Source organism: Podarcis melisellensis (assembly GCF_964234715.1).
Source record: "Podarcis melisellensis genome assembly, chromosome: 6".
In the NCBI taxonomy this organism is placed as follows: domain Eukaryota; kingdom Metazoa; phylum Chordata; class Lepidosauria; order Squamata; family Lacertidae; genus Podarcis; species Podarcis melisellensis.
The window spans coordinates 45559458-45661281 of record NC_138538.1 but is presented as its reverse complement, the minus strand read 5'-3'; the positions used below and the strand labels follow the sequence as shown (position 1 = coordinate 45661281).

Sequence of the window (101824 nt, the reverse complement as noted above, 5' to 3'; positions counted from 1 at the left end):
AGGCCGGCCAAAGGACAAGATGTCGTGTGTCCCCCCCCCCCCCATTCCACATATAGATGCCAACTAGCCTAGCTATTGAATCTCCAACCAAGAGGAATGACTGCCCTCCAGTGTCTGCTGCCTGGGGCAGTTGCCTTGTGCCACCTGATGGTAGGGCTGGCCCTGCACAGCAATTCATCCTATTTGTGATTCCAGGCAACCAATGTCTAGAGGCATATTGCCTCCAACACTGGAGGCAGAATGTAGCATTAGTGGCTTGTGGGCCATGGATAGATTTATTATCTTCAATCAATTTGTCTAATCCTCCTTTAATGCTGTCCAGATTGGTGGCCCTCACTATGTCTTGTGGGAGCAAATTCCATCCTTTAATTATGGGCTGTGTGAATAAGTCCTTTCTTTTGTCTGTCCTGAAATCTTCCAGCATTCAGCTTCCTTGAATGTCTGCAAGCTCTTTTGTTATGGGAGAGGGAGGAAAACTCCTCTCTACCCATTTTCTCCACACCTTGAACAATCTTAAACACCTCTGGAGGTTCAGCGTTTGAAAGCAGATATATCGCCCTGTGGTGAAAAGAAGCCCTTGTCTGCTGTGTGTATTGTCTACTTGTCCCCGTTAAAGCAATCTTAAAATGTACATTCAGAGGTAGAAAAGGCCTGTTGCCCACAGATAAGGAATCAAGGCATATTTCCTCTAGCTTAGAGCCCAGGGCCATTTCCTAGTCAATTACTTGTTGGGCTATAAATGAGCTGGGGTTTGGGGGGGGGGGGAGAGACACTTGTGTATTCCCAGTCACTTTCTCCTCCCTGCTGAGAATTTAATCTGAATACAAAAGAGGCATTGTTACATGTAAGAGGCATGCTAAGCCTATCTACTAGACAGCAAAAAAAGTCACTACAAATTGCAGGATGGGTTTATTGTTATAAGGTGTTGAGAAGTTATCCTTTCCTCATCCTGGAGTTCTTTGCCTATTTAGGGCAGCACCAAGGCCTTCTTTTTGTCTTCGCTTTCACATGTTGTGGGCAGCATGGATTGTTTCTAGCTCTGCCAGGTCACAAGCAGCAGCATAACTGTCTGGTAGTTTGGGAGCCTTTTATACTATTCAAACAGTTCACTTCCATGTTTTTAGACCCTGTTTGCCATGTCCCAGTCATAAAGGTCTCGCTGTGAGCATTTTTGTATTTTTCTTGTTGCACTGTTATGATTTATCTGGTGAATGGTTAATTTTATTGGCTATTAATATGCAGTGTTTCCATTCGCCTGCTGTTCTATGACTATTTAAACTCTGTTGTAATTGGTGAATTATAAGAGTGGAATTTTGGAAGTTGTAAACTGCTTTGAGAGATGTTGGAAAAATGGCATACAAATAATCTACTGTGATGACAATGCAAAAGAGTGTGTTTATATTCATTTCCCCAAGATGGGGAAGTCCTAGGATAGCATTGCATAAACCTCTGAGCCTCTTGGGTTGGCGGTTCAAATCCCCAGGATGGGGTGAACTCCCATTGTTCTGTCCCAGCTCCTGCCAACATAGCAGTTTGAAAGCACGCCAGTGCAAGTAGATAAATAGTTACGGTACTGCTGCGGCGGAAAGGTAAACGGCGTTTCCTTGCGCTCTGGTTTCTGTCACGGGGTCATTCAACTTTTTTTTTTAAATTAAAAAAACACCTTCCCTATACAGGACTGCCTTCAGACGGCTCAGGGGTTGGATAACGCCATACCCTCCAACATTTCTCCAATAGGGACATCCTAAGGAAAAGCGGGACATTCCGGTATCAAATCAGAAACTGGGACAGCTTCTCTAAATCAAGGACGTCCCTGGAAAATAGGAACACTTGGAGGGTTTGTGAGCAGGGTGGGGTAAGTAGTTGTGGGATTATGCCTTGCAGGTGCCAAAATAAGTTTAACAGTACTATGACTTTACCCCTTAATTTGGCAAGGGAGGACATTTGCTACTCTACCATAGGCAGTAAAATGTCTCAGCTGGTCCCCTGCCTTAGATAACCAAATATTAAACTCCCAATATTAGTAAGGAGGAAAAGAAAAGAAAAATCCTAAATGTCATATTTCAGTCCTGGCCACCACAGAAGCCAGTAACAGCATTTGTGTCCATAAAGTTTCAGTCCATAAAGTTTGGTTCTTCTCGACTTCAGATTATTTGTTTGATTGGGCTTGTGTAAATTTACTCACTGGAGAGATTAGCATGGGATTTAAAAGGCAGCCTTCTGCAAGAACAGATCGGATGTGGAGATCTGCAGTCAAGCCCTTATGCAAGGTTAGATTAAACGGACATTCCAACATCTCAGAGGGAACATAGCAACCTCAAAGAGACAGAGGCAGAAAAAGGCTTTGTGGATTCATTCTGCCAGATACTTTGCAAATCTTTTTTAGCAATCGGAAGTAGACCTTACACAACTGCTCTCCACCCTTGACCAGGTTGTTAAAAAGGCTTAGCCTGCCTCATGCATAGAGCAGGGAGAGGGAAACTGTAGCCTCCAGGTTGCTAGAGTACAGCTGCCATTATCTGTGTCTATTGGCCATGTGGGCTGGGGCTGATGGGAGTTGGAGTTCAACAACATCTGGGAGGGTCATGGATTTGCTCTCCCTGGCCTAGAGAGATCTCTGGCTCGTGAACTTTCAGCACCACACTGACAGCTCAGTCTTAGGCTTTAGTTTCAGTTCAATCCTATGCTTTGGTTTCAGCTAATGCCAGGAGCCTTGGAGATCTTAAAGATGAAGGACTTCATGCTGGCATACTACAGGGTTACACCAGTGCATTTGTTATGGCGGTGTAGCCCTACTTGCTGACGCTATTCTGCTGAGGCTAAAAGCAAGGGACTTAAGATCCTAAGCTCTCTTCAAGATGATGTCACATTATGCTTGTAGCACTGTAAGTATATATGTCACAAAATGTGTCTACAATATACAATAATACAATGCATACCTGAATGGAAGCAACTGAGCCAAAACTGATTTTGGCTCTGTGTCTTGTTTTCATTTCATTACACTTTGAGTTGTTGTTTAAAATGACCAGACTGTGCCATTGTCAATACTGTGCTCACTCTGAACACTATCAGTGAAAGAACCAAGTAACTGATACCTGACTTAAACAACTGATTTTTTCCCTCAACTGTGTGTTAGGTTTACTGTCTATCTTTCCATCCAAATGCACACTCAGAGTAGGGTGGCTATATGACGATGGGAAAGAAGGCCTCTGCAGCTTTAACTGTTGTGTAGAAGAGGCATAGTTTAGCTGCTGAAATTCCTTCTTCTATACAACCATTAAAACTGCAGGAGCCTTGTCCTCCCCCATCAGGGCAGCCTAGCTCAAAGTGGGATGCAAAGTCCAAGAAAAGCAACAACACCACAAAGTGAACCATTCAGAGAAGTCATTAAACCACAATCCAAGGAAACAAGTGAGTAGCAACAAATGTCAAATGCCTGCCTGAATATGAAGGCCAATTCTGGGGACTAATTGCTCATCTTTCATGCAGACACTCCTCCTGTGATGAAGGTGGAGATCAGCTGGCAAACCAGTCAACCTGGAACCCCACTTGCCATGCCTGTTTTTTTTGTTTTTCATTACAGTGACTGTGTATAAGATGAGTAATCCTCAGCTCAGCAAGAAGACAGTCCTGGAGGGTGGTTCTGCACCAGAGGAAAAGAAGATTCACTGGGAGAGGAGGATTCCGTCGAACATGTCTGAACATATTCCTTTTGCCCCTTGGATTCTTCTAAAGTTTTGGGTCATTTTTAAAATAAAAAACCAACAAAGCTGCAAGTTTTTAGACCAATCAGGATGTATTGGGACTGAGGGAAGCTTTGGATGAATTTTTAGTAAGAGTCCTGCTGGATCCACTGAGTCCAGCATCCTGTTTTTCAATCAGCGAGGTGCCTCTGGGAAGCATCAACACTATGAATTGTTGTCAGTCCAAGGTGAAATCTGGTTGCCCACTGTATTCTATGTGGCACTTGGTCGTGTGTGATTTCAGAGCCTGCACAGCCTTCATAGGCAGGATCCCCTTCAACAAGGCAAGCAAGTACAGTGGTACCTCAGGTTACAGACACTTCAGGTTACAGACGCTTCAGGTTACATACTCCGCTAACCCAGAAATAGTACCTCGGGTTAAGAACTTTGCTTCAGGATAAGAACAGAAATCGTGCGGCGGCAGCAGGAGGCCCCATTAGCTAAAGTGGTACCTCAGGTAAAGAACAGTTTCAGGTTAAGAACGGACCTCCAGAACAAATTCAGTTCTTAACCCAAGGTACCACTGTATTAACAGCCACAGATGGAAGAGACAATACATCAGGATGGTTCAGGGCCCATGAGGTGGGGTGAAGTAGCCGCCTCAGGTAGTGGAAGCTCAAGAGGTGGCGCCCACATGGGAGCCCCACCTGCCCCACCACCTTCATCACTGGCAGAGAAGCAGCACCAGCAGTGGTTTCAGGCAAGATTTTACAACATTGCTCGAAACCACTGCTGCTGCTCCTACCTTGCAGGTGCTGCCGCACAACCTAGGTAAAGGAGGTATTGGCAGCAGAGCGGCACAGCTAACCAGGACATTCCACCCCTGGAATGGCTGCGCTTTCCAAAGCTGCCGTGACTTATAGTGTTGTAGTGGAGCAGAAATTGGAAGTTTGGGAAGTGCAACTTTGGGACTTGCCCTCCCCAGGGCAGGGGTTATAATATTATTTTGCAGAGGACCAGGCCCGCCTCATTCACTTGCTTGTGAATGAGATGATAATGAGGTTTTCAGGTATGTTTGTGATGGATTGTGTGACATAAAGGAATTCAAGAGAATGAGGAAAGCAATCAAGTGGGGACCTAATGCTTCTTTTCTGAAACGGGAAGGAGCGCCATCTTGTCCTTCATATCAGGCAGCAAAAACTCATGGGCTGGCCCTGCGATACGTGCAGTCAAAACACCTGCCTTCATGTTTGGATTTCCCTTCACGGGAGTGGCTCTGGCCTTTCCTTCAAATTCAGAACTTGCCACTAAGCCACTGCTGACTTGCATCTACTTAATAACTATATGGTAAAGGAAAGACTGAGGGAAAATCTGTACCCACTACCTTGCAGGACATCTTTGGGAGCAGAAAAGGCTCAGGAGTAAACGCTACACATATCCAGAGTAGAGTTCTTAAGATGGTTGGATGGTGTCTTGTACGCTTCCAGTATGGTGTAGCAGTTAAGAGCAGTAGATTCGTAATCTGGTGAACCGGGTTCGCGTCTCTGCTCCTCCACATGCAGCTGCTAGGTGACCTTGGGCTAGTCACACTTCTTTGAAGTCTCTCAGCCCCACTCACCTCACAGAGTGTTTGTTGTCGGGGAGGAAGGGAAAGGAGAATGTTAGTCACTTTGAGACTCCTTCGGGTAGTGATAAAGTATCAAATCCAAATTCCCCTTCTTCTTCTTCTTCTTCTTCTTCTTCTTCTTCTTCTTCTTCTTCTTCTTCTTCTGGCAACTCATGCAGCCCAGCTGGTGCCAAATGCATTGCTCTGCTTTCCTTTGGACCAAATCGACAAATCCTAGGACCTCCATACACACTGCCCAGGCTTGTGCCCCAGAGTGGTCACTTTGGTGCTGTCAGGGCAGTAAAAACAACACAGGAAGCAGCAGTTACGAGTTACCGGTCTCTGCAGCCACAGCAGGCACTGTGAGTCTTCAGTGGTTTGACTTCACACACACACACACACACACACACTCCATTGTCTCTTGAGACAGATGGATGCCAACAAGAACAAAAAGGGAAAACTCAAGTAGAACTTCCTCAAGTAGAACTTCCTCAGGTTCTTTTATCCCTGGGCAGAAATGTGTGGCATCAGCCAAGAATCAAAAGCTTAACTGGATGGTGCTCCACAAGGCCTTCTTCATACGTAAAGCAGTGGTCCCAGCACCACTGTGTGTACAGACTTTGCAAGCATTCAGTCCTCCTGGGCTACGGATCACTAGTATTCCAATCCTGCCCATGTAGGCAAAGGAAGCCAGTTTAAACCAGAAATAAGCACCATAAGAAACTGCATGGATATGTTTTTCTCACAAGTCAAGCATCACGTTAAAATCAGACTCCAGTTCTGATTTAACATGTGACTGTGTGTGTGATATATATAAACATAGTTATAGTTAAAAATGCTTCTGTCAACAATTCTGTAACCACAGAGAGTAACTACAGCTTACTGGGAATCGAGAATGGAGTTACGAGGTCAGAAGGAGTTGCTTGTAAACAGGCAGAAACTTCTCCTTTTCCACATTTACCACTGGGGAATAAGAGTACACTTGATTTTATTCAGTACTGCCTGCATTTAAAGAGCAAACCTAAAAGAAAACCAAGTCATTCCTAGAACCACCTGATGAATGGGGCCAGGCTGTACTGTAGCAACTGATTGAAGAGGTATATAAAATACATTTTAAAAAAAAGATTTTGAAACTATACTTCACAATTCCCACAGGCTGCTATGTAAAGGAACTATAGCCCTGGAAGTGTGTAATTGTGCAATACATTGAAATAATTGTTCAGTTAAAAAACAGATTATTAACAGAGTGGGGTCTTTTACACTTACATTTTACAGTCCTCTATCTGCACTTAAGAACCATAAAAAAGGAGAACAGGGGAGGTGGAGGTGCCTGCCAATAATTTGATAACACCTTGATAGCTGTGATGATGAAATGGATTGTATTTCTATCTTTAAAATAGTAATTATTTCTAAATTTGTATCTAAGTATACACAGTAGCCTTCACAAAGTTTTTGAAAGTCTTTGTCCTCTTATTTTGCCACCCTGTCTACATTCAGAAATATGTTTTCCATGGCGCTTTGTAAGTCTCTAAAATCCTATTATTGAAGAATGACCCATCCACACCCAAGAAGAGGTCATGCACCAACAGGCTTAGGGAAATTCCCAAGATTTGCAGAAGTATGACCAACGTGTGGGGGTGGGAGTTTAAAACCCACAAATTTGTAGGAAAAAGAATTCTAAGAAAGAGGACATAAAAAAAAACACAGTCCAGTGAGAACTTGGTGTGCTTAGTGGCCATGGAATGCATACAGGTGTGTGTGTGTGTTTGTGTTGAAAACTAGGAGAGAATGGAACGAAGTAGCCTGGGACAGGATATGGCTGGCTGAAACCCTGCACAGGAGCATTTATTCACTCGGATTCTGTGACTCTCAAAATATATCCAACTTTATGTGAGCTGCCTACTACTATGCCTCTGTAAAAGATATTGAAAAATGACATTTCCATGTAACCAAGCAAGAAAACAGGATAACAAGGTTCCAGGCAGGACTGCCCCTGCCCCCTGCTTTTCCTCAACTCCTGGCAGGGCAAGGATCAGAATGACTTGCTGGGGAGAAATGGTCTATTTAGCTATGGCAGTACAAACTCCTGTATGCCCCCAACCACGTCCCCTTTGAAACTCCCTGCATGTTGGTATTAGGCAGGCACCTTCATTGTGTTTTCAGTGTCTACTAAAATGTTTTTTGCTTAAACAAGCCTATCCAGACATGTAAAATTTGATCTGTGTTTTAATATGTGGTTTTATTTTACAGTGTATATATTTCAAAACAGCTGATTTTATCTTTTAGAAACATAGGCTAACCTGTTTTTTTATTGTCAACCTTTAACGCCTATTTTAATTAAACCACTTAAGAGTTTTTTGAATTTGGTCAAGTAAGATAATGGAATTGTAGAAACGTAGCGTGGGAACACAAGGGTCATCTAGTCCGACCCGCTGCAATGCAGGAATCTTTTGCCCAGCATGAGGCTCGAACCCTGAGATTAAGAGTCTCATGCTCTACCAACTGAGCTAAAAATAAATATAATTAGGACTGGGGTGGGGAACCAGCAGCTTTTCCACTCCTACTCCCATCAGTCCCAGCCAGCATGGCTGACAGCCAGAGTTGAAAGCAGTTGCTGACCTGGGGGGGGGGCACCTGTCCCCACCCCACCTTAGGACAAAGCTGACAGGATGTGATCCCAGCACATGTATGTGAAGAGACTCACTGAAGTCACCAAGACGCAGAGATGAGATAAATGTGTACTTCCTGCTCACGAAACTGGTCTCAGGAAATTACCACTCCTTACGAAATGGTATTGACTTGGGAAAGTAGCAGTAAAACTGTGTCTTTAGACAGGATTTACCAGCTGGTTCCAGATTTGATCTGGATATCATTCAACCAGTTAAAATCATGTGTCAATTGCCAGCAGTGTGATCCATCTACAGGAAGCCAGCAACTATTTTGTGGGTCTTAACCTGCCATATATGAGTTTCACGAGCTGAAAACCCTCTTTATTTTGAAGGTTTCACTACCCCGACCTGAAATGCCCAAGAGAGTATCCTGTATCTTTTTTCCGAAGAGGGAGAGAAAGGCTTCCTGCTAGCGAATCTAATGTTTCACACCTAGTCTGCCAAATCCATGCATAATGTGATACTGTCAACAGCGGAGCTTGGGCTCTTAAGGCTGCAATCCTATGCAGATTTATCTGTGTTCCAGCCCCATTGTGCTCTGTGGGGCTTACCTCCAAGTAAACACGCCGAGGATTGTGGCACAATTCTCTGGTGGAATTTGTTATCTCTACTGACAAGCATCTTTTCTGAAAGCAAGGAAACGTGAACACCCTTAATGGAACTCATGCTTCAGCAGGAGCCTAAATGAATCCAGTGTTCGGCTGAATGGTGCTTACATCCGAGGGAAAAATGTTTCCCAGTCAGCCCTTTGAAGTGCCTCTATTAAGTGATTTTATACTAATAGGATTTTCCCATGAAAGAAAGACAAGAATGACAAAGCACTGAATGCTTGATTAACTCTGCCCCTCTAACTAATTTGGATCATGTTAATTGACTCCCTCCCTGCTTGGCCATATTCAGCCATTGTCTGCTCCATTTATGAAGGCAGCTTGATGAGACCCAAAATGCACCAGTGTGTAAACAGAATTCTGCCAAACACAGGCTGGATGAGACATTCTCCAAAGCAAGTTTTCTTGGCTCCTGGTGACATTGCTGGACCCAGGCAGTCTGCTTTATGCATCCGCTGAATTGCTCATTTCATTCTTACCTCCCCCTCTTTCTCCCCATTCATTTTCACCCAAACTTGTTTCTGGGCTCATTCACAGTCATTAACGTAATTGCTCCGGGAACTTTTTCTTCTTCTTCTCCCTGTTTGTGGCTGGCGGAGATTTTTGGCTCGCAGAAAAGAAATGTCATTGTTCCTGCATTCAAAAGACAGCAGGGACTACCTGGGCTTTTCTTTCAACATTTTTTTTTCTTTTCTGCTGACTCACTCCAATTGCTGAAGTTTAATTACAGCTAAGCATATTGGCTGCACCTGTCCCATTCACAGCTGAATGCTGGGCGCCAGAGGCTGCGGCCACGTGGCTGGGGGTTCCCTTTTGCCCTCCGCATCACCAGCTTGTGAAAACCAAGGGGCTTACGCACCAATAGGTGACCACAAAATTGCAGCCACAGTTGCTGAATGACTCCTAGGCTGCAATCCTATCCTCACCTGGGAGTAAGTCCCCTTGCACTCAGTAGTGCTTACTTCTGATTCGACATGTACAGGCTTGTAAATTGCAGCTTGTTTCAGCTGCCACGTCAAGCCAGAAAATCCCATGAGAACTGCCATAAATCACACAACGAACACTTTTATGGTGCACAAATTACTGTTTTAATATCGTGTATGGAAAAAAAACGTAGAAACAGGTCCCTGAAAAATGAAAATGAAAGGCAACCTGTCTCATGAAGAACCTGAGAACAAGGAGCACAAAACCCAGCAATTTTAAAATTAATGTAGCTGTAATAATAGCAAACTATTATTTATAGTTTGTCATATATCCACCAATTCCAGAAGATGTTGCTTCCCAATCAGGGTTACAGTCTTTCAACCACTGCAAATGGAGTTGGACTTTCAGGTTTTTCTTTATCACTTAGCCTTAGCCAAGGGGCAGTTTTATATTTGCACATCAGGCTTGATTCAAATAATGAATCCTGCTAGCAGAAGCCTGTGCAAGACTTCCACTAGTGCAATGAATCCCGCTTCCCCTGTGTCCCCCCCCCCCCGTCCCTGTCCCCCAGACCAGCATTTGGAAGTAGAAGAGGGGGAATTGTTCCTTCTGGGAAGTTGAAATGCTCGCACTGACAAAACTACTACCATAGCAAAGGTAAGGTAAAAGGTAATGGACCCCTGGATGATTAAGACCAGTCAAAGGTGACCATGGGGTGTGGTACGGTGCTCATCTTGCTTCAGGCCAAGGGAGTCGCCCTTTACCTTCCCGCCACAGCGGTACCTATTTATCTACTTGCACTGGTGTGCTTTCAAACTGCTAGGTTGGCAGAAGCAGGGACAGAGCAATGGGACCTCACCCCGTCACATGGATTCAAACTGCCAACCTTCTGATCAGCAAGCCCAAGATGCTCAGTGGCTTAGACCACAGTGCTACCCGCGTCCCTACTACCATAGCACTATGTACAGGGATGGCCCTCCAGATGTTGGGTTCCCAACTCCTATAAAACCTCACCAACATGGCCAATAGTTAGAGATGCTGGGAGTTGTAGGAGGGCTATGCCCAGTTATACAGATATTAAAAGGCGCAGAGAAAATCTGACCATCCCTGAAGCCCAATTTAAATATGTGTGTGTGTATGTGTTTGATTATGACTTACCTGCTGTGTTTCTACACCTTTGGAGGTATCAGATATAAATGAAATGTATGAAATAGGAGCACATGAGTGTAGCATACATGCCAGCAGGCAGTAAGCCTCTGTGACCAGATTGCCGAGCTCTTCATGGGTAAAAATTACTCACATCTGTTCCAATTTGGACATCACTTTAGCAGTAGTTTCAGATGTACTTTTCAGTTTGTATGAGAATAGGATCTTTGACATGTTTAGGGCAATCACGTGCACACTCAGTCCTCACCCATCAGAGGACAGCTGGCCAAGTGCATAAGAAAAGCGTGTGCCAATGGGCTATGGTACCTTCAGTGGGTGATTAGTTCTACCGGAAAACTGTTGAAGAAGATTGTTGTAAGATTGTTGAAAGGGCCCTGATTGAATTCACCATACTGGATAATTTCTGGCTAGTCACCAATTTATCTTGGGGACAAACATGCAATGGTGTCTCCCTGCCAAAGGTTTGTGGAGGATCAATATAAATTTCAATCTGAATTCTGGCCTGACTTTGGTACTGAAATGGATTTGGTGGTTCCCAACTCTTTTTTTGCCCTCAAACCACTTGAATATTGCTTGACAGGCTACTTAATGATTATAATGTTGTGGCAATTATAATGTGCTATGCTAGATGCTGTATGATTTTTTTATTTTAATTTTACCAACACTGCATAGACCACCTGAATGAAGCTCACAGGCCACAGTTTGGTTACTGCTCTAGACAATCTACACTAGGAACTAGACCTAGGGATTCTTGTCTCTGGTGGTCTGCTGGACCTGTCAACAGCTTTCAGTACTGTCCACCACAATATGGTTCTCATGGACCTGCCTGGGATAGATTGCGCTAGCTTGCAGCAGTTCCAGTCCTTAACAGAAACACACAGTTCTGAAAGATGTTGCTGAGGACGACTGCTCATCTTGTCTCCCATGCTGTTTAACATCTATATGAAACTTATCAAGATCTGAAGATTTGGAGTTCACTGCCATCAGTATGCAGCTGTTGCTCAGCTCTTGTTTCTTCTTTCCCTCTTAATCAAGAATAGCCATGGTGATTCTGAATCACTGCCTGGAATCAGCAATGTTGAGCAAGGGTTGACAAAAGCAAATGGGGGTTAACTAACTAAAGATTAATCCAGACAAGTCAGAAGTGTTCCTGTTGATAACATAACCAATCTTGGATGAAGGAGCACTCTCCTTAAAGTTCGCAGATTCATCGTGCTCCTAGATGCTTTGGTGGCAGATGTATCCTTGAACAATTTTGCCTAGCTGAATCTGGTGCTCCAGCTATGCTCCAGCTACATGGGGCTACCATTGAAAAATGTTCAAAAACTTGTACATAACATTGCTGTGAGACTTCTGACTGGAGCCAGTTATCAGGAGCATGCTGTGCCTTTATTTTTACCTTCACTGTAGTTTGATTCCAGGTCCATTTCTAAACACTGATCATCTACAGCACTGTTTTCCAGCCGAAGGCCATATTGTCCTCTGCCCACTCCCACAAGGGGGCCACAGGTGAAAATCACATAAATTGGCTATCCACTAGCGGGTAAGGGGTGGGCCCTCGCACTCCTTTTTGCCATGTGTGTTTTCCTGGAGCCGTCCTGGTTTCTTTCTGGTGGGAGAGGACAATTGCTGAGGCTCCCGTTTTGACCAGTAGAGCCATCAATCCAGAACACCAGGTCAGGTAAGTGGAGTGGTGGGGTGGTAATGGGTAGGACTGGGAAAGCCGGAGCTGCTTGTTGCTGCTGTCAGTGCTAGGCCCAGTGGCAGCCTGGGCCTGACTCCGCAAGGTGCAATCTCCCCCAGCGCCTAGTAGAGCAGGGTCGTCTGGTACTGCTGACTTGCATCTAGTAAATAACTAAGAAAGCTGCACTAAGTTCAGTGGGCCTCACTCCCAGGGCTCCTCCAGATGGCAAGATCTTTTTGACCAGTTCAGTGAAGACCACTTGCTTTTTAAAATTCTCCCATATATACAGAACTCCCTGTGCACCTTTTGGACTGTATCCATAGGTTTCCCCCTCTGTGTCAAATAACTGGGGTCAAATAAGTGTTCTTTCTTTTTTTATAATACATTGAAGATGGATCTTCCTTGGGAGATTCTGGACTCTCCTTCCTTGGAGGTTTCTGAGCAGAGGTTGGATATTTCATGGATATTTTAGCTGAGTTTCCTACATTGCTGACCCTTGGGGTCCCTTCCAGCTCCATGATTCTATGTTTTTATGCTTATTTCATTATGTTCCTGTCAGTTTATGTAATTGTATTTTGTATAAATTATAAAAAATATAAAGAAAGCATGCTCAATTTACAAACAAAATATTTAAATAGCTATCTTTCTACTGGTAGGACGGGGGGGATGGGCGTAGCCAGGATTTTTGTTGGGGGGGGCAGATTTGTATTGATGTTTCCTTATTGGGGGGAGCTGCCCCCCTTGCCTATGCCCATTGGGGGGACACAGGGTCGGAAGGGGGCTACGGTCGGAAAATGTTTGGGAAAAACAGATCTACAGAGCCCTGCACAGCTTATGATCAGGATATGTGCCGGTCTGCCTCCTGCCATACAAACGTGATCTACTAACTGAGCTCCATGTCTTGCTGATAGCAAGGGGCTCTGTCAACGAGGACAGAAGAGAGAGGGACAGAGGGAAGAAAAATAATCATCTTGCCAAGGCAAACAGTGACTCACAAAAATTGAAACATCTATATGTTGCACAGTCATATGCATAGTAAGTTGCCAACCACTCCATCCCTCTGCTTGGCTTCCAAAGTCTGAGAAAAGGAACAGATTAAGGTTACCTGATTCTTTTCAATGAGTCCGGGGACACCTTTTTTTTTTTTTTTGAAGCTGAGTGGCAACAGGGAGTCAGTAGTGGGGATGGTGAGGTAAAAGACCCTGGGCCCAAGCACACATGCATATTGTATAAAGGTGCAAAGCCCTTATTTCGTACCCTGTGACAGCCGCCCCGCCCATGACTCCTGAGCCTCCCCCAATCTGTCAAAACAAAGGGGGAAGAAGATCTGTACCGCCAGACATCCCTGGTGGCGGAGGCAGAGAGCCACTCCAGAAGCCAGCCAGAGCCAACTGTGCTCTGGGCCGCTGAGGGGACGGAATTTGTCTGGGGACAGATTCGCAAATCCGGGGACTGTCCTAGGGAACTGGGGACATCTGGTAACCCTAGATTAAGGCCTTCCAATATAAAGTTCCAAAAGGAAAGACACTAAAGTTAGGATAGAAAAATCTCATTCTGCAGTTTGTAAGTCTTAAGTTGGGAGTGCAGGAGGGGTTATGCAGACTTAATTAAATTGCCCTGGATACAAAACGTGTTGCTGCAAGGACTAATCTTCCCCATTCTCTCCTTTTTCCATCCAAGCTGGAGAACTTGAAAGCTTGCTCAGTGAGGAAAATGACTTAAGGAAAAAGCCACGTCTCTTTCTTTAAAGAAAAAATCCCTCTATCTGTGGACCACTGGCCTAGTTTAACCAATCCAGAACAGCTGTTCTGTGATGTTTCAAGCACCTCTCAAATACACAGGACGGAATTTCCCCCTTTGATGGGTGTATCAAATGTAAATAAGAAATCTCTCCTAGTTCACACCTCTTATTTTTGTACCTTCTTGGGTTGTTGCAAAGTATTAATGGCTCAGCTTCCTTGGTGGGGAACCTGTCTCTCTCCAGACTCCAGCTTCCACCAGTCCCAGCAAGCATGACGATGGGAGATACAGTTCAACATCTGAAGGGCCCAAGGTTCCCTGCCCGTGCCCCACAGCGTTCAAAGATGGCCCATCATAACTACAATGGGTACATCAAATTAAAAGATACTCTTGCCCCTCCTCTGAGTATTTGGATAAAAATTGAGATGATGTCATCCTTTCTGTCTATTCAGGTATCTGCTATTGAATATCAAAGGTGATCCTTCCCCTTTAAGAGTTTCTGTCTAGAGCCGGCTACTTAGGGAACAATGTGTTTTGGTTTTTTAAATAACGTGGGTGGCGCTGTGGGTTAACCCAGAGCCTTGCTGATCAGAAGGTCGGTGGTTTGAATCCCCGAGACGGGATGAGCTCCCATTGCTCTGTCCCAGCTCCTGCCCACCAAGCAGTTTGAAAGCACATCAAAGTGCAAGTAGATAAATAGGTACCACTCCGGCGGGAAGGTAAATGGCGTTTCTGTGCACTGCTCTGGTTCGCCAGAAGCGGCTTAGTCATGCTGGCCACATGACCCGGAAGCTGTACACCAATTCCCTCAGCCAGTAAAGCAAGATGAGCGGCACAACCCCAGAGTTGTCCGCGACTTGACCTAATGGTCAGGGGTCCCTTTACCTTTACCCAAATTCTTCAGTTTGTTTTTTTTTTAACCGAATGTATATTCCAAGGAATTATCCCATGTGTGCTATACCTCTTTGCACTACATGCTTTAACTAAGTGCAGGAAAACAGTAAAACAGGCTGAATTTACCCAGTGATAATTGGGGATTTAACAGGTAATTGCACCATCTCTAAAGGAAAAATAACACCTAGTTCTTGGGAATTCCTCTCTCACTTAAGAATGAAGAATTTAGAGGTGTTGAAATTAGCAGGCTGGAGTACTGCAGCTGACTACGCCTAGGGGATCCTGGACATTTCCCGTAAACGGACCAACATGACTACCTATCAGAGGTATATTTATTTTATAAATATGTGTCTGCATTGGTTAGTTGCAGCTGTTCCTAGGAGACCAGGTTACATAGAGGCGTTTAATCCCAGCTGTTGTTTGCTGATCACCACAAACACGAAGAAACTACCACAGATGTGTCTTACGTGACCAGAAGAAGCCTGCAATTTTCCTTCTCTGTTACTCTAGCTTCCAGGATCATGTTATGCCTAAGGCTGTGTCAACAGCCAAGCTTATATGTAAGAATGCAGCTGACTGTTTTAAATTGTCTTTAGTCTGAAGTTAATGGAAAAACTATGCTGCCTTCTATGATGCACCCAGACTCCCCAGGTGGCAGAAAGGAAATTTCGTTTCTAAATTAGGAACTGTGGCACATTAATAGATCTGTAAGCGAGTGAACTGTAACTGCATGGCTGTCCGAGACACGCAACATCCTTCAGTACCTACGAGGGACCCAACAGGGTCCACTACTGTATTGATGCTTGAAGCAGAACCAGGCAGCTGTTTCTGGGAGCCAATCACCATTGTAAATCCCCACAGTAATTTAAAAAGCAATCTTCACTGCCATTTTAATTTGCCACAAAGCCCTGCACCAATGCTATGTGCAATGTAGAACTGCCATTCAAGTTCAGTGTGGAACTGCCATTCAAGTTCAGTGTGGAACTGCCATTCAAGTTCATAATCTTGCATCTAACTCCCACTAGATATAAACAGGCATGTCAGCCTCCCTCCCATGATTTTACGCCACATTAAGGCTTTCAAGGAGCAGGTAATATTAATATAGCACACAGACTTGATGCCTTTTGAAGGTGTTTTAATCGTAATGAATTAACCCAAAATTTAACTTGCAACAATCCATATCCCATATACCCTATTTAAATGAAACAAGCTCACCAAGATTTTGTCTTTTTAAGTCAGCGACTGCAGTTTTCATGCTGCTAGGAGCACTCCTAGCTGCTTTGAAATAAGTGAAAATCAGGAAATACATTTCGTAAATAACTCAACAGGGAGCTGTGAAGATGTGGGTGGAGCATCATTTCCAATTTGGTCCTCAGATGGCTTCTCCCATCTCCAGTGACAGCCAGGTGCTCCAGTTCAGAATGCCAAGCACTAGGACTCTATCACTTTCTTTTGCAGTCACAAATATGACCATTACCTTGCTAGAATATGTGCGGGAAGTGTTTAAGCCCAACTGATTTGAGTAGCAACACCACCAGAGTTCTTTTGTCAAAATTATGAAGAATGTGTTAATATTTGAGGTTAGTGAAAACTAGCAGCTGTTAGCATTACAATTGGATGCCTCAAGCAACTACTCCTAACAATTATCTATTACAGTATCTAAGATGGCGGCAGCTACTATATATTGCATTAAACTAGAGTTTAGTCCCAACAGCAAAGTTGCAGTAACTAGGGAGCCATGCAATTTCATTTGCCTAGTGCCTCCAGCAGTGCCTGGATAAGGAGATAAAAATTCTTAAAGGACATCACTAGATGGCCTTAAAAGAGGTTTCTCAACATATTTGACTCACCTCTGACATAGATGAATCATTTTTTCTTGTCACAAGGGGCTTAATCTTGGGAGATTTCTGGTCTGTGACCATAATAAATCCATTCATTCAATCTTGGGAGTATTCCTTCTCTATTCAGCACTAAAATACAGCAAGTTAAAAAAAAAGAAGTATCCTGCTAACAACTGTCCACTGCAGACTGCATTCAGCATGGAAAGAGTATCCTCCTGTTTGTAACAGGAGACTGCTTTTCATGTTGTTGGTAAAATCCACTGTGCCACTCCACCCCTACATATGAGCTGACTGGGTTCCACAAATTATCCTTTTGGCTTGCTAGCCAAATCTCAATTTTTCCTTGATTCCTACAAAGTATCTATTCTAGAGGAAAAGGAGTTGTTATCTTGTTTCACTTGTGCTGGAGACATGGATAGGCCAGAAGAAATGTCTGCTTTTTTCATATTCAAACCACAGGCACATGCAAGCAACTCCAAAATTTATTGGGATTCTTCTTGGCAGAAGGCAAGAGACACTTACATAGGTTTCCCATATCCAATGCCAAGTGTATCCCACACAACTATAAACAAGCTTATACTATTATCTTTATATTACCAATATATTAACACCAAAAACAAATACACTAAGTCATGCTTTTATTTAACAGATTTTAATATTGCAGGTAGTTCATGTGTGCTTATGATGTGTCTTTCCTGGCAATCTGATTAAGTATGGTATTCAAAGTGTGCACCTAACAGAAGCTGATCTAATTAAATATCTAGTGTTATGGTACTGATTTATTGATACTAGAAGGCCACAAAGAATTAGTTGACTAGTTTCAATTAGAATGTAGCATATAAAAGAATGTAACCAGTTTATGTAATGCAGTTTACCGTAGAAGCCACAGGAAGCAGAATTGTTCCATGCAAGTTCCAGGAATTTCTTAGGGACTAGTCTGGGAAACTCAAAAGCCTTTTTCTCAAGGCCTATCTATCTGCCCTTCACACAAATTCCTTAATCTACTTACACTGCCCTCTAGGATTTCATATTTTCAAAGATTTGCAACCTACTAGTATCTCCTTCCCAGTCAGGTTTCCAGCCCTGATTCTTCCTTCCCCCAGGATGACATTTTAATCCCATTCTCACAAAAACTGTGATATTGTTGAAACTTTGTTTTGTGATCATTTGGAATGTTTGCCACCAGAATCTCAACCTCCATTTGGAGGCTTCAGCGTTGTAAAGTGCAGTACAGATGAAGTAAAGTGCAGATGGTCGTTTATTCAGTCAATATTCATCCAGTCACATGGTTTATGGTCTTCTTGCTCTTGAATGTATTGAATCAATGATTATTCAAGCATGAAGGGAACCAAGGAAAATAGCACTGGAAGCTCTGGTGAGTGAACCAACTTATAGGTTCCTGCTTGTGTAACATGACTGTTTACCTGCAATCACATATCCTCCCCAAATCCCCCCCACCCCCGGTGTTGGAAGAACCTCAGTACAGACTCATGGGGTACTGGTGGGGGAAGAGTTCCATTGCTCAAGTGTATATCCCTAGTTCTGCACTGGATAAAAGCCTCCATATTCACAACAAGGACATTTCTCTGAATTAGTGAATTTGAGATCTTCTCAGATTTTGCCATTTAAACTTTACTACCTTGTTCCCTCTAACAAAAACAATTAACTGTTCTGGAAACCTATCTACAAAGAAAATGTAATTTGACCAATGTCAAGAGAAACAGGCAACCTAATTACTGCTGTAGGCAGTCAAGTAACCATTTTTCAGCCAGAGAGTATCTCCTAGCTACTCAGTAGGAGCCCACAATAGCAATTTTAGTTTATTGCAACTTTATGATGCATATCCAAACCAACTGCTGCCATGTGCCTAGGGCAAGAGAAAGCAAACATCACTTGATGGTACAATTTCTTCTAAAAGTAGAATAAGCTGTTTGTATACTATTGCCATTTTGTGCAGAACGATGCACTTCTCTGTGGACTTAAAATTGCCTTGACAATGAGATATTGACAGCTACCTTGAAGAGTACATGTGCACCTCTCATTATACCCCAAACTCCCTTAAATTTCAATACCAGTTTGAGAATGTGACTTCTTCCCCCCTTGTATGTTTACACCAGTTGTTTTGGACACAGTTGGGAGGGGGAATGCACAATTCACATCCATCATAGGTACTTGCACAGATGAGCATCGCCAAACCCAGATGCAAGCTTGCCAGGGAAAGGAAACATTTGTACTGCACAAAGAATAAAAAGGGGATCAGGAAGCCACCAGAGGTAATCATTTTTTAACCAATAAATTTACCAGGAGGATTTAATGTGCAACTCTTTTGGGCTGATACTCTGCAGTACCTCGTGCTCCCCTCACACAAGTTTCAGAACCTCTATGGTACTGGGAGCTTACACACTAAAAGTACTGAGCTGGATGTTTACTACATGGCATAGTGCAGGTACTTCTAACTCTGCAATTTGACATGCTTTAACTACATATATCCCTTCCTTCACATTTTTCAGCAAGGCTTCTGATACCTGGGTTACATGTGATATGACCCATGTGCAAAGGTTCAAAGTAGTACATAAAAGTGACTCATGTGGAGTCTTGAGTGTTTTCATAGGGTTTAGTTCAGAATTGCCCCCTCCAAGCCTGTCTCCCCAAAAACGAAACCTACTTCAACAGCTCATTCTGCTGTGAGTTTTTTTGTTTTTTTACAAATGCTTTATCCACATAGGTTGACAAGGCACAATGGAACTCTGCAAGACAAGTCTTTAATGAAGCATGCATTTCCCCTTTTTGAAGCCGTTTAAGATAGAATATTAAACATTAACAATCTTTGGATGTCCATGTAATTTTCCTTAAAAGGCTAGATAATGAAATTAAACCAAATGTTTTCAAGTAGTATGGATTTAATCTAAAATTCACAAGACCAATTATTTTCTGGGCACAAGACCAATGGATAAACGTTGCATGCAACATTTGTTTTAATGCAGAGCATTTAAAGCTTTGTCGGCATTACAAAGCTTAATTTTTATGCTTAACTTGAATCCCTGCATAGCAAGTTCACTTTTGGTATACAAGTTTGAGTGCTTAATTACTAAAATGAATGCTCACTGGAGTGCAGCATGCTAAGCCAATCATTATTGTAACTTGTTGTGAATGTGTTGTAGTAAGTAGCCATGTATTACCATAGATGATGACTGAGACAATTGCCTCTAGGTATTTGAAGAGGTATTTTAAAAGGAACTATGTGTGGTCTGTTACTTACATATGAACGTTCTCTGAATAGCTCTTTATCCAAACATTAACACAGTGAAATTTGATTATGGCTTCAAATTGTTCACAATAACAGATTTGAATTAAACTGTACACAAGTCCATCTGAATGTTATATTTGCACGAAAGTATGTCAAAATACGAAAGTTAAATACTTAGAACGATTTGTAACCAAAATTTTAATCCAAAGATCTCAAAGAGTTTACAGTGACATGACAACTTATGCACAATAAGAAAATTTCGCATCTACAATGTACCCTTATGCACCCAAATCCTTTAAGCTAATCATCTGTTCTTTTGGTCTGCTCTATAATGAACAGATTAGGCAGTTCACATTTCAGCAGTAAGTACTGATCCACACAAAGATACAAAACTTAATCTACACTTTTACATGGTAGAAGGTAGTTCTGACTAAACTGTTATAAATCAGAACTTGTAAAACAGTATCAAAAACATATAGCTCCTACAAGGCTTTCATAACCCTTCTGCTTACTATCGGTTTTATCCTGTCCATTAACCCTGCTCTCACCCTGCATAGATTGCCTATTTGTAATTGTAGCAAATGCTCAGGATTAAAAGGTCATGTGTGTTGTGTACTTCCTTTCAAGTTTAGATCCTGCAGAGATTCCAGAACACAGTATTTATATGAAGAACATTTGCCACTTGCATGGCTTTTGAGGTTTTATTTGGTAAGTCTATGCAAGGTTATTAGCTAAACACTAATGCAAATCAAAATTATGCTTAAGGGTACACTGTAAAGCAACAAGTTATTACACTTCATATGACCTGCTCAGAACCATATACAGATTCACAACTGTTACATTTGTCACCTGTTACAAGAGACAAGAAAAACAAAATTTGACAGCTAAAACATTTTAAAAATGCACCAAGCTTATGAAGTCTTAAAAGAAAACAATGTTCTGTACATACTCCTTTCACATACTCCTTTCTTCAGATCTAATATGACTTCCTGTACACTGCTGTTCCTGAAGTTCTATTTCCTGTCATTTGACCTGGAACGGCTAGATAGAATATACATTGAGATTCTCAGTCAAACAATGGAAGTAGTTCAGTATCGTTATTTAAACATACACCTGAAATTTCAACTAGACAAATGCACCTATTATAAGGCTTTTAATTAGTGCACTAGTGAAAATGACATTTCTCTAGTAAATACGCTACAGAATTAAACTCTGTATTCAGACATTAAGGTTATGGAAGTGTTCTTACCTACGAGATCTGGAAAATGAACGGGAAGGCTTATGATTTCTCTCCCTTGACAGTGATCTCTCTCTCCTTCTATCTCTAGAAAGGGACCTATAAAAGGAATAATCAGGATTTCAAGAGAATATATTTTTCATGCAATTCTTGAAAAACAGCTGAATAACCCTTTTCTTGTAGCTTAAATTCATATTTTTAAATATGTTGCAAATTAATGGCTGTAACATACTAACGTATGTGCACAGGTTTTACTTTCTATTTAAGTAATACATGGTATCAATGCATTAACTAGTACAGTGCTTGTAAACATGCTTGAAAATCTTAATTTATGAGGCACTTTTTAAAATATGTAATTCATCATTGATACTGGATTCAAAACAAAAGGTATTTTAGTTTATCACAGCATTTGATGGCAGAAAAAAACCACTTTTAAATTGTTTAAAGCTGAATTCAGATTAGATTATACTTTAATAAACACATTTGGCGTGCATTTTACACAGCATACTGACAACTGTGCTGGCCAAGTACACTTTCAAAGGAGTCAGACATTTATGGCACTTCAAGTGTATAATTTAAAATATCCTTTGGGCTATAAAATGTCACACCTGTGCCATCTGTTTAAGGGGGTGGGGAGTCCCTTATTCTATAAGCACTATCTAGACCAGGGGTCAGCAAACTTTTTCAGCAGCGGGCCAGTCCACTTTCCCTCAGGCTTTGGGGAGTGGACGGGTGGACTATATTTTGAAAAAAATAAAAAATGAATGAATTCCTATGCCCCACAAATAACCCTGAGGTGCACTTTAAATAAAAGGACACATTCTACTCATGTAAAAACATGCAAATTCCTGGACCGTCCGTGGGCCGGATCTGGCCCCTGGGTCTAGTTTGCCTACCCATTATCTAGACAACCCAAATGCAGCACCAATAGTTTACCTGCTGCGGCTACGGGAGAAGCTTCTCCTTCGTGGAGATCTACAATCAAAAATAGAAAAGTGAGTATTTTCATCAATTCAACATTAGTGGGGCGAGGCAATTCCCAACTTGTCAAGTCACTGTTGGGCCCAGTGAATGTGCCAAATAACATGGCACTCATCGTCCAGCAAAATGGAAAGATTCAGGCATTAAAAACTCGTGTGATCAGCACGCTTCCAACCATGAGTTTGCTTTAACTAACACCAAGTCATAAGCAAACCTGTCCAATGCAGCACTTCCATCTCAACTAAATCCACTGCCTAGAACACTATACTAATGTCCCACAAGTAGTCCCAAAATTGGTATAAACCAGTATTTTGGAACCCATGCAAGGTAAAAGTCCGCAACAGGACACAAGGTACCAAGTGAAAGACTAACGCACACCATGACAAAGCCATTAAACACCATTAGAACTGCATATTTGTGAATGTAAAAATTTAAAATGTCATAGTGTGTTTAGTCTAAAGAACCTTAGTTTGCCCAGTTTATCCCAAAAGTAATTGTTTTAAGTTCCGAAAACTGTTAGTAAAACAGTTTAAAGGTGAAAGGAGTTGGCAGATTTTTGCAAGAAAGAACTAAGTTAGCAATTAAATGTAGTTTGCCATCTCGCATGCAAATATACTGCAGTTTAGTTTCTTATATTAAGTTTCCTTAACACCCTTAAAAGTTTTATTCAAGCAACATATGTATGTTACCACGAAATTATGCACAGCCAGCCTTTGATTGAGAAAAAGTAATTACTTATAAGCCGCTTACTCCTTATTTTTACCAGCAGTAAACTGTATAAGCAGGAAAAACTTACTAGTTTTTGGTTTCAACAAGCTAGAAATGGTGAGGTGAGGCTGCCGGACTGACTGCCAAGAAGAATTTGCTGAAAAGGTTTTGCCAGATGTTGCGTTGTATTTAGTTGGTTGGCGAAGGGGGTGTTGTGGATTTTTCCTGCTTTTTTGTTAGCCGAAGGCTGCTGCTGTAGTTGTTGTGAAGACATTTGGTAAATAAACAGCTGAGCTGATTGGCCGGGAATGTGTGGGCGGTCGAGGTGGCTGCTGCCGATTTGGTTAAGGTTGGAGAGAAGGCTGAGAGAAAACAGCATGCTCGGGAACCAAAGGGCGGTGCAACCTGACGACTGGCCATGCCTGGGTCATGTGAAACGACACCAGCCAAGCTGAATGGGGCGCGCTGGTCACATGACGCTGAAAGGGCTAGTTGACTGGCTAATGCAGACTCAGAGGGTGGTGAGAAGAGACATGATGGTGACTCTGTAACGGGTTCATTTTTATTAATAGATGGACCAAAAAAAGCATAAAAAAATGAAAAACAAGCCATCAGTACAACCATCTATTAGCTAACAAATACTCCTATTGTGTTCTACAGTGAAAGGGAACAGATTTCACTCTCATATCTTGTATGGACTTCATTTACCTGAAACAGGCTAAAATCAGCCCTTGCAGAAATAAAGACCTTAACTATGACTAATAAACACCCAACCAATCTGTCAGGGTCAGAGAATGCATTACTTGTAAAAACCTGCTTTATTTTGAAATTTATTCCTGCATAACTGAAAAGTTGGTCATATTTCAACAGATTTACTATTGTCAGATTTAGCTAAGCAACTGTTCATTGCTTCAGCATTTTTAAAACAGTTGCCTGCCTGGCATCATTGTGCTAAAGAGGAAAAATCTCAAGTGGGTGAAAAAGCCAAGCTGTTGTATGCAATGTTTACAACAATGGTGTAAAGAAAAGCAAAAAAAACCAAGTTGGAGTACTGGGAAGAAAAAGAAAGTGACTAGAAGATGAACAGACTTCAGAAGGAAAGATGATAATCCGTGTTATAGGGCACTATCAACTGGTATAGACACCTAAGGATAAAAGTCAGTGTTCAACACAATGTATCCCTCTAACACACATTCAATGCTTTAAAATTCTGTGTCTGGGTAGGTATAGACAAGCATATATATTTTTTTAAAAAGTCTATTATGCCAAATGGTAATACTGCCAAACATTACTATACAAGTTCTTTGCTCCCAAATACCTGCGGCGAGGTGGAGGACTTCTCCTACGATAGTCATCTCGAGGACGTCTACCCCACGAGGGAGGTGGACCACGGTTCCGACTACGTTTTTCACCATTGGAGAGTTCCACCCTGACACGACATCCACAAAGTGTTCTAAGAGAAAAAGGGAAGGTTTGTTAGTTCTAACAGCCTAATAAAACTAAGCCAGACACTTCAACTAGTGCCCCTGTATTTCCCTAGTTATTTAAACTTCAACACAAAACCATACCAAGTCAGTCTAATTTTGTTTTGTTTAACTGAAAATTAGACTGGGGACCAGTATTTCACTCCTAAGAAGCAGCCAGCACTTAAAATTGTTTTGAGCATATAGAACGCATATTCAGCTTCAGCTATTATAGATGTCAAAATAAAAATGTTTTTAAATCAACACGAGTGAAATTCAGCTACAGTCTGAGCCATTAAGAGCCTGCAACGGTAAGCATATTTCCATTTTAAAAAAATATTACATGTTTGAAACAGGGCACTCCGAATCGCAAGAGCTCACAACCAGTGTTTCCAAAACTTGGTAGCTGTGCAAAATCTAGAAGCTCAGGAATAATATGCAACATGTTTAAACTGTACTCAAAATAAACTCTTCTAACACAAGCAAAGGATTACATTTCACACAAATTTAACAGACTGTTAGTAAGAACTACTTCCCAGCCCCACTAGCCCCCACAGAAAATCAGTTCTATTTCTTTTGGATCTCCCAATACAGAAGCCAGGCTATTTGTGACCAATTTTCTTTTCAATCAAAGCAGCATATTACATTAATAGATCAGAGTATACACACAAGCTCAACCCAAATGTAAGTGAATTTTTACCTCCCATCTAGTTCTCTGACTGCATCAGCAGCATCACGTGGGTCTTCAAATTCAACGAAAGCAAAACCAGGGGGATTCCTAGCAACCCACACACTACGTAGTGGTCCATAGTAGCCAAAAGCTCGCTCCAATTCAGTTTTGTTGCCATTGTTCCCAAGGTTACCTACATAAACCTTGCAGTCCAGTGGACACGAATCACGATGCATCTCTGGAAGACATGCAAGGAAAAACTGGTTTGCCTTCTGTTCATATTTATTAGTTAGGGAACCTTTTGGGTTATAAGGTATTTGAAACAGGCTCATGATTTTGAAAATACAGTGCAGGTGATTTGACTTACAACGCATAACTATTCATACATTTAAGTCCATCTTATAATCTACTTTAGAAATATAATCCATTGTTCCAAAGTATTATTCATCTTATATTTAAGACCCATACTCCGGGCCCTTAAAACACACAAGCGAAGTCAAAATTAAGAGACCTCGATATAAGAAAGGAGTTGCCGATCCTTTCCCCCATTTGAGGGCATCCAGGGGTTGACAACTGGTCTTGGAAGGGCATGTTGTGTTCAGATCCCCAATGCAGGTCTCCCTCAAGGCAGCCTGTGGTGATCTGAGGTGGGCCTCAGGCTCCTAGCTCACGAGGAGACGAAAAGGGCTTCTTACGCCTTGGGTAACTGGCGCGCCTACTACTGAGCGGCTTCCCGCCCATCGCGGCGGCCTCTGGCCCTCACAATTCTCCCTCGGTTCGACTCGAGCTTGCGCATATAATACCCACCACGCCGCCCCTCACGCTCAAGCAGTCCGCCTCCCCTTTCATCTCCTGCCTGGGACCAACATCCCGGCGGGAGACCTGACGTTACTTCAACCACACAAAATGGCGGCGGCTCTTTGTCCGCTGCCGCAACCGCGAGGCCTTCCATCCCGACCAAGCCCCTCCCTCACCGGCTGCCGGGCCAGGAGTGTGACCGACTCTCGCGAGTAACCGCTACACGGTTTTATGATTATTAATTTTCGGTCGGCTCCGCAGTCTCCCTCGCTTCTCGCCCCTCAGCCACCGAGCTCGATCGCTGCGTCGCCCGTTTTCCCGCCAAGACTCGATTCCGCCGCCTCTCCCACTTCGTCGCACTGGACAAAATGGCGGAAGGCGCCTACACACCCCGAGTTTATATATGTCCTGCCCATCTAGCACGTGACCAGGATTCTCACCAATTGCACGTCGCTTCTCCGGTGATCGACGGTTCCTTGCGCCCTACCCCCTTTCTCAGAGAGACGGCTCCGCCTCAAGGAGCAGATCCTTCCTGACGCTTCTTGTTCGCTTAATAGTGCCTGCTCCTATTGCCCAGTAGGCCGGGCCACTGTCACCGTGGCAACCAGAGAATAGGTGGGACGGGGAGGGGGGAGAGAATGGGCGGGGCGGGGCCGACAGTGCCTCACGGAGGCTCAGGGCTTATGGTGGAAACGTGTGGGGCGGGACGTGTCCCAGTATTTACTAAAGGCCGGTGGGGTTTCGCTCAACTGCTCCATTTCCACTTCGACGCAACCGCTTTTCAAATTTCCCGGATGAGCTCTTTCTCTTTGTATTAAAGGGCGCCCCTATTTTAGACGCGCGGCATCTCTCGCTTCAGCTTTAACCTGAACCCGCACTGGATTGTGGAGGGAACCCACCTCGCCATTAATCCTTAAAAGGGAATTTAAGGCGGGCTCAGTTCTGATTCTTTTCTCCTAACGATTTACAAAGTGGGGCTTGTTTCCGAAGAGCTATGTTTTCCCTTTGCATAGGTGTTGTCCATAGGTTGCCCATAGGTTGCATAGGTGTTTTTCGTGCTGTACGAAAAAAGCTATACTTTTGCCAACTGTGCTGTGACTTTGTTCCTGGAGGGGTTGCTAGATAGGAACCCCGTTCCCGCACCTGATCTGGCTTCAGCTGGCCTCAGAATAGGAAGGACGAGGAATCGGATGCTGTCGGAGCGAGTGGTACCTCCATTCTGTGTTCGGTTAGGTGGGATGCAGGCCCTAAAGGCAAGTGTGGGATGGCTATTGCCCCTGCTGTGACAGATGAGGCAGTCCGTTGGCTGGCAAGTTGTGCGGAGAGGTGATGAGGGCAAAGTGTTTTGGGATGCTACCTGCCAACTCCTAGGGGCTGAGGTCCCTTTGGCCCTCCCAAGAGAATATTTCGGGGGGCACCACCCCACAGAAAGTTGATGGGCATTGCCCTTCAAATAGTGTGGGTGTGCCCATCATGTGATTATGTGAGGAAGGGCTTACCTAGGTCCCCAAATATTTTATTCAAGTTGGCTCCCCTGTAATCTAACAGTTTTTGGCCAGGTATGCAAGAGTGAGGCCATTTTCCCTCAGTGGGGTTCAAAATCCCACCACCTGCTTCGCAACTCTGATTCCTGTGTAGGGCACCACTATGGGATAGTCCTAGCAGTGTGTGATAGTGTGTAGCTGTGGGTCCCCTTTTCGTGTGTCGTCCAAATCCCCCTCAGTTGCTTGGCAAAAAAAAAAGTATTCCCTGAGCATCTTAAACAGGGTCCTTTCTGCAGGCTTATTGCCATGTGGTAAAAGAAATATCCTATTTCCATGTGAGTGTTCTGTTGTGTGACCTCTTCTTCCTCCTCTTTGGGACTTATACAGTATTTCTAAAAGTACACTTTTGTGAATCCTTACATTTGGTAGATTGCATTGTAGTATGCGTGACCCTGTCGGTCTGCCATCTAGTGGCAAACAAAGAAACCTGTTTGCTTTTCTGGAGCTAAAAGCCTGTCTGTTTCCCCACAGTTTTCTATCTGAATAATCCATAGCTCCTCTGCTATTTTGTCACCCACACAGGAGTGCTTTCTGTTGTAGAGTAGTCTGAAATTATTCTAGGTTAAAACCCCAGAAGGCCACAAGGCCTATAAAGATATCAGACATATGGAGGCAACTAGTTTTGTGTTTTGCATGAGTGCTATGTAAAAAGCTGGACATGTCACGTGCTCTTAATATAGTTTTATGAGTTAGGTGGGGTAGGTTGTATGCCTGAGCTTCCTTCTAATTCCTGGAGGCAGCATTGATTCAATTTCTGGAATAGGCAGGTTAGGTTCCTGGTGAGGTAATGACTCTCTAAGTATGGGCCATTAGGTAACAAAGGAAGTGGTTCTGTGCCAGATAACATACTATGTGGGTCCCCCACTCCCTTTGTTAGAAAGACAAAAGCAAGAATTGAGAGTTGAGTGATGTAAGCTAGAAGCTGGAAGACAGAACTATGCCTGTTTTCTGTCTCAGCCACAGGTTGTTGTTTTGTTGTTGTTTAGTCGTTTAGTCGTGTCCGACTCTTCATGACCCCATGGACCAGAGCACGCCAGGTTGTATATATGTATATAAACCATTGATCCTAAAGACACCATAGTCTCTGCTGTTCCTCATTCCAAGGAAACTGAAACTTGGGTACACACCTGGTCATTGAAATGTACATCAAATGCAAAACATTTGGCAGAGAAAGGGAGGCATTTTATTTATTTAAAAGAAACGCATCAACAATTTAGAGAAATATACATACCATTTCAAAAATAACAAAACACTGATTACATAAAAGCTCATACCTAGAAAGCTTATACTTAGTTGGTCTTTAAGGTGCTACTGGAACATCTTTCAATATATATTTTTTAATCTTTCATCATTGTTATTTATTACGACAGACCAACATGGCTACATTACCTGAATCACTGATTACTTATGTTGTATCAAACCATAATATCTTGCTACAAGTTCCCTTACATTGCCAGAGGCCAAAGCTCATGTTCTTTGGTAACTATTTAATAAAGTTGATGTGCATAGCATAGAAATTGTCTAATTATTTTGATATGCCGACACATAATGGGCCAGTTTCTCGTTCAAAGCCACACAAGTTCCAGAGCTGCTGCTGCCAGTCCAACTTAAAGTTTGCTTTCAAAATCCTTCACAGCTTTTCTGTGGTGGATTTAGCCACAGTTAATATAATCACATCTTTATGGAGTCTTCAAAGATAAAAATGGAGGGCAGGTTTAGGATTTAGCATGGATTTTTTGTCCTGCAATATGCTCCACTTCTTTAGACACTTTTATCCAATCCTGGGATACTCTTGAACTCAGTACTGGAAGCCAGCTTGTAACCATCTGGTAACTATTGTTCAGTGAAGGCCAGCACAGTTTGAAGCTTCCATAACTTCTACTTCAGGAGTTAAAATTGCTGCTGGACACAACACCCATTCTCTAAAAGTAGAGCTGCTGAGATATTTACTATAATGCAACTTCCCAAGGGTAGTGGAATTGAGTAGCCATGGCAGCACACTTTGTCTATGATAGAATGCTTTAAGTTGTCATTCAATGAGCATCTTTCAATTTCTCTGGCTGACATTCACTTGCTCAGACAAATGGAATCATAGTTCTTATGATAATGGTAGTTGCCCCACAATTACATAAAGGTGCTTATAAAGATCAGATGTTTTAGACTTGGCTATGGCTAGTGCTTATTAGCCTGGAAACACGTAACTAGAAAGCTCTGCTGTGGCAGACACATCATTTACGTTAACTTTTTGGGTGTCCTGGAAACTAAAAGGAGATCACAAGAGTTTAGCAACCAATTTAGCAACCTCTATGTAAATCTTTAATTGGTTACAAGTTTTGACCTTTTCAATAAATGGCTCTTACGCCAGGAACAGAGTTGTTACAAAGCTAGAAGCCTGTAGTGATTAGTTGATGAACACAATGGCTCAAAATAAACAATTCTAGCCCCAGATGGTACAAGGCAGAACCAGTTAGATCTGTACATTGGTATTTGGCTACTACTTTTTATGTTATTAACATCATGGAAACAATCCTACATTTAACTGCAGCTGCAATGAGGCACAAACAGCTATACCAATATGACTGCATAGAAAATATATATGACATTCAATGGTGTCCATATGCTATCAAAATGGGCTTTCGCCCATGCATTCCAGTCCTCTCACCCTCACCTTTCAGCTCCTGCAAACTCCCAGAATCTGTGTTGGACACTTTGGGAATCATTGAGTAGATGGGCAGTGGGCAGGCACAGAGGAAATCCTGTTGTGCAGGAAAGGTCCAGGTTGTGAGGTACTGGCTCTGTTCAGGCTTGCTTAGCTGCTGGTATTATATTATTTGCTCTGCATTTCTATTGTCTTATTTTATTTGTTCCGTAATTCTTGAAAGGTGCATTGGAAATCCAAATCTGAGAGGCAATACTGCAAGTGGCTGCTGGTGATGTCCACTCTCTGCTGACTCTGGCCTAAATGGAAGTGAACTTGCACCAGCCGCAAGTGGCTGCGCCATGCATATGCTGTTGCCTTCACCACTGGACTATAGAGGGGGGAAGCAGCCAGCAAAGGAGGGACAGGCCTCAGATGCACCCAGAGAAACTCACCTTTACCACAGAGAAGAGACTGACATGGGTCTAAAAGCTTCAGGAACACGAACTTGCTCTGAAAGGGTACTGTACTGGGAAAAGAAGCAGACTCATTTACCTGACAGTGGAGTGGAGGTTGGGGCAAGGGGACAGGAACCAAGGGAAATAGAGCTGTGATTTATTTATCTATGAAGAGAACCCTGTGATGGGAGGAATGAGGGGTTTGGGGAGCTCTGAAGGTGCTGCTCTGAGCCTAAAATCCACTAGACCAGGCATCCCCAAACTCGGCCCTCCATATGTTTTTGGGACTACAACTCCCATCATTCCTAGCTAACAGGACCAGTGGTCAGGGATGATAGGTACTGTAGTCCCAAAACATCTGGAGGGCCAAGTTTGGGGATGCCTGCACTAGACAACCAACTATAAAGAAGGAAAACTAAATAAACAATAGATGAAGGCAGCAGAATTCTTTTTCTGTGCAAGGCTGAGAGGCACATATGTAAGATCAGTTCTGATGTTCAGAGTAGAAGGTTGCTGCCTTATATCAAAGCTCAAAGAAGAGCAGGCTTGCCGAGATAGGACCGCTGGGAAAGTATTTAGGTGAGCCCTCACAGCCCTGCATCTTCTGACTCTAGCTATGCCCCATATGCACACATTACTCATCTGTGGATGGGCAGTGACATCTGCTTATGCAGCATCTGAGGAAAGTATTGCACGTATAATAGCAAAGCCCCATCCAGTTACGCCAGAGAGATATTATGGGTAGGTTTGCAAGTTACTGTTGGTGACACTGGGTGGATGCAGGAAAATTCACTGGGAGCATCCTGAATATTTGTTTGCCATTGAGGCTGCCATAGTTCAACCAAGACTGATAAAAATCAACCCAAAATTTGGGGTGGGCTGTGTGAAGTATGTCTTTAATTTCTACTGAGCAAGAAGTTTTATTTATGCTTCTCCATTTTTACTTGGATATATTAATATCCCATGAAGTGGGCTGAGCCCTGGCACTGAAGGCATATTGTGACCATGCACCATTGTAAATCCTGGTCCAATTCAAAATCTGACAATAACATGTCAAGAAGAGAAAGATTTCTCCTTGCCTTGTTCATATGCTCAGTTCTCCACTTCTCCAGCTGCCTTCTAGAAAAATCAAGCCGATTCTTACCTTAAACATGTGGTGCTGATCCAGAAATTATATCAAAAGTTATCTAGCAAGAAATGGCTGGAATAAGTCCCCCAGTGATAAAATGTCTCACATTCTTCAGCCTTGCTATTGATCCCAATCTCCATAGCATGGTTTTATGATCCTATGAAAATGACAGGATGAGAGATATTTCAAAAACAGGAGGTCCCAGTGTCTTAATCACTAGCCAAATAGTAAACTTTATTGTCCAAGGTTGATTGTCTCTGGGAGAAGCACATCTTTCATTTATACAAGGAGGAAAAGATCTTAGTCATAGAATATGATGCGCAGCTCATCCCTATTGTTAAGTGCAGCTACAGAACTATAAAAGAAGCTAGGAAGGCGCACACTGTCATTGCAGGAGGAGGCTCACTAGAGATCTGCTAGCAACAAGTAAGACTCCACAAATCAACTTTACCATACTCCAATACAAGGAGAAATAGTAAGTACTCTGCATTACACTGCTATTTTTAAACTGTTGGGCTTTAAACTCTATATACACTTACCTGGATATACGTAAGCCCCATTGAACTTATTTCTGAGTAGACATGTATAGGGTTGCACTGTTAAATATTTTCTTTCAACTAATATTTAATTAAGATATTGTCGGTTATATGTAGCTATACAAATATATCTCAAATATATTATTGACAAAATCTGTCAATAAGTGATTACATTCCTGGAAAAATTGAACCAATGGCTTATGCCATTCAGGATGTATTTTGTGTATTCACAAATTTCTAGAAAACCAGTTCTGGTTCAGATCAGAATATTTGTTTTGTTCCCTCCAAAAGCAAACAATTTTATATACATATTATGCTATTGATTTTCATTGGCTATACTAACCTGAGTGAAGATTGCAGTAATATATTTATGACAGGAATATTTGGAATATATATTTAAAAGATGGTTTTCTACTGTTTCAAATTAAAACCTTTTATGTCCTAATATACAAATAAAATACACTATGGAATTATTTGGCTTTTGTTGTCACAGTAAATATGAAAAGGCAAAGAATAATATTTTTTAAAAAATTATATATTTCAGGCCAATACTTCCTATCTGCCACTATGGTTTAATTTTACTATCCATTATTTAAGTGGAATATGTTATAGCTGCAAGTTGAATTTCAATGTCCATCTTATTTCATCTTGTTTAATAGTTTACAAGACAGAAGATGCTTTTGTCCCAAAGATATCTACAGATGGTAACATTTTTGTCCATTTTTTTTCTTGTTTGGTTTGCAACATGTGAAGAAACAAAAACGTAAGAATATTTTTTAGTTAAATTTTTGATAAGCTTTATTTTACTATGATGGGTTTTGGGGTGTTTTTTTTACTGTGTTGACCTTTGGGTGCAAAATGATAACATTGCAGTAATGCTTTACAATATAATGTATTTTTCTGAAGGAGATCACTGTGCAAACATATGTTTAGCATCGTTTGTAATTTTTAAAATTATTTTTCTTTAAAATGTGATAAATTTGGAAGGTGCTTTTAAAAACAAGATTATCCTGTACTGAAAGTCACAAGATAGCTAAGGGAAAGGGCAAATTCTTCTTGTTGTTAGAAATTTCCAAGATGGTTCCAAAAACCATAAAGTTATCTTCTGTTCATTCCTAGATAGCGATGATAAGGGCGAGAGAGCTACCTCTTTTAACACGTCAAAGCACAAATCCATAGCAAAATAAGAAACAATGAAGACAGCTACATGTGTTATTCACATGTCTGTGCTGTTCACATATATTAGCCTGGTTTAGACATAATGGGAAACCCGTTGCTCACCACATGAGCCCACACGAACCTCAGGCTCACATGGTCTGCTGGTCATAAGGTTAGTACCTCTTGCTACAATCTCTCCAGCCTGGGCATAAAGAGGAACTGCGGCTTGTTTAAAAATGGAAGCTTCCAATCTCCTTGTGGCCACAGGAGATGCACAGAAACCGGAGACTCATACAGGCTCTTTCATGGAGTAGGAAATCATGGTTTCCCATTATGTCTGAAACAGGCCAAAGTATGTGGTAGTCTTGACATGAAAATGGTTGCAGGGAGCAGGAAATATGACTCCCCCCCTTTTTTTTTTACCTCCCTGCACTCCAACAGTCCTGGCACTTTTCTCCTAGCCCAGTTTATGGAGCAGGAAGTACACCAGAACTTTATTACAAAGATGGAGCACACACACAAATACAGTGCTACCTCTGGTTATGAACTCAATTCGTTCCACAGGTCCGTTCTTAAACTGAAACTGTTCTTAACCTGAGGTAACACTTTAGCTAATGGGGCCTCCCGCTGCCACCAGCGTGCAATTTCTTTTCTCATCCTGAGGTAAAGTTCTTAACCTGAGGTACTACTTCTGGGTTAGTGGAGGCTGTAACCTGAAGTGTTTGTAACCCGAGGTGTTTGTAACCCAAGGTACCACTGTAATAAAGAAATGTGACTGCCATTATGTCTAACATAGGACACAGGAACATATTTATAATGAATCAGACCACTGGTCCATCCAGCGAAGCCCTAACCTCTCTCCAAGGTTTCAGGCAGGAGAGAGGTGAGGCAGTGGAGAGGTCGGCGTGGTTCAAATGCACTGGCAGAGCCAATCCGATGCATTTGGTGGTGTGTTTGCACCGCACTGACCTTTATGCCACTCTACCCCTCAAACACAGATGTTGGGAGGTCAGGCGCCATCCCCATCCATGCTGTCCACAACTGGATAGGAGTCTTTCCCAAGTATGGCCCTCAGTGGGCTCTCTTTGCTCAATGGTACTATAATGAACAGACAGGTTTTGTGAATAATAGCTAGCTATGCCACCTTCATTTTACACTGCAAAAAAGTCACTGGATAGAAACTATAATACAAGAACCTGAAACAGCCATGTGAACAGTGACAATGTTAATATGCTTGTACAGTACTCTGTCTTTTCATATATTAGGTCAAAGTTAGTTGTGCATCTGTCAGTGGCTAATCTTTACTGAATTTTAGGTTTCCCAGTTTGAAACAAAACTCAAAGTTCAACACTGAAAACTCATATAATATTTGCTAGAGGGTAGCCATGAAAAGATTTCTTAGCAAGAGATAGGGAAATAAGAAACATCTGTACAAATTCAGACATGGAAAAAATCAATTCCATTGAATTCAGTGGAACATATTCCAAAACAAGCATGCATAGAACTGTAGCCTTACAGTCCAATCCTATATACGCCTACTTAGAAGTAAGCCCTACTGAGTTCAATGGAACTTATTCTGAGGTAGTGTTTATCGGATTCCAGCCTTAAAGAATTACAAATAAAGGCAGATGAGGAGCTGTGGAACAATGACTTGCATGGCTTTGGGGACTGTCAACTTTGCATTGATCAGTCCAATTCTACAAAGAAAATAATGAATACAGATGTCAAATGTCTGAAGTGGTCAGCACTGGTTCAGACCCCAGGAATACCATACACTACTTTTGCAAGCAGTTAGATGGCACCAGATAGTTCAACAAGGTTGGACACAATCCCTTAGTGATCTTGGTTTCCTCATCTTTAACTAATATACTTGAAATGTTTTCTTGCTTTGTTGTGAATGTGTTTCTGCTTCTCAAGCACAGCACTGGCTTTTTCACATTTCAGTAAGAGAGGAGTGGCAGAATTCCAGTTCTTGCATAACAAAGGAAATCTCCGTGAAGAGTTAAACCGACTGATTTGGCTCCACCAAGCCATGGGAGGAGTGCACACAGCCGTGGGCAGGGACATCCCACAGGCACACATTGTGTGGACCTCCCCAAAGAACCAAGACCTCTCCGATCTTTCTGACGGAACTGGCAGAGAAGAGTCTCTAGAAATGATGAAGCAACTGCTGCTGGGATTGCAGGAGAAGGAAGAGCCTGTTGCTGTCCTTAGGAAAACAAATGTGTTGCAGTATTTAAAGAATGTAAAGGGTAATCAGGACCGGCAACACCTTTCTGACATATTTCAAGGTGGAGATCAAGATGGCAAAAGTAATCTCAGCACCCAGACATAGATTTCCTGACCGAACCTATTGCAGTCCATCTGCTACTTGAGATATATACACTGAGGGAGATCAAAAGAAAAGTTGATTAACAAAGAAAATGTGCGTTTCTGCCATTTACTACTCCTTCGCATTGTTGAAAGGCCAGAACGTTTCCCCCTTATTCCGATTATTAAACAGGAATTTGCAGGGCTTAAAATTTTCCCTTCTAGATAGCACAAATATTTTATAACTGTTAGCAATATTGCCAGGGGCTATATATTATTATTGCTACTTCACTCCTTTGCATTTGTTGAACAATATTATTGAGGTATTTGTGTATTTGTGCATGCAGGTTCTGCTGGGGTATGTGGAAAGTATTTACTCTTTGTCCCTTATGCTCCTTTCCTGCTTCCACCACCCATATAATTACTTGAGGTCTTTTGTGCCTGTTTTCTACTGTTCCCCTTTAGCAATGAGGGTTTAAGTTATAATAAAGCACATGGCTGAGAAAACACCTAGGCTGGAAAGCAAATTCAAATGCTCTATAATACATTTTTTCATGTAAAAATGCATATTTCTAAATATGCACCCCTGGTTCTTTGAGCATACTAATATGGTCTCCTTACTGCAGAAAGAATACGTCTTACAGTAAGATTGGAATCTTAGGCAAACAAGAATAAGACCCACTGAACACCACGGGACTTACTTTTGAGTAAACATGCATTGGTTCAGGCTGCAGCAATTCTGACCTACTCAAGGTTTGCAAAATGAATCAAGTCATCCAGAATAATGCCTCAGCCTATCCCCCACATCTAGCTGATTAGAACACTTAGTAGAAAAGCCCAAATATACATATTTTCAAATGAAGATGTGGAATTGGAAGCAACCATTGCAAGATACCTCTGGAAGAAGTATGCTGAGGGTTCCCACTTTCCAGAGGGATGAAAAGGTTTTGTCAGAAGAGTTCCAAAGTCTATTGGGCTCAGTCAGGAGGGCATCAGACTCTTAATCTCAGGGTCGTAGGTTCAAGCCCCACATTGGGCAAAATATTCCTGCATTGCAGGGGGTTAGACTAGATGACCCTCATGGTCTCTTTCAACTCTACAATTCAATGATAGATAAGAGGTGCAGATTGCGTACCTTAAACCTAAAACACTGTGATGTGTGAGAACTAAATGTTGATTGTTCTGTTAGGCCCCACACAAGTGTTGGTAATGTAATTGGCATTAAAAGCGGGTTAAACAAAGCTCCCTGGTAAGTCTCTAAACAGCCCTACATCCAGGTTTCTCCTAATCCTAGAAAAGTGGGCAATTATAGGGTCAACTTTCAGAGACAGTGCTGTTAATTTACTCTACCTGAATACAACATAGAAACCATATTACACAGATGGTGAATGTAACAATTTAAAATGGGCTCATACTGATGCACAACATGAAGTTCTGTTGTACACCACTGACATTCAGTGTATAATCAATGTTTGGCCATGAGCAGATCGCAGACTGGTTAGATTTTGGTTGTCCAGGCACCAGATACTAAACCACCTTGCAGATTTTGTTTTGGGGGACTCTGCCTGAGCGTCTTATTACTTAATGTGGGACAAGTTTGTTTTTTCTTGCTTGCTTGTTTTTTTCTTTTGCAAATACATTTTTATTTTATATCTCAACTTCCCCCTGGAAAATCTCTGAAGGCTATCATAAGTAGAGGCTGGGTCTGGCCTTCGCATACCATTTTTGTCATGAGCAAGGAGACTGGTTTCCTAGTTTCTAATGCCATATTTCAGATCTAAACTAGTTTGGGGAAACATACAAAATTCTGAATGCAGAATTCTAAATACAATTATTAGCAAATAAGTCCCATTGAATATTCCCAAGCCAACAAGTGCAGGGCTGAGATGTTATACAAAGCCACCTTTGTGCATTCCAAAGGAGTAATAAATGGCAAGAACACATTTTGTCCTTCATATTTAATAATAATATGTTAAACAATATGTACAAATGCTAAAATACATATGTAGTATTGCTATAGCTTTGTTATTCGGGTCACCGAAAATATTCAAGGTCTCAGTTACTTTAAATATAATGCTTAAGCTGTCTTAAAATAATCTTTTGATAATGATACAATGTTGATAGATCATATTTTACAGTGATCCATTTTAAACAAACTGTCCATCCTCAGTGTTATGGAACGCATTAAGATACATGTTTTTTGCATGAAATTTATCAAAATGTTGTACATCATTAATGCTAGAAATCTAAATAAAATAAAGCAAGATTATATTTTGCTAATAGCTATGCATTTTTGAATAAAATGGAAAAGATATTAAATGCCATTAAAATGGGGAAAAAAACACTGGATAGCTATGTTGGCAACAACAGGGACTTCCACAGCTATGTACAATTTGCTGTCACTGTTCATCTGAGTTATAATATTATCCTGTAAGTGGATTTAAAAGTAGAAATGGAATTTTCATGAGAGGCTATATACATATTAGCAGCTTAAAACACAGCAAATTTGTTCTCCCCACTCCCCTTCAAGTAACATTTACATCCGAGAAGGGGCAGGGGTGTCTTCACTCTATGTATGTGACCGTACCCGTTTGGTTTTCCCATGCCTGCAGCTTCCCGCAACTTCTATTCTTGAAGCTGTCAACTGTGCATGTGCAACGGGCAGTCTCAAATATACACACCTCAGCTTAACCACAAAGCAATGGTTGCTTATTTCAAAATTTCGTCTTTAGGGCATCAACTTTCTCAATTCATGGATATTAACGAGTAGGGACCAGAGGTTCTTCATAGGGTTAGTAGACACAGAGTACGGCTTATGGTACATATCCAGTCTTCTATTAGTTGCATAAATCCATCCATTGTCTAGAGTCCTTCCCTCAAGTGTCTGTCTCAGAAGATCATCAGTACAAAGAGAGAGCTGAAGTAAAATACTGCCCTTTGATCTTCTGGAAATGGTTTTAAAGAACTTCATATTTTTTAAAAATTCAACAGAGGTGGCCAGGCTAGCCTCTTGCAGGAAAAACAAGTCCTTTGGCACTTTACGTACAGATTTATTTTGGCATAGGTGTCTGAGAAAGTGGGCTCTAGTCCAAAAAGGTGTATGCCAAATAAACCTGGCATATGGCGTTTTTACAGTGCCACAATACAAGCAATAAAAGCAAACGTTTTTGGTGTGATCTGATAAAACTAGTGAGCATTACTATTTCCCTATTTGTGCAGTTCCAATGTCTGGAAAAGCAGGGAAAAGCCAAATGGAAGAACTGTACAATGATCAGGAACAAGGCGGGTTCCTATCTCTTGAAAAGACAGCATAAGAACTCGGATCTTTTGAAATTAATACAATCTTTATGTGGATTTGGGGTTGTGGAAAAACACCCTGAGGAACCAACGAACCTTCCTGACTTGCTTTCCACATATGAAAGCGTCGATTCATCCCTAACTGGGAGCTCTGTGGGTGGAGTGTCCTAAAAACAGAGATTTTTTTCTTCTGAATAAACGTGCGTAAGCCCAGGCTCGATGGTGACCGTCCAAAACACCCGCGCAGTGCGATCCTAAGCGCGGAAGCCACCATACTTCCCAGCAAAGCCGCTAAAACCCCGCAACCCTCCCCTTCACCTCCCCTAACTTGGGGAGCAAACGCCCGTCGTGCCGCGTTTACTTCCGCGTAAGCCAGCGGAGGGCGAGGCGGAGGAGGAGGCCGCCGCCTTGCGCCGCCCGGGAAACAGTTGCCGACTTCCTCATACGCCGAAGGAGCGGCGCGCAGCAGCCACGAACTTCCCAGCCCGCTCGCCGAGGCGCTAGAGCGGCATCCGGCGCATGCGCAGCGCCGGAGGCTAGGCAAAAGTGCGGCGGCGCCCCGCCTCCTGGGGCTGCGGGCGGGGAACGGGCCATCAGGCGAGCCTCGCCCCTTGAAGAGGGCGGCGCCGCGGCCGGGAGAGAGAGAAAGAGCTCTTCTGCGCATGCGGGCTGTGCCAGAGTTTCCAGTCGGCGCTTGTCCGGTCGCGGGCTCCGGCTTTCCTTTGGGGTGGGGGCGGCTGAGCAAGGGGCGGGGCTCGGCCTCTGGGAACTGCTGCTCCCCGTCTCTCTCCCGTGTTGGTCGGCTGGGAAGGCATTGCGCGGCGGGGGCTCCTCGGCGCTGCTCCCAGAAGGGGGTCTGGTAAGCGTCTCTTCCTCCGGTGTTTGCTTTTAACCCCCCACCCAAAAGTTATTGCTCCCCCCTCAGGCTGAGCTGCCTCCCGGGGCGCCATCCTGTCCCGCCCCCTCTTGCCAGGTAGGTGCTTTTGTAGCATCCCCAGAGGGGAGGGGAGACGCCTCAAGTTGCCCCGTCCTCCTCCTCCTCCTCCTCCTCTTCTTCCTCCTCGTGAGTCTCCTGCCTCCCCCCCCAAACCCCCCCCATTTTCTTCTTCTTGACCACATAGATTCCTGCTAGGTTTTTAGCGTGACGCCTGGCTCTGCCTTCCTCTCCTCTGTTTACACCTGCTCGCCTCTTCCCCCTCGCAAACTTCTGTGGAAAATGGACCTCGTGCTCCTTTTTCCTTCTTCATCTTCTCCTTGTCGTGTCTGCTGGCGAGTGAGGCTTTTGCTGACTTGAGAGGGAATTGCTCCCGAGTAAATGTGCCTAGGAGTGGAGCAGCTCCTTTATAGTTAAGTCTCCTGGGATTCTAAGTCATTGTATAAGCTCTACATGTAAAAAGCACATTTCTTGCCCCTTCCCGCCCCCCAAGCGCTGGGAGCTATTTTTTGTTAAGGGTGCTGGGAATTTGCAGCTTTGGGAGGGGTAAGTTGCAGTTGCCAGGATTCTTTGGGAGGAAATGTACTTTGGATGCATAGGGGAAGGCTTTGCTTTGAATTCTAGTAGGCCCCACCTGTGTTGTACATTTAAAGCTGTACCATGCCACTTTAAAACTTCTGTGGTTTCCCCCCAGAAGCATCCTGGCAATTGTGGTTTGTTAAGCATGGTCAGAGTTGTTAGGATACCCCTATTCCCTGCACAGAGCTACAGTTCCCAGAGATCCTGAGAACTGTAGCTCCTTGAGAGAAACAGGGGTCTTCCTAATAACCCTTAATACCCATAACAAACTTTGTGGGACGCCATGGCTGTATCATGTGGCATGATCCTGTAACTGGCATGATAGGCTAGGTACACTGCAGATGGGCCATAGTGACACTCTGGTCCTTGGGGATGATGATAATTTTTTTAATGGGAAATTTCAACTGGCAAAAAGGAGCTGTAGTTGCCTAGTATCACAAAGAGATAATTTATATTATGTACAGCTTTTCTTGGAAGGGAGTGCACCGTAAAAAGATTGCATTCAAAGAGCCATGCGAGCAAAATACTCTAATTAGTTCAAAGAATTATTTTATATAACCTTTGTTTGGTTAGAAGTTCTGATGAAATTGGGAAGATTTTAAAAACAGTTACAATTGTTAACTAAAGCAAAAGTGTAAGAGCAAATTGGTTCTAGGTCGACTAGTTACACTGTCATACAAGGAAAAATACAGCTTGGGCTGTAGTCTATGAAGACTTGCTTGGAGGTAAGCTCCATTGAAATCACTGGGACTTACCGTATTTTTCGCTCTATAAGACGCACCAGACCACAAGACGCACCTAGTTTTTGGAGGAGGAAAGCAAGAAAAAAAATATTCTGAATCTCAGAAGCCAGAACAGCAAGAGCGATCGCTGCGCAGTGAAAGCAGCAATCCCTCTTGCTGTTCTGGCTTCTGTGATAGCTGCACAGCCTGCATTCACTCCATAAGACGCACACACATTTCCCCTGACTTTTTAGGAGGGAAAAAGTGAGTCTTATAGAGCAAAAAATACGGTACTTATCTCCAAGTAAATTTGAACTGAAAATTACTGATTAGAATCTTAGTTGGAAGGATTAAAAACCATCTAGTCCACTTCTACTTAGGTATATTATCTGCTACTCTAGTTATCTGCGATGACTAGGTGGCCATCCATCTTGTGCTTAGAAACCTCCAACAGTTCTTTACCTTGTGTGGTAGCCTGTTCCACTGTCTAACAGTTCATATGGGTCAGGACATTCTTTCCAAAGTGTAATCAATATTCCCTTTCCCTAGGCTCTAGAGCAACAGAAACAAATTTGCTCAGTCTTTGTTGACAGCCCTGCAGATATTGTCTGTTACTCAATAGAAGCACGTTCCAAGGAAATAAATGTGGCTTGTGCTGTGTTTGTAAATACTTTTACATGGAAATACGTACTATGATTGGTTTAAAACATGTTGGTAGAATTTTAATTGACTGGAGATGAAAGTAATAAGAGACTTATCATTTGTAATGCAACCTGAAAATGTCATTCAGAGACTTAATAGTTATCACATTTCTTTCCTCCTTGTTCATAACTTTTGTAGAAAAACAGGAAGTTTTGCAACATTGTGGCCTTTTATACTTGTAGCTTCCAGTTTGGGCATATTGCAAAGCTTTTGTTTATTTTTAAACTGGCTGCTTTATTTAAATTTAAGCCATCATGTAGTGTAGATTTCTTGCTTCAAAGTTTAGGATCACAGATATTTTCTAATTTTTCTCTTCCAGGAACCATGGCGATGACTGGCCCAGCACCTTGTTCATCTATGAGCAACCATACCAAGGAGCGAGTTACAATGACAAAGGTGACTTTAGAAAACTTCTACAGTAATCTGATTGCGCAGCATGAGGAAAGAGAAATGAGGTAAATATCCCAGCTTCATGAAAATGGAAGTAATGCTATTTTCCTTATATCAAGATTTAAGAAACAACGGATTCCACAAATACGCTGATCATCTTATCCTGCTAAGTTTTTATAACACTTTTAAGTCCTCAAAAAGCCTTTAAAATATTTTAGTATGATGATATTTTTCAGTGCCTATGCTATCCTCTTGTGCATTTCAAGAAAGGCATATGTTGCAGATGCTTGATGAAAACTAGTAGCAGCATTTTCCTGGAATGAAAGTTGTTTTTCTCTCTCTAGTGTTATGTTTTATTTTTATTTCAGTGTGTCCAGTATAAACAGTTTTATTGCGAAATGCACTTGGCTCTACTGTGTACTATAATCAAAAGCAGCCTCTCTAAACACAGTTTACTCCTTCCTGGATTTCATTCCCTTCTAAGTATTGTATTTTATATTTATCTGTAAAATATTTTAACTACTTCCTGCTACAAGTAGTGGTCAAATGTCCGTAAAAAAATGTTTAATGCATAAAACCATTGTTCCAATTTAGCTTTTCCTTATTTGAAATATTTAACAAACACCCCTCTCTTCATTCTGTTGAATGCCAATTGGAACGTAGGTCCTTGAAGGCGAAGCCACTGCTGAAAAACACACCTCTCTGGTTTCCCTTCGCTTGGTGGGGAAACTCCACCAATGTCTCTCTAGATGTTGTAGTTGAAAGCTTATTAGGCTTATCAATGAGAAGATCAGTTATAGAAATAGCTTGTCACTGCTGCCAGTCTTTTACTATGACATACAGCCATGTGAAATCTTTGTTAGGATATGCTGCCAGTTCACATGGAATAACATTCCTGCGTTGCAGTGGGTTGTACTAGATGACCCTTGGGGTCCCTTCCAACTCTACAATTCTATGGTTCTAACCATGAGGTACATTTGATTGTGTGTGCTTGGCTGGTACCCTAGAACAGTGGTTCCTTTCCCCCACCCTGGATGATATTGGGGGACCACTTCAGGTTTGCTGATGATCTTGGGGGGGGGGCGCTTCATGTTTTTCTCCTGTGTGTTGTATGATTTCTAATGTGCTGTGCTAGATGCTGTATTTTTATTGGTTTTTTATTTCTTATATTGTATTTTTTTTGTATTACAATTTGCATTCTATGGAATTCAAATTACAGTAAAATATAATAAAAGAAGCAGCAGTACAATATAGTTTAAAATCAACACAATAATTTAATGTGGACATGCTGAAGACCACCTAAATGAAACTCACAGGAATCCTTGCCTCAGAATTCTATTGTAAGGAGTTTCAGTTCCTTTGAAATATATTGCCTTTGAGCAACTAAAACGCATCAGATTTACTCCCTTCTATATCCTCCCTAAATTTATCCAGCTTTTTGTTTGCATATACAGAATAACTGAAGGTTTATTAAGCTGACAGATTGGTTAGAATTGAAGAGACTGATCATTTTCATAGAAATGGAAGTAGTTTATAGTCTAAGAAGCTCTCTATAGTGTTTCAAAGATCATTTTATATGTTTAATGAAATTCTTATGCTTATTTTGTTCTATAATTCTGTGAGGTTAATGCCGAAATGAAGTCCTTTCCACTTTTTACATTATACTGCTCCACCCAGTGAGAAATGCAGTTGTGTTGTGCACTATGGATTGGGTATTAGATTGGCTGCGATGATGTGGCCTCTGTTTTTGCCAGCTATCTCCTGTGAGCCCTTTCCCACCACAGACACACCTTGACCTGGCAGTAAGGTATTAGATGGTTGATCTAAATCAAGTCTTGATACCTTCCAGACGTTGCTCATCCTGCAATCAGTTTGTTTGTACGTCCTTTTTATTATAAATGATTAAACTCTGCTCTTGTTTCGTGCCCCTTTTCTTTACAAAAGACTTAATTTGTATGATGCGAATGCACGATAAGAGCAAATTTCCTGTTCATTTTGCAGAAGTTCAAGCAGAAGCAGGGTGATTATCTTGATTGCTGTGTGCATTGAGAAATGAAGCCTTGGAATTCAGTGTTCCAATTCCTGGCAGCTCTATTCTGTGCTGAAGTTGTATGCATGAACTTGTGGAGACCTTGTTCAAAAACTTTATTCTTTTTTTTTCCAGACAGAAGAAGCTAGAAAAAGTTATGGAAGAAGAAGGCTTAAAAGATGAAGAGGTATTGCATATGCTGAAACATGCTTTCTTGGTGCTTTTTTCTCATCACTCCTGTTTTTTTTTTTTTTATTATTATTATTATTATTATCATTATTATTATCATCACCATCATCAATAATTTAAAGTTATTATCTGTCCTCTATCCTAAGGTCACAGGATGGATTACAACAATTTAAAATACAACATTAAAAATAGTTTTAAAACATACAGTTATGGAATGCAGCCACAAAAAGAAGGGCGGGTCCCTAAGAATATATATCTTAGGTATCAAAGACCAGAGTAAAGATAACAAGCCTTTGCTGTGAATGATTCTGGTCTAGCTGTTGATTTATTTATTTTTATTAATAGAAAATGACACTAACACCCCCCCCCATTTTTTAACAACTTCTAGAAAAGAATGAGGAGATCAGCACACGCCCGAAAGGAAACAGAGTTTCTGCGCCTAAAAAGAACAAGACTTGGGTTGGAAGACTTTGAATCTTTAAAAGTAATAGGTCGAGGAGCATTTGGAGAGGTAAGAGTTCAAAATGAAAAAGACTTCTAAAAAGTATAGTCAGCCAACTTCTGACCCTCCAACACCATCAAACAGCTTTGGGTTCCTCTTATCACCCTGTTATTAAATGCAAATACACAGAGTTTGCTTTCAGGGCAAGTATCCCATCAATAAAAGTAGCTTCTACACTCCTGAAAAAGATGTTAGTAATTTGAAAATCCTCTTAAGGTAATGGACAATTGGACATAGTTGATTTGTTAATATTGAACACAGTTGGCCAAATGAAGTGTAGTTTTATGCTGAGCTCCCTAACAGTTATCTGGTAACACCTGTTTCCTACATGTAGTTATTTACAGAATTCAGGTAATGCTCTAAGCAGCAGCGGTATCTTACTGGCTTTTCTGAAAATCGTCTAATGGCTAACGGTATAATGTTGTTTTCCAAACTTAACTCTCTTAATATACTATGTCTACACCTTTTCTAAGTTGCGCTGTTCCATTGTAGTGCTATAGTAATAATATTCTGCTTTATTTATACCCATTATCCAAATATTTTGGGTGTACCATGGGCCTGTCTCAGTTATATGTATTCCCGTATCTCTTACTGTAATTTATTATGAAGGGTAGAATTGAATGTTAGCCAGAAAGGAAAAATAATATTTGACTCAATGCCAGATAGTGTTATGCTCCACAGCAGCTGAAAACTGGATATACTACACTGGTAGGTACAGAAGGCTCTATATACTTTGCTCCTCTAATTCTTCTTTCTGTAACTGTTTGTCTTAAAAGAAATGGCTGAAATGGGTTTTAATATGTGCATTGTTTTTGCACAACTTCTAGGTGCGGCTTGTTCAGAAGAAAGATACAGGCCATGTGTATGCAATGAAAATACTACGGAAAGCAGATATGCTGGAAAAAGAGCAGGTAAATACTGATTCCTAACGAGAGAATGCAGATGTCAAAAGTAAGAACGTGCAAGCAATGTGGAGTTCTTCTTTTCTGCTGGAACCATTAGACTCATGATGGGATATCTTAAATTATCATTTTGTGGGTAAATATGGAATGCATGGAAGGCAGAAGAGAGCCTTCTAGGAAAAAGAAACTCTGTAATCACCAAATGGAATGTGGTAACTTCCATTTTAAGTTTTTCCAGCTTGTGGATGAGATGTTTTTGAACCTACATCTCCAACTCACCATCTTTATCTAAATTTAATTGAACATTTAGTATTTATTATGCAAAAACTGCAGTTGTATGCACAGTTATTAAAGAGTAAGTCTTACTGGGACTTGTTCATAGAAAGCCTGCATGGGATCATGCTGTAAGTCTTGTCTTAAGAGTTTTGAGCATCAAAAGTTGAATACATGTGTGCTGATCAATTTTCATGCATGTTCAGGTATGAATATGATGCTATAGAAAGAAAATGAAATTCAGAATTCTTCCCTTAACCGTTTAAGCCTTTGACTTAAATTCCACTTGCATGTGTCTCGGTGACTAAGTGCACTTTTGTCTGTATCCCATGCCTGATTTAATTTTGATGCAGGCAACATGGAGGTTGTCAGAAGGCACTTACCTATTTAGAGGCTTCAGCTGCAAATTAAGAAACCCTTTGCTCGCGCTGGTGGATACAGTGTTTTCACTCTAGCAATATTTAATTATTTTAGGATTTATAATCATTTTCTCCTTCTAAAATGCAGATACGAAGACAGTTTATAAAATATAAAAACCAATGACTCATTTCAAAAGGCATTGCTAAGTCAATCCATGGCTAAGCATGAACAAGAAAGTAGGTGGGAACTTGGATGAAAAATTGTAGCCACTCTGCTCTTCCCTTGTCCTGCTGCTGCCACACTACCCAGAGCCAATTCATAATTTGAATTAGCATTGCTCAGGGTTTGTCTCACTCCACAAACCACGAGTGGTAAACCAAGAACAAACATGGCCTGCAGCTCATTTGTCTGGAAACTGTGGGCCTGGGTTTGGACATAGCCCTAAGCCAAACTATGGCTTAGCTCTGAATAGCACAGCAGCAGGACCAGGAGAGGAGCAAAGGGGTCATGATCTTTCCTCTAAATACTCACACACTCCCTCATTCACACTTAGCCATAATTTGACATACTGTAACTTACAAACCAGGCCAATGCCAGTATCAGTAAAATAGCAGCAACAAACGCCAAAAAACACATAAGCTTAAAAACAAGGGCTTGCTAGAAAGGTTTTCAAACAACAGGAAACCAGCAGAACAGGATATAAACCTAATCTTTCTGGGCAGGGAGTTAATATACCGGGTGCCATGACACAAAAGGCAGTCTTGTATAGCGGGTGTTAACACTTCTTAAGGCAACAGAATGCATAAAAGGGCTTTGCTAGATATCGGAGGGCAGAGAGACTCAATGGGAAGAAAAAGTGCCTTTAGACAACTTGTCCTAAGCTATTGTGGGCTTTAACCTAGAATTACTCTCAGAAATAGACCAACCACCAGTGCAGCTGATAATAGCAAAGGGGTAACATGTTTCTGAAATGTAGTGATGGTCAAATCTTTAGCAGCAGCATCCTGCATTAACTGAAAATTCTGAACATTTTCCAAGGGCAGCCCCAACTGAGCCCTCTTAACTAAGTGGCTGCTGCTGGTAAGGGGAGGGATTTGCTCATTTTAAAATTTTATTTCCTGTTCACAGTTGGGGTGGGTATACAGCCCATTGCCTGTACCTTGACTCACTTGACTGGGCAGCACCTGTGCTTCTGGCATGCACCATTCTGCAATTTGAAATGTAACTAATATTAAAAATAAGTTGCCGTTTGGGGACATCTTGGGTTATGAACAACATTTGCAAATATTGTGTAAATATTTCTTTAATTACAACTTGCTTTTTAAAAATGTATTCATCTCCAGGTTGGCCACATTCGAGCAGAACGTGACATTCTAGTGGAGGCAGACAGTTTGTGGGTTGTAAAAATGTTCTATAGTTTCCAGGATAAGCTGAACCTCTACTTAATTATGGAGTTTCTGCCTGGAGGTAATTATTTTGAACTTCTGTGTCATCTAATATTGCTTGATATTATTGTGAATGCTGACTACATAACAAGTTATATGCCCCATTTTGAAATGCACTAGCCACTGATTAGCATGTATTGAACAATTCACAATCTAAAGTGATGTACCCATAGACTATAGTCAAACTATAGGAAAGGCAGTTTTGAGCATATGAAATCCACTGATAGTGAAGGAGTCCTACTCCAGGTTGACTTTTGCTCTTTATTGTTTATTGGTCAGGGTGTTCATGTGAGTTTTTGAGGGAGAATCTGTTTTGACCAAATGACCTATCCACTTTACTGCTCAATAACTTTTCAGAGCTATATCCAGACTTTCATTTTTACTTGTTATTGACAGAAGTAAGTTGAGGTTGGCTCATGCAGGAATTTGATAAAATTGTATTTATTTATGCTGAAATTAGAAACATGAACTTGTTAGAAGGAAACTTGGTGAAATTGAGGGCATATTCAAAAGGCCATTCTGCTATTTTAAGCTGCTATATTTATGATGGAATGGGCATCTACTTTTGGCCATTTCAGAATCCTTTACCAGCAGTTGCAAGGAGTAAAGCATGCAGATTTTCCAGGACATAATGTAATTCTGTCTATGATGCTATTTTCTTGCCTGTGTAGGAAAGAAAATAGACTAAGTAGCTATTTAAGAAGTAAATGAAATAGCTCTGAGGAAAAAGAGACTTGGAACAGAAGATGGTGTATCTTGGAATTTAGGCCAAGCTAAAAGAACAACTAGATATGGCATTACAAAGAAACTGAATACAACTTATCTCCACTTCCTGTTCTCTGTACATACAGGTGATATGATGACATTATTGATGAAAAAAGATACCCTAACAGAAGAAGAAACTCAGTTTTATATAGCAGAGACTGTGCTGGCTATAGATTCAATTCATCAGCTGGGTTTTATTCATCGTGATATCAAGCCAGATAATCTCCTGCTAGACAGTAAGGTACGAGTATTATTTACTGTAAGCTGTTTCAGGGACTGTTAAAAATATTTATTATTATTAATTTATGAATCCCCTTTTTCAGACATCACAAGGCGATTTCCAATCATACAATTAAAAATGGGCTTGAACTAGATGATCCTTTGGTTCTCTTCCAACTCTGCAATTCTATGATTCTATAATAAAGATAGGTTTGAAAACAATGTAAACAAACACACAAGGCAGAGATCTAATATTATTTTATTACTGCTGTGTTAATTTACTTTGGAAACCCCAGGGATTGAAATGGGAGACTAGTGCTAAATAGCTTAGATGCATAAAAATGACCTGCTCAGAGACCTTGTTGCCACAGTAATGTGTGGTATGTCGTGCATGAGCCAGAAGAAGGTACCTCCATCAAATCCAAAACCCAGGAGGCCTCAATAGTATGTTGTCACGGCCACCCAGGTCTGGTCCCAGCTCACAAGAGACCTCACTCCGTTGCAGCTTATTTACAGGAAAAGTTTATTGAAGATTTCTGCTTCTCATACAGTTCAGCATTGTGGCCGTACGTCTGCCACGTTAGACCGCTGCACCACCCCCTGCTCTGCTCTCCACCCTTTCCGGCTGAACACCCTGCTCCAACCCCCCCTCTCTGTTCTCTCCTAATCCTGCTCCCTCCGAGAGGCTGACGACTCCACCCCCTTTACTCCGTTCCGGCTGAGACGTCTCTTGCTTCCTCTGTCTTCCACTGGGCTCCTCTCCGCTTCTCCCTTCTCCTCCCCTTTGCTTGATTAATGTAACCCCCTTTTGAGAATCCTCTGACTCGCTGCTCAGACTCGTGGATTCCCTCAGAATTCCGTCATCTTCTTCCTCATCCTTCTGCCCCTCCTCCCACTCGCTCTCCGTCTCCTCTGTCATCTCCTCCTCTCTCCCAGAAACCCTGACATCCATCCCCCCCTCGAAGCCCCCCCTTCCCCCCTCCCGCTCGCCGGGGACCGGTTGTGGAAACTGCGGCTCTTCGGGGGTAGGCTCAGGATACAGGTCGTCTACGTCAATGTTCTCTGCTGGCAGTTCTGTGTAAGTGTATTCGAAGTCGGGTTCTTCCCCCAAATGCTTCTCAGTCTCTGCTTCCATCGCTACTTCCTCCGGAGCTGCCCGCCAAGGACCTATCAGCCACCTCTTACGCCATTCCTCCTCTGGCTGCTCCTCCCACCAATAAGGGGTTTCCGTGTCCACCCCCGAGCACGATCCTCTGGGCGGGCTTGATTCTGGTGTTCTTTCCTCGGGGGAAGAGAAACCCCTGAACGTGCTATCTGACAATGTGGGTGTGAAAAGCCAGTCATCAAAGTACTCAGCTGGCATGGGTCTATGTGGGAAAAGTGCATGGAACTCTTCTTTCAAAAGGGGTTCGTCTAACTCGTAGCCTGGCACCCAACTATTAGCAGCGGCTGGTGTGCCCTCCCTGGCGAGAAAATATTCAACTCCCTCCTCCCCCCATCTCGAGTCCAGTATCTCTGTGACCTCGTTAAGAGGTTCTGGTCTTGGCGATTCCCCCCTCTCAGGCGCCCTCCCACGTGGCTCTGGGGGTGCTCCTGACTCTTGAAACCTGTGTGGGGTTTTGTAGGGAGTGAGCACCGACCTATGAAAGACCGGGTGCACCCTGGAACCTTCCGGAAGGGCTAGACGAAAAGCCACCGGATTGATCTTAGCCTCAACTTGATATGGCCCTAGCTGCCTGTGTCCTAACTTCTTCTTGGCCAATGACCTGGCCGGCATCGCGTGGGCTGCTAACCACACCCAGTCCCCAACCTGGATGTCCTCTCCCGCCCTCCTGTGCTTATCGGCCTGCACCTTATACGCCTGTTTTGCCAGCTCCAAATGTCTCCGCAGCTCCTCGTGCACCTCTTGCAACTCCGCTGCAAACTGGTCGGCATCTTGAGGCCCCCCCCCTCCTGGTGCCGCAAATCTCGGGAAGGTTCTGGGATGACGGCCATTGTTCGCGAAGAAAGGCGTCACCCCGGTGGAAGCGTGTTTCGTGTTGTTGTAGGCGAATTCAGCCATCGGCAGATAGTCCACCCACGCCGCAGGTCGCTGGTTGGCGTAGCACCGCAGGTACTGCTGCATGATCGCGTTGACCCTCTCCGCTTGACCGTTGGTTTGTGGATGCCTCGCCGATGTCAGGTTGATTTTGACGTGCAAGATGCCCAGAAGCTTTCGCCAGAAAGTGGAAACAAACTGGCGCCCCCTGTCGGACAAGACGGACTGCGGAAGTCCATGCACTCTGAAGACGTGATCGATGAAGAGCTTTGCGGTCTGTTCTGCCGTCGCCACCTTGGCACAAGGGATGAAGTGCGCCATCTTGGTGAACAAGTCCACCACCACTAACACCGCCGTCTTACCTCTGGAGCTGGGCAGGTCTGTAACAAAGTCCAACGCTACCCTCTCCCATGGTTGCTGCGGTGTCTCCAGCGGTTCTAGCAATCCCGCCTGCTTCTGGTGCACTGGTTTGGACCTCTGGCAGATATCACACCTGGCGACGTAGTCCGCCACCTCTCCTCTCATCTGGGGCCACCAAAAGTCTCTAGCCACCAACTCCATCGTCTTTTCTTTGCCGAAATGGCCTGCACTAGGGGCGTCATGCAACTGTTGCAGAACCTTGGCTCGAAGATCGTCGGTGGGCACGTAAAGGGCACCCTTACGAGTCAAAAGTCCATCTTGTAATTGAAACTCATCGTTGTGTCGCGACCCTCCGCGTAGCTCCTCCATCTTAGACTGTGCAAACTGATCCCTTTGCAACGCGCGTCGCACCGCGTCCAGGTCGACTGCGATGGTAGCGCACGTCCACGCCTGCGGTGCGAAAATGTGCTTTGCTGCGATTGGAGCTGCTTCCTCCAAGTATTGCGGCTTTCGGGACAGCGCGTCTGCAATAACATTGGAGTCTCCTGGGATGTATTCTATTTTGAAGTCGAAGTCCGCAAAGAACTCCGCCCAGCGCATGTGTCGCTGGGTCTGCAACTTAGCCGTCCGCCAATACTCTAAGTTCTTGTGATCCGTGCGGACCTGCACCGTGTGCTTGGCTCCTATTAAGAAGTGTCGCCACGCTTTGAAAGCTGCATGAATGGCCAACAACTCCCTGTCCCATATGGTATAATTGCGCTCCGTCTTGCTGAGCTTCCGGGAGTAGAACGCACCCGGTCGCCAGTTGCCTTGTGAATCCTCTTGCAAAAGAACGGCCCCAACCGCTCTATCCGACGCATCGGTCTCTACCCGCATGGGTCTGCCGGGATTCACGTGGAGCAGCTGCTCTTCGGAGGCGAAAAGACCCTTAAGCGTCCGGAAGGACCGCTCCGCTTGTTCGGTCCAGACGAACTTCTTCTTCTTGGAACTGAGGGTGTCAGTGATCGCCGCCGTCGCGTTCGCAAAACCTTTAATAAACTTGCGGTAAAAATTGGCAAAGCCGATGAACCTCTGGACCTCTTTCCGATTTCGAGGGCTTTTCCAGTCCAACAGCGCTTGAACCTTAGCCCTGTCCATGGCCAGTCCCTCGTCGGACAACTTGTAGCCAAGGAAATCAACCTCTCTGACATCAAACTGGCACTTTTCCAACTTGGCGTACAGCCTGTGTTCCTTCAGCCTCTGCAGGACCTCCCTCACGTCCTTATCGTGATCCTCCGGCGATTCCGAGAAAATCAGGATATCGTCGAGAAAGCAGACACACTTTTTGTAGAGGAGACCTGCTAGCACGTGGTGCATAAATGCTTGAAAAACGTGGCTGCCATTTTGGAGGCCGAAAGGCATGACTCTGTATTCGTATGTGCCCAGAGGGGTGAACATGGCGGTCTTCCACTCATCTCCTTTCCGGATGCGGATGAGATTGTAAGCTCCACGTAGGTCCAGCTTGGTAAAAATCTTGCCCCTCCTGACGGTCGCTAAAAGGTCGTCAATCTTGGGCATGGGGAAAGCTTTGGGCTTAGTCAAGCTGTTGATGAACCTGTAATCCACTATAAGCCTTTTTTGGGGCGTGTCCTTCTTCTTCACAAAGAAAACAGGGCTGCCTCCCGCTGCTTTAGATTCCTGGATGAAACCGCGCTTGAGGTTATGGTCTATGAACTCCCGAAGCTCTTGCATTTCGTCCTCCGACATGGAGTACAGCTTGGCAGCAGGCAATTGCGCCCCTGGCACTAAATCAATCGCGCAGTCGTAAGGTCTATGAGGCGGCAACTTATCAGCTTCCTTCTCACAGAAAACCTCCAAGAATTCCTGGTACTTGTGAGGCACTGTTTGCACCATACCCAGATGCAATGGCTGCTCAGCTTCTCCTCCCTGATCGGTCTGAAAGCAATGCTGAGCACAATACGATGAACAAAAGTTGATCTGCCTCTGGTACCACGCAACCGCGGGACTGTGCCTCTCCAGCCAACTCATGCCTAACACGATGGGTGTGTCCGATAAGTGGGTGACATTGAAACTAATAAGCTCTCGATGGTTGCCAATCTGCATCATCATGGGAGGGGTTTGCTGCACCACTTGCCCCCCCAGCAACTTCCTGCCGTCCACCGTGACCACGTTCAGAGGCGTCGTTGCAGGCAGGAGCGCCATGTTGTGCTGCTTAACGAACTGCAGTCCCATGAAGTCGGCGTTGCTTCCCGAATCGATCGTTATTGGAACCTCGAGGAGTCTCCCATCAGGCAACTGGAGTGTTGCTGTGAGCAGAACTGCCGGTTTGGGAGGCAAAGGGTCCACGCTCTGCAGTGATGCTGGGGGCTTGTCTACAGATCCGCCTGGCTGAGCCCCAGTAGCTCTGCTTCCAGCCAGGCACTGTCGTTTCCCTGAAGCTGCTCCCCTGGTTGCACCTCTGCTGTTACAGTTGCCAGCGCTGCAGTGTGCTTCTGGAGCCTCTGGGGGCACTCTTTCGCCATATGGTGCGCACTGTCACAGATGTAACACTTCCTGGTTCCTCTAGGAGGCTTCGCTTTGGCTGCACCAGGGACAGGGCTCTGGGATGGCTTCTGAGCCCTAGCACCACCAATCTCCATTGGCTCCTCGCTGTCCTTCCCCATTGGCGAGGGGTGCGCACGGCTGAAGTCCCTGTGCCCAAAAGGGAGAGTCCTTGCTTGCGCACGCGCTTGGGGCCCGTCCTCCTCATGCCACGGACGCCCCTCATGTCGAATTCCAAGAGCTAAAGCCCGTTGCACCACGTCTTCTAGGGTCTGGGGTCTGTCCCCCCTAGCGATCTCATCCTTGATGGGGGGGCTCAATCCCTCCCAAAAAAGATCTCTGACCGGTTTACTGTCCTTTGGCCAATCTAAGGCGGTGAGCAATGCAAAAAATTTAGAGTGGTATTGGCGCACAGTCGCTTTCCCCTGCCTCAGCCCGTGCATTTGACGGCGCGCAATGTCCACATCCACAGAGGATTGAAAACAAGAATCCATCGCTTTGATGAACGCAGCTGAATCGCGACGGGCCGGTCCATCTTCGCGCCACAAATTGCGTAGCCAAGCCCTGGCCTCCCCATGCAGGTGCGAAACAATGAACCCCACTCTCTCCTCCTCATCTTTAAAATCGTGACGGAGTAAGTGCAGTGCATATACAACGTCCGCTCTGAAATTGGAATAGTCTTGCAAGTTGCCATTAAAATGCGGAACTAGGGCACCCCCCCTCCGTCCAAGCGCAATGCCCTCCGCTCTGGATCCTGGGGCCCCCGCCTTGTCCGCGCGCTCCCACCTTGCCTGCAAATCCTGGCACGTCTTCTCCACGTCGTCATTCTTCTTCTGCGAAGCAATGACTGCCGATGTGAGAGCGGTAACCTGATTCCGCAATGCAACCAGCTGCTCCTCAGCGCTCATGGCTGCTCCCGTTCGTGAGCTTCGCAAAAAAAAATTTTTGCTTTGAGAGAGGGGACTTACTGTCACGGCCACCCAGGTCTGGTCCCAGCTCACAAGAGACCTCACTCCGTTGCAGCTTATTTACAGGAAAAGTTTATTGAAGATTTCTGCTTCTCATACAGTTCAGCATTGTGGCCGTACGTCTGCCACGTTAGACCGCTGCACCACCCCCTGCTCTGCTCTCCACCCTTTCCGGCTGAACACCCTGCTCCAACCCCCCCTCTCTGTTCTCTCCTAATCCTGCTCCCTCCGAGAGGCTGACGACTCCACCCCCTTTACTCCGTTCCGGCTGAGACGTCTCTTGCTTCCTCTGTCTTCCACTGGGCTCCTCTCCGCTTCTCCCTTCTCCTCCCCTTTGCTTGATTAATGTAACCCCCTTTTGAGAATCCTCTGACTCGCTGCTCAGACTCGTGGATTCCCTCAGAATTCCGTCATCTTCTTCCTCATCCTTCTGCCCCTCCTCCCACTCGCTCTCCGTCTCCTCTGTCATCTCCTCCTCTCTCCCAGAAACCCTGACATATGTGTTTCCCATACCACCACCCAGACTAGAGAAAGAAATTATGGAGTTCAAGTTAGGATTCCTGGCATTCATGCTTTGGGTGCTGAAGAAGAGTCATGACATTTTATTTTGGTTGTCAGTTTTTGTTGTTGTTCTCCTGCTTCCTGTACATGTTCTCAAAATTTATTAAGTGAATAGTTCCATTCATGCACAGTATGTATCACCAAGCTCTCTTGGCCACAATTATCAAAGGCTCTGAATGAGTTGGTCAGATAACCATTTTATCTTGCTAGAAACCTGGTCTTAAGATCAAGGCCAGTTCAGGCTTTTATGACCATGCTCAAACATGAACTCTTTAGAGGTTTTAATACAATCAAATGTTTTATAAAATTTATTAAATAAATAAATAAATGCCTTGTATCTCCTTATTTTGTGCTTGTTTTTTGACACATAGGGCCATGTGAAACTATCCGATTTTGGTCTCTGCACTGGACTTAAGAAAGCACACAGAACAGAGTTCTATAGAAATTTGAGCCACAATCTTCCTAGTGACTTCAGTAAGTTGTCTTGTATCTAAAACTTCTTTTGAGCTTGTTGCTTGGCATAAATATTGACAGGCTTGCAGTCTTAAAGACAGGAATCAAAATGATAAATGGGATGAGGAGGGGAAAAGAAAACAAGCAAGCTTGATAATCAGTTCTTAAAATTACACACAGTTCTTATAATGACCAGCTTGAATATAAACAGTTGAGGGGGAGCCAAATGGCATTGGCAATCTCAATGGACTTGATGAAGTGACTCTGTAGGCTCATCTCTCCCTCTGCTGCAGCTTGATGGAATGACTGCTGCTAAATGATATGAGGGAGGCCTCAAAATACTGCTTTTGCAAAATTGCAAAGCAAGATAGATACCTACTGAAGATTTTAAGTGTAGCCACCAAATAATAAATTGTCTGTAACTAGAAGGAATAATACACATCCACTTTAATAAATATGGAGCCATTTTTGGAAATGTATGCAAATGAATCTGAACTTTCATCTTGCTGTCAGTCACATATAACTTGTATTTATTTTTACTGGGCTATTCTAGTTCTCTTTCACATACTCACCCTCTCATGCACACATGTACATTTCTGGGTTGTATTGGGAGGGGAGAGGGAGCATACTGGGATTCAGGGGAATATGTTAAAAGTAGGGAACTATTGTACAAAAATGTAAACCTCATTAACACTTCAATGAAACAAGAGCCATTGAACGCAAAGGTAATAATATACTACCTGTCTTCTATCTTTAGCTTTTCAGAATATGAACTCCAAAAGGAAAGCAGAAACTTGGAAAAGAAACAGGCGGCAGCTGGTAGGTTTTGCTCTGTCTAGAGATTCTTCCCTCTGTGTAGAGATCATGTCATAGTTTGTGTTTAAGACCTTGAAGATCCTGCAGAGCAATCAGTATGTAATGCATACTTTTTTCGTCTCTGCCACTTGTTCTCATCTAGGGAAATAGAACCATAGAGTTGGAAGGGATCTCAAATGTAATTGAAGGCTTAGATCAGGGGTAGGGAAACTTTTTGGCTCCACAAGAGGATTTATTTTGCAGGCCAAATTTGGCAGGTGGGATCGCCCAACTGTCAGTCACATGTCGTCACTATGGCACACGATTGATAGGCAAGTTGTGTCTCCCTCCTGTCAAAATTACTTGTGCAGGGTTCCCAAGTGATGTTGGAGGGTTTTTTAAAGGAGGCTTAAAAGCCGCATGACTGTTTTATACTCCAGATGTCAGGGATTCAAAGGGGGAGTATGGGGAGGCTTGCAAAGAGTAGCACTGCTTCCTCCAACTTAAGCAAGGTGCACTTGGTTGGGAGCACTCCTTGCATCATAAAAAGAACAATTGAGAGCTCACTTTAAGCTCCTTTGAAGGCCCACCCTTACTTGCTTCACAGCTGACATTTTATATAATTTTGACTTTCCCAAAACAGCCTGGCAGGCCAAATGGGGAGACCTGGGTGGGGGAAGGGACACGTTTGGCCTGCAGGCTAGAGCATAGCTGTCAACTTTTCCCTTTTCTTGCGAGGAATCCTATTCAGAATAAGGGACTTTCCCTTTAAAAAAGGGAAACGTTGACAGATATGGGCTAGAGGTTCCCCATTCTTGGTTTAGATTGCTCAAATAATAATTTCATGGCAGCAAAAGAGGCATAGTAGGACTTTGTTTATGGCCAGAGTATCACATTGCCCTCCAGCATCCTGAAGTTGAGACACAAACAAATTTGTTTGCAGACTTGTTCATTGACTGCAGAAGTCATTGTTCCACATATTTTTTCTGGATATTCCCTATGCTCATTGATAAGATACAACAGAAAATGTGTAACAGATGATGTTTGATTACAGGCCTTCTCTACAGTGGGAACTCCAGATTATATTGCTCCAGAGGTCTTTATGCAGACAGGCTACAATAAGCTTTGTGACTGGTGGTCACTTGGGGTCATCATGTATGAGATGCTAATTGGTAAGAAACAACAATTCATGTATCTAAGAATAAAAAATATGATATTGTGGATCATTGTCCCTCACCTAGCTTCTAAATAGTATGTTAAATATTATGCTGCTTTTCTTCTGCTTGGCTACTTTTAGCTGGATTTTTATATGCAATTGTGGTGCTTGACCTTAAAATAAATTTAAGAAGGTAGAAGATGATAGCTGCACATGGACTTCATTAATCACTAATCAGAACTTTCATAACTTTCTCAGGTTACCCTCCTTTCTGTTCAGAGACTCCTCAAGAAACTTACAAGAAGGTGATGAATTGGAAAGAGACCCTAATATTCCCTCCAGAAGTTCCAATCTCTGAGAGAGCCAAGGATCTTATTCTAAGGTACCAGATCACTATCTGCTGTCATCAGATACAAGATTTCTCAACTTTCAGTCTTCAAGTTTGGGCTACCACTTTGTGATCTTACAAAAATAAGAGTTAGGCTTCCATATTTTAAAAATGGTGGGTTTTCAGGAATGAGGGAACCTCTCCTGTGCTGCCTCCAGCTTCCTTGGCCAGCTGCATAAAGCAAGAAATTTATTCCCTTAATGTATTGTGTATGTTTCAGAAGAGGATGGTCATTCTCCCTTTTGTTGAACCTCCAGCAAAAATCAGGGTAGAGCAAGAGAGACTTGTGTGGCCTCTAAACTTCCTTAAATCCCATCCCAGTTTTAGAGGCAACTTTCCCCTAGCTCCTAATGTTCTCTGCACTGGAAAATATTAAGTGAGTGTCTGAACTCTTGTGTTGCACAGAAGTTCAAAAGAGAGTATTACTCCTTGATATGCCTGGAAGCTGAAGCACATTAAACAGAACAGAAAAAAAGAAATAAATAATTGAAATTCTTGCAATTTATTACATTGCCAGATAATGAAACATTGGGGAAACATGTATCATAACAAGTGGTATTAAGCAGTCCATATCTCACTGGAAGAGACACAGAATTGTAGTGGTTTGATTAATATGGCATAAAAATGTTCTGGAGCCTCACAACTTCTCAGCAATGCACAGAGGGCTTAGGAAGGGGAACATGATGCCTTATGACCAGATGCCTGGAGGAAAATCAGAGTAATGCAGCTATTGCACTGCTCCCAGTGTTTTGGAGGACGGAGAAATAATGTGAAATGGCTTTAAAAACAATGCTCATTAACCCCACACAGATGCTAAGGCTTTTTTCTTCCAGTATATAGAAACCTGCTCTAGAGGCTTCCACTGAAAAAAAAATTGCATTTACTTTGAATTGTATTTGTTTTACTGTCAGTTGTTCCCTTTCCCACTTAGTAGTTTGTTTCCCCACTTTTTGAATAGTCTATGCTGCCTTTTTTGTCTGTGCAGATTTTGCTGTGAATGGGAGCACCGAATTGGTGCCCCAGGTGTTGAAGAAATCAAAACAAACCCCTTTTTTGAAGCTGTTGACTGGGAGCATATCAGGTACAATGTTTTATTTCTTCTAGGACACTGTTCTTTAAGTTTTTCTAATTCAGTTGCTTAGTGTGCAGTAATTCCCTATGAGCAAGGCAAAGTTTGAACTTCAGAAGCACCTCTGACATAGATTTTGATTTTTGGTACTTACTTGCATTATAAACTCTAACTGAGAACAATTCTTAATAGGGAGAGACCAGCGGCAATATCCATAGAAATCAAAAGTATTGACGATACTTCAAACTTCGATGAATTTCCGGAATCTGATATCCTTAAACCAGCAGGTAGATATTTCCACTTTGGATTTTATTTCTTTTTTATGTAGAGTTTTAGCTTTAATCTCTCTCTCAAAAGTAGGTATTTCATATAAAATATTACTACAGGCTCAGTTTTGCAAATCCTCATGCTCTCACTTCCATTATGTTTGAGCTTGACCTGCTGAAAGGGTTTTGTCTAATGTTAGAAGCACAGTCCAAAATACAATATAGCCAGGTAAGCCATCACAGTTAACTGCATGTACTCATGGTTAACTCTGTGTTACATTGTGGCCAAAAATGTCTAGTGACCTACCGTATTTTTCGCTCTATAACACGCACCTGATCATAAGACGCACACCGTTTTTTAGAGGAGGAGAACAAGGGGGGAAATTCTGAATGAAACAGTGGATGTATCATTTTTGTGCCTCATGCTGTGGCCACAGACATGTGATCTGATTGTGAGTTTGGGGTAGCCCAATGCAAAAATCCTGAGAATCCCTGTGGATCTGTGCTTTGTAACCACATTTTTGCACCATTGCAGCCCCAGGCAACAGTGGGTGCGTGATTTTTTTGGTGCAGGCTGTAGCCATGGACATGCTATGTGATCTGATGGTGAATTTGGGGTGACCCAATGCAAAGATCCTGTGGATCCATGTGGATCTGTGCTTTGTAACCACGTTTTAAGTGGGGAGGGAAGGAAAAACACAGAAGGGACAAGGAGCATGAGAGGAGTGTGCAGAGAAGCAGCTGGCTAAGAATGCAGGAGAGGGGTTTAATGGGAGGGAGGAAAGGAAGGCAAAAGTTTTCCCCCATCCACCCACCCAAGCCAGCCCCCCCCTCTCCCACCTGCATGTTTTCCGGCTGCCTATGAGTCCCTAGAAAGCATTAGAGCACAGAGAGGAATTAGAAGGAAGGACGGGATCCTTTCCTTTCCCCTCTGCTTGCCTGGAGGGGAGGGGATTTGCCTGCTCTTTGTTCCGTTTGAGCAAACAGGAACCAAAATAGAACAGGGTGGGCAGTAAGACCCTGAGGCAGAATGCAGGAAAGCAACAGCTTCCTCTCTCACGGAGCTCCCTCCTCCCTGACGGCTCCGGCCAGTTGGCTCCAGGGACCACACATTCGCTCAATAACACGCACAGACATTTCCCATTACTTTTTAGGAGAAAAAATCTGCGTGTTATAGAGAGAAAAGTACGGTAATTAAATTTTGGGCTTTTTTCTGCTTCTGGTATTGTTAAATAATTTTTTTCCTCTTTATTGATAATTTTGAAGCATTCTCTGGTAATACAAATCTGGAAAAACTTACAAAAGTGACATGAAAGTGTCGCAGGTTTGGTTTAACCCAGAGCAAAATATTTTAATGAATAAAATTGTCTTTGAGAAGAAGCTTCTCAAAGTACCGTATTTTTCGCCCTATAGGGCGCACTTTTCCCTCTCCAAAAATGAAGGGGAAATGTGTGTGCGTCCTATGGGGCGGATGCAGGCTTTTGCTGAAGCTTGGAGAGTGAGAGGGGTCGGTGCGCACCAACCCCTCTCGCTCTCCAGGCTTCGGGAAGCTATCTGCAAGCCGTGGGAAAGCTGCCTGCACCCCGAAACCTGGGGCGCGCTGAGCTCAGCGCCCCCAGGCTTTGGGCTTCGCACAGCTCTTCCACGGCTTGTGGATATTTTTTTCTTTATTTCCCCCCCCCTTTATTTCTCCCCAAAAAAACTCAGTGTGCCCTATGGGCCGGTGCGCCCTATGGGGTGAAAAATACGGTAGGTTCTTTCCCTAACTTTCTCTGCCACTTTAGCATATGCTAGACATGATGTTCAGGGCTTTCAGCAACATGGAGAATGATGGCTTGGCTGCAGATTGCAGAATAGCTTTTTAGAGGCTACTCTGAGGTGTCTTTACATTTGGCTGTCTGTAATTCTTTACTGAAACATTTGCACTTTTGAAATAAACTGAAGGAGTCCAGGGTTTTCCTAAAATGTTATTAATGCAAAGTTCTGTTCTCTTAAACTCCTTAGTTATTATTAATAACTTAATGCCTCTATATTCTTTTTTAAAATCAGTGACCACAAGCAACCATCCAGAGACAGACTACAAGAACAAAGACTGGGTCTTTATAAATTATACCTACAAGCGATTTGAAGGCCTGACAGCTCGAGGAGCAATACCTTCATACATGAAAGCAGGAAAGTAGTGACTCACAACAAAACTATTCCTGAACCTTCATTCTTTCCTGTCAGCACAAGTTTTTTCTCCTATGCTTCATAAACTCTATCTGAGGCCTGTGAACTCTTGAGAAGAGTGCAAAATAACATCATTATGCACAGTGTTTACATTTAAATGGATTTATGCATTGAAAACTTCCACAAATGGCACTTATGAGCCTGCCTTTGCAGATTTTATTGCAGAAATAGGTTATTCTGGCTTTAGTTAAAATTCCTAAGACTGTTACTTCAAGAAGGAGAGTGCAAGCTTTTATTTACATTGTAGAGTATAACATAATTGTGATTTGGTTTTTGGTTTTTTTGTATCTTCTGTTTTACAAGTGCTGTGCAAAGGTACAGCACAATTCTAAGGGCTAAGGTATTGTACAGGAAACAGAGCAATAACTAGTATGAGGTAGACCAAATTCTCAGAAGCTTATCCTATAGGAGGGCAAAACCTGTATTGCCTTAATTGTCACTAGTGTGTTGTATACTTAGTTCAAAAGCCTTTTGGATAGCAATTTTTTCAACCCAACAATGGCCTCAAAAGCTGCTGCACTTTACTGTTGGTACTAAAATAGTAATCCTAAAGTATTGAGCTTTTCCCCCCCTTCTAAACTTCAGATTTGGGGAACGTTACGCTTTTTTATAAGCATTGTCAAGAGAGCTAAAGATGTTTCCTTGTGAGATTTACTTGGTAGTAAGAGAGAAATCACTGTTAATAACATTATTAGGATACCATAGTTAATACTGTGAAAGGAGCCCTGCTTTTTCAGATTCTTTCCCTACTTCTCACCCTCAAGACTTTGATTAATGAAAGCTTAGGAAGTTGCTGCAAGCAGACAGTTGTAAAATGTAAGTGTTTAGCTAGTGGTGTAATATACTTTGGAGCTTTATCTTTCTGAAGCTTGGACGCAGAGAGCCCTGAAGTGCCTTTTGGGATAACCTAGGAGTGCTCTACAGGAAGTAATGGGATCATAGTGACTGGTTGTTCAAAGGATCTACATAGTGCAGTTCTACTTCTTGGGCTGTTGCCATTAGGTGGCACTGACCCTCTGAGTGTTCTTCAGATTCTTAAGGTGGACCCCTGCCCTCTCAGGCTCTGCATGATACATGAGACTGCTATCATTTGGTGTATCTCATGTAGTTCACCATATTGTTCAGATAGCAATCTTTGAAATCATTTGTTCAAGACAATGTTAAGCTCCAGACTGAGGATGGGGACAGGTAACAGTACAGGAGGAGACCTAGTGCATCTGGAGCCAAAATGAAGGCAGGAAAGCCAGAGGAGGAGACCTAAACATGATTCTTGGGATGGTCCTTGTACATCAGGCTATGTTACCGGGCGATTTAGTAAAAACATTAAGCTTTCCTTTAGTAAGGTGCTCTGATGCCCAAAAAGGCTGAAAGAAGTTGAAGTCCTTTGTTTTCGTACAAAGGTAGAGATCAGGATTCAGTTGTAATTTAGGAGACAGTCATCAAATATTATTGTTGTCTCTGCCTTTAGAAGATCTGATGAAGCCTGCAATATTTCAATAACAGGTGTCTGTCATTTTCACTGAATGTGCATAATTATGCAGTAGTTCACTTGTCCTCTGATGGTTCATCTGTCCTTATCAGATCGGAGTTTTAGCAAATTAATTGGAGGGATTAATGTGCTAAAACATTAAAAACTGTTTTAATAGTGGTTGTTCTCAAATCTGCACTGTTACACATGCCCTTCACCGGTAGGCAGTCTCATGTACTGGTTTGGAAACCCCCCCCCCCCCAATCATCATACCATGAGTGTTTCCTATCTTTCCTAGTACTCCTATAAATCCAGATAGATCCTGGTCCTTAACTAGTTTTCTAGATGTGGCAATGCACAGAAGCTTCAGTGAGAAGGTCACTGATGAAATGTTTTGCATTTAGGCTTTGTCCACAAAATGTATCTAGAGAGAGGCTATAGGGAGGTAACTCTTATTCCTGCTTTAATATATCCTCTGTGCCTAGTTTGTAATTATTGCTGTGCTCCAATGACGTGTCCTACACATGGTGGGGCTAGAGTTTTGCTTACTGGTTAGATAATGATGGGTTTAAAGTTAAATTTCTGGTGCTTGCTGAATGTTGAAAATATGTAGCATACATAACTGGTGCTTTAAAAGCCTTTTTAAAGAAAAAAGCTGTAGAAGGTCTCAGGATAACCTGATTGCCTAGAGAGCTGCCCAGCCAATAACTTGCACAAAAGGGAAGAAAACAAGATTCCTGCATGCCTCTTTGATGTTTCCTTTTGCATTATGACCATTTAGCAAAGCATCTCTGTGCCACAGTGTGACAGATGAGTGCAAGCATTGTGTGTACGTGAGTAAATTGAATTTCAGTACAAGGTGTAATTTTCTGTCTTCTACTGTTGGGAATTTTTGAAAGATTTACTTTGTGTATTGTAGTGAGAATGAATATAGCATATTGTTATAACTGAGGTCGAATCCTTGTTCCTGTAGTCTCTGCCGCAGCCAAGAGCATAGTTGAGTTGCCAGAGGTCACCCAGTGTGCTTAATTAACACTGCCAGTGCAGTGAATGAAGGCTCCCCACAAATAAGGACATTATGCATCAACAAGCTTATGGAAATGAGAATTAAGCATTTGGGAACTTGGAACATCAGTCTGTGAACCATTTTCTTTTTTGGGGGGGTTAAAATCAATGCTGCCCTCTCATAGCCACATTATAACTTGGATTCCTATGGTTTTGCTTTTTTTAAAAAAAACACAACAACACTAAAACAGGAGTATTAACTGAGAAGATCATATATTGGCTGTTGCAAATAAAGCTGGCTTCCTTTTAACAATTTTTTCAGAGAGCTTCTGCATGATGTCACTGCAGTAAATGTCCTCTTTAATCAGTTAAGTAGTCTGTTGGCACTAATTTAGAGAATTAAGGTTCTCATTTAACCAAGATCTGAAACCCGTATTTAAATCCTGGTTAAACAGGAATCCCAATAAGCCTTAATGACCATTGTAAGTGTCAATGCTTAATGCCAATGCTTAACCACAATTAATGTGGCAGGGAGTGCACAATCCACAGGTGGCTGCCAATCTCATGTTCCTAGCTCTTGTCACCCTGCAGCAGCCCATAGTAAATTCTAGAGAAACTGTTGCCTTTCTGGGGTGGCACATTTCTTCTTCGAAAGCAGTTTTAGATCTAGAAGCCAAACAATTACACAGCTTACTCATAATGCAAGTTGGTATCATTTTTCTGTTTCCTGTTCTACTGAGGTATTTAGTAACGCTGATGTCTCTCTGGCACAACAAAAAGCTGCAAAATACTAGATTTTTGGCATGTCTGGGTACAGGAGAAAATTCCTGGCTGAGACTTAAGATGAGCAATGCTGCCAGTTGTGTGTGATTATTAGCAGAGTATTGCACTTAGGTACTGCTTAACCAATGTGCCTGGGTTCCGCCTTATGGCCGATTAAAATTGATTTTGTATCTGCATACAGCTGTAACTACTTGCAGTGTAAAATTTCATATACTTTGTACATGATTCTGGGGTTTTGTGTGAAGACCAATTTTTATGGAAGCGTCTTTGCATTCTGAGCTGTTTAAAATACTTCCTCAATAAATGTAGTTTTGCTAATGTTTTGTGAGTTATTTGAATTGAAAAGCTTATTGTTCGTAACAGATGACACTGAGGTAATCAAAGGGGGTGCCTGGATGTATTTGCTCAGTGTGTTGATTAGGTGCAATAAGAGTGAATAATGAGCAATAGACATGTTCACTTATTCCAGTCGCTGAATTCCCCCCCACCCCCCGACATCTTCATTGAAAGTTGAATAAGTACATAATTATATGTGCACTAAACATGGTGAGACGTACATAAGAGAAAAATGAAAAGAGAAACAGCACCTGTATAAAAGGGAAAATAAAGGGGGGAGGGGGAAAACCCAATTCCAGTTGCTGAGTTTTGGAATTTAAGTTTTGGAAATAGCATAACTTAGGCAAGGGAGGCAGAATAGAAAGGGATACAGAGCACTGGACGATTACTGGGAGGGATAGGATGGAGAGCTGTAGATAAGGCCTGTCTCTCAAAAGAAAGTGTCTTAAAAACCCTTTTCGTTATGCTTGAGAGCACTTATGAGCATCCTCCTTCTCAGGCATGCGTTTTGCAAACTTTTGTTCTAACATGAAATATCTTCACGGTTGCTTCACGTGTGTTAAGGAGTTAGTGGAGGCACCAGGTGTTTCCTGTTACACGGGCTGTGGCTATAGACATTCTTTATACCATGTGTACACACAGGTGGGGGCTGGGGCCAGTGTGGCTCCCTCCGGAGAGTACAGGTAGGGGCACACTGTTCTTTAGCATCAAGGTAATGCAAAGAAAATGATTTTCCAGACCATATTCAAGATGACTAGAAAAACAACCGCCAAAGAGACAACACAGGATTAGAAACATAACGCAGCAGATAAAAGGCAACTCTTTGAAAACTAAGATTCAGGACGTAAACAACTACCAGAAAAGTATTTAAAAAAATTTTATTTAAAGGTATGATAATGTAAACACTGAATATTGAACAAAATAAAAAAGGAGAAACTTGTTTTTGTGCCTTTTTAATTACAGATAATGGAAGAGGAAATAAATCACCCCCGAATAGAAATATCCCATTAGTCCAATATTCCTAGTTGGACAATGCTATATAATACTTTATTTTTTATTTTGCATCAGATATAAATACATTGTTTCTTTCGGAATGCAACCTATTATTTGTGAAAAGCTTTTAGTGGCTTATATTGGCTCTCTGAATGTTTAGTTATAATTTGGAGTAAGTGTAATCTTTCAAGTCATGTTTGACTTTGTTTGCAATGGGCATTCTTCAAGTTCATTGGGGTAGCCTCACTTTTGAATTTCTTTGTTTTTGGAATCCTAAGAGTTACCTCTCATTTTCTGTGGCAGTTGTCTTTGTTTTTGCCTATACTAGTGTGTCTGCTGCAGCAAGTGTAAAATGTGAAGAGCAGCTATATCTTCCGTGAACATGCAGCAGACATGATCATGTTGTTATAGCCATAATGGCCTCAGCAAGCTTCCCTGAATGTCTAGAAACATGTATCTGACTTTCAGCACTTTCTTTTGGAAACACCAATATAGCTGCAGCAAACATGGCTACTGTATGAAATTGTAATCTAAGCAGCTACTCTGAAAATTCCTAGGTTAAAAGATTTTATCAAAAATTCTCACTACCCTCACAGGTAAGTAGTTTCTGCAAAGGACAAGCACATCAAACCAGCTGTAAAAGTGGTTCAATTTTCTATCAACATTCAGTGCATTCGTGGGAATGGCTCTTACACACATGTGAGAATGGCAAACTTAGCTTACCCAATTTTTTGAATTTAATACCGGAAGTATTCTCCAATAATTTTCATGCTGGAGTTTCTTTCAATGTTGACACCTGTCTATAAATCACCCTATATTTTTCTAATTAAATATTTCTAAAAAGACCACCTTGCCTTGTGGACAGCACAAGTAGGGCAGCTTTTGAAAAACGTTGCTGTAGGCACTTTCGTGAGAGGTTGAATGGCTGTTTAAATAAAATAACTGGATCAGAAATGATAAAAGCTTCCTTGATACAGTTCTAAGGCTGCAAAACTATGCACACTTTCCAGAAAGCCCCTTTGAACATAATGGGGCTTACTTTTGAGTAAGTATGTATAAGATTGTGCTACAAGTCTGTTTTAACATCTTCAACAGTGTAACAATAGCTTGTAACAATCTTGCTTGGAAATAAAACAAAAAAGTTTAATTGAAAATTAAAAAGACCATTTGTTACATAAATTAGTGACCTTGGGCGATTCTCCCTTCACTGGAAGTATAAACTCGATTTATTCTGATTCTGGAAAGCTATCTCCACTATCTGGCAATATCTATTCGCTTAATTGCTCTAAGCCGATCCCAAGTAGATGGCAGTCAGCTACACATTTGTTCTTTTGAGGCTCTTAAGAGAGAGATATTTGGTGCATTGATTTTTTTTTAAAGTATATAATTGCAGGTGCTGATAGTTGCAAAGTCCTCTACATGTCAGTTCAGACCAGCATTATACACAACCTGTTCTAAAATCACACTTAAGTTGCTGAAAATTCAGGACTTCAGGTGTGTATTTGCTTGCTTCTGCAGTAAGATTCTTCATTTGAATGTGTCAAAAGTTTTTTCTTTACTTTGCAGAGGATGAGCTAAGCTTTTGAAGCACCTTAATGTAATGGGCAGGTATAACTACAGTGCATAACTCATATAACAGCCAATTCCCATTCAAACTACAAGCATGTTTCCCTGCTTAACCCATCAAAATCTCCCTGTACACCAGGGGTCAGCAAACTTTTTCAGCAGGGGGCTGGTCCACTGTCCCTCAGACCTTGTGGGGGCCCGGACTATATTTTGAAAAAAAAAAATAATGAACGAATTCCTATGCCCCACAAATAACCCAGAGATGCATTTTAAATAAAAGGACACATTCTACTCATGTAAAAACACACAGATTCCCAGACCGCCCTTGCCGAATTTAGAAGGCGATTGGGCCGGATCCGGCCCCCAGGCCTTAGTTGCCTACCCATGCTGTACACTGAAAGCTAACATACTGGTGAGAAGTGCTAGCTTTCTTCATGTTAGGAACTTTTAATCTTAGGGCATATTTTATTATAAAATATTAAATCCCACCAAACTTTTAAAAAAACATTGCAAGGTTGGTAATGATCTGAACATCCTAGCTCCGAAGAGCAGCATCCCCTCCCATCAACAATCCCAAATCACAGTTTCTATTGCAGCCATTAAAGCTAAACATCTTCCAAAATCAAGACAGGCATTTCTGCTACACGCACTGTGAAGCCGTACGGCCCCTGCAGCACTAATACCATGTGCTGTTGTTGAACATTTGAAGAGGTTCAATATTATATTTCATGCAAGAGGCAGCAAGATGAGAGTCCTGGAATGGAACCAAGGAAGTAACACAAAATAGAGAAGATTGGCAGGGCTATGCTGAGAAAACATCATAATGTTTATGCAATACATCTGTACTGCGCCAAGCACTCTGCACTTGGCTTTGTTGCTGAATTCAGTAGGATTCAGCACTCACTGTAACCTTAAAAGATATTCCTACTAATTTATGACAGTCATAATAGAGAACAAGCTACAGATACAACATGAAGAGAGAGACGCTTCTTCATTTGCATGGCTGAATATAAAGACCTTTAACCCTTTTTCAGAAGACTTGCAGCACAATCCTATGCAAGTTTAGTTGAAAGAAAAGTCCTACGCTTTTCAATAGGATTTACTCCTAGGTAAACTTGCCTAAAATCACAACTTTTATGGGATTCACTAATGCCATAACTTGTGTCTGGTTCTGTTAGGCTTTTTTCTTTTTTAAAGTATCGGGATGGCAGAGCAACTGTGCCTTGAGTTGAAAACACAGCATTTTGTAGTGCAGATTGGGATTTGGTTTCTTGAAAACTGATGACTCAGAGTGAACTTGTTTGTTATGCCTCTGAAATCAGAGTTTTCAATCTCTTCCCAGCAGGTCCTGGAGATTAAGAAGCAATTTAAGGAGTTGGTGGGACAGCTACTGAAAAGGAAACTTAAAAAGCAACAACACTGGACTGCATAGTCTATCTGTTGTGTAGCTGCACCCAACTGACGGGAAACATAGTTTTTTTATTCTTACTGGTAATTGCCCCATGACGGTGAAGTCATTATTGCTATAGAGCGTGGCCTATTTGTAACTAAGCGATGGCTGCCAAGCACTAACACAGAACTGTATGTATATTTACACCGTATTTCAATTAAATGAGAACATTTTATTTCTGTTCTTTGACAGGGTGAGATGTAAACTTAATTCCCAGAGTCCACGTTCTCATTGGAGAATACTTGGGAGGCCTCAGCAAATGATGTAATAACACTAGTCCTTTCTACGTATGTAGACTGTATTTAGAGAATAGAGCAATTATGGTAATGCAATAGCTTTTAAGAGATCCAGTTGTATGAAAACAAGCAGCAGGCCGATCTGGATATTCAGTCCTGAGCCAGTCAATCAACCAAATCCATTTGAGAAAACACTGCACTTTAGCTACATTATTCCGGAAGCTCATTAGGATCCATTTGAGAAAATGGTGCATTCAGTCTGTCAAGTTCATCCACCTGGGGCGGATGATGCAGCATAACTTCCTGGTCTTCCGCCACATCTTCCCCCACCGCCACGAGGTTTGTTAGAGATTTGCTTCTAACGCACTGGAAGTCAACATGGCGACTCTTTCCCTCTTCCTTTTCCCACGACATCTGGATGAATGGGCGTTGCACATAATTATAGATAACTTCCGAGCGCCCTCCAGGCCTCCTCTTCACTTTCTCTTTACAGGTGGGGTAACCTGAAACAAATATTTTGGCACTGTTAACCATCTCGGCCCAGGCCCAGGCCCTGTGAGCAGCCCAAAGGAAGAGTATCCCCAGGGTTCAAACTAGGACTGTGCTGATGAAACTGTATAGGCTGTATACACAACACTGTTTAAAGTGGATTCAAGGCGCCTCATGGGCGCATGTTTTCCATGCCACCCACATGGAATTGTCCTCATCCAAATGGCAGCCTGTGCTCCCTGTCTCTCCAACATTTAATTTTGATTGTCCTGGTCTGTGGACAATGCAGTAAACAAGGAGGGTGGGGTAGGAATACAATATAAAACTGACTGTAGTTTTATATTGTATATACTGCAGTTGAACTGAAGCACATTGTGTCAGTGTTCTTGTTGTGTGTGTGGCAATGTTTTGCTGGGTGTCATCTATCAACACACCCCCTGGTGCAACACATAAAGTAAGGGTAAAGGGACCCCTGACCATTAGGTCCAGTCGTGGCCGACTCTGGGGTTGTGGCGTTCATCTTGCTTTATCGGCCAAGGGAGCCAGCATACAGCTTCCGGGTCATGTGGCCAGCATGACTAAGCTGCTTCTGGAGAACCAGAGCAGCGCATGGAAATGCCGTTTACCTTCCCACCAGAGCGGTATCTACTTGCACTTTGACGTGCTTTCAAACTGCTAGGTTGGCAGGAGCAGGGACCGAGCAACGGGAGCTTACCCCGTTGCGGGGATTCGAACCGCCGACCTTCTGACCAGCAAGCCCTAGGATCTGTGGTTTAACCCACAGCTCCACTCGCATCCCGTGGGTGCAACACATACACACACTTAAAAAAAAAAAGTAACCTGCCTTGTGCAGGTGCGGTATACCTAAAAACGTGTATCTCAGAAATACAATAAAAATTGGCAGTGCACACAGATGAACAAATACTGTGTGCGCTATTTGTGCAGTATGGACTTCAGGTTTCCGGAACTCAAGGAGGGTGAAGAAGTACTAACTGTAAAGAGGGGACAACAAAAAATTGTACATCTGCCTCCTAGAGTGGATGGAAAACACTGAGGCAGAGTTCAATTGGAAGCACTCATGTGGGTGAACAAACTTCCCCAAAGCACACATGGAAAAACAGGATCTGAACAACCCATTAACATTGGTGTGTACACAGCCTTCAGCCCAGGGGTGACTGCTAAATCGCATCTCCAAATGAAACACCGCTAACCCCAGGGCTCTTGCCAGCAGCATTAGATACAGGCAAAGTTTAGGGCTCCCTCTGCAAAAAAAGGTTAGTCATTAAATTGGTGACCCAAAATCGAAGGGTTGCAGAGCAGCAAAGTTAGTACATGGGTGACTGAGCTATCTGTTAGTAGACCCAGTAAATGCAGAGTTGCTACAGGAAACTTCTGGCTTCTTCTGAAAAGCTTTTGCTATTCGGGAAAACACTGTTACTTGCCTTCAATGCCAATTCGGATGTTTTTCAGGCCACGTTCTTTCAAAACCGTTTTTGCTACATCCCGATTCTCAATGTACTTGAAGAATCTGTAGAGCTTAGAACTATACAGAACTACAACAAAGAAAATAGTATTTTAAAAATCTGACAACTGTAGCAGTGGCTAATTTGACAGGTTAGCAGTTTTTTTTAAAATGAGTAGAGCACTGGGAGGATGGTTAAAACCTTTGACACTAGCAATTTCACACGTCCTGGGACATTCACTGGTTCTAAAATCTGTTTTTTTGCCATTTTTTAATTAATATTTTGTGTAAAACCACTTAGAGGTTGATTTAATTGTTAACGGTATAAGAATCTTGTTAATTAAATAAATATTGCAATAATGCATAATAATAATAATGCTGAATAATAATAATTAATAAATAATCATCTGTGATATTGAACACCATTTGCTAGAAAGCCAGGATACACATTTCTCAAATAATATTGGGTTGCATCCTGACTTCACCTTCCACACATGGAACATATCCTTCTGCCCATGGAGGGAAGATGACAGTGTTAGAATTCTCTGCCCGGTCAGAGGGATGTGCCAGTCTTCCAGGCACCGGCAGATATTCCTTGTGACCTCCCGGCTGCGCCACTCTGCTGATAAGCAGCCGAGGTCTCGGCGATTCTTCCCAGACTGTGAGAAAAACACACCGTTCTTCCTCTCTCCCCTTTGGTGTCCCCAGGGAGGGGAAAGAAGCAGACAGAAATCTATTTACATCTTTTATTCCTGTCTTTTACTTCAGTACAGAGAAAACATGTCTGCACTCATCAGCAGTTAGAATAAACTCCACCCATGTACCTCCAGTACAGGTCATATGACAAACCCACTGAGCTAACATCCGGTGCTCAGTACAGAATGGACTGCCCCTTTGTTCCCATGGCAACAGTCACAAACATCCTGTTTGGCTTTCCAGCCACAAGCAGCAGACTTGGCTGCTATAGCCTTTGCTTGCTGCTGCATTGCTGCTTTAGAATAACAGACAGGTCCACCTCCCACACCAAGCGGATGTTTGGAAGGCACAAGGGGAACTGGTAAGTTGCCTCTCCCACCTCAATCCAATTTAATACATAATAATAAATAAATATTCTGCAAACCATTAATAATAGCAATGCAAAAATTTGCTTCAGAAAGAACTGCTTCCCCCCCATGGCAAATTTGCTGTTAAGAGGGAGGGTGTGATGAATTAAGATGCTTGGATCCTGTGCAACATATGAACAAAAAGTACAGATTTACTACATGTATAGATTACGGGGTTGGTAGGCATTCAGCCTACAATCTTACATCTAGCCATAGTTCTTAAACACTGTAATCAATTGGACTTTTATGTGTATAACAAGACACTGAAATGCAAGGATTTTTGGGAATGGGCCTCTGCACAAGGCAAAAAAGAAATTTCTATCCATTTCTTATGCATTTAACAATTTTATATTATCCTTATAACACTTTTAAAAAGTTAGACAATAAGTATACAGTTTGGAATTTTTTTGGTTGGTACAAATCACCCCCATTTGTAACTGTATTTTCTTTCTTTTTCCAGCCTTTGCTAAGACGACACACACCATGTATACCATGTGGTGGCCTAAGTTGGTTTTTAAAATAACTTTCTAGAAATTGTATTATTTATATATAAAAAAATTAAATGCAGATCCCTTACTTTGTGAGTATTCTTCTCCCATTGGAGGCGGGTAGTCTTCATCCCAGTCCACTATGTCTTCATCCGTTAGCACCACAATGTGACACTCGCGTTCTCCCTTCTTGGCATTGCCCACCATTATAGGCAGAATCAGCTCCTCCAGATAGCAGTCAAACTGCTTGTGAGCCCCATCGTTGGACAGCTCATGCAGTAATGCACCTAACAGGAAATAAGTCACATGTGAACCCTTTGCATCCAGCTGGAAGGACATTAAGAGGAGCACTGCTGCATCAGGCAAATGGTCCATTGAGCCCAGGATCCTGTTCTCAGAGTGGCCAACCAGGGGCCTCTTCTGGAAAACCCACAAGCACAAGATCACTCTCCCCGCCTGCCCGTTTCTAGCAACTGGTATTCAGAAGCATTAATGCCTCCGACCACGGAGGCATAACATAGCCATCATGGTGAGTAGCCATTGATACCTTCTTTCAAAGCCGGCTAAGAGAAAGACCCAACTCCCTACGTCTCAAATGCCATCCTGACTAGCAGGGTCTGGAGCGGAATGGCCCCGACATGTGCTGCATTTGCCCGCTGCTCCTTCACGTTTGGCCACACTTACTTAAGTCTTGACATTTGATTGTGTTGAAATCAAAGTTGATGCAAAGGTAGTCGCACGTGTCTCTGAGATCCGGAATAGAAATCCCATCGGGACAGTTAATGATTCCAGTTTTGTAATAATCCTGAAAGGAAAGCGCAGCTGTGTTTATTATTGCTCTTGTGTATTTCACTTGTATTCTGTTCTTCCTTCCAAAAGTATGGAGGGATGCACCCAGGGCACCAGGCAGCCTCCCATCTGGTTATTGACTAGGGAGTTCAACTCGTAGAACTGTAGAGTTGGAAGGGATCGTGAAGGTCATCCCTGCCATGCAGTAATCTTTTTGCCCAACATGGGACTTGAACCCACAGCTCTAAGACTCTCATGCTCTACCAACTGAGCTATCTCATGACTCTGATCTAACATAGATGAATGCATCTTTTAAATCATTTTGTTTGTTTTTTAAAGCTCAACATTATGAAATAGCACCATATTCTACCATGAGACCAGAGCTGGCACCAAGGATTGGAATAGTTCCTCCATATTCCATCAGACCATCCACTGATCAGAGTCCCCTGGATTCGCTCCTTCCCTTCACCATTGCAACCTGCTTATTCACCTGCCTGTCACTCTGGCCTTCAAGGGGATCATCAAGCAAACAAAAAAGGTGGAGAGGAGGAGGTGCAGGAGCTGCTGCCTCTTTGCTCATTGGCTGCCTGGCAAGCAAGCAGGTGGGAGCAATGACAATGAGGTGGCAGAGGAGCAGCAACAGCTGCCCATAATGGCCATGAGGCGGTAGACTCACTGAGGGAGGGGGCCACCACTGGGGTGTCTTGTCCAAGGACCTCCCCAAACCTGGAGCCAGCACAGCGTGCATACACCATGAACGAAAAACATTACTAGTTATATGGGACAAAGCAGAAGGTGTTATTCCCAACAATACATAATATAAGTGATAGGCGCTGTCTTAGAAGTAAGAAATAGGAAGGAAACAGATCTATAAATAAAGCAGAAGATACATGAGAAGCTCAAAGTTCCTTTGAATGTGAAGGCAGGAATAGGAACTTTACAAACTTGAGGAAGAACCCTACTTCTGCAACTTTGGGGGCTTCCTCACCAGCACAGTCCGGAACACCGTGGAGCTAATTCCATCCGCAATCTCATATTCACCCTTCTCGTTCGGCCGAGTGAAGTTATATTCTCGTCCTGGTCCAAACATTCTGAAATGATAATCCATACATGGGTTTAAGATGGCTGTCTCTAAATGCCAGCTGGTGTGTTGAAGTACATTGAAACTATCTAAATAAAGAACTATGTCAATCATGGCAAGTGTTTCTTTGAGAATGCAGTAATTATTAAGCCCTTTATTAAGGAGATGGATGGCATTTTACACAGCTGAGAAAATAGCATGCAGTTCTCAAAAGTTCAGATGTCATAATCTGAGAATGAACTGTGTGCCCACTTACAGATAGGTAGCAGTGTTGGACTGCCATAGTCAAAACAAAAAAAATTCCTTCCAGTAGCACCTTAAAGACCAACTAAGATAGTTCTTGGTATGACCTTTCGTGTGCATGCACACTGCTTCAGATACACTGAAACAGAAGTCACCAGACCCTTCTATATAGTGAGAAGGTGGGGAGGGGTATTACTCAGAAGGGTGGTGGGAATGGGTGATTGGCAGATAGCTGTGATGAGCCTGTTGACGACTCTTAACGACTGCAATAGGTCTTACAGGAAAAAGCAAGGGGTGAGAAGGTGAAAAATGGCTTTGTCATGTATAATGAATTATGTGCCCACATAATTCCATCTTGCTCCTGCCTCCATGCATCCAACTTTGACACTTATATCCTTAATTCCTAAACCAGGAAATGAGGGTTTACATGCTGCCTTCAAACCTGGATACAATCAGGATCTGACCACTGGAAATGAATTAAAATAATCTAAAAATGTGCCGAGACTGGCTATGTCTCTTCATTCACAAAAAAAGCAGCCACGGGAAGGCTGCGGGTGAGTGGGAAGGAATCCAGATCAGGATGTTGTTACGGGGGTGGGGGTGGGAGAGCTAATGTCACACACCAGCATCTTGCTGAAAATTGCCCCCATAAGCTGCTATTTGCTCTATTAAAAATAAAACTCAGTTGGGACAGGCACCAGTAACTGGGGGCAGAGGAGAATTAGAAAAGGGTTAAACCACTATTCCTCTCTTTGTGGCTGCTTTTTGTAAATAAAAGGAAAATGTATAAAAGCCTCTTGTGGTTTGATCATAAGACAAGGATAGGGAATCTGTGGTCTTCCAGATATTGCTGGACTACAACTCCCATGGTCCTTTAGCATTTGTCAGGCTGGCTGGGACAGGCAGAAGTTGTAGTTCAACAACTTTTGGAGAGCTAAAGGTTCCTTATCCTTGCCATAAGATTGCTCATATCTAGACCAGTGAGTGACATTCATCACATAATCTTTGAGATGTCTCATAAGGTCAACGTACCATGAACATCTCCAGCGGAACCTTCATTCTGGTCCCTCATGCTAAACCCGTTTACTTGGGAGTTATCTGATTTCACTGGAATGCATTAACAAGTTAAATGCAAATAACCTCATGAAGTGGAACACCTTCAAATTCCAATGGGAATGATGAGGACAGAATTCTAAAGCTAGGTGGCCTTCCAAAATTACAAACCATCCTCCTAACCCTATTCAGACTGCAAAGCACACCCTATCAGCAGCAGTAGCGATACACTTTGTTTTCATTTAAGTAGTTTGCAAGGTTTAAAAAGGTAATGAAGACACTCACCTTCCTAACATAGTATCAGGATGAGCTGTGAAAATCTGGGGATTTACAACAAATCTAGTGCCATCAACGACAAGAGTCACTTTCTCTGGTGCTTGGACTTGTGTACTGTTGTTCAAGCTCCCAAACTGCTCTTGGCTAGTAGTGTAATATTCGAGGTTTCTTTTACTCCCCACTTGGAAGAAAATGCCTTTGGTGTCTTCAAGAGTGTTAGAACACTGAGGACTTGCTGGATGGGAAGCATATCTGAACTCTGCATGATCTAAACACAGCAGATGAAAGCCGCAATTGAGTTAAATGCATTAGACAGATTACCAAAAAAAGTGATCTATAACAAAAGTTTAATAACCAAATGGGCAGCCCTGTTTAGGGAAGCTTTTAATGTTTGATGTATCACAGTATCTTAATATTCTTTTGGAAACCGCCCAGAGTGGCTGGGGAAGCCCAGCCAGATGGGCGGGGTATAAATAATAAATTATTATTATTATTATTATTATTATTATTATTATTATTATTATTATTAGTGACAATACAATGCTAAGAGAATATGCACCACTGACTTAGTAGATTACTAAAACACCCTGACACATCTGTAAACAGCAGTCTATGACACACAAATCAGCCACGTAAGCACAATCTGATCATACACATACAGGTGTTGGTATGTTCAAGTTAGCACACTCACATTTCACAACCATGCTCTCCTTGATGATATTTCAATCTATTCTTCCTTCCATCTGTTTTCTGTCCCATTCCCCCTTAGTCAGCATCCATGGCCAGTAAGCGCAGTCTTTATAGGACTTGAACTTACTGTTTTATTTTTTTATGTGTAGGGTGGGAAAGTCCCCCTTCAGCTTCTGCAAACCTTAATGTTCCCCCAAACCTTGGCGTCCCTCTAAGCCTGCTGATACCTCCCCCTTGGGCATGGGTGGTGCTGTTTTGGCTACACATGCAACAGACATTCACAGCCCAGTTCTTTTTAACATTTCAAACACCATCTATGTAGGAAGGAGGAGGCTGATCATGCCAAGGGAAGGGGTTAGGGTTAGCTTAAAACTAAAAATTCCCTCCATCCCATGCAGTGATCCCTATGAAAATTCCATTTCCTCCCCGTGATATTTGGCATAGGAGGGAGGTAGTTTCCTTCTCTACAAAATAACTGCTTGGTGATGGTGATTTTAATTAGGGCTGTGGCATGGGAGGAAAGAGCTTCACCCTTTCATGTGTCATGGTCCCGATCCTAATTCGGTCTCCTCTCCAAAGCTGCTATTTAAAACAAATAAACAATAACAGCAACAATATAATGATGCAATGCTCAAAAGATTCATTTAGTGTCATGTGTAGTTGATCTGAAAAGGAGCAACAGGGAGGTGCTGTATGTTGCACATTCTACAGCAAACACTCTTGACTTTACCATGATTTCTGCATAGTGGAGACATGGTAATGGTTTGCCCACACTGTTTCTGGCTGCTTTCTCCTAGATCATGGATTGTAGAAGTCATGTTTTCGGTCAGCTGACAAGATTCTTGATTGCTTGATCGTTCCATTCCAGTGGCACGATTAATACTCATTTGAGGCATCCGTAATTCAAAGTGACTGCCCATCTGGAGAAAAGTCTTGTAAGGAAGAAATGGTAATGAGAGTTACATCTGGAAAAAAAGCTCTTTACCTGATGTGGCCTAGGGGGAGTGGCCCACACCTATGTCCCATCAGCCCCAGCCAGCAGGGCCAATATTCAGGAATGATGGGAGTTGCAGTTCAATAACATCTTAAGAGAACCAGATTCCCCATCCCTGCTATAAAGTTTACAGAGCTTGCAATCCCTAGCACACATGTGGGAGTAAGCCCCACTAAATTCAGTAGGACTTAGTTTTCTGTATATATTTGTAGAACAGGGCTGGTTTGTTAAGGGCAGCTAGGAATTCTATGTGGGGATAAACTAAAGTGCCCAGACCTCTGAGAGAAAGATTGCGCTTCGAATGTGCTTTGAAGTTATAATGTGTACAGAAAAACCAACAACAGCGTTCCTCTGTCCAGTTTTAATATAGGAAACAGCTGTTACCACATTGCTTGGTGCTGGGGGGGTATCCTAAGGCTTGCTGTGTTAACTGCCAACATGGACCACAATATTACATGAGCAATATTTAACACCACTCTGGAAGTCTAATGAAATGCCCAATGGCTTTTCCTATTCTGCATCTAGCTGTCTAATGTTAGCAAGACTTAATCACACTGTTGACATATTATCCAGTTTCTGTATACATAACCTTAAAACTGTGCCCTAGAAACATAATTTGCACCAAGAGGCAGAGGGGGACTTGAGGTCACCCTCTGAATGCCACTGTGTTTTTTACTCCTTTAAACACAGAGTTACTCACTACGTGGCATATAAAAAGTGTGTGGGCTGCAATGGTTTTTCTTCTAGAGATCCGCCTCCTTATCCCTGCATCTCTCACTCCTACAGCCACCCCCTTATCCTTATTTGACATCTGCAGCATCACAGCCAGGGCAGCCTGAAACCAGCAGCAAGAGGAGCTATTTTCGGTCAATGAGCACCAAGCCTTCAGTAGTCAGTGGTGTGTGTGTGTGTAAGGAGGACTCAGCTGAGCATAAGAAATTGTGCCTTTGGAGATGGGGATTGTGAGTGAGGGAAATAGATCAGTGGAGAATGGGTCATTCATTGTAAGCACACAGTTATGCAAAACAGCATGTTTGCATTAAACAAGACCTCCTTTGACTTCTTGTTTTCACAGGAAGGTTTGTAGTAACTGAGGCTGTGCGCACACCCCCATTTACTTGGCATCCAGTGAGCTCTGGGAAGCAAGAGTACGTATGTCACAATCCCTTATCTACTTTGTTGTTTCTTGAGAAACACTGCAATTTCCCTCAAACCAGCTTTGATCCAAATTGAGAGAAAGAACAATGTAGCGGTCATTGGCAGTACAGTATTCCCCAAAGCCTTTCCTCCCATATTTCTCAACAGGGCAAAATAACACAAACATGTTGTTCAATTCAAAAAGATTACCATATTTTTCACTCTATAAGACGCACCAGACCACAAGACGCACCTAGTTTTTGGAGGAGGAAAACAAGAAAAAAAATATTCTGAATCTCAGAAGCCAGAACAGCAAGAGGATCCGCTGCACAGTGAAAGCAGAAATCTCTCTTGCTGTTCTGACTTCTGGGATAGCTGTGCAGCCTGCATTCGCTCTATAAGACGCACACACATTTCCTCTTACCTTTTAGGAGAGAAAAAGTGAGTCTTATAGAGCAAAAAATACGGTAATTGTCAATGAAGAAACTACAAATTATTAGATCCTTTAGAAACGACGACAAGAACAATGCTAATTATGTATATATTTCATTTTTTTATCTCACTTTTCCTCCAGGGAACACAGGGCAGCAATAGATGCCCTGCCCTTTTATTCACACAACAACCCTGTGAGGCCAGTTAGACAAGAGGCTGCAGACACATCACTGGCTTAAAATGGACCTAAGTTGTCCTTTTTCTCAGTTCAGAATGAAGCTGGCTTAGGGGGAAACACATCAAAAGACAGTATTTCCTACGAAATGACAGGATAGATACAGAATAGATATGGAATGACAGGATAGATACAGAACAGATGTGGGTTGAGCCTAACACCATGTTGACATTGCTTCCCAAATCAGCAATGGGAGCACACCGGATGCAAAGTAAACAGGAGTGTGTACACAGCCTGAGAGAGCATGATATGTCCAAGGTCATGTACAGTGTGGGTGAATGGCGAGATCTGAACCTCGATCCGGGATTCTGCACTGACATGTGCAGGAATTTCTGATCAAGACCCAAGATTCCTTCCCATCACAGCATCACAGTCTCTTGTACCCTATTCCTCCAAAAACACAGGAAACAGCAGCTGCATTGGGAAGGAGAATTCTGCAGCTTGAGCAGGCCTGCACACTGCTCTTGATCCTTGCTATTCTAAGCCAAGATAGCCGATCCTTGCTATCTAATATTCCTTTTGCACTTACATCTCAAAGTGTTCCTAGTCATCTCCTGTCGTTTCTTTTCCCCTTTCATGATTACCTTACATGCCTTAACCCCACCTTTCTATGTCAAGGCTTATTATTATTAAAAACATTTAACTTTTGCCCCCCTTCTTAATTTACATAGTTTATCCTTCACAGAGCTATAAACCCCAGCCTCTTTAACAAACTACAGTCCCCAGGATCCTCTGTGCGCTGGATGCGATTTAAATGTATCATGTGGATCAGTCTATCTGCCATCCATTTCCTCTCTTCCCTTCTCTTTCTGTACTCTTCTCTCGCCTCCATCTTCATTCTCTATCCAGTTCTGGCTGCTAAGCATGAGAGAGCCAGTGTAGCATAGTGGCTTGAGTGTCAGACAGGAATTTGTAAAACCAGGGTTCAAATCCCCACTCGACCATGAAGTTCACTGGGTGACCTTGGGCCAGTCACTGCCTCTCAGCCTAACCTACCTCACAGGGTTGTTGTGGGGACTAAAAATGAGGAAGGGGAGAAACTTGTGCATCACTTTGAGCTCCTTGGAGAAGGTGGTGGGATATACATGCAATAAAATCATAAGTATGCGCTTGCGACTGCGCATGTGGGGAATAGCCACTGTTCCAACCAAAAGGCTACAGTGTCAGAAGAGAAACTTTGTGCAAATAGCGAACTCTTCTTTTATATCTGTACATGCTCGATTGATTTAGTATGTGTTTGTAGTCTAAGTGGGCTTGGATCCGATTCCAGAGATTGTGTGAACATTCCAACCATCTTTCACTCACTGCAACTTCCTATCCCACCCCCACCCACCGGCAATTATTTCAAATGCAATTATTTCAAAAGATACTATGAAAGGTTATCCGGCCCTAAAAATGCCATAAAAAACCTAGAAATAAACTTCAGTACTGAAAATGTCACCAATTCAGTTATTGTGCAATGCAAAGCTCGTAAACAGCTCAATGCAAAGCGACCCAGCCAGATAGGCAGGGTATAAATAATAAAATTATTATTATTATTATTAAGATAACAATCAACACAAATTTTAGATGAAACTATGTGGTTATACTACCCACTCCAGCAGCTAAAATCCTAACAAAACCAGGCAAATCCACCCTAGAACCAGCAGAAGCCAAGAGAAGAACTAGACACAACTGACTGAAATGACTCCATTTGTTTATTTGATGCATATGCCCTCTTTTCTCCATGGAGTTCAGGACAGAAAATATATGGCCATGTTTTCAGTGTGACTCATGCCCTGTTTTCCCATGTTTTTCCTTGCAACAATCCTGAGAAGGTTGTTTACACCAAAAGCTAGGCCCAAGGTCACCCAGAACTTCATGGTGGAATTGGAGATTTGAACCTCGCTTTCCTGTGACCTAGTTCAACACCTCAATCACTTTCCGCAATAAAACCTAAATTTCCATAAGTATAGCTAATGTGGAGCAGGGGTAAAATAGGAAGATGTTCTGTTGTTAAAAAGACATTCTAGATTACGCTAGAAAGAAAATAAAGTTCAAGCACATCTTCATCTCTGGGCCATCTTGCCATGTGAGGTAAAACTGGTGACTGTGCAAGCAATTGCTTCCAGGCTCCAGAATTCCTCTCTGAGGAAACTGTTTGGCTTTCTGGCTGCTTCCAGATGACATGTTTATTGTGCTTTATTTGCACAAATTTTGTGGCGAGGTTAGACTGCACCAGCTATTTATTGAGTGTTTGTTCCATTTGTTTCTGGGGAAGTTATACGACCACTGCAAAAAGCAATAGTTACCACACACTTTGCCACTGCATTTCCCTACGACTTTCCTTATCACAAAAAAGTATCGATTTTGGGGAAGCGGTTTGCTGCACAGTAGCAAGCCAAATATTCCAGTCTGAATTTGTTGTTATGTGATTGAATCCCACCTGAAAAAAGCACCCCATTTGTCATGAAAACCCTACTGTTTCAGAAGTCATTTGAGGAAACGGTATACTGACGATGCACTGATATTGCAAATTGTTACGTCTGTACTAGTGGTTTTTTATTTTAAAGTATTTTATTTATTTTTATGACATTTTAGGACAGTGTGGCATTTAAGTGATCAGTCTGTGTTTTATTTTTTATTTGGTTGCATGTATCTATGGACATGCATTTTATTAGCAGCCTTATGTTCAAGCGACAGAAAAGCAGAAAAGAGAAGTTCTCCTGGCACCTTTAGGCACTGGGCAAAAACGTTCCTTTTTAAGCAGGCCTTTGGGGGATTTGATTGACACCTTATGCCCTTTTTTTTAAAAAAGGGGGGGTTATTGGGTTGTTGTTTTTATTTTGATTATATATTTTGTGGTTTCATATTTTGATTTTGTTCTGAAACCTCTGGGTGTAGGGTGGTATATAAATTCAATAAATAACAAAAATAAATAAATAAGCAGGATATAAATATTTTAAAATAAATTAACAGTGGGAGAGAGCTTTCCTAGGAGCAGCATCATGTCAATTATGACATCCATTGTTACATCTAATAAATTTGCTCAATGTTGGGGGAAATAGCTTCTTTTCCTTCAAGGAAGGAGTGGTTATGAAAACTGTTGGGAACTGCAAACAGGTGTGGTGGAGAGACAGGTGTCCTTATGGTGTCCTTTTATGGTATATTGGAATCAACATGATGCAATGGCAGGAATCCCTGTGATTCCTCGTACGTACCTCAATCAAAAACACATTTAAAAATAAAATAGAATTAAAATAGAAATGTAATTGAAATTAATAGAAATAAAATAGAAATGTAATTGAAATTAGTAAGATTTTAGAACACAGAAATAAAAAAAATTATCCAACCATCAATTCTAGCACGTGGGGTGCCACCTAAATTATATAATTTGGTATTTGAACAATTGGTATTAGTAACTGTATTATAAATTGGTATTGTTATAATGAGGCTATTACTGGAATGTAATTGAAAACCAATAAAAATATTATATATTAAAAATTAGAAATAAATAATTAAAGGTGCAGCACACAAAACAAGTGGAACAGCTATCCTATTTTTTTTTATGGGACAGGATAAACAATGTTCGGATTTCTACCTAAAGGGACTGCAAAAAACCCAACAACAACACCACACTGTAAGCTGTTTATGGATTGTAGAAGATCTATTAACAGATTACCATAACGTTTTAACAAAGGATTGTGAGAAACTGTACACAATGCTTGCTGCCGGTTTTACGCTGCTCTCTGGCAGCTATCCAGAGGCCTGCACTAAACATGGAGCAGGGACTTCGTTCCAGCACAAATAAAACAGGATGTTTTCTATATGCCAAAGCAAACAATTTTACCTTTTATAACTACACAAATTGAACTTTTCCAGTTCTTAAAAATGCCAGTTTGGGGACTTCATCACAATTCTTATTTTCACACATCTTAATTATATAATTTGCATTTAAGACACCAGAAACCTCACACATTTGTGTGTTTTTGCTTTCCATTTTTTTAAAAAAATGTTCTAAGTTTTGGCTATAATCACAAAAGCTCTGAACAATTGAAACACTGATCTAAACAATATCAAATTCTATTACCGGAATCAGGTTCCCATAGGGACAGATACATTTTGAGAGCAAATTAAATATCGTCTACTTACCTAGATGTCAGAAAACAGTTCCAGCTGGTCAAAATCAGGTCAAAATCTTGAAATCTACATTTAATAAAGAACGTGGACAAAACCAAGCAGAATAGCTGACAGTTAAAATTGTTTGTGCTCTTGCAATCGAATTCTCCACCCCCTATCTAAGCCCAGATGGTGAGTCATGTACATACTTCAAATTAAGAGTCCCTGCCCAGCACATACAGAAAACAAGAAATGGCATGCCTATAGCCAGAACCTGGAGTTTGCTCAGATACAAGGAAATAAATAATATGGACATTCCCGGAAGGTCTTAAAAACATTAATCAGAGCAAGTCAGTTTTGCTCTCTACCCGAGAACCTCTTCGTTGCTGTATTAACCCCTTCTTGACTCAACATTGTTAAGGTTTAAATATCTTAATTAACCAAAAGAAAAATATTATTATTAAATAAATAAATAAATAAATAAAGTCATATGCCACCCTCTCTACCTGTAGACCTCACGGCAGTTCACAGCATAAAATTACAATATAGAAAATACAAAATGCACGATAGAAATAAAAACAGAAAGAAACCAATAATCCACAACACATTTAAAAGGGCATTGGATGTTAATCAGCCAAAGGCCTGGTTAAAGAGGAATGTTTTTGCCTGGCGCCTAAAGGTGCCCAGAGAGCTTCCCTGGGGAGAGCATTCCACAAACAGGGAGCCACTGCAGAAAAGGCCCATTCTCAGGTTGCCACCCTCTCGTGGAGGAGGCACATGAAGAAGGGCCTCAGAGGGTGGTTTCATGGTCCAGGTAGCTTCATATGGAGAAAGACGGTCCTTGGGGTATTGCATCCAAACGGAATCAACAACGCACATTCTCAAAAGGGAAGAATCACAGGAATAATCAACACACACATGTAAATACCATTATATAGAATCATAGAATCATAGAGTTGGAAGAGACCACAAGGGCCATCGAGTCCAACCCCCTGCCAAGCAGGAAACACCATCAGAGCACTCCTGACATATGGTTGCCAAGCCTCTGCTTAAAGACCTCCAAAGAAGGAGACTCCACCACACTCCTTGGCAGCAAATTCCACTGTCAAACAGCTCTTACTGTCAGGAAGTTCTTCCTAATGTTTAGGTAGAATCTTCTTTCTTGTAGTTTGGATCCATTGCTCCGTGTCCGCTTCTCTGGAGCAGCAGAAAACAACCTTTCTCCCTCCTCTATGTGACATCCTTTTATATATTTGAACATGGCTATCATATCACCCCTTAACCTCCTCTTCTCCAGGCTAAACATGCCCAGCTCCTCATAAGGCATCGTTTGCAGGCCTTTGACCATTTTGGTTGCCCTCCTCTGGACACGTTCCAGTTTGTCAGTGTCCTTCTTGAACTGTGGTGCCCAGAACTGGACACAGTACTCCAGGTGAGGTCTGACCAGAGCAGAATACAGTGGCACTATTACTTCCCTTGATCTAGATGCTATACTCCTATTGATGCAGCCCAGAATTGCATTGGCTTTTTTAGCTGCCGCGTCACACTGTTGGCTCATGTCAAGTTTGTGGTCAACCAAGACTCCTAGATCCTTTTCACATGTACTGCTCTCAAGCCAGATGTCACCCATCTTGTATTTATGCCTCTCATTTTTTTTGCCCAAGTGCAATACTTTACATTTCTCCCTGTTAAAATTCATCTTGTTTGTTTTGGCCCGGTTCTCTAATCTGTCAAGGTCGTTTTGAAGTGTGATCCTGTCCTCTGGGGTGTTAGCCACCCCTCCCAGTTTGGTGTCATCTGCAAATTTGATCAGGATGCCCTTGAGTCCATCATCCAAGTCGTTGATAAAGATGTTGAATAAGACCGGGCCCAAGACAGAACCCTGTGGCACCCCACTAGTCACTCTTCTCCAGGATGAAGAGGAACCAGCTCTTTCACATTCTGTTCTTATTTGAAGAGAAACTTCTAGACATGCCTGAAAATGGCCACAGCTGCAAACCAACCCACACAATCAGATCCACCCCTTTAATTTTCAGATAAATGAACTAGGAATAATGATCACTCTCGTGATTTAGACACAATTGCAAATGCAGCCTGGACCATACACGCCACGGTACACATTGAAAAAGTGGGTAAAAAATGATGCTATTGTTCACCAACTTGAGGGTCATTTCCCATAATTATTAAGTATCTTGAAACACTTTCCATGCAGGAGATCACAAGAATCCCAATCTAATTATCTAATCATATGGGACAAATTCCCATGCCTTTCTTTCACTGGGCTAGTTCAGACATAACACAAAAGTTAGCACTGCATAAATAAGCCTAGGTAAGTCTTAGGGCTCAAATGCACCCCCTTCTCTTCTTGTGTCTTCCCTTTCCTGCTCTGCCTATGAGGAGATGAAATGCTTTCACTTGCATTTTAGAAGAACCGTAACTTGCCATGTCATCTAAACCTAGACAAACAGTAGTTAATTACAACCATTGTCAGTAGAACAAGCAGTTTCCAACCATTGTTCATGAAGTCAGTTTCGTAAGCTAATATAGTACGTTAATCTTGTTGGTTTAGGGTTTGGATGACATGCTATATTCCAGTTAATCTACACCATAGGTTGAAGCTGGCACTCATCTGCCCATAGGTACTTTGGAGATGCTGGCAAATGACAAGTAAGCCAATGTGTGTACAGGCAGAAGGGATAAACCATCAATAAGGGCTTCCTACTACACAGTCATAAGGGATGCGGGTGGCGGTGTGGGTTAAACCACTGAGCCTAGCACTTGCTGATCAGAAGGTTGGCGGTTCGGGTGAGCTCCTGTTGCACGGTCCCTGCTCCTGCCAACCTAGCAGTTTGAAAGCACGTCAAAGTGCAAGTAGATAAATCTGGTGGAAAGGTAAAAAGCGTTTCCATGCGCTGCTCTGTTTCGCCAGAAGCGGCTTAGTCATGCTGGCCACATAACCCGGAAGCTATACGCTGGCTCCCTTGGCCAATAAAGCAAGATGAGTGCCGCAACCCCAGAGTCGGCCATGACTGGACCTAATGATCAGGGATCCCTTTACCTTTACCTTACTACACACTCGTGTGGGGAAATAGATATGTGCATTCATTATTTCTAATGAAAAATGTGTGAAATTCATGCCATGGGGAAATTTGTGTTACAAATTGGGTTACATGTGCTTTTAGAGTGCTTAAATCAATTAAAAGGGTAACTAATCCATCAGTTGATGGAAACTGCAGGAGGGGAGAGCGCTCTCGCACTCAGATCCTGCTTGTGGGCTTTCCAAGGGTACCTGGCTGGGCATGGTGAGAACTAGATGGACCCTCCTGGCCTGATCCAGCACTCTTATGTTTGCTCATAATCAAGCCATATTAAACTAAATGGGGCTTACTCCCAGGTAAATAGGAAAAGATTGCTGCATACATATTTACCCAATTAACATTCATGACAGTTTTGGGGTATATGTTGTGAAAACCTGGGCACCATTTTCATAGAATCGTAGAGTTGGAAGGTACAGTCCTGTGCTGGAATTACATATAAGCTAAACAAGCTATAGCTTGGGCCCCACTCTCTTGGTGCCCCCCCCCAAAAAAAATTAACCCAAGGTACCACTGTACTATAGGGTGCCTACATTCTGCATGGTCTGGTTGCATGGCAACATGTGCAAATGGCTTTAGATACTTGATAGGTCCATAAATTACCGTATATATAGCATATGTTCAACAACAACAAAAACAGCGACAAAGGACAGCTGGACATGTAAAGGGCCCCATTACCTTCAGTAGATTAGGGCCTCATCAAACCCTGAAGGTACCCCAAGAGTTATCTAGTCCAACCCCTGCAGGAATCTCAACTAAAACATCCAAGACCGATGGCCACCCAACTTCTGGTTCTACAGGTTTCGTCCATTGCACAGTGAAACTGATGGATCTGCCTTCTCCAACTAACGACTGCATCGTGGCAGAAGCTCTGCTGAGTGTTTTTTTTTGGGGGGGGGGTGCATAAGCGTTAATCCGTCCCTCGGAACGCTATGCTATGTTAGCCTAGAAGGCGCCGCAGGACTTCTCCTTCCAGGAAAGCAACGCTCCGGTTTGTCCTTTACGCGCACTTCTTTCAGAAACCCTCTTCCTCGCCGCTGGCTGCGCGCAACGAGGCGGGACCAGCCGGCGCACAAGCGGCTGTGGGTGCTCTGCGGACTGAACTCCAGCAACCTTCGGATCTGGCTTCTTTCGTTTTCGTTTCCCGGAAGGGTAGTGCAGTAATCGGAGACCGCGATCTCCTGCCTTTGCTTGCCAAGCAGGGAGGGAGAGAGAGAGGGGGAGGGAGAGGGCGGCGAGGATCAGGGGGCAGAAGACTTGCTTTGCACCCCGAGCGTCCCAGCCCCCGGAGCAGCGGCTCCATCTTCCACTTCCCACCTGTAATGCAGGTAAGTAAGAGATGCTGGGAGCCTGTGGGACACCTGCTCTGCACTCACCGGACCCCCTGTACCTCCCCCCCCACACTTTCAGTCCTCTGCGTCCAGTCTCCCGCGCCAACTCCGTTTTCTTTCTCTCCTCTCTCTCTTAACGCGCATCCCAAGTTCATCACACACGTGGTCCCCATCCCTCTTCGCGTCCCGAGCCTCAGGTTGTATGTACCTGAGACCCTCCCACTTCCCACGTTCCTCGTGGACAGTTACAGCTCCCCAAGTCCTCACATAAAGTTTTCTGAGTTGTTTCTGTTAATTGGCTTATTTCAGGCTGGAGAAACTCTGGAATTCCCCCCCGTCCCTCCCCTTCCCAGTTTATTTCACAAGAGGAAAAAAAATAAGCTAATGTTCTAGAAGGAGAAGCGTTTTGGAGGAGAAAACTGGAGGGCCAGGGAGGGATATAATCAACTTAAAAAACAAAACAAAAATGTGTGTTGAAAAACACTTTCTTTTCTTTTTTCCTTGGCTGACAGGCTAAAGCTTTTCGATTGTTTTCACCAAGTGACAAAGACAATTTTGGGCTGGAATATGTCATTTGTGAATGTTGTGACTAGGCTGGAAGAGGAAGAGATCATTTTTTAAACCCAGCATTTATTCTTAGGCAGTGAAGATTGTACATTTGAATTTCATATATGGGGAAAGTAAAGAGCAACTCGAGCTTGTTCTTGAGAATGTATTGCCACAAATGGAGAAATAAAGTGTTAGCTGGACAGTCTGATTAATATTCTGCAGCAAGGGGGGGAGTATGTTTGTTTTTGGTTAATCATTTCTGTTGCCATGCCTGAACAATGATTAATTTAGACATTTATTTAATTTCCTCCTCTCTACATTTCTCTATTTTATTCAGCTTTTAAAAAACAGTTTAGAAGTGAAGTGTAAAAATGGGTGGGTATCTTTCAGTTTTATTTTCACTGGGTGTTTGAATCTGAAACACTTTTTAAACAGTTGTGTAAAGAGTGCCTTAAGTGTGGTTAAGGCTAACTATAACAGCAGATTGTCTTGTGGCACCTTCAAGACTTATCAAATGTATTGTGCTTTTTAAACACTTAATTAGATGGATGATAGACTTCAGTTCACAAAAGCTTGTTCAATAATGTATAAACAATACGCAATAAGGTGCTGCTGATTTTTTTTGGGAGGGGGAAGATAACAACCAATTAATACAACTACCTCTTTGCTAATTAAAACAGCTAACAAGTCAGTCTATGTGTGTTCAGGCCCATTTTAAAGACACATAGACTTCAGTCTATTCGGAATAGACTTCTTAGTGTCAGTGAGAATACACAAGTATTTGAGGATTTGAGACTTACCGGTAAGTTTCAAATACTGATATAGTAAAGACTTAATAAATCCATAGAGACATAGGTTAATTAGCATGAAATATGGCTAAAAAATAGCTATAGCATCTGACATATCAGCCTCAGGTTAGCTTTTTAAAAAAAAGGTAAAGGACCCCTGACAGTTAAGTCCAGTCGCGAACGACTCTGGAGTTGCAGCGCTCATCTCGCTTTACTGGCTGAGGGAGCTGACGTTTGTCGCAGTTTTTCCAGGTCATGTGGCCAGCATGACTAAGCCGCTTCTGGCGAAACCAGAAGCGGCTGTTTATTTCAATGATGGAGTCATAACCTTTGCTCTCTTCCATCAAAATCAATGAGACCTAAACTTCCTTAATTTTGTCTGAATCATTGCCTTCAGTTACAAAGTGCTTTGCATTTATTTATATTGCATTTCCCTCTACAACCACCCTGGTATCTATTATTCCCATTTCACAAAAGGTGAAAATTGAAGCTGTGTGTATACGCCATATATTTAAAACACACACACCTGAATCCTGGGGACTGTAGTTCACCCCTAGTAGAAGCAGCACTCCATAAAGTACATAGTATTCTCTGTTTTTTTAGGGGGGTAGACTTTAAATGTATGGTTTATACATAGCCTGAAAGAAATTGCCTTGCTTAAAGCCACATGAAAAACACTTTGCACAGATGTATCCTATGCATGGAGACTATTATTGATTAGGGCTATGGTTTCAATGTCTGGATTAAGAGACATATAGAGATTGTGACAGCAGTGCTGTAGTCTCTAAACAGATTTTTTTTTGAGTTGAGAAGAAGATAACTCAACTCAAAAATGAAACAAATTTCTTCTTCAGATCTAAGTCTTGCCTAAAAATTGCACTGACAGAAACATCCCTTCTGTGCTTGAAATGTGGTGAATTACTGCCAAAGATGGCTGTACACACACCAGAGTGTTAATACACAAATGGGTCCCCCAGATCTGATCCGCCCCCCGTGGGGTTTTGTGCACTTTCAGCCACATATGAACTCTTTAAGTTGATTTCTGTCCAAGGGTTTCCATCTACATCAGTAGATAGTGCTTGATGGGATGTATTTGCATGGTGTGCTGTTGTCCTCTCCCACCAGTCACTATTTCCCCACCCTCCTTGAGTTCTGGAAATCCGAGGTTTGTTGTGGGCAGGTACTGTATTGGTTTACCTGTGTGTGCCTCCTTTTGAGATTCAAGTTTTCTGATATATCAGACTTGCACAAAACAGTAGTTTTCTTTAAAAAGTGCGTGTCCTTCCCAGCCATGACAGTAGCTTGCCCTTCCAGAGTTCTTCAAACTTGAAGTTCGTTATGAGCATGCCTGCATGTATTGGTTTGCCTGTGCACTCACCATTTTATTATTTTTATTTTTAGATGCAAGTTTTTTGATATATAGCAGATTTGCACAAAACAGTGGGTTAAAAAATAATAATATGTGTGCCGTGTGATATGAGTTACTCCTCACCAGCCTTTCCTGCACTGTATCATGATCAAATGGCAGCAGATTATAATACAATGACCATTGCTATTCATAAAGCTCTGCTTTCCATTTTTATCTCACCCTCCCTCTGAGGGGATCAAGGTAGTATTTGTGGGGTTACGTCATTTTATCTGTGTAACAAATCAAGGATGGGGAGGAGGCTTGGATACAGTAAGCAGCCCAAGATCACCCAGTGAGCTGCATGGCTTAAGTCAGAGGTCGGCAACGTATGGCCCATGGGCCAGATGGGGACCACGAAGACTGTTTTACCGGCCCATGAGCTTCCCCTGAACCGAGCCTCCCGCTTGGTGAGTCCCCTGCCTGCTGTGCTAAACCAGCGCAGCGTGGAGACTCGCTGAGCGGCGCCAGAAATCGTATCTGTGCATGCGCAGCTATCGAAAATCACATCTGTGCATGCCCCGACGCTGGAAATCGCTTCTGCGCATGCACAATTTTCGGCGTCCTAAGCATGCACAGAAGCGATTTCCGGCGCCACAAACATGCGCAAGTGTGATTTCTGGTGTCATGCTGCACCAGCCCGGCCCACGGATGATCTCTGTGAGAGTGATCCGGCCTATGGCCGGTAAGCCTTGCCGACCCCTGGCTCAAGTGCATGGCCCTGTCCATCATCCAACAAATGTCCTTCTACACTGCTCTCATCGTCAAGCTGCCATCGGAACAGGTTCCACTTGCTTCTGTATAGCACAGAGTGATATAAATGTTGCAGCGGGGCATGACTCAAACATAGGGAATCCAGTTTGTTCTCCACATCTTCGGTATGTTTCTCCTTTCTAAAGGGTGAAGTGGCAACTAGTTCTTCAGGTCCCGTGGCAACATCTGCTTTGCCCCTGCAATTCCAGCCCACATCTGTTCCATCCTTACTCTACGAGGGACAAATCTGCACATTACCAGGCTGCCTCAGTGAGTAGAAGGGTCATGATGTAAGGGACCAGTGATCAATACATTTTTTTAAAAAGCAAGACCTGCAACAAAATGTTGCAGTGTGAAGTGCTCCTGTTTGGATACTCCATTTCATTACCTCTCTCATCCGCTCTTCTGTCCCCCCATAACAGACAGACCACACTCATTGACCAGTGAGCATGATCTTCTTATTGGGGGAAGAGCACCTCACACAGGATTTCCCCTGTGAAGTTTGTACTTCTGCAAATCTTGAGTTCCCCCCAAGCCTCCTGACATCACCCTTTTGCAGATGGATAGTTTCATTTTTGGCTGCGTAAGCAATGACACTCACTTCTGATCATCACTTCTCATATGTACAAATATTTTTATGGAGCAGACCTGGGTCAGGTGATGCACTGGTCAAACACACCTACTGCCTGCCACATTATTAAAGCACTCCTAGTGTAAATGAAGACAGGCATAACATTTTAAGAGTGGAGGGGTTGGTCTGAAAGCACTCTCAACATTTTCTGTGCAAAGGCAACTTTTCTTCTGCTGGGGTGGGGAAAATAAAATTTCTGGAATTTTGCAGCTTTTCAGTTTGAAGCAGGAAAAAGTTTGGGGGGCAGGGAGTGAGGAGTGGATGGACAAGAATGATGGCTGAACCAGCATTCAGTAGCTTCCAACCCACCTTTTCTTTATACACGACATCTGTCTTCTTCGCTTATTAAGGCAAAGTGATTGTAAGAATGTCTTGTGATGTGAATGAGAAAGAAAGCAGGAAGTGAACTATCGTTAAATGAGATATACACTCTAATTAACTTTTCATTCAGTTTCAGAGATGCAGGAAATAGAAAGCCTATGTAAGTGCATGTCTGAAGCCAGCCTGGCTCAGGGTTGTGTATTTTGATATGATACTTTATTCTATGAGAATGCAGAATTGATTATTTGATGCACAATTCAGCATTCTAAGGACCTCACCTTCGTTTTCTAAAAAGCAATTTCCTAGTCCACATGGCTGTGAATATAGACTTGAAAATGTATAAGAACTACGTGGGGAAATCTCAGAAGCTGGTTGGTGGGGGGGGGAGGGGAGCATTGCCTTGTTATTTTAATTTAAACATCAGGCTCCTTTGGTTGCAGGAATCCAGCCCTCTCTGTGGAGCAAAGATGATGTGAGTCACTGGCTGAGATGGGCTGAGAAAGAATATTCACTCAGGGAAACAGACGAAAGCAAGTTTGAAATGAACGGGAAAGCCCTGTGTATTCTCACCAAGGAAGATTTCAGATTGCGGGCTCCTAACTCAGGTTAGAAATGTTTCCCCTTAATAAGGCAAGGGAAATGAAGGATTTCTTACAGGGAAAGAGACTTGGGTGTAGGTATAACACTAAAGGGAATGTGTGGAAATAATGGGCAAAGCCTTTGCACTCAAAAGGTGACAACACCCAAGGGCAGGAGTAAAATCATTTTGAGTAGGTCAAATACTTGGTTGAGTTTAAGGTGGATCTCAGTTTCTCAGGTACTCAGTAAACTGGGCTTCTGGCTCACAAAGCAAGATGGAAATTCCTGACTGACAAGGATGTCTTTTGAGTCACCAAATGTGGACTCTTCTTCCTTGGAGGATTTTAGTTGGATGGTCATCTGTCAGGGATGCTTTAGTTGAGATTCCTGCATTGCAGGGGGTTGGACTAGATGACCCTCAGGGTCCCTTCCAACTCTACAATTCTATGAAAATGGTGCTTAGGCTTTCACAACATATACCCCAAAACTGCCATTAATGCTATTTTTGGGGGGATATGCATAACGTGGGATTGGTCTTTCTCTATTTCTTTTCCCACAGGAGATGTTTTGTATGAATTGCTCCAATATATTAAGACCAAGAGGCGAGCCCTTATTTCTAGCCCTTTCTTTAACTCTGCCCTTCGGGATGCAGAACACACACAGGCCCAGAGCGCTCCAGAAGGTGAGTGCTATGGAGTTGTGGATTCATCTTGGTCAATTACCCTTGGCTGGTGCTCCAGCAGCCGTGGATTCAAATCTTGGAGTCTCACATGCTAGCAGGCAGAATCTAGACCTTAAAGGCGGGAGGGGGCAAGGCTTAGAGAACCTGATCAGCAAAGTGAAGATTCAAGTACAACCCCTGATAGCTCCAGTTAAAAAGGTCTCAGCCAGTGGGACACAGCACGAAAGGAAAAAGAGATGGGGAGGAAGGAGGAAAACCAGAAAACTTAAACACCAGTTCTTAAGAGTTCAAAAGCTTAGCTCTCTAACCACAGGACTGATAGCCTGGTGCAACGATGCCAGGATATTGGATCCAAATAAAATAAACTGCTTCCTTCAGTTTTCTTCTCTTCTGAGATAATCTTTGGGGTTCTCCCCATAGGTGCCAAAGTCCATGCTAGATGCATAGTGCTAGGAAAGAACTTTAGCCAGTTAGTCTGTCATAGTTGCTTTGGGTCCCGGGCTTACTTCTTGTTATAAGTTCATTTCATAGTATTCAAGGGACTGGGAATATACTGAATGAAGCCCTGATCTCCTCACAGGTGTGAGATGTAAGTTAGACGGTCTCTCAGCTGATGGCCATTCACACCCGACAGAAAGGTTGATCATCCCTACAAGTCTTCCAAGCCATACAGACACGACTAGATCTCAAGCCAAGATCTTCTACCGCCCTGGCTCCATCAGTCTCTCTGATCATAATTTGGGGATCAATTACAGGGGAGATATTATTTGCTCGTTTCCTGGGACACCAGCTCCAGTCAGTGGTAAAATTGCTGGTAAGCATGAATTTTCTGTGATCCTTAGCTCCATTGTCATAAATCAGATTATATTTGTAATTTCTGTGGCACCTTTTCTACAAACTCAAAGAGTTTTATTTGATTTTTTTTTAAAAATTGTAGACTGTGTTTCAAACAAAATGTTTCCCAAAGAGGTTTACAAAAATATACGCAAATAAAACACAAGACAATTCCGAAATATGGGGAGTAGGCAGCACTTTCAAAGGGAAATATGGGAGGGGTGTGTGGCTAGGCGGCACTTTCAAGGAAGAATAGGTGGTGGAAGGGAAGGCTTCATCCTCTTCCCTTGCCCTGTTTTCAAGCTCACTGTGAATATCTCCTCAGGGCCAGGCTCTCAAACTGGAAGACTAAGCAAATGGAAACACAGCCAGGGGACATTTTCAGAGGATAATTGGTGGGAGAGGTCAAGCACACATCCTACCGGCTTGCTGTTTGTCTCCTATAAAAGCTTTCTTTGCTCCTGGATTACCTCAGCAAACACTGCTATGGGAACCTGTGTTTTGCTGAGGTAACATTTAGTTCCTTTCTTAGCTGCAGGCCACACAGGGGCAAATGCTGAACTTTTCACCCACTGAGAGTAAGAGAGGTCTGCTATCAAGCACAAAATTGCAGCGTGGTAGCCCTGCTCTTCCTCACATCATTGGTCACTTATTTGTGGTAGCTTGGAAGTGCACCCTCACCTAAAGGATGATACAGAATTGCCCAGTAAAGATGCCAATTTATGTCATCCTAGGTGATTGAACCACAACCCTTCTTTTTTCTGCTATACTACAGACTGCAGGTTACTTTGGGATTACGTCTACCAGCTCCTCTGTGACAGCCGATACGAAGCATTTATCAAATGGGAAGATAAAGAGGCCAAGATATTTCGCGTTGTTGACCCCAATGGACTAGCCAGGCTCTGGGGTAATCACAAGGTACCCAGTAAGCTTCTCATGTGGAATTATGTAGATGCAGATTTTTATTTTAATAAAAGTTGTTTGGGCCGTCCCTAATCCCGGTGAAACGACCGAACAGAAGGGATACTTCCAGGTTTAAAAACCCAACTAATAAAAATAATGTATAGTATAAATGTTATTATTGAAGCTGCCTTTAGGGTGCATTATTTGAGCAGGCATATGGGGATATCAGATCTGCTAGTTGGTAAGAGCTCCTAGCTGACAGATCCATACCCAAGTAAGTACCCCTAGAGTACTTACTCATGAGGGGATCCCTTGATTTAGGTACAATGATCAGGCCAATTTTTTACTGGAAAAGTCGGAAGATTGTCTTAGATAAAAAAGTGGGTAAATTTATTTCACCCTGCCTTGGGGTTTCCACATTGTCATCAACAACTATTCTTCTTGAAATAAAGTCCACTATCTAAATATCTCAGTAGGTGTCCTGTTCAAGCAGTAAACATGGTTTACCAGGTTATTTTATTCTAAATTCTTAGCTACAATCTAAGAGGGATTGCAAGAGGGAGCTTGGTGGCAGAGCAGTAAAATTCTATGCGCAATCTGTTTTAACTGTTGCTAAAAGGACTCAGGTTGCAGGAATGGGAAAGAGATGCTCCTGATAGGATGATGAGCCACAGCCAATTGGAATAGACATCACTGGGCTAAATGTACTACTGGTGTACACTAAAGGCAGCTGTTTTTTTAAAAAAAATCTTATTAACTCACACTTTCAAATGAAGTTGCTCGAACCATTTGTCGCTCAGCTCTGTTTAAAACAGCATTTGTTGCAATTTATTATGTTTGGAATTGAGTGTTCAAGCATCTAGTTCAGTGAACTACGATTCTGCAGGAAGATCCTATGGTGCTTTTTAGCTAACCTAGCTTAAACCATTCCTATTGCAGTCAAAGGAAATCAACTGTCGGTTGAACAAAACCCATAATCTTTTGAATTTACAGAACCGCAGGAACATGACGTATGAGAAAATGTCAAGAGCTTTGAGACATTACTATAAACTCAACATCATCAAAAAGGAACCTGGGCAGAAACTCTTATTCCGGTAAGAAAATACAGTGGTACCTCAGGTTACATATGCTTCAGGTTACAGACTCCGCTAACCCAGAAATATTACCTCAGCTTAAGAACTTTGCTTCAGGATGAGAACAGAAATCGTGCTCCGGCAGCACGGCGGCAGCAGGAGGCCCCATTAGCTAAAGTGGTATCTCAGGTTAAGAACAGTTTCAGGTTAAGAACAGACCTCCGGAATGAATTAACTACTTAACATGAGGTACCACTGTAAGAGTTCAACCTGTAAAGTGAGCTCACTGGGGAGTTACTGCGAGAGAAATGCACGTTAGCAGGGTTGGTATTGTTTGCTGCACAGAAAGTGCTCTGCTCTCTAGTGGAGCAGGATGATGGGGGCAACTTGGTTGTGTCCATCGGGGAGATGTTGTGCACCACAGTGCAGATCTACTCAGCTAAAAGGTATGAAACCTTTTGAAAATTTGTTTTGCTCAGTTATGGGACTTTTCCTTGGTGGCAAGGAACTCTGAGACAGAAGGGTTTGAGCCAAGGACCTTCACCCAAAGGATGAGCCCTAGTCAGCATGGGATCCTGTATGTGATGCTGTGATGCAGACCAAGTTGCATGTGACTTCAAGCAAGCATGCTTACTCTGGCCATTTTTATTTTACAGAAAAATCAGCTATGGGGCCCAGACCTACAGTGTGCTTCCAATCCAAACTAGGGACCCATATGAGTTTTGTGCAGTTTTCAGAAGACTGCTGTTGTTGGTCCTTAAACTGGATTGGAAGCATGTTCTGGATCTGGTCCCTAACCACTGATTTTTCTACAAAATGGCTAAGTTAATCTCGTTTCCTGCAACACTTTAATGTGTTGTTTGGCCCAATGACTGTTCCTTAAAGAGTGGGTTTGGAAGTGGGCTTGAGAACCAAATGGGAATATGGATTAGCTCAAAGTGTGCATGTTTGTTTCTTTAAAATTCCAGATTCCTGAAAACTCCTGGAGAGAGGAAACCTGACAAGTCTAGCGAATTTGAGCAGCTGGACAATGAAGAGCAGGAAGGAGAGGACTGGAAAGAAGATGTGCTGGAAATCTCACCATAGAACATTTGCCAAGCCACAGAAGCACTTAGAGGCTGTGTTGTGCAATGGAAAAGCTTTAAATGACTGGACAATGTGAAATAATGTTTCGGGGCTTGTGTATTCTGTTGCTTCCTACAGCTCATATTAATCCACTGGACCTCTGCTGCCTTAGAATCAGACCATCAGCTTTTAATCTACTGCTGAACTGTAAGCAAACTCTGTCAGCATTTCCGTTTGAAAATGGCAGTGCTCAGAATCACATATCTATAGCCGCTGCCCATCTTGTTGCTGGGTGATTTGTAAGCCACTCTTTCACAGACCAGCGTCTTAAGATCTATAGATCCATAACCCCATAATTCTGTTATTTTTTTGATTTTGTGTGTGTGTGTGTGTGTGTGTGTGTGTGTGTGTGTGAATGCTCTCTACGTTTTATAAAAGTGTGGTGTGGCCTGTCTAGTACAGCATCTCAGATGCTCAAGGGAAGCCCAAAACAGGACCTGAATGCAACAGCATTCTCTCCACTTCCGATTCTCTGCAGCTTGAACAAGACAACTTGCTTGGCCAATATACAAACACTACATAAGCTGATTGGGACTATTAGACTTTAAATATTTTCACATATTTGGTTAAACCATTTGAGTAGCAACAATTGCCCTCTCTAAAGTGGAACATCCTGAAAACCAGCTCCCCAAACTTTCTAGAGTGGCCCTTAGACCAGGGGTCAGCAAACTTTTTCAGCAGGGGGCCGGTCCACTTTTCCTCAGACCTTGTGGGGGGCCGGACTATATTTTGAAAATAATAATAATAAATGAACAAATTCCTATGCCCCACAAATAACCCAGAGATGCATTGTAATAAAAGCACACATTCTACTCATTTAAAAACATGCTGATTCCTGGACCGTCAGCAGGCTGGATTTAGAAGGCGACTGGGCCGGATCCGGCCCCCGGGCCTTCGTTTGCCTACCCATGGAGTAGACGGTGCCAGCTGAATCATAGAAATGTAAGTTGGTACCCAGAGGGTCTAGTCCAATCCTCTGCAATGCAGGAATCTTGCCCACAGCTGTCCCTAGGTGGGCTCGATTCAGGAACCTTTTGGTTAATAGCCAGACACACTGATCCATTGCACCACCTGAGGGTGCAAAGACTTTGAAGCCAATTTAGTAATGACCCTGACAACTACTAATGTAGATTGAAATCCAGATAGCTGTGACTTTGACAAAATATTACTTCACAAATTGTTTTCTTCTTTAGCTTTGACATTGCTATTCTAATTTTCTGTTTGCTTTTTTACAAATGGGAAGTGGAGTCCCGAAGAGATAAAATAAAGGTACTCTTTTAGCATAAGCATAACTTTCCTTCCAGCCGCACAAGTACAGAACACCATCCTTCCATTACTGTGCTATGGTAGGAAGAATCAAGTCAGTCTTCCAGAAACATTAATAGCAAACTCTGAGCCTTTTGCTTGCAATTCTTTTTCTGTGAAGTGCTTTCTTTTTGAAAGAAAGAGCGAGAGAAAGAAAAAGCTGCTTTTCTCTTATCACTATCAAATATTTAATTTCCAAACTAGGTGGTTTTCATTTCATAGTTGCTGATAATAACTATATTGAACTCTGATCTGGCTTGGGTTGCATGCTACTATTCCTGCAAAACAATTAGTGGCCCTGGATGAGAATGGACATTCATGGCTGCATTGAAAGATGCATGCAGCCAGTTCAGTAAGGTCTAGATGAGCTCTGCAGTGTGGATGCAGATGCTCATCTGAAGCAGTGATGGCATTAGTTAATTTTAGACTCTGGACCAGTTGGTCATGCAGCCCCTCCTCCTCTTGGATGGTAGTGTATATTGCTTCATTTCCTTCAAATTCTGGTAAGGCACTCTCCCTTGGTTTGCCTTTGGGTAGCTTTCTTGCTCATTCTGCCCAGCTGGGTCCTTAACATACACCCCAAAGGAACTGATCTGAAAGTACATTACTTTCATGCATGTAATCTTGCTTCTCTCTTTGATTTATTCAGGTGAAGGGAGTGGCACCCCAAACTGCAGGGCAAGCCACACTGGGGGGGGGGGGGACACACCAAAGTCTATGCAAAGTTCTAGGGAGCAGTAGGATCCTGATAAGGCTAACTACTACACGCTGGTTATGTGGCGGTGACTGTACCCTTGTTAGTTACATTAGTGGCTTGTGTCCAGTGCAAAATAAATGAAATGTGACACAGTGGTTGGGGCAACCCAGTCAGATGGGCAGTGTAGAAATAGTAAGCTGTTATTATTATTATTGCTAGGGAAGAAGGGAGCCCAGAAAGAGCTGCTGATTTCTTATGATGTTGCTGCCCTGTGTATGACTTTAGGAAGATGCCACAGATCCAGTGCTACTACTCTTCTAATGTTTGCTTTGGGATTGATACCTCAAACCGCAGAACCTCACATGCTGCAGCAGGATCTCTGCATACCTATTAAGCAGAATTGCATGGTATGTTAAATGGAGGGTGGAGGAGAATGTGGGAATGAAGCTTAAAAGGGAACCAGAATCTGGATGGATTTGAAAAGTGCAGGGCTGGGTTGAGGGATGAAAGCTCATTTTGCATTTGAATTCTAGTGATTCTTATCTGAATTAAATACAGCCTTGCTCTGTTGCAGCGGAGAGAAGATTGTTGCACTGATACCTAACGAGGATATGGACTTTGTTTTTCAAAATAGATGGCACTATAAAATAAAACGAACAGGAAGCATGAATCAAAGGATTTGTTGAGTTTGTGAATAACACACTTTAAGCATGCAAGCTGATTCACCATTCATAGATAGGGGAGTTTTGTTGTTGCAGCAACATTCCCGTTTTACAGATGGGAATCTGAAGCTGAAAGACAAGGACTTATGAGAGCTAATGAGCAAAAACTCCAGAGTCCCAAGTTTGGCTCACTATTCAGTGGACTACACTAGCTTGCTCAACAGTGAAGTAGAGTTAACAGCAAATAAAAAAAATACATTGCTTTATACACTTTCAAAATCAGTGTTGTTCAAACACCATACCAAACTGCACTTGGTGCTATAGAAGTACTATTATTTACTACTATTATGCAGCAAAGCAGCTGAAGCTGCTGCTAAGTAGTGAAACCTTCTGTCCACTTGACAATGATGGGGAACACACAGGAAACCATAGAGGGGTAAACCTTTTCAACATTGAATGCTTCTGCATGTGTCAACTTGCACATCACATTTTCCTTAAAAGATGACCTGTTTTCCTTAAAACGGATGACCTGTTTCCACAGCTTAGAGGCATTCTACACAGCTACACACACTATAATACAGAAATGTGTGTGGACTCTTCAGAAACGTAAGTTGATCCAATTAAAAGATATTACCTTGCATTTTCATTTTAACTGATGTAACCATGACTTCTCAGACATTTATTTGTTCTGCCAATTATTCCCTGAGGAACAGTTAAGCGGGGTGGAAGATAAGGAAACAGAAGTCCAACAGAGCAAAACCACAAAGTTTGTGTGGCACCAAGCTACAAGAGAGGCAAGCTCTTGGACACAATCTTTCAAACTCCGAATTCCAAAAATGTCTCTTGTAAACCTTTTTTT

General features: G+C 42.5%; 5 protein-coding genes and 1 long non-coding RNA gene across 15 annotated transcripts; 3 read left to right on the top strand and 3 right to left on the bottom strand.

Moving 5' to 3' along the window:
• Positions 1-20241: 20241 nt before the first annotated feature.
• On the bottom strand, positions 20242-26275 carry SRSF3 (serine and arginine rich splicing factor 3). Its single transcript, XM_081914598.1, has 6 exons — positions 26097-26275; positions 25153-25360; positions 24308-24442; positions 22237-22275; positions 21313-21399; positions 20242-21104 (listed from the first exon to the last, which is right to left on the bottom strand). Exons 2-6 carry the CDS (start codon positions 25356-25358, stop codon positions 21077-21079), a joined length of 495 nt encoding a protein of 164 aa, XP_081770724.1. The 5' UTR covers positions 25359-25360; positions 26097-26275; the 3' UTR covers positions 20242-21076.
• Positions 26276-26342: 67 nt separating this feature from the next.
• Positions 26343-36547, top strand: LOC309371704 (parathyroid hormone 4-like). Of its 9 annotated transcripts, none has more exons than XM_081914606.1 (4): positions 26343-26535; positions 30347-32164; positions 32885-32988; positions 35328-36547. In XM_081914606.1, the coding sequence occupies exons 3-4, from the start codon at positions 32900-32902 to the stop codon at positions 35716-35718; spliced, it is 480 nt and encodes a 159-aa protein (XP_081770732.1). In that variant the 5' UTR covers positions 26343-26535; positions 30347-32164; positions 32885-32899; the 3' UTR covers positions 35719-36547. The 9 variants fall into 9 exon arrangements, with proteins under 9 accessions (XP_081770732.1, XP_081770727.1, XP_081770726.1 ...); XM_081914601.1 differs by having other exon boundaries at positions 30140-32164; XM_081914600.1 differs by lacking the exon at positions 26343-26535 and adding an exon at positions 26982-27173 and having other exon boundaries at positions 30140-32164.
• A 1680-nt stretch (positions 36548-38227) lies between these two features.
• On the bottom strand, positions 38228-39500 carry LOC309371705. Its single transcript, XR_014169259.1, has 2 exons — positions 39267-39500; positions 38228-38581 (listed from the first exon to the last, which is right to left on the bottom strand). It is a non-coding gene; the product is annotated as an uncharacterized lncRNA (long non-coding RNA).
• Positions 39501-39735: 235 nt separating this feature from the next.
• On the top strand, positions 39736-63553 carry STK38 (serine/threonine kinase 38). The gene is made up of 14 exons (XM_081916122.1): positions 39736-39849; positions 42247-42382; positions 44482-44533; positions 44924-45046; positions 45865-45948; positions 47916-48039; positions 48869-49023; positions 55841-55943; positions 56680-56741; positions 57772-57889; positions 58132-58255; positions 59247-59342; positions 59523-59617; positions 61646-63553. Exons 2-14 carry the CDS (start codon positions 42252-42254, stop codon positions 61774-61776), a joined length of 1398 nt encoding a protein of 465 aa, XP_081772248.1. The 5' UTR covers positions 39736-39849; positions 42247-42251; the 3' UTR covers positions 61777-63553.
• Positions 63554-69577: 6024 nt separating this feature from the next.
• On the bottom strand, positions 69578-84439 carry KCTD20 (potassium channel tetramerization domain containing 20). Its single transcript, XM_081916123.1, has 8 exons — positions 84266-84439; positions 78067-78269; positions 76656-76914; positions 74982-75084; positions 73889-74009; positions 73294-73491; positions 71594-71704; positions 69578-70165 (listed from the first exon to the last, which is right to left on the bottom strand). The coding sequence occupies exons 2-8, from the start codon at positions 78254-78256 to the stop codon at positions 69873-69875; spliced, it is 1275 nt and encodes a 424-aa protein (XP_081772249.1). The 5' UTR covers positions 78257-78269; positions 84266-84439; the 3' UTR covers positions 69578-69872.
• A 3937-nt stretch (positions 84440-88376) lies between these two features.
• ETV7 (ETS variant transcription factor 7) lies at positions 88377-98949 on the top strand. 2 transcript variants are annotated; one of them, XM_081915624.1, is made up of 8 exons: positions 88380-88655; positions 92300-92423; positions 93546-93710; positions 94244-94366; positions 94947-95180; positions 95976-96118; positions 97097-97197; positions 98145-98949. In XM_081915624.1, exons 1-8 carry the CDS (start codon positions 88650-88652, stop codon positions 98260-98262), a joined length of 1014 nt encoding a protein of 337 aa, XP_081771750.1. In that variant the 5' UTR covers positions 88380-88649; the 3' UTR covers positions 98263-98949. The 2 variants fall into 2 exon arrangements, with proteins under 2 accessions (XP_081771751.1, XP_081771750.1); XM_081915625.1 differs by lacking the exon at positions 94244-94366 and having other exon boundaries at positions 88377-88655.
• Positions 98950-101824: the final 2875 nt, after the last annotated feature.

Excerpts from the sequence above, each read along its gene's own strand:
- SRSF3 (XM_081914598.1), bottom strand. The coding sequence starts at position 25,358 with ATGCATCGTGATTCGTGTCCACTGGACTGCAAGGTTTATGTAGGTAAC. Across the intron at positions 21,400-22,236 it reads TTCTCCCGTAGCCGCAGCAG|GTCCCTTTCTAGAGATAGAA; the intron begins GTAAACTATTGG and ends TTCCTTTTATAG. Across the intron at positions 21,105-21,312 it reads TCATTTTCCAGATCTCGTAG|CCGTTCCAGGTCAAATGACA; the intron begins GTAAGAACACTT and ends TATTCTATCTAG.
- LOC309371704 (XM_081914606.1), top strand. The coding sequence starts at position 32,900 with ATGCTTTTGTCCCAAAGATATCTACAGATGGTAACATTTTTGTCCATT. Across the intron at positions 32,989-35,327 it reads ACATGTGAAGAAACAAAAAC|TAAGAGAGGAGTGGCAGAAT; the intron begins GTAAGAATATTT and ends TTCACATTTCAG.
- STK38 (XM_081916122.1), top strand. The coding sequence starts at position 42,252 with ATGGCGATGACTGGCCCAGCACCTTGTTCATCTATGAGCAACCATACC. Across the intron at positions 55,944-56,679 it reads CAATCTTCCTAGTGACTTCA|CTTTTCAGAATATGAACTCC; the intron begins GTAAGTTGTCTT and ends TTCTATCTTTAG. Across the intron at positions 56,742-57,771 it reads AAAGAAACAGGCGGCAGCTG|GCCTTCTCTACAGTGGGAAC; the intron begins GTAGGTTTTGCT and ends GTTTGATTACAG.
- KCTD20 (XM_081916123.1), bottom strand. The coding sequence starts at position 78,256 with ATGGGCAGTCACTTTGAATTACGGATGCCTCAAATGAGTATTAATCGT. Across the intron at positions 74,010-74,981 it reads CGGTGTTCCGGACTGTGCTG|GATTATTACAAAACTGGAAT; the intron begins GTGAGGAAGCCC and ends CTTTCCTTTCAG. Across the intron at positions 73,492-73,888 it reads AATCAAATGTCAAGACTTAA|GTGCATTACTGCATGAGCTG; the intron begins GTAAGTGTGGCC and ends ATTTCCTGTTAG.
- ETV7 (XM_081915624.1), top strand. Across the intron at positions 93,711-94,243 it reads ATTGCGGGCTCCTAACTCAG|GAGATGTTTTGTATGAATTG; the intron begins GTTAGAAATGTT and ends CTTTTCCCACAG. Across the intron at positions 97,198-98,144 it reads GGGCAGAAACTCTTATTCCG|ATTCCTGAAAACTCCTGGAG; the intron begins GTAAGAAAATAC and ends TTAAAATTCCAG.